The 138184-nt window shown below is 53.2% G+C and overlaps 6 protein-coding genes and 1 pseudogene across 8 annotated transcripts in view; 6 read left to right on the top strand and 1 right to left on the bottom strand.

Moving 5' to 3' along the window:
* The window catches only part of LOC129062694 (proteoglycan 3-like), a 4859-nt gene extending 4179 nt beyond the window's left edge, over positions 1–680 (top strand). The window contains exon 5 of the mRNA XM_054563714.1: positions 622–680. Within this exon, the coding sequence (XP_054419689.1) occupies positions 622–680 (59 nt within the window). The remainder of the gene's footprint in view (positions 1–621) is intronic.
* A 15913-nt stretch (positions 681–16593) lies between these two features.
* LOC129062713 (glyceraldehyde-3-phosphate dehydrogenase-like) lies at positions 16594–17502 on the top strand (annotated as a pseudogene).
* Positions 17503–18930: 1428 nt separating this feature from the next.
* Positions 18931–23788, top strand: LOC129062695 (proteoglycan 3-like). Its single transcript, XM_054563715.1, has 5 exons — positions 18931–18991; positions 19435–19748; positions 21948–22079; positions 22892–23003; positions 23730–23788. The coding sequence occupies exons 1-5, from the start codon at positions 18931–18933 to the stop codon at positions 23786–23788; spliced, it is 678 nt and encodes a 225-aa protein (XP_054419690.1).
* Positions 23789–29838: 6050 nt separating this feature from the next.
* Positions 29839–54032, bottom strand: P2RX3 (purinergic receptor P2X 3). The gene is made up of 12 exons (XM_054563605.1): positions 53914–54032; positions 46942–47077; positions 46461–46532; positions 46159–46222; positions 45486–45579; positions 45085–45162; positions 44440–44581; positions 43738–43874; positions 31392–31485; positions 31043–31108; positions 30367–30444; positions 29839–29952 (listed from the first exon to the last, which is right to left on the bottom strand). Exons 1-12 carry the CDS (start codon positions 54030–54032, stop codon positions 29839–29841), a joined length of 1194 nt encoding a protein of 397 aa, XP_054419580.1.
* A 1965-nt stretch (positions 54033–55997) lies between these two features.
* On the top strand, positions 55998–65067 carry SSRP1 (structure specific recognition protein 1). Of its 2 annotated transcripts, none has more exons than XM_054563632.1 (17): positions 55998–56133; positions 56617–56756; positions 57210–57395; positions 58027–58132; positions 58417–58607; positions 58713–58943; positions 59083–59186; positions 59286–59414; positions 59645–59866; positions 60595–60667; positions 61087–61225; positions 61353–61398; positions 62661–62790; positions 63192–63362; positions 63548–63636; positions 64150–64336; positions 64583–65067. In XM_054563632.1, exons 2-17 carry the CDS (start codon positions 56703–56705, stop codon positions 64652–64654), a joined length of 2130 nt encoding a protein of 709 aa, XP_054419607.1. In that variant the 5' UTR covers positions 55998–56133; positions 56617–56702; the 3' UTR covers positions 64655–65067. The 2 variants fall into 2 exon arrangements, with proteins under 2 accessions (XP_054419607.1, XP_054419608.1); XM_054563633.1 differs by lacking the exon at positions 55998–56133 and adding an exon at positions 56322–56339.
* Positions 65068–66125: 1058 nt separating this feature from the next.
* On the top strand, positions 66126–87981 carry TNKS1BP1 (tankyrase 1 binding protein 1). 2 transcript variants are annotated; one of them, XM_054563778.1, is made up of 12 exons: positions 66126–66223; positions 69223–69331; positions 70404–71037; positions 72757–72826; positions 76660–78009; positions 79944–82084; positions 84879–85245; positions 85519–85669; positions 85774–85910; positions 86584–86741; positions 87023–87095; positions 87541–87981. In XM_054563778.1, exons 2-11 carry the CDS (start codon positions 69238–69240, stop codon positions 87081–87083), a joined length of 5163 nt encoding a protein of 1720 aa, XP_054419753.1. In that variant the 5' UTR covers positions 66126–66223; positions 69223–69237; the 3' UTR covers positions 87084–87095; positions 87541–87981. The 2 variants fall into 2 exon arrangements, with proteins under 2 accessions (XP_054419753.1, XP_054419754.1); XM_054563779.1 differs by lacking the exon at positions 66126–66223 and adding an exon at positions 67451–67551.
* Positions 87982–128754: 40773 nt separating this feature from the next.
* On the top strand, positions 128755–129909 carry APLNR (apelin receptor). The gene has a single exon (XM_054563661.1). The coding sequence runs from the start codon at positions 128755–128757 to the stop codon at positions 129907–129909; it is 1155 nt and encodes a 384-aa protein (XP_054419636.1).
* The last annotated feature ends 8275 nt before the right edge of the window (positions 129910–138184 follow it).

Genomic DNA, 138184 nt, shown 5'->3' on the forward strand with positions numbered 1-138184 from the left:
CCCCAACTGGACAGCCAATGTCGTGTGTGTGAGGGGGGCTGAGACGTAGGGTGGGGGGTGCCCGGTGTGGGGGCTGGGTGGGGCTCTCCGTGCTCACAGACAGAGCTCTGCTCAGAGCCTGGGGTCCTTTCCGTTTTCTGCTATGAGGGAGCCACCGATGTGGCAGATGAGAGTAACAGGTGCGAACGAAAGGTGTGGATGAGGGACCAAGGAGAGATGTGGGAACCGGGAATGGCGGACGGTCAAAGCGCCGGCATGGACTGCGGGGATGCGGGACGAGGGGGAGCCGAGTGTAGTGCTCAGGCCCCACTTGGGGGAGTGGGGCGGCCGCGATTGCTTCCCGTCCCTGCTGGGGCCCTGCGCTGAGCCTCAGGCCCCTCCTCTGGGAAAGGGGATGGTGACAGCCCCTCCGTCTTGGAGTCCTTGTGAGGATTCACCAGGGGTCCATCCACGCACTTACCCACTGCCTTCTGGGCCGGAGGCCCAATGCCCGGAGCTCGTGGGGCCGTGGGGCCAACGCGTCCTGGGGGGTGATGAGATGCAGCAAGACATAGGAGGAGGGAGAAGGACAGGAGCCATGCTCTGACAGGACACTGACAGCACTGTGCTCTGTACCGCCAGGGGGTAAATGGCGACTTGTGAATTGCTGGAGGCGTCTGCCCTTCATGTGCTCCTTCTAAGCCAGTGGCCTGGAGATCCTGCCTCGGAGCCTCAGGCCCGCACCCCTCCTGGCCGTCGGGACCCACCCTGGGCGCGGGATGGACCTCCAACCCCTTCAGCCCCTCCTGCTCATAAAGCCAATTTTCCACTGCACTTCCTGACTGTTGTGTCTTCATTGCTCGTCTGGAGGGCTCCTCGGGCTTGGAAAAGACTGGAAGCCCTGGCTCCTGCAGGGTGGGGGTTTGCGGAAGGAAAAGACGGCAGAGTGCCCCGCGGGGGTGAGTGTCTGGGTGGGTGCAGGGGTTGCGGTGCCAAGGTTTCCGCTGCAGCGCCACCTGGGGGCGGAGCCCGGACTAGGTGGCCCTGCCAGGACCCCTCTGAGCCTGGCCCTGGGGCTTCCACCCAGCGCCCTCCTCACGCCAGGGGCGGCGGGGGCCGGGTTGGGGGGTGCGGGGGTGGCGGGGGGAGTTCTCGCAGGGTGGGAGGTGGGAATCTTGCCTTCCTGTTTGGTTTGCTTCCCTATGGGCCTCAGGGCGGCGTGGGTTGGGGCAGCTTTCCAAAATGAGTGTCATGTCACTGACTGGAGAATCGGAGGACTGCGGAAAAAACAAAATTCAGTTGAGTTTGTTTTGGGATGAAGCTGGCGTCATTCAACAATTCATGAGTCATGTAGCGTCCCATCCAGCACATAGAAAGGAGCTCGGACAGCTGTGCTACATGGAAGGCTTTTATAGGCCAAAGGGAGCAGATGGAAGGTTCTAGCAAAGGCTGGATTGCTCAGGTGAGGTCACCTTCCTTTGGAAGGGATCCCTCAAGAGGATTATCTCACTAGTTCTGACCAGGTAACTGCAGATTGGCTGGTTAAAGGTAACATTGCTGGGAAAGAATGAGACTGCAGTTAGGTTAGGCCACAAGTCTTGCTTTGGATGGGCTCAGTACAGGTGACTCTGTTTGGGAAATGTGATTTTCCTTCTTTCCTTCCTTCCCTTCTTATCCTCAACCAAGTACATGTTTATTGATTATAAAGAAGGGAAAGGAGGGAGAGAGAGAGAAGCATCAGAGAGAGAGAGAGAGAGAGAGCGCGCGCGCACGCAGAGCGAGATTCATGATGTGATTGCCACTCAGAAGCGCTCAGGTGGGGGGACCAGACCTATAGCATGTGCACTGATGAGAAATCGAACCGACCACCTCTTGGTCTATGAGACAACATGCCAACCAATAGAGCCACACTTCAGGGCCTGTCATTATTTTTTCCTTTCTTTCTTTCTTTCTTTCTTTCTTTCTTTCTTTCTTTCTTTCTTTCTTTCTTTCTTTCTTTCTTTCTTTCTTTCACTTTCTCTTTCTCTTTTTTTCCTTCCTTCCTTCCTTCCTTCTTTCTTTCTTTCTTTCTTTTTCTTTCTCTCTTTCTTTCTTTCTCTTTCTTTCCTTCTTTCTTTCTTTCTTTCTTTTTCTTTCTTTCTTTCTTTCCTTCCTTCCTTTTTTCTTTCTTTCTTTCCTTCCTTCCTTCCTCCTTTCTTTCTTTCTTTCTTTCTTTCTTTCTTTCCTTCTTTCTTTCTTTCTTTCTTTCTTTCTTCTTCTTTCTTTTCTTTCTCTCTCTCTTTCTCTCTTTCTTTCTTTCTTTCTTTCTTTTCTTTCTTTCTTTCTTTCTTTCTTTCTTTCTTTCTTTCTTTCTTTCTTTCTTTCTTTCTTTCTTTCTTTCTTTCTTTCGTCTTTCTCTCTCTCTCTCTTCCTTTCCCTTCCTTCCTTCCTTCCTCCCTTCCATTCTTCCAACAGTAGTGAGATCCCACCTGTGTTAGGCCACACGGGAGGGAGAAGAGGAAAGCCTTGTGTAGCCTTATGTCTTTCTGGCCTGATACAGGCCCTTATTTCCCATCTGTCAGCCACTGCGGGTGAGTTCAATGGCTCCATCTTCTTCCCTTATATGTTCCCAATTCCCAGGAGAGTGGCTCCGCTCCCCCCCAATACTCTCCCCTCTCCCTAATCCCAAGTCTACCTCCCTGGAAGGACCATTTTCTCAGAAAGTAGTCACCTCCCACCAGGAGGACCTTGGGGCCAAGGTGAGGGCATCTGGTAGCAGTGTGGGCCCCACTCCAGTTCTATAGCCCCACACATGTGCTTCTGTGCCCCCTCCCCTGTTCTCAGACCCTGGGGACATTCAATGAGAAGACTATTGCTGTTCTTTGTTCTAGGTGGGGCGCTGGGGTCCAGGAAGTACCTGGAATTGGTGAAGCAGGAAGCCAGACCTGGCACTGGGTTTTCAGAGGGCAGACAGCCCTGGGTTATAGTTCTACATGGGGATCAGGGAAAATGTACAAGTGTTTCTGTGGGTGTGCATGTGCATGTGCATGTGCGTGTATATGCATCCTGGCGTGTACACACATCATCTTTGTATACCTGTGCATATCTGTGTATATGGGAATTTATTTGTAAATGTGCGCAATCTGTGTGTGGGTGGGTATTTGTGTGTTGTTTTATACACCGCTGGTTATCTATGGATAGGCCTGTGTGTCTCTTTACCTTTACAAGTGTGTATGTCTGGGCATCTTTGCACCCTTACACACCTGAATCTCTGTGTTCTGCATCTGTGTGTACCTGTGTGCCTATGGCCAGTATATTTGGGAGTGTGTGTATATGCCGGTGTGTGCCTCAGCACACCGGCATACACACATGTGTTTGTGTGTACACGTGTGTGTATCCATATGGGCATCCGATAGGATGTGGAGTTTCAGGAATAAAGGGAACAGAAATGAAGAAAAGATTGACGTGGTTTGTTGCTAAAGATGCAGGAGTTGATGGAAGAGGGCAAGGTTGGAACAGGTCTGGGAAGAGGGCGGTGAGGGAGCAGCAGGGACGAGTCCCTTGAACGTGAGCAGGCCTCTGGCACCAGGGTAAAGGGCCTGGCATTGCCCTGAGCCTCAGCAATGCTGGGCCCGGGGGCCGCCTCTGGGTGGACACCTGTCCTTTGTAGAGGGGTCCGTGCATGTGCCTTGGATGGAGACTGGGTCAGGAAGCTCCTAATCACGGCATGTCAGCCTCCCCAGTGGCAGGGAAGGGGAGCTGCCTGAGGGGGCGGGTCAGCCGCCACCACCCTCAGGGCCCTGCATTGTGTAACGTCACAACGAATTCTGCACGCACGCTGTCTTCTAAGGGAGCAGCAGAACCTGCTCGTGGGGATGGGAAGGACACGCTGTAAGGGAAGACCTGCATAGGTAGCTCTGGCGCAGGTAATTCACCTGGACAGTAAGCCCCCTTTTATCAGCCTCGACTTCCCTCCCTGACGGCAAATGGGCTCCAGCCAATCCCAGCAATCCGGCATCCTGCCAGCCACGAGCAGAGGGAGGGGAGGGAGGGGAATGCAGGGAGTGGCTCGGACCCCTTCAGTCCGAAGCCCGTTTGAGGGAAGCCAGGGTGCATAGGGTGCCTCTCTAATATCTAACACTGTCGTTGTTGGGCCTCAGCTTCAACCATTATGTATTCCTTCCTTTGGATATTTAAGTCCTGTCAGTGTTGAATAGCCCTTGAAGAAAAAGCAAATATTCTTAGGAGAAGAAAGTCTTGAGGGTGTTGTTTACTAATCCCCGTGGGAGGTGGATCGGTAATTTGCCGAGAACAAGGCTTGGTGGGAAGGAGCACAGAAGGGAGGGGTCTGCGGGACTGTCAGTGGGCGAGGGGGGGTGTTTGTGGAGTGAGAGGCCATGGAGAAGGAGGCAATGAGGCAGGGAGTGCTCTGCGCAGCACTCTCTGTGCGCGGGGACCCAGGCAGACTCCACTCCCCGGCATTGCTTGTCGCCAAGTGGGGCTGTGCCCCACGCTGCCGAGTCTGGCCAGGGATGTTTGGTTGGGAGTGATGCCAGCCCCTCCCGGCCTGGCCGTCCAGCGCCCCTGTGTGGTCCAGCCATCTCACTCTCCTCGCCACAGTGATCGTGGAGGCCACGTGGCTTCGTGGCGCAGCTACCAGATTGGGGAGGGGGCTGCCTGACTGACTGGGTCACATTGAACCTTGAGATTTTCCAGTTTGCTTGTCACTGTGGCAAAACCTGGGTTAGCCTAACTTAGGGAAGAGAAGGTACCCACACATTTCCTACTTTCTCCCAGGCCGATGGAGGACAGAGGTCACGATCCCAGACTCTGGAGTCATAAAGCCCTGGGTCCGAGTCCCACTTCCACCATTTCCGTTTCTTGACTTCACTGAGTTTCTTCTTCTGTAACACGAGGGTTGGATGAGAGAAACTCTGTAACACCCCTGTGCCTGCATCCTCTGCCCAGCCTCCTGAGAGTGGGTGCAGAGGTCATGCCTGTGGGTCTCCGGGATGCGAACATGGTGCCACCTTTGCTACTGTCTCTGCCGGTGCATCTCCAGACACCACCAGACGCCCAAGGCTGCCCCTGGGGAGCTGTTATCCCACCGTCCTGAGGATGGTGCTGGGTTTGGGACAGAGTTGGGGAAGGGGTAAAGGGACCTTGAGTGGGGAATCTGACCCGTCATACCCCAAGGTGGGTGGGTCCCTGGGGTGGGGACTTTGCAAGTGCCCACAGCCTTTGGGGTTCTATGAGGCTTCCTCACAAAGGCATGATCAGTTATGTACTCCATTTCTACCCCACCCCCACTAGAGAGAAATGGGGGAGGAGGGGCAGGGATTTAAAACTCCAAGTTTCTAATCACCACTTGGCCTTTCCGGGGACCAGCCCCCACCCAGGAGCACACCCAGAGTCCCTCATCAGGACAAAAGATGCTCCCAGTGCTCTTACCTCTTCGGACTCACCAGGGTGTTAGACCCCCTGTGTCAGCGGCTGGCGAGCAAGGACCAAACACGAGTATATTACGTATTTCCTACTATAAATCAGAATATCACACTGAGGCACTGCTTTAATACCCCATGCCTTCAAGATCTAAACTGCTAAGAGATCCTCATAAACTTAGGATAGTAGGCCTGATATTATATCTGTGGGCCAGAGCCCGTCAGGTGGCCTGATGTAGGAAGCAGGGGCAGGGCAGACAAGGTGATAATTGGGCAGAGGAAAAATGTGACAAAAGAGAAGTTCTGCAACAAGGGTGTATCGATTAGCTATTGCTGCGTAACAAACAGCCCCCAAACTCACAGGTCCAAAACATTATGCACCTACTATTTTTCCCAAACTGAAAAAGTCAAGTGATCGGGACTGACTTGGTTGACCTTGACAGAGCTTACTCGTATGCCTGTTTATCTCTCTGGTGGTCTAGCTGGGGGCTAGCTGGTCTAGGAGGGTGGGCATTTGAGGTGACAGGGATGCCAGGGTCACCTGTCTCTCATCGCCCAGCAGGCTAGCTTGGTGGAATTACATGGTGGCTTTGGGGTCTGAGAGAGTGGAGAAGTTAAGTGCCCAAGGTTCTCAAAGTTGCAGGTTGGAATTGGTTCATCCCATGTCTGCTGCATTTTCTTTGCTGAAAGAAAAAAGGGCAAGGGCAGCCCAGATCTGAGGGGTGGAGAATAGTTGCAGCTGCAGTCCCATTGCAGCAGGTGGGGACCAGGGGAGCTGAAGACACGTGACCACTCTTAGTCCATCGGCACAACTAGCCGACCGAGGGCACGCATCGGCTGTCCACTTACTATTTGCAGACCCACGGGCTGTCTGGTTTCACCTCACCATCATCCTCTGAGTTAGATGTCCTTATCTCCATTTTCGAGTGGGAGATTGGAGGCTCAGAAGGGTTCAGTCTGTGCCGTGTTGCCAGCCAGGAGAGGGCAGAGCTGGGAGTTGCACCGAGGCCTGGCCTGCTCTTCCCACACTTCCCAAATGTTGCTGCCTATTAGAAGCAGTAGGATTACCTGGATATCTTTGAAACACTGACAAGGCCTGGCTCCCTTGCTCAGGCTTTCTGACCTCAGCAGTGTGTGCCGTGAGCTGGGCGTCGGGGTTGGTAAAGGTGCTTGCAATGCGCCGTGACATTGGAGATCCACTCCACTGCGCCCCCCGGTCTGAACCTCAGGCTCAGCTCACAGTCCTTGGGCTGGGCTGGCGGGGCTCCTGTTTCCACAGGCTGTGCTCTAGGGATGGCCCTGGAGAGAAGAAGGAGGAAAGAGCTGAGTCCAGAAAGCTTGACCTCCAGCCCCAGGAGCTCCTGTCGCCGAAGGAAGGTGAGCCCTGCTGGGGACGGCATGTCCCCTTCAGAGCCTGGCCTTTCCTCGGGGCCGACCTGGCTCCTCACCTGCAGACCTCAGCCAGGACTCAGACTCAGGAAAGGTCAGGTGGGGAAAGGACCTGGAGCATCTTCCAGCCCCTCATTTCACAGAGTCCAGACAGGGGCAAGACTTTGGTCTCTTCTCTGTCTTCTGTCCCTCTTTTCTCTCTTTCTCATGGGATCACCTTCCTTGTCCTCTGAAGTGAGCCTTCCATCATTGGATTCCTTTCCCCCGCTGCTCAGTCGCAAGTCTGACTTATTTGTTCCCATTTCTGCACGTCCCCTGTGCCTGCCCTCTCTTGCCGTCCCATCTCCATGGTCTCCACCTTTCCCTCCTTTTTCTGCGTTGGGTCTTTGGTACAAACATCACCAAACACTCCTGGCTAAGATGAAAACAAGAACAGGATTCTGGGAAGTTCACTAAATCAAAGGAAAATGAACTTGCCAGGCTCCAGAAGGAGTAGAACCAGGGACCCCAGTCCAAGATCAAGCCAGTCTGCCTGTCCAGAAGTTAAAGTAATTGCTACTGCGTGGCAGGAAGCAGGAGGACATGAGTGTCCTGTTATTTACGCATGGCCAGAGATGCGAGGGTAGAAGAGTGGGAGAAACCAAGAGGCCAGGAAGGGGAGAGATGGTAGCTGGGCAGGGTGGGAGAACCTGGAACACGTTAGGTGCTACATTCCACTTAGGCAGGGAAGGGACTGGAAGAAGACAGGGAAAGGGAGGGGCAGTCATTCATTCTGCGAACGTTTACTGAGACCGTACAGTGGGTCAGGTGTGCTCCTAGTGCTGGGAATATGAGATGCACAGGGTCTGCGGGGGCGGGGGGGTGGGGCTCTTTCCTGAACGGCTAAACGGCGATTTCCAGGCTCATAGGATTCTGAGTCTGAAGACAGTTATGAGAATGCTATTGCATATCTTTCACCTAATCTTGCTCAAAAACGTTCCTGTTTTTGTCTTCAAGAAGGCTTCCCACTGCCCACACCAATGTCCAGATACCTGCCGGGCACTCAGGGCTCCGAGCAACGTGAGGCCACCTCCTCGCCTCCTCTCCCCGGCCCTGTTCACCTCCCACCCCAGGGGGCCAGAATCCATCCCCAAGGGCCCGGGTCCCAGGCTCTGGGTCTGTGAACAGACCAGCTGCGCGGCACTGGGGGCTCGCCCCACCTCTGCCGGGGGAAGCTGCCTGTCCCCAGGGCTCCTGTCAAAATGTCAGCTCCTCTTCAGGAGCCTGTCCTTGGGCTCTCCGGCAGCTCTGAGTTCCTGGCACTTGTTCACAGCCTTCTGGTGACAGGCATCTGCCTGCTCGAATGGCAACGTCTCCTCACCTGGACAGCCAGGTCCAGGAGGCGGCATCGGGTCTGATCAGCGACGAATGCGTGCTGGCCCCCGGCATGGTGCCGCTGAGGCTTGTTCGGGGACAATCGCTGGGCGACTGGGCTCTTCCTCGTCCTGGCCTCAGAGCCGCCTGGGAGGAGGGAGCAGAGCACTCGGGGCGGCGAGGTGGCGAGGGGCGGCGGGGCGGCATGGGCGAGACCGGCCCACGGTGTCTCCAGCCAACCCCGCCACTAGAGTGACCTCGCGTGGGCTCCTTCACCTCTACATCAGTTTCCTGGTCAGGACTGGCGTAAGAATTAGAGATTAGGTCAGGTACCTACACATGGGAGGCACGCGGCAGCTCACGGCTGTCATTACAGTTAGTATAAGAAATTCCAAAAGGATGCAGAACGTCCACCCAGTGGTGACCGGAGAAATAAAATGCGGCAGGTGCATGCAGTGGAGCAGGACTCGTCAATGCAAAGGTAGTGGCGTCCTGACACAAGCTATGGCATGGATCAGCCGCGAAGACTTTAGGGTGAATGATGGAAGCCATCCCAGGAGACCACACATAGAGTGGTCGCCCTTGGCTGTGATATGTCCAGAATGGGCACCTCTCCAGAGGCGGAGAGTAGATCAGGGCCAGCCTGGGGCGGAGGGGAGCAGGAATGGCCGATAATGGGGGGGGCCTCATTTGGGGTGCTGAAAATTTTCTAAATTGGATAGTGGCCATGCAATTGTGAAATATACTAAAAACTATTGAGTTAAACACCTTAAATGGCTGAATTGTGTTGTATGAGCATTATATCTCAATAGAGATGTTATTTTTTTAAAAAATGCCTGGATTCCTCAGGAAAGACAGAGAACACATGTCCATAGGCAGAGATGATGTGTGTGCAAGACGCGCAAGCGAAGGAGGCAGCCCACGGGCACAGCCTCCCATTTCTGTCTGCAGAGCCGGCCTCCTGAAACCACTTTCACAGATGGGACCACCGCTCTGTCAAGGGAGGAGGGAAGCGACCGAGGAGTTTCACAGGTGTTGACTTCACTCTGCAACAGGCTCCCCGCGCAACCCTCCTGTCCCCTACCAGCCTCGGGAGAGAGACACTGGAGCACAGCTGTCCCCTCTGCAGTACCTGCCTTTCATACGGGGCTCTCCCCAGGGGACATATGCATTTCAGGAACTGGTGGGCACCTGCCACTTCAAGGACAGCTGACAGCATGAGTTAGGGGCGTTGTGGGGCCTCCTCTGTCCTCTGCCGCCATTAAGCCGAGGGATGTCAGACTCTGAATGGCACCTTGTGTCCCAGGTCATCCGACTAGCACGTCGTGCGGCTGGTAGTCAAACTCAGATTTGTCTGATTCCTGAAGTCAGGTTCATCTTAGTTGTTCCCGTTCCTCCACGTTCATTCCTACATTTAAAACGCATGGTGGCCGTAAAACAGATCAGAAAATGAAGAACTACATGAAAAAGGGTCCCATTAACATTTGTGTTGGGAAGCTGTGCCCCCGCTCTTCTGCTGACCCTCTGCTGCCTCACAGGGGTCCCAGATGACAGGGAGCCCTGAGAGCCTCTGAGGTCAGAAGGTGGGAGAATATACGAGTTGATAGAGTCCGGGGGACCAGCTGTGGCCAAGAGCCACTTGGCAAGTTTCTAGGGAATGGCAATGCACCCATTACTCATTGTTGTTTAACCTACACTTTAGTGTCTGGCTGCTGCCTTCCCGGGGTCCCCGGGCCCTGGCGCCCAAATCAGAGCTTTGGGCGAGGACCCCACGGTTCTCCCGGCGCCCCGTCTCCTGCCAGCCGCCCGGGGCCCAGAGGACTCTCAGGGCGTTGGGACGGCCTGGGCACAGCAGGGTCATGTGCTCCGATGTTCTTTGGGAGGGAAACCTCCATCCAGCTTGAAAGCACAGGCTCTGGCCCTTTGTTCGGCCGTGGGGAGTCCCCAGGTGGGACACGTCTGGCTGCTTCAGGGCACCCGGCAGGTCACGGCCCACACTGGAGCCTCTCACCAGCGGGCAGGGTGATGAACCGCAGGTTTCAGGGTCACACTATCCCGTGGCCAGGTTGTTGGACTGTGCATTTTCTAACTACAAACATATTCTCCTTGGCCCCCCCCCCCCGTAGCCCCTCCCAGGCCTGGACGTGGACTCCCGTGGTAGGTGCTGCGAAAGGCTCTGGGCTTGGCGGGCGCTGACCTGCTCCGTGCCCTTGAAGAAACCCTCAGTGCTGAGCAGCCTCAGCTTCCTCACCTCTATCGCAGATAATAAGTACCCGGTGGTGTGTGGGGAGGACCAGGGAGGAGCTTTGGGAGCGAAAGGTAGAGGCAGCTTGGGCTCTGAAGTTGGACTGTCTGAGACCAGCTCCCAGGTCTCCCCCATGCCGGCTGTGGGACCTACGCGCCTCAGTTTCTTCATCTGCCAAACGGGAAAAAGAACAGGGATACACCATGGAGCCGTGAGGACTGGGTGAGTGAATGAAGCTGAGGCGCTACACACCTGACACGCAGTCCACCGGGCCGGCGGCAGGAGTGTGGGTGGGTGGGTGTGGCCTCAGACGTGGTGAGGCGCAGCTGCGAGGGCCCGGGAGGAGGGCAGAGCGAGGGGTGCCCGCGTGTCCCTCCGGGTGCAACGCCGTGGCCTTGGTGCAGGACCGAAGCCGCCCTGCACGCGTGTGCCCCAGCTGGCTGCTGCTCGATAAGGTGACACAGGTGGCCTTGTGCTGTTTAGAATGGGAAACCTGCAAGGGCAAAGCCACCCGGTCGGAAGCTGAGGCAACGAGAGAAGGAAATCTCCCGGTTCAGTGTCTGGGCCGCTCTTGCTTTCCCCAGCAGTCCCTGCAGACAGTGCATGCGCGCAGACACGGCAGTCACCGCGGCCAGGGCTGTGTGTTCCTAGCGGAGCCAGGGGCGCGGGCGCAGAGAGGGCGGCGGCTCCTCCGTTCTCACCTGCTGGGGCCGCGGGCCCTGGAGCGAGTCTAGCCTCTCAGCGCCACGTTCCGCCGAGTGGGGTGAGGAGAAAGGTGTCTCCACATGAAAAGTGCTTGTTGCTGGCACACAGTAGGTCCTTCATTAAGCGCAACTCTTAGTATTTGTTATAAACACAAAATCACTTTGACGGTCACTGTGTGACTGAAAAGTGAACCGCGTTTCTTTCCCTTGTCTGGAATGTTTCCTTCCCAACGCCTGGGTAACATTTATTCCTTCCCAACTCCCACAGTTCCTCCTGCTCCCAGGTCAGATCTCCCTTCCTTCCTTTCTGGCCTGTTAGGCTGGTAACAGTTTTTCAAAGCACCAGTTCCTTCTCCCCAATGGGGCTTGTCACAGTGGCAGTTTACATATGACGCTGAAACATTAATGTCTCCATTGGTCAGGGGACACCATGTGGGCAGTAACTGTATCTTCTATTACCCACTGTATCCCCGGGGCTTTTCGCGCCACCTGGCACCGAATTCGGGGTATATTCTGGCTCAAGAAGTACTGAGTGTATAAGTGGGGGAGGTTAGAGAGACAGGTGGAAATACAGAGAGTGACAACATGGAGAAAGGAAAGAGGGAAGGAAAGAAGGGGGAAAGGAGGGAGGGAAGGAGGGAAGGAAGGAAGGAAGGAAGGAAGGAAGGAAGGAAGGAAGGAAGGAAGGAAAGAAGGAAAGGAGGGAGAGGGAGGGAGGGAGGGAGGGAGGGAGGGAGAGAGGGGACTCTGTATCCTGCCACCACCCTGAGATTTCCGGTCCCCCACTCCCAGGGACTTGCTTGCAGAAAGTGCAGGCTGCCTTGAGCCAGGAGGCCTTGCAGAAGGTTGGGTGTTTGTGGGGTGTCATGCTGGGGCAGAGGAGGACAGATGGACAGTGTGAGTCAGAATGCTGTCCCCTCACCCCTGGCCTAGAGAGGGGGTCCTGTGGAGGAGGAAGGCCCGGAGCTCCCCGGCGCCCGCCCCCGGGCGCCCTCAGTCGGCTCCCGGAGTCTCCCCGTGGTCTGGCAGACGCCGCCTCAGGGGTGCTGTGCGTGGCCAGCCTGGTGCCGAGACCAGCAAGCGGGAAAACCCATCCACCACTCCCCAGGGCCAGCCCGCCTTTCCCATTCATTCCACCAGCCTCTGCCAGCGGGGAGAGTCAGCGGAAGTCCAGGCACACAAACCCCCCTGCCCTGTGTGTGTGCGCCCCAGGCCAGCGCCCTGCCACTGATGGAGCCTCCGATCTCGTCTCCGAGCATCCAGCTGCGGGGAGCAGGGTTACCACTGCAGGGGCTCACGACGTGGCTCCTGTTGGTGAGGGCTGAGACTGTCCCACGCAGTGATGGGTGTGTGGAACACGCTCAGAAAATCTCTCCTTGTGGGCGACAGGTGAGTTTTCAAGCGCCACCACTTGGCAGGATGTGAAATTTGGAGCATCGCCCAACCGCTCGGAGCCTTGCTCTTTCCGTTCCTAGAATGAGGATACTGTTCCGGAGCGTGTGTTTATCGAGGACCTACCACATGTCAGGCGCTCGGGAGACTGTTGCACAAGCAGCTTCTCAGTGCACCCAGGCCCAGCCCTGGGAGGCGCCTCCGCAACCTGACTCGCAGGCGGGCCCTGGCGCCTGGGAGAGGAGGGGCCTGCCTAGCGGCCAGCTCGTGAGGACAGAGCCAGGAGTGGAGCCAGGTCCCTTTTCATCTCGAGAAGCACATCTTCGTGCCGGCCGTGTCGTCGCCCGCCCCCCCTCACTTCTAGGGTCCCCGTGAGTGCCCTGTGCCATTCACGCCCCGCATGGCCAGTGAGGTGTGGAGGGTAGGGACGCAGGCTCTCCCCTCAAACCCAGGCTTTGACGCTTACCTGGCAGACACAGAACCAGTCTGCGCCTCAGTCTTTTTGTTTGTCTTTTACGGATGGTGGTGGTACTTGCCTCCTTCAATGGCTGAGAAGATGAAATGACTCGTAGCACCAAACAAACTGAGCACAGGGACAGTGCTCCCTGAGTATTAGCTGCTGGTGCTATTGTTTGGACAATTCCTCCTCAGATCTCCTGTCAGGGGCCATGTGGCCAACTCGATCTGTGGCAGTTTACAGGAGGATCGCTTTCTCCCACCATTCAGTCATCTACGGGACTCCCGAGCACGTTCTTTCCCCATGAGGATCTGCAGTGGGAACGCTGGCTGCCTGGGACGTGGTCCTGTTGGGGACGAGCGGAGTGGGGAGGCGGCCACACCCCCTTGCCCTTGGGTGCATCTGGGGGCGTAAGACTGCAACCCAGTTGGAGAGGACGGATTCCCAGTCACAGGGGAGGACGGGAGGCATCTGGGCCCTCGCCCCTCCAGGGACGTGAGCCGGGAGCCAGGGGCCCGTGGCCGAAGCTCTTTTCACCTAGGACTCTGCAAAGGCTGAGAACTAAAGGTGGGACCAGGGTCTTAGAGGGAGGCATGAAGAATTTTAACTGTCTGAGCGTGGCCCAGCTCAGAGAAGCTGCTTGCTCAAGGCTGCACGTTAAGTTGAGAAAGAGATAGAAATCACACGGAGGCCGATGGTGGCTGTGCCAATGCGGCCTGTTGGGCTCAGAGACGGTGGGGTTCCGGAACGCTGTGCTGGGTGCGGCCCCGCGCCGGGTGCTGTGCGCGGGCGGCAGCAGTAGACGTGTCCCCCCGCAGCCTCGCGTCTTCACGTCCTGCTGAGGGAAGACGTTGCTTCCCTCATGTGGTTTCATAATAATGAGCAAGAAAAAGTCCCGTTTACTTAGCTGAGCATGTGTCAGGTGCCAGGCTCTCGGCTGAGTGGTGGGAGGACGTAGCCTTGTCCCGCGTACATCTTCTCTGGGGATGTGTGTGTGACAGAAGTGTGACTTCCAATCCAGAAGAAGCCCCTCTGGGGCATCGACGACAAGGAAGGGGACGTGAGGGGGGAGTCAGCAGGTAATATCTTATCCTCATCCGGGCACGGTCACGTGGGCGCGTTCATTCTGTCAAATTCCCTGAGCGGCCCATCAGCCATACCACATGCGTGTTACACGTCCACAGGAACTGTGTTTAAAATGTAAAAGTAATGAAATAAGGGGACTGGCCTTACATCCCAAAATACAGGCTTTCCCCCTCTCCATCAACACGGTAAATAAGCTTTGTGAAACTGAGCTCCATTCTCACAGCGGAATCCCTGGGGCTCTGCAGGCTGTGTGAGCACAGAGCAGGAGTGGCCGCCACCCCCAGTGCCCGTTTGTGGAGAAGGGTCACAGCTCCAGTCCTGGTTTCCTGGCAAGGCCACCCCCAGCCTGTGTGCCAGGCACTGTCCTGAGAACCTCCCTGGAGCCGATCTCCTTAGAGGTAGGTTCTGTCCTTAGCCTCAGTTCATAGGTAAGCTTGCTGTGACGTGGAGGGGTGGGCCCTGGGACCGGGCATTCATTTGTATCACACCGTGCTGCCTCCGAAGACAGTGAGTGAGACCCACTCTCTGCAGAATGGGGGACTGGGCTGAACCTTGAGGCAAGAGGCAGAGTTTGAAACCAGTATGAACAAAGTGCAAAAAATAAGCCAAACAGAAATTCCAGGATGCTGAAAACATCGACATCCTTGGATAGGCTGCCTGGGGTAGTGGAGGGTGTTTGGACAAATCAAAGAAGGAAGTCAGAGGAGTCAGACTAGGGTCAGACAGGCCACTCCTTCCTAATTGTATGAACTTGGGCAAGTTTTAACCTCTCTGGTCCTCTGTAGTAGGTACATAGTCTGGAGATGGCAGAAGCCAGTTCCAATATGATTATAAAGATTAAGAAGGTTCATGGATGTCAAAGCCTTAATGGAACATAGTGTTTGTTCTGTAGTAGAATCTCAAAAATATTACTTCCAGTTTTGACTCAGGTGTCAGTGTGGATTGAAATATCTTTGCCTGTGGTTTGAGTGCAAAGAGGACGGGGGAGGGGGTAGGTTGTAGAGAAGGGAGAGGTGAGTGAGAGGAGGCAGAGGAAAGGCAGCCGTGTGAGTGGGGATGAGGAGCTGGAGGACCTGCATTTCGGCCTGTCTCTCGCTTGCTGTGTGATCTGGGCAACTTGGTGATGCTCTCTGAGATGCCCATTTTCTCACCCTTAACACAGGGCTGTCCAAATGAAACAGTGCATGTCAACCTTATCATGGGGCTTGCTGTTGGGAGAAGCTGACCCTGTTGCTCATCGCAGCCATGAGTAATGGGTGCCCCTGGTCTGGGCCCCAGGAAGGAGGCAAATGATGGGGAGGACACCGAGCCTTTCCTCTCTCACCCGGTAGCGTGGTCTCAGGCTTTAAACCTGTGACTAATTTTGGGCCCCGGAATTGGTCAATCACCCACCCTCCTACCACCCCATGTCAGGTTGATAAGCTGAGGGTCTGGTCCGTTGGGCCAGAGAGATAACAGCCAGGACCGTTAGTTGCTCTGCAATGAGGCCCCACAGTGGCCCCTCCGATACTTCTCTGTTTGTGGGAGCCCTCGGGGAGCAGAGGGAAGGAAGGAGTCCAAGCCTTTTCTTCCTCTCGGCTACCTGTCCCTCCTGCCCTGAGCCCTGGGAAGCTGGGCTGGGGTCTGAGGTAGACATATGCTCTGCCCAGTGAGAATGTCACAGAGTCGTGTCACCCACCCTGACAAGGCCACGAGCTCCTGCAAGCCAATGATGTCCAGAAAAGTCAGGACTCTCCAGTTGCAAGCGTCGCTCTGGAACACAGTCACCTTGGCTGGAGTCTGGTTGATTGAAGTTTTATAATGTTCATCACAGGTTTCTTGCACTTATTTTGATTTTTAAGAAAGATTGAAGTATTTACTTACCTTGACTACTGAATTTTGTCGTGCCCCCGTGAAGTTTGCACCTGAGACGAGTGCCTCACTCTCCCCCTCAGTCCTGCCCTGGTGGGGACAGAGGGCTGGTGGGAGACGGGCAGTGGGCATGAGGGGTGCAAGGGGCCCGCGGGGTGTCTGATCGATTCTGCTCACAGCTTTCCAGTCCAACTGTCGCCTCTTGGCCCAGAGGTTTGCCTTGATATTGAACAAAAAGGCACATTCTAGATCAGTGGTCCATAACTGGGGTGACTCTGCTCTAAACGGGCCTGTGGAAACATGTGGAGCTGCTGTTGATTGTCTTTGGGGAACAATAGGATTGACTGAGTAGAGATGCTTCTGACATGTATTGCATAAAGACCGTGTTGCTGCCAAACTCTCTACAGTGCTCAGGACAGCCCTCTACACCAAAGTCTTATTGGCTCCAAATATTCACAGTGCAAAAGCCAGGAACCTTGATCTAGAACCACGGCCTGGAAGACAGAGCATAAGTTTTCACACATTATAGATGAAAAAAGAGGGAGGCTCTCTGCTCCTCCAGTTCGACAGGCAGCCGTGTCTTCCTGAGCGGGGACAGCCGCCACCCTGAGACACGGTGAAGGTCGGAGTGAACGGGTTTGGTGTATTGGGCACCTGGTTGCCAGGGCTGCTTTTTACTCTGGCAAAGTGGACCTTGTCGCCATCAATGATCCCTTCATTGACCTCAACCGCATGGTCTACATGTTCCAGTGTGATTCTACCCACAGCAAGTTCAAAGTCACAGTCAAGGCCGAGAATGGGAAGCTTGTCATCGGTGGGAAGTCCACGTCCATATTCCAGGAGCGAGATCCCGCCAACATCAAATGGCTGATGCTGGTGCTGAGTGTGTTGTGGAGCTCATGGTGTCTTCACTACCGTGGAGAAGGCTGGGGCTCCCCTGAACGGTGGAGCCAAGAGGGTCATCATCTCTGCCCCTTCTGCCAATGCCCGCTTGTGATTGGTGTGAAGGTTTGTGATTGGTGTGAACCATGACAAGTATGACGACTCCACGAAGATTGTCAGCAATGCCTCCTGCACCACCAACTGCTTGGCTTCCCTGGCCAAGGTCATCCATGACAACTTTGGCGTGGTGGAGGGACCATGACCACAGTCCTTGCCATCACTGCCACCCAGAAGACCGTGGATGGCCCCTCTAGGAGGCTGTGGCATGACGGCCAAAGGGCCATCCAGGACACCATCCCTGCTTCTACTGGTGCTGCCAAGGTTGTGGGCAAGGTCATCCCTGAGCTGAATGGGAAGCTCACTGGCATGGCCTTTTGTGTCCCCACCCCCAATGTGTCAGTTGTGGATCTGACCCGCCACCTAGAGAAAGCTGCCTAATACGATGACATCGAGAAGGTAGTGAAGCAGGCATCAGAGGGCCTCCTCAAGGGCATCCTGAGCTACACTGAGGACCAGGTTGTCTCTTGTGACTTTAACAGTGACACCCACTCCTCCACCTTCGATGCCGGGGCTGGCATTGCCCTCAATGATCACTTTGTCAAGCTCATTTCCTGGTATGACAATGAATTTGGTTACAGCAACAGGGTGGTGGACCTTATGGTCCACATGGCCTCCAAGGAGTAAGAGCCCCCTGGACCACCAACCCCAGCTACAGGAAGAGAGACTCTCAGCTGCTGGGAAGTCCTTGCCCCAAATCGATCCCCCAACACACCGAGAATCTCCTGACCTCCAGTTTCCATCCTGGACCCTCTTGAAGAGGGGAGGGGCTCAGGGAACCCTGCCTTGTCTTGTACCATCAATAAAGTTCAGTGTACCGAACTGGGAAAAAAGGAAGAAAAAAGAGGGAGAAGAGTGAGAAAGAGAAAGAAAGGTAAGAAGGAAAGGAAAGTGTAGGGTGAAAGGGTGAAAGGTGGTTGGGAGAAGAGACAGGGAGAGAGAGAGAGACAGACAGACAGACAGACAGAAAGGTTTTGAGCCAAAAAAGACTTAGATATCCCAGGTCCTCCACTTCCTGTGCAACCTTGGCACATGGCTTTCTCTCTCGGAATCTCATTTTTCACAGCTCTGAGGTGAGGGTCTCATGCATTCTCAGGAGAAGGAGGTAATGTAGGATTCTGGGATGCGATGCATATAAAATCCCTGGTGTACACAGGCACTCAGCGGTGTGAGCTCCCTTCATCCACTGTCTCCCTCCCTCCCTCCCTCCCTCCATCCCTCCCTCCCTCCCTCAGGGCCCTCCAGCATCTTGCTTTCCTCCCCTTTTTGGCTGGATATTGACCAGAGGCAGGCTGTTCCCGGGGTTAGGGCTGGGGCACATTCAGGGTGCCAGTAGTAAGTATGTCTGGGCAGCAGGTATCTGGGGTCTTCTCCAGCACACCTGGGTGTTTGGACACCCGTAAGGGTCAGTAGGCCCTGGGAGGCAGGTCCCGCAGTCTCAGCAGAGAGCACGTGAGAGAATTGAGCAAAGGTCTTGTAATCAGCCCTACTGCCTTGCATTCCAGCCTGGGGCAATCGCTCTGGCGGTTTTCCCACTTCCCCCAAAGCCCAGTATAAGGGCTGCCTTGGGTGCCCTGCAGCCAGAGGCACCGAGAGTGGAGGCTCAGACTTTTCTGGCAACGTGAGTGGCCCCTGGTCTTCCAGGGAGGGAGGGGGTCCACAGCTTTGGAGAAAGCAGAAGCCAGTATGGCCTGTCCTTAGGACCGAGATGGCCACTGTCCTTCCCCTCCTTCCCCAGTGTGAGGGAAGGCGGCTCTGACCCAGAGCAGACCTGCTCCTGCAGCGACAAGGGTCTGGGCTAGGTGCTGTCGCAGCACACTGATGGAGCTCTCAGGAAAAGGGACACTTGTACTTGAGTGACACCCTCACATCCTCTTCCTGAACCTCCAGGGTAGGGCCTGTTTGTTGCGGGAGAGGGAAGCTCGCTAGTCTGTCCTGAATCCACTGATAAACAAACAAGTGCATCTCTGTCAAGTGGCAGGGGCTGTGCAGACTCACAGGACATCCCTGAGGAGGGAAAGCGGTACTGTGTCCCTGTCACAAGACGCAGTGGATATGAAGCGCCCCCTGCTCCTGCTCCTTCTCCTGCTGGGGGCCGTTGCTCCATTCCACCTGGGTAAGCGCTCCCCTTCCCTCTCACCCACAGCCATCCTCTCCCCTCCTTCCCGCACCTTGGCGGCTCTCTCGGGGCCAGGCCACAGCTTTCCTTCTCCAGCTGACCCAGCTCTTCTCCGCGAAGGTTTCTCCTGGACTCAGAGCTGGGACCCTAACATTTGGCCTGGCTCCTTCACAGAGTAAAAACCACTCACCTGTGACGATGAAGGGCTTCTCAGAGGTGCTTCTTCCCCAGCCCCCAACCCAAAAATCACACACTGTGTCCGTCAGCGTCAGGCTCTCCTCCGCTGGTGCGAGTTCTCACCTCCCCCAGCACCAAGGAGCCCCTCCAGTGTGGGCTCCAGACAGCAGCACTAGGAAGGCCCAGGAGGGGCGGTGCAGAGCTGTCCAGGGTGCTGGCAGCAGGGAGAACCCCGCTGACGGCAGGTTCCCTCTTCTTCCCAGAGAATCAAGCTCCCCGCCTGGAGAGCCAAGAAGCACAGGCAGACCTGAGCCAGGACCTGGAAGGTTCAGGGGATCAGGAGGGAGCGTTGGCCCTGCCTGAGGAGGAGATTCGGCCGGAAGGAGAGCAGGAGGAGCCTTCCAGCGATGAAGATGACTTTGAGGACAAGGAGGACACGGAGCTGGACCCAAGTGACCTAGACGACAACTTTCAGTGCCCCCAGAAGGAGGACACAGTTGAAATAACGGGCAGTCCTGGGTGCAAGACCTGCCGCTACATCTTGGTGCGGAGTCCCCAGGCATTTAGAAGTGCTCGGGTAAGTGGCAGAGAGGCTCCTGTGGAAGGAGGACCAGGGGGCAGAGAGGAGAGTGGATCCTCCCGTCTGTTCTCTGTTCATTCCAACTAGTGGTTCTCAAGCCTAAGTGCATCAGGCTTTCCTAGAGATTGCATTAATAACAACGTCCCAGGTGTTGATGGTGTTTTGGTCTGGAGAGAGCACTTGGATAATCACTGATTTGGACATAAGCCTTCGGTATTAGGTATATCTGTGTTAAACCTTGGCTCTGTCTGTCATTGGCTGTGTTACCTCGGTATGTTACTTCACCTCTCAGAGCTTCAGTATTTTCCTTTTAAAAAATTATATTTCATTGATCATGCTATGACAGTTGTCCTGATTTTTTCCCCCTTTTCCCCACTCTACCCAGAACCTGCTACTCCCCCAGGCAATCCCCACACCATTGTTCATGTCCATGGGTCATGCATGTAACTTCTTGGCTACTCCATTTCCTATACTGCACTTTACATGGCTATTCTCTAACTACCTCTTTGCAACTCTTAATCTGTTCACCTCTTCACCCATCCCCAACACCCCCTCCCAGCTGGGACAATCCAAATGTTCACCATATCCATGTTTCTGTGTCTGTTCTTGTTTGTTTAGCTTGCTTTTTAGATTCAATTGTTGATACATATTTCTTGCTTTTTATTGTTCGTAGCTTTGATCTTTTTTTTCTTTTTCTAAAAAAGTTCCTTTAACAATTCATATAATAATGGCTAGATGATGATGAACTCCTTTAGTTTTTTCTTTTCTGGGAAGCCCTTTCTCTGCCCTTTGATTCTAAATGATAGCTGTGCTGGGTAAGCAATGTTGGCTCTAGGTCCTTGCTTTTCATGACTTGGAGTATTTCTAACCAAGCCCTTCTATCCTGCAAAGTTTCTTTGGAGATTTCACTGACGGTTTTATGGGGCTTCCTCTTAGGTAACTAACTTCTTTTCTCCTGCTGCTTTTAAGATCCTCTCATTATCTTTAAACTTTGGCATTTTAATTATGATATGTCTCAAAGTGAGCCTCTTGGTATCCATCTCATTAACTCTCTTTGTTTCCTGGATTTGCATGTCTATTTACTTCAACAAATTAAGGAAGTTTTCTTTATTTTTTTTCACGTAGATTTCCAATTTCTTGCTCTTTCTCTTCTCTATTTGGCAACCCTATGATGCAAATGTTGAACCTCTTGAAGTTGTCCCAGAAGCTGCTTATACTAGTCTCATATTTTGGATTCTTTTTTCTTGTGTTGTTCTGATTGGTTGTTTTTTGCTTCTTTATGTTCCAAATCATTGAATAGATTCTTGGCTTCAGCCTCTCTACTGTAATTTCCCTGTAAACTGTACTTTACTTCAATGAACATATCCTTCATTTCTGCCTGGATCTTTCCACTGTTAGGTTCTCACTTAAGTTCCTTGAGCATCTTTATAATCAGTGTTTTGAGCTCTGCATGTGATAGATTACTTATCTCCATTTTGTTTAGTTCTTTTTCTGGAGTTCTGATGTGTTCTTTCATTTCGGCCATGTTTCTTTGTCTCCTTGTTTTGACAATCTCCCCACATTTGTGTCTATGTGTTAGGTAGGGCTGCTTGGAGTCCATATGTTGGTAGAGTGGCCTAATGCAGTAGGCATCCCTTAGGGTTCAGGGCACAGTCCCCCTTTTCATCCAAGCTGGGCACTTGAGGTGCACCATTTGTGCGGGCTGAGTACACCCTCCTCTTGTAGTTGAGGACTGAGTGCTGGTGGCAGGTCAATGGGAGGGATTTACTGAGGCCAGTCAGCTACAAGGCCTGTCTGTGACCGCTGACCATCAAATATGGCCCTTCATGGAGGATCAGCTGTGCGGGGGCAGGGTGGTGGTGCTGAGAGCTACAGTATTTTGACTTCACGTGTACAATGGAGATGTACAGCACCAACCTCTGAGAGAAGTGGTGAGGAGTGAATCAGATAATACATGGAAAGCCTTCAAATAGTCCCCAGGTCATTGTACAGTGTCCGTAAAGGGGAGCTACGATTATTCTATTACTATTTCCTCCAAGAAGATACTGAACACAGACAAAGGAGCAAAAGATGGAATTGGGGAGCTAGTAGATCCTTGATTTCTGGCTGGAGAAGGGATGCAGAGCTCTCTCCTGTAGACCGGGGGACTTGAGGAAAAAAACTGAATCCTCTACCCTACTCCTTCTTCTTCTGAAGAGAACATGCAGGAGGTGCTACAGAGGTGATCTCGCCTCCATCCACAGCTATAGCGTCAATAATCATCTGAAGTGCATGACCAGGGGACTCAACCAAGGCCAAGTCTGGATTGGAGGCTATATATGGGGATGGGTAAGTGAGGAGCCCACTACCCAGGTGCAGGAAGTTCTCTCTGATTCCCTCAAGGGAGCACCTGCCTGGCACCAGGCCTCATTCCTGCAGCTGAGGTGACCTTGGTGTGGGCGTTAGCTCCTGCTGGCTCTGGAGAACCAGTGGCTGTAGGCCTCTCTTCTCAACTCCACGTTCAGTGACTTCATGCTTGTAGTATGAAATCTGCCACAGTGGGTGTATTCACACCAAGGAAACGGGCAATTGTTACAAATCAGCATTCCTCCCACTCTCTGCCTTCTCACTTTCCCCCAGAGCCGATTGTGAGACACTTGCCAGCGCACCGCTGGAGTCAGGAAAGAGGTTCCTGCCCAGACTGGTCACTTTCAGGCCTATGGCTTCCTTGGGTCTCTAATGGGGGTCCTCCTTCTCTCCAAACGGCTCTGGGAGAGTGGGTAAAGAAGTGCCATTCTATTGGCTCTTCAAGTATGGTCCAGGGACCAAGTGGTATTAGCATGTCCTGGTAGCCCGTTAGAAATGCACCATCCTGGGTCCCAGGTGAGACTCTGGAATCAGAATGTGCCTGTGAAAAAGACCCACGGGAGATTCCTGTTCACAGAAAAGCCCGAGAAGCCAGCCCCGTGTGATGGCTGGGAGGGAGGCTGCTCTTCTGTGGTCACTGCCTGCTCTCCCGCAGGGGCGGGTCTCCAGGGCATCGGGCTCCTAGCTGGGTGAGCGGAGTCCAGAAAGGGATGCTCAGAGGGCACTTTTTGGGACCTCTGTGTCTGTCTGTCTGCCTGGAGCTCTGCCCCTGACCCAGCATATCTCTTCTCTAGTGGTGGTTCCGGAGGTTTTGCTGGACTGATTGGAGTCGCTGGAATTTTTCAAACTGGGCAGCAGGGCAGCCTAAACATGGGGCTGGCCGCTGTGTAGCTCTATGCACCAGAGGTGAGGGGGCCTGGGCACCAGGGCATCGGGCAGGGATGGCAAGTGGGCCCTTACATAGTGTCCCTGTGAGCTGCCCGCAACAGCTTCCCAAACCCACCGCCTGCCCCCAACTGGACAGCCAATGTCGTGTGTGTGAGGGGGGCTGAGACGTAGGGTGGGAGGGTGCCCGGTGTGGGGGCTGGGTGGGGCTCTCCCTGCTCACAGACAGAGCTCTGCTCAGAGCCTGGGGTCCGTTCCGTTTTCTGCTATGAGGGAGCCACCGATGTGGCAGATGAGAGTAACAGGTGCGAACGAAAGGTGTGGATGAGGGACCAAGGAGAGATGTGGGAACCGGGAATGGCGGAGGGTCAAAGCGCCGGCGTGGACTGCGGGGATGCGGGACGAGGGGGAGCCGAGTGTAGTGCTCAGGCCACACTTGGGGGAGTGGGGCGGCCCCGATTGCTTCCCGTCCCTGCTGGGGCCCTGCGCTGAGCCTCAGGCCCCTCCTCTGGGAAAGGGGTTGGTGACAGCCCCTCCGTCTTGGAGTCCTTGTGAGGATTCACCAGGGGTCCATCCACGCACTTACCCACTGCCTTCTGGGCCGGAGGCCCAATGCCCGGGCTCGTGGGGCCGTGGGGCCAACGCGTCCTGGGGGGTGATGAGATGCAGGGAAGACATAGGAGGAGGGACAAGGACAGGAGCCATGCTCTGACAGGACACTGACAGCACTGTGCTCTGTACCGCCAGGGGGTAAATGGCGACGTGTGAATTGCTGGAGGCGTCTGCCCTTCATGTGCTCCTTCTAAGCCAGTGGCCTGGAGATCCTGCCTCGGAGCCTCAGGCCCGCACCCTCCAGGCCGTCGGGACCCACCCTGGGCCCGGGATGGACCTCCAACCCCTTCAGCCCCTCCTGCTCATAAAGCCAATTTTCCACGGCACTTCCTGACTCTGGTGTCTTCATTGCTCGTCTGGAGGGCTCCTCGGGCTTGGAAAAGACTGGAAGCCCTGGCTCCTGCAGGGTGGGGGTTTGCGGAAGGAAAAGACGGCAGAGTGCCCCGCGGGGGTGAGTGTCTGGGTGGGTGCAGGGGTTGCGGTGCCAAGGTTTCCGCTGCAGCGCCACCTGGGGGCGGAGCCCGGACTAGGTGGCCCTGCCAGGACCCCTCTGAGCCTGGCCCTGGGGCTTCCACCCAGCGTCCTCCTCACGCCAGGGGCGGCGGGGGCCGGGTTGGGCGGGTGTGGGGGTGGCGCGGGGAGTTCTCGTAGGGTGGGAGGTGGGAATCTTGCCTTCCTGTTTGGTTTGCTTCCCTATGGGCTTCAGGGCGGCGTGGGTTGGGGCAGCTTTCCAAAATGAGTGTCATGTCACTGACTGGAGAATCGGAGGACTGCGGAAAAAACAAAATTCAGTTGAGTTTGTTTTGGGATGAAGCTGGCGTCATTCAACAATTCATGAGTCATGTAGCGTCCCATCCAGCACATAGAAAGGAGCTCGGACAGCTGTGCTACATGGAAGGCTTTTATAGGCCAAAGGGAGCAGATGGAAGGTTCTAGCAAAGGCTGGATTGCTCAGGTGAGGTCACCTTCCTTTGGAAGGGATCCCTCAAGAGGATTATCTCACTAGTTCTGACCAGGTAACTGCAGATTGGCTGGTTAAAGGTAACATTGCTGGGAAAGAATGAGACTGCAGTTAGGTTAGGCCACAAGTCTTGCTTTGGATGGGCTCAGTACAGGTGACTCTGTTTGGGAAATGTGATTTTCCTTCTTTCCTTCCTTCCCTTCTTATCCTCAACCAAGACCATGTTTATTGTTATAAAGAAGGGAAAGGAGGGAGAGAGAGAGAAGCATCAGAGAGAGAGAGAGAGAGAGAGAGAGAGCGCGCGCGCAGAGAGAGATTCATGATGTGATTGCCACTCATAAGCGCTCCGGTGGGGGGACCAGACCTATAGCATGTGCACTGATGAGAAATCGAACCGACCACCTTTTGTCTATGAGACAACATGCCAACCAATAGAGCCACACTTCAGGGCCTGTCATTTCTTTCTTTCTTTCTTTCTTTCTTTCTTTCTTTCTTTCTTTCTTTCTTTCTTTCTTTCTTTCTTTCTTTCTTTCTTTCTTTCTTTCTCTCTCTCTCTCTTCCTTTCCCTTCCTTCCTTCCTTCCTCCCTTCCTTTCTTCCAACAGTAGTGAGATCCCACCTGTGTTATGCCACACGGGAGGGAGAAGAGGAAAGCCTTGTGTAGCCTTGTGTCTTTCTGGCCTGATACAGGCCCTTATTTCCCATCTGTCAGCCACTGCGGGTGAGTTCAATGGCTCCATCTTCTTCCCTTATATGTTCCCAATTCCCAGGAGAGTGGCTCCGCTCCCCCCAATACTCTCCCCTCTCCCTAATCCCAAGTCTACCTCCCTGGAAGGACCATTTTCTCAGAAAGTAGTCACCTCCCACCAGGAGGACCTTGGGGCCAAGGTGAGGGCATCTGGTAGCAGTGTGGGCCCCACTCCAGTTCTATAGCCCCACACATGTGCTTCTGTGCCCCCTCCCCTGTTCTCAGACCCTGGGGACATTCAATGAGAAGACTATTGCTGTTCTTTGTTCTAGGTGGGGTGCTGGGGTCCAGGAAGTACCTGGAATTGGTGAAGCAGGAAGCCAGACCTGGCACTGGGTTTTCAGAGGACAGACAGCCCTGGGTTATATTTCTACATGGGGATCAGGGAAAATGTACAAGTGTTTCTGTGGGTGTGCATGTGCATGTGCATGTGCGTGTATATGCATCCTGGCGTGTACACACATCATCTTTGTATACCTGTGCATATCTGTGTATATGGGAATTTATTTGTAAATGTGCGCAATCTGTGTGTGGGTGGGTATTTGTGTGTTGTTTTATACACCGCTGGTTATCTATGGATAGGCCTGTGTGTCTCTTTACCTTTACAAGTGTGTATGTCTGGGCATCTTTGCACCCTTACACACCTGAATCTCTGTGTTCTGCATCTGTGTGTACCTGTGTGCCTATGGCCAGTATATCTGGGAGTGTGTGTATATGCCGGTGTGTGCCTCAGCACACCTGCATACACACATGTGTTTGTGTGTACACGTGTGTGTATCCATATGGGCATCCGATAGGATGTGGAGTTTCAGGAATAAAGGGAACAGAAATGAAGAAAAGATTGACGTGGTTTGTTTCTAAAGATGCAGGAGTTGATGGAAGAGGGCAAGGTTGGAACAGGTCTGGGAAGAGGGCGGTGAGGGAGCAGCAGGGACGAGTCCCTTGAACGTGAGCAGGCCTCTGGCACCAGGGTAAAGGGCCTGGCATTGCCCTGAGCCTCAGCAATGCTGGGCCCGGGGGCCGCCTCTGGGTGGACACCTGTCCTTTGTAGAGGGGTCCGTGCATGTGCCTTGGATGGAGACTGGGTCAGGAAGCTCCTAATCACGGCATGTCAGCCTCCCCAGTGGCAGGGAAGGGGAGCTGCCTGAGGGGGCGGGTCAGCCGCCACCACCCTCAGGGCCCTGCATTGTGTAACGTCACAACGAATTCTGCACGCACGCACGCTGTCTTCTAAGGGAGCAGCAGAACCTGCTCGTGGGGATGGGAAGGACACGCTGTAAGGGAAGACCTGCATAGGTAGCTCTGGCGCAGGTAATTCACCTGGACAGTAAGCCCCCTTTTATCAGCCTCGACTTCCCTCCCTGACGGCAAATGGGCTCCAGCCAATCCCAGCAATCCGGCATCCTGCCAGCCAGGAGCAGAGGGAGGGGAGGGAGGGGAATGCAGGGAGTGGCTCGGACCCCTTCAGTCCGAAGCCCGTTTGAGGGAAGCCAGGGTGCATAGGGTGCCTCTCTAATATCTAACACTGTCGTTGTTGGGCCTCAGCTTCAACCATTATGTATTCCTTCCTTTGGATATTTAAGTCCTGTCAGTGTTGAATAGCCCTTGAAGAAAAAGCAAATATTCTTAGGAGAAGAAAGTCTTGAGGGTGTTGTTTATTAATCCCCGTGGGAGGTGGATCGGTAATTTGCCGAGAACAAGGCTTGGTGGGAAGGAGCACAGAAGGGAGGGGTCTGCGGGACTGTCAGTGGGCGAGGGGGGTGTTTGTGGAGTGAGAGGCCATGGAGAAGGAGGCAATGAGGCAGGGAGTGCTCTGCGCAGCACTCTCTGTGCGCGGGGACCCAGGCAGACTCCACTCCCCGGCATTGCTTGTCGCCAAGTGGGGCTGTGCCCCACGCTGCCGAGTCTGGCCAGGGATGTTTGGTTGGGAGTGATGCCAGCCCCTCCCGGCCTGGCCGTCCAGCGCCCCTGTGTGGTCCAGCCATCTCACTCTGCTCGCCACAGTGATCGTGGAGGCCACGTGGCTTCGTGGCGCAGCTACCAGATTGGGGAGGGGGCTGCCTGACGGACTGGGTCACATTGAACCTTGAGATTTTCCAGTTTGCTTGTCACTGTGGCAAAACCTGGGTTAGCCTAACTTAGGGAAGAGAAGGTACCCACACATTTCCTACTTTCTCCCAGGCCGATGGAGGACAGAGGTCACGATCCCAGACTCTGGAGTCATAAAGCCCTGGGTCCGAGTCCCACTTCCACCATTTCCGTGTCTTGACTTCACTGAGTTTTTTCTTCTGTAACACGAGGGTTGGATGAGAGAAACTCCCTAACATCTCTAGCCCATGGCTTGGCCAATGCAGAGTCTCACTCAATGTTCTGCTCTTATGCTGGGTAATGAAAGAAGCAACCCAGTGTTAGGCATGAGCCTGGGGTCCGTGTGTTTTAAGGTTCTCTTTGCACTAAACAGCATTAGTAACAGACCAAGGCAGCTTCAGCAGGTTTGGCGTGTGAGCGTGTGGGTGATTGTGCTGCGGATAACAAGAGGCAGCAGAGACGACTGAGCCATCAAGTCCAAGCCGAGCACACAGTGACAATGACTTGGCTCAGCTGTGGGGAGGACAGTGTCAGGCTCATGCTCAAGGACTCACACACCTGCTGGCAGCCCAGGAGCCGCTGATGTGCCCGCAGGCCGACCAGGCCAGCCTGGAGGAGGGGGAGGGGCTCGGGGAGAGGGTGTCTCCGCAACACAGCTGCCTGGCCCTCCTCCCCAGAGAACACCCCTGTGCCCGCAGCCTCCGCCCAGCCTCCTGAGAGTGGGCACACAGGGCACGCCTTGGGTGTCCGGGGTGGAAACACAGTGCCGCTTTCATGATGACTCTGCTGGCACCTCCAGATGCTCCTGGATGCCCAAGGCTGCCCCTGGGGAGGTGTTACCCCACCGTCCTGAGGATGGGGCTGGGATTGAGGCAGTGTAGGGGAGGGGTGAAATGGGCCTTGCGTGGGGAATTAACCCCGTCTTCCCCAGAGGTGGGTGGGTCACTGGGGTGGGGCCTTTGCAAGTGCCCACAGCTTGATCCTCCAGAACCATTTCCAAAGCTCCCCCCCAGCCTTTTCCCTGCACCTTGTGAGCGGGGGCCCGCCCCCGCACTGCTCAGCTTATTTCTGCTAAGACTTCATGGTCAGGCCCACCCTCTAGTCTTTCCAGAGGCAGAGTCTCCAGGAAGCTAGTGGAACATACTTCCGGGCTACTCACTTGCACAAGCCCCTTCTAACACCTAACTTTGTATTAAAAGGCGCCCCGAGCTTTCTGTGCTTCAGGCTTCAGGGAGCCTAGCTCTGCCCTGGGGAAGGGGGACATGGAGGCAGGGGAGGATCTGCTGTCCACCCCCCCCACACAGCCCTTCCAGCATCTGGTCCTGTCCCCTCCCCAGAGCACCAGGACACTAAGCATGAGACAGTCATTGTCCCTCTTTGGCCTCAGTTCACTCATCTGTAAACAGGACAGTCAGACAAGATGGTTTCTAATACTCTTTAGTTTCTAACATTAGAAGACTGACCACCTTAATGGGACCCTCTGGGGACAGCCTGGCTGGCCGGCTGCTCACGGGCACTGGGGCTCACTGGGGCCTTTTCACCAGTATTATAAGGAAGACAGGTGGCCTCCAAGAACAGGGCCTCAGGCCTGGGGATCACTTCCCACCCTGGATGGCCAAATCCGGGTCCTGCGGTGACGGGAGCCAGGCGTGTGCGGGTGTGTGTGGGGTTCCACAGAGAGGGCAAGGAAGCCCTGTCCTGGTTGGGGGATACTGCCGTGGGGCGAGGTTAGGGACATCCACTGACAGTCACGCCTCCTGCTTCCTTCTGATGTGGGGACCCACCCGAGTTGGAGAAAGAGACCCCGCACTACTGTCTCACTCGTCTCCCCTCAAGTGGGGCCTGAGCCGCTGGGGCCCGCGTGGGGCTCGCTCTTTATTAAGTTGAACCTAATCGTGGTCAGGGTGGAGGAGGCTGCAGCAGCAGGGGCAGGCCCCTGGGAGTTCACCGTTCTCTTGTGGGATATGAGCAATGGAGTTAGTCAGACCTGTGTTCAAATCCCAGCTCTCTCGCTGCCTGGCGGTGTGGTTGGGGCAAATGACTCAGTCTCTCTGAGTTTCAGTCTATGTTCAAAACAGGGAACCTAACGTCTACCTCATAGGAGTATTCTAAGGATTAAATGAGATAATGCGTGTGAAGTGCCTGGCATTTGGTAGGCCCTCGTGGCCCCTCATTATTACTATTATTATGTCTACTCTTTAGAAGGGCTAAGACTCAGGGGCTGCTGCCCAGGGGGATCCTGGGAAGCAGAGAGGGGCGGGGCAAGCGGCAAACGGGAGAGTGAAGTCTCAGCCCGGGGCACTGGGAGACTCAGACACCGTCTGGGATGTGGCCTCCTGCGGTGAGCTGCAGAAATGAGAGCCCCCCTCTCCCATCCCCCCTTGCCTGGGGGTTTCCTGTTGGGGGCCCTGGAGCCCAGTGGTGAGTGTGGGGCCTGGGGCTGAGGCCCTAGTGGCCGATGGAGTAGGCCCCCGAGTCTGTGGACTGCTTCTCCTCCGGCGTCTGGTCACTGGGGTACACTGGGTTGGCCGAGGCAGTGACCTTCAGCGTCGTCCCGGTCACCTGCAGGAGGAAGGCTGGCACGGTTCTGCTCCGACCGCGGGCAGGGCCCCACTGGACAGGCTCAGCAGTGGGCTCACAGCTTTGGGGCCTTTGGGTCTTTGGGGAGCTACCCAAGTCTGTGTGACCCCAGACTCCACCCCTGCTCCTCAAGGGCAGACAGAAACCAGAGCCACCCGAGGGCAGGATTTGTCCTGGCCAGGTATGGAGAGGGGATGAGCAGTGGATGGGGACGGTGGCAGCGGCGACCCACAGAGCCCCCGTGATCCTCACAGAGCCCACTCTTGACCAAACTCCCTCTTGTCTGGACCCCCCCTGTGCACTGAGACCCAATGAGCTTCCCTTCAGAAGCCGCCGGAAGGGGAGCCGCTGCCAGTCCCTGCCTTGTCCCTCTGCCTCTCGTGCGCCCCCACTCACCTCCTCAAACTTCTTGGCTTTGTACTGGTCGGCCCCCTTGAGGAAGTTGAGCAGGATGATGTCACAGAGGACAGTCCCCTGGAGGCGGAGGAGAGGGAGGGCAGGCCCTGAGCTGCCCCAACAGCGGGCAGGGCCCGCCCGAGGCACACAGCAGGGCAGGGGTGGCCACCGTCCTCCAGGGACACCTGCCTGAGGTTTCCTCTCAGGAAAATGTCCAGGGCTTTGTGGAGTGTCTTCGCAACCCGCCCCCTCAGTGCCTGGGGTGACCCCAGAACAAAATGCAGGGAGAGGACTTGGTGGAAGGAGCAGAGGGACCGAGGGGCTGGAAGTCCCTGGGAGCAGGACTGGTCCTTGTCAAGGCTCTTCGTGTCTCCTCCCCCTCCTTCCTGGCGAGGGTCAGGAAGCTTGTGCCCGCCCGCCCTCCTGCAGAGGGGTGGGCTGCTGCAGAGGCCCCGAGCTCTCCCTGGCTGCAGGCGTTCCCACCAGGGCCGACCGGCAGCGGGCTGGCGGAGGAGACTGAAGCACCTGGCGAGAGGCTCGGCTTTTCCTTCTCGGCTGCAGCGGGGCTTGCCTGAGTCACCACCTGGGCTTACCTGGGCCGTTCCCCGCCCACCCCTGCCAGCCGGGGCCGCACCCTGACTGGCTGCCTGGCAGAACCTGGAGGGGCTGAACTCACCACTCCCACGGAGGTGAAGGCTGCCACGGAGCTGATGATGGTGGGGATGATGTTGAACTTGCCGGCCTGTACGTGCAAAGACCAAGGAGAGTGGGCAGAGAGTCCAGCAGCAGGGCAGGGGTGAGGCCAGAGGTTGAACCTGGACCCCCAGGCAGAGAGAACGCGGAGCAGCAGGCAGCAGGCCCCACCGCATCCATGGTGCAAGTGTGGCGACTGGCGGTGAGACCAGCGGATGGTCTCAGAGCTGGCGGGCGGCTGGCCCCTGCCCCCCGCCCCAGGAACCTCCTGTGGGCCCAAAGCTGGTCTGCGTGTCCTCCTGCCCACCCACCTGACCAGCTCAAGGACTCACATTCCCGTACACCAGCACGTCAAAGCGGATGCCGAAAGCCTTCAGGAGCGTGCGGTACTCGCTGCCGTTCTCCAGCTTATAGTACTTGGCAAACCTGCAGGTCAGAGGCAAAGCGGGGTCCCACGGTGGGCTCCTGCCTGGTCTGCGGGGTCCCCTGCAGGCTATGACCGTCGCTTCACCCACAACGCTCACGGATGGTTTGGTGGGACACCAGCTGCACCGTGTGGTTAGCCGGCCCCCTGCATAGGTATCATCTTGGGGGCTTGTTAAAAGGCAGATTCCCGGGTTCCGCCCTGGCCCCATGGAAGAGCATCCCTGTGAGTGGGGCCTAGGTCTCTGCCTTTTTTATAATTTCCTTCAATAACTCCTATGTGTGTGGAAGTTGGAGTCAGTCTGGACTCCACAGTTCTCCAGTCTTCTTTGTTTGAGCATCCCAAGGCCCGGCTCACTGCGGGTGCCCCGCTCCCCCTGGGCTTCTCAGCCTGCTTGGGTTCAAAGCCCAGCTCTGCCGCTCACCAACTACCTAATCCTAAGAAGCAAAGCCTTGGAGGACAGGGCCTAAATGCTACCCTCATGAACCCTGGCTGGTGTGGCTCAGTGGATTGAGCACCGGCCTGCGAACTGAAGGGCGCCCCGTTTGACTCCCATTCCCAGGCAGGGCACAGGCCTGGGTTGTGGGCCAGGTCCCCAGTTGAGGGCATGCGCGAGGCAAACACACATTGATGTTTCTCTCTCTCTTTTTCCCTCCCCTCTCTAAACATAAATAAATAAATAAAATCTTAAAAAAAAAAACTCCCATCTTCATGGCTATGGTCCGTTCCGGCCTGGGGCGTGGCAGCAGCGAGCGTCACAGGCCAAGGCCAAATGGCCTAAATTCAAGGTGCACCAGCAGGAGAGAAGGTTGGACCCCAGAAACAAAGGCATTTCTAGAAAGATAAGAAGGTCCAAGAACATGATTCTCCGAGGAGATTTTAAAGGAATTTGCAAAAGCAGCATCTGAAACAGGCGGAAGCCTCCAGGAAGCCCTCGCCCGGCTTCCAGGTTGGCCTGAGGCTGCGTGTGGGGGCACCCGCGTTTCCCCACCACCCTGCACAGAGCACCAGGAATGGGCAAATCTCTGCGGGAGCGCGTCTCGGCGGCGCAGGGAGTGTCAGGGAGAAGACACCGGTGACCCACCTGACAGGTCAGGAGACAGATGGGGAGTAACTGGTCCGAGCTGGGGTTCCGAGCCACACTGGTGGCACCAAAGTCCTTGCTCCTAACCCTGCACCGTCCTGTCCCTGAGTGCGTGGGGCAGCCACGAAGGAAGCGGGGAGCCTGGTGCCAGACCTCAAGGCCCTGCTGCTTTCTGGGCTCGGCCTCCCACCCTGGAGAATTCAGGCCTGGAGGGGTGAGTCTCCCTCCGTGGAGTCGGGGCAGCGGCTGCCCGTGGGCATTGGGCTGCGGCGGGCGGGTGAGTCGCAGGCCAGAGGCCGGACCGCTTCCCTGAAGCCTGCGTTCCTGGCCAGAGGTGGCAGCCCTGATAAATGCTCCGACATTGACCAGGAGAACAAGAAGTTGGCATCCGGGGCGGGTGCTGCCTTGCAAAGCGAAGGCTGGCTAAATTTATCTTCCGAAGGAATGTGAAGGGAACAGGGAAAAAAAGCCAAAGCGACTTGGTGCTTCTCCAGAACCTGCCTTCCAAGAGGCAATAAGCATGATAAGATCATTATCTCACCCACCACCCACCCTCAAGGGAGGCTTGGCAGGGCTTGGTTCTCTGTTGGATGGGAGGGAGAAGGAGCCTTGAGCGGTGGGAAAGGGAGGGGACAGGCTGCAGACAAAAGGACCTAGAAGTCCTGACTTGTGCACTCTAGGGCGGTCCAAGGGGCCCACCCCCATGGCGGAGACAGGCTTGGTGGCCCGGTCTCCCTTCTTGGCATGCAGCTGGGCCAAGTTTCCCAGACCCCCTTGCACCCAGCAGGGGCCCCATGACTAGTTCTTGCCCGTGGATTGTGAAGGGATGTGTGGTCTGTGACCCCTGGGCTGAGGGATGTCAGAGCAGTGACCCTTCTCTGCCCTCCCTTTCCTCAGGGCCAGTTGCTCCAGAGCCAGGGAAGAGCTCAGGGCCGTAAGTGCGGCCAAGCCAACAGGTGGCAGGAGTCCAGATCCCTGACGGCTGCGTGGAGCACCCCAACCCCGCGGACCCACAGTGCACTGTGCCAGGAACAAGAAGCAAATCTGTGTGTTAGCCACTGCGATGGGGGTTGTTTATTACAGCAGTTAGCACTATTTACCCTGTTACAAACTCCTGTAATTTTATAGCCAGGAAGCCTGAGTTAAAAAGTGAATTAAATCTGGAGAGTCATTCAAGATGAAAGAGGGAGAGAGAGGGAGAATTTCAATGATGCTACACTCCTAGGAATAAACCCTCTGAGGAAGTTCTAGAAGATCTGACTGTGGTCCTACCGCTGTCTTAACTGGCTTTTGACCCCATGCCAGTCGCTCAACCTCTCTGAGCTTTTTATCTCAACCGAGAGGCGAGAGTAAGAAGGACCAGATAAGCGAGTGTCCAGACAGAGCAATTAAAGCAAGACATAGTAAGCATTTAAAGCATGTCTGTTCTTTCTTGTCATAAGATCAAGATAAAGTGAGCTAACAATATCTACATTTTCCTTAACCATCACACCTCCTGCCTCCTACAGGTAAGAGCATTAACAATAATAGCAGACAACTTATACCGAGTGCTTACTGCGCACCTGGCATTGTGCTAAGTGCTTTACACGTCGTAACTCATTGAATACAGCACCTCAAGGAGCTCAGAGTTCCCATTCGACAGAGGAGCCAACAGGACCAGAAAGGCAACCCATCTAAGGTCACGAAACCTACAGTCAAGCAAGCGGAGCTGGGATTCAGCCTCAGGCAGTCCAGTTCCATAGCCCAGACCCTAAGCCAGCGTTTCAGATGGGTCTTTTTGCTGCCTGATTTCTGTGAGGTCATGGCTGCCTTCTCTTGGTTCTATAGCATTTGCAGGGTGGGTCTACCACTGCAGACACTGGCCGGGAGCAGGACAGGAGAGATAGGAGAGCCATGAAGTGTGAGGAGAAGGACCTCCAGCATCCTCATCTGAAAAGGGGAAAGGCTGAGCTCCACCTGCCTGGCCCCGATTTCTCCCACACACTCCGATTCCCACCTTTCCAGCCTTGGTTTTCTCAGGTGGCAAACAAGGTGGATGACAATGACACGGCCACGCCACACCTTGCCTTGCACCACGAGGCCCCTCCCAAGCCGGTCCAGCCCTCCTTCCGTTTGCAGAACGCCCTCGCTGCCATGCCCCTCCCGTGCCAGCCAAGCGGGGTGGGGGAGGGGTGGGGGAGGGGGGGCTCCCTGTACCTGCACACACCTCCCCGACACAGTCTCTGGGCGGCCTTTGCCTGTGCTGTTCCCCTCCCCAGCTCTTCTACTTGCAAACTCCTATTGACTCGTCTGGGCCCTGCTCAGGGACTTCTCATTCTTTCAAGATTTAACAAATATTTAGAGCACAGCTACTGTCTGCCAGACACTGGGCCAGGCGCTGCCGCTACCCCAGCAAGCTCTGCTCTCATGAGAGGGAGAGAAATATTAATCGCACCATCCCGTAAGTAGCTACCATTGGACTTCAGGGCTGGGAAGGAGAGGCGCGCCATTCTGAGGGCACAGTCAAGGAAGACATGTGACCTAGGCTGCCAGGCCACCGAGGCCTTGCTGTGATGTGACACTGAAGCCAAGGCTTGGGGGTTGGGGAATTCCAGGGCAGGAAGCCAGAGGTGGGGACAGCTTTCCTGGCTGAGGGAGCAGCAGGCCCTCTCAGGGGAAGTGCAGGCGTTTCTGAGGAAGCGGACAGTGTCCTGGGAGGACCGAGACCCATGGAAGCGGCAGTGTCTGGCCAGCCCCACCTCGGCGGGCAGAGCCCACCTGTGTGTGTCTCTCCCCGATTCCACGGGCACTGGTTTCACACTTGCAGCTTGAAACTGTCCACGGTCGAGTAGTTACACCACAGAAATGGGCAAACACCACAAACCCGGATTTTGTTTTCTTTTTCTCCAGAGGGCCCGTTTCCCAGCGCTGAGGCTGGGAGATCCCTCTTGGCTACCTTTTCTGTCTCTGCTGGGTCCGAGTCCTCCCCACACCAGACTTCGGTTGGTAATCTGGACTTTTGACTGCCAGCCAGCTCCCGCTGCCTCTCTTTGCCAGGGGCCCGGTGCAGTGCGTGCTTGCCGGAGGGGTGACTGAGTTTTCAGAGATTCCTGGCATCTCCCAGACTGAGTTTAGCAATGTTGTCCTCCTGGTTTCCTCCCTCCTGACTCTGGCTTCTCCAAATTCGCTCCGTTCTTCAGATGGAGCTAGTCTACAGTGGTAACAACAGCTGTTTCTCTCCCAAACAGAAAACATCTGGATCTGGCAGCTGGCTGCATGGGAAAGTAGGTGTTATTGGTTCCCACCGTGGGAGCCCAGCCTCGGGGAGGGGAAGTGGGGAAGAAGCAGGGACATTTGTACGTGGAACCCTTACTCCTGCTAAGCGCTATGCTAGAGGCGTCCACAGCCATTGTTTCATTTGGGCCCCCAACAACTCTCTGGGGGAGCCGGTGGCTTAGGAGTTTGAAATCAGCCCGTTCTGGGCTTGAATCCTGGTTGTGCCACTTGAATTCCTTTACATAACCCAGAGCAAATTACTTTACCTCCCTGCATCTCAGTTTCCCCACATATGAAGTGGGGGTGACGGCACTCGCTGTCGAGGGGGCTCGGTGTGCGGCCAGATGAGAAGGCTGAGCGAGGTGCCCACACAGAGCTTTGAGCGTATTATCCGGGGAAGGTCAGGCACCCCGGTCAGGCTTGATAGGCGGGAGGAGGCACAGCTGGGATCTGGACTGGTCTCCCGGATCCAAGCCTCTGCCCACCCGCTGCGGCTTCTCTGCAGAGGGTTAGGGGAGGGAGCTTCTGAAGCAGGAGCTTGTGGAAACACCTGAGCAGGTGTGACTGCGATCCTGCCCGAACCACCAGAAGGGAGGGTGGAGCCCGGCACCTGCAGGCCCTGAGCGTAGAAGGTGGGGGTGGGAGCCTGGGGGAGGTGGGGCTGCCAGGGTTGGGAGGGCCATCTGGGCCCAGACATTTGAAGAAAGGGGTGATTTCGGTGTGCTGGCTACTTTCCACTGTGCGGCAGGCCGACGCCTCTGGTTTCCGCGGGGGAGGGGGGGGGTTGGTCCACAGGATGGGGACCAGAGCAGCAAAGGAGTGGTGGGGCATTTATTGCGGCCCCTGCTCGCTGCCTCCCCGTGCTAGTGCCTGCAGCTGTGTCCCTCCGTGGCTGCTTCTCCTGTTAGGGACTCAGCTCTCAGCCAGGCTCCCGTTCCTTCCGCTGGCTAGGGGGCCAGAGGTGGTAAGGGCGCCCCCTTGCGTAGGCCCCGGTGACTCAGCCCCACGGTGTGCGCCTGTCTTCACTATGCGCAGCTGGGAGTGCTTCCCACGAGGCCCCTCCCTGGGACACCTGAGCTGTGACCAGAGAGGACACCCCTAACACGGGACTGAACTGAACTATTCTCAGGCCTGACGGTGCCAAGACACTCTCGAGTATGGGAGAAAGGTTGTGTGTGGGGTGCATGTGTGCTGCCAGAGCAGCAGTAGATAAAGCACGAGTAAGTACAAACGTCAATTAGCATAATAAATCGCTCGTCAGAGGTGCCTCCGCAGGGCAGCGCTGAGGCTCCCTGCAGTGCGCTGGTCTAGTCTATAAATAACAGCCCCTGCCTCAGCAGCCTGCCTTTCAAAAGCCCTTGCCATGGACTCAGACTTTTAGAGCCTGAAGGGGTCTTGGAGATTATCACCCTTAGTCAGGCAATTTTACGGAGGAGGAAACTGAGGCCTGTGGAAGGGATGAGACTTGCTCAAAATCATACTGAGCACTTGTGTCAAGGCCTGAACCACAGCCCACAGGTCCCCAGACTCACAGCCTGGGCGTTCCCTGCTTTATGTTGGCTTCATCTGAATTATTCTTGGTTTCCCCCGGCATAATTTTTTTTTCATATAAACATTTGTTATTCAGGTTCAGGTTTATCATTTGCCCTAGGTTAAAACTTCCTCGGTCATAGTGACTGGTCTCGTTCACGTCTGCATTGGGAGAGAAACTCACAGTCCTCCTCACATTAGCCACAAGAGGTTTCCTGCCACTGCCTGATTACCTCCAGTGATGGGGAACTCACTACCTGTAGGAGCAGCCCAATTTCAGGGTTGGGTAGCTCCCACTGCTAGAAACGCATCTCCCCGCTGAGCTGACATTTGCAGCAGGTGGCAGCCTTAAACGTTTGCTGAATGGAGAAGGGTTTTTATCACGATGCACAAATCCCTTGGAAGCTCTCAGACATCTGTTTAGAAACGATCCCATAGAGTGGTGGAAATTCCCTCCTAAAGCAGGGACACATAACTGTTACAGCAGCAGGGAAAACAGCAACACTCTTGAGGGATTTGGGTTGGACCTGCAAGGGAAAACTTGGGCCTGGAATTTGAGTTTCCAAGTGAAGGAGGTGGTGTTCTCAGCAAAGCTTTCTGCCTGGTGGGAAATGATTCTGCTAGCCGAAATATACTTTTACAGTTGATTTTATACTGATAGGAAAATATCGTCTGGCAGACGCTGGCATGGGGGCTGGGCAGCTTCCCTGAGCAAGCCGGGAGTCGCTGGTTAGAGAAGGGCCCCGAGCCGTATTTATTTACTTGCATTCTAGGAGTCTAGTCAGCCTCAGAGACAGACATTTCAAAAGTGGTTTGTTCTTGATCGTTTTTTAAAAAACATATTACTACTAATTTATCTTTAAGGAAGCAGGGAAAGATAGGTGGAAGCAGAGCTAGCAGCTGTACCTGACAGCCAGGTTACAGGCTGTCTGCTCCAGGGGGTACACTTTTGGGCCTCAGTTTCCTCATCTGTACAGCAGCGAGGACCCACACTGGTCCTGCCAGGATGCTGTGGTTGTAAGCATAGGCTCTGGAGCAGACGGCCAGGGTGCGGTTTCAGCTCTAGCAGCGTTTGCTCTGTGGCCTTGGGCACAGACAGGAAGCCTCTGAGCTTTCACCTTCGGCTATAAAATTCTCCCTTCACTTGATGAGAAAGAGAACCCACAAAGAGCATTTGCTAAGTCCCTGGCTCGCTGGCAAGTGCTCAGTGAGTGTTAGTCGATATTTCCTACCAGGGCTGTTGGTTGTTGCAAGGATTCAGTAGCCATAAAAATGATAAGGGGCTGTATAAATTCAGAATCGCTCTCAGCGCCTCTCACCATGCAGAATTCAAGCAAACAGGCCCCGTGAAAGAGGGCCTTCGAGTGCTTCTGGGGTGAGGATGGAGACGCCTGCTTTTAACACATACCCCATGGCTCTTGGGTGGGGAAAAACCCAGATTGCGGAAGGGATGATTAAAGCCAAGGGCGCACTTCGATTCCGTCTCTGTCAATTGGCCTCAGATCTCGCTGATCTGCACATTTCCGCATGGAAGCAGCTCAGCTGCCAAATCTCAGAGCCTTGCGAAAGCGGCTGTGGGTACATTTCCAACGCGCAGCGCTCACCACCAACACCTACAGCACGAGGAACATTTAGCAGCTGAACAGCGTTTTCTGTCCCAGGCACTGAGGGAGGAAATCCAAAACCACGTTGCCTTTTAGGAGCAAAGCTGTCTTAAGAGCGCTCAGGAGTAACAAGAATCAGACATTGCTCAGGGCACCATTTTGCTTCTCTCTCGCTGTCATCCCAGTGGTTGTTACGGGGTTCATCTCCTGGAGCTTCCTTTATATGTATACATTTCTTTTCTTATTTTGCAACTTATGTGATGGTGGGAGGTTTGCTAGAAGCAATCGCTATAGATCAGGTCCCTGGGTCTGAGTCCTGATGTTCCTCTTAATTAGGCTGTGCAATCGCGGGCAAGTCTCAAAGTCTTTCTCAGCCTACTGCGGGCTGGGGATGGGGTCAGCTGTGAGCTGTCAATCCTGTCAAAGTAGGTGTGAAAGGGCTCTAGCGGCTCTTAATCAGAGATCCAGGGATAGGCTTTCAAAGGTCTTCAAAGTCTTGAAAGTTTTTTTGCCACATAAATATAAATGCAGAGAAGGAAACTGACTACAAGGCCTGGGATACTAATTGGATACTAATTTCCTGCAAAGGAGCAGACAGAAGCCAAGGGAGTTTCCATGTCGTTACTCTGTATCTGTCTGTTTTTCTTGGAGTTGCTACTCTGAGGAGGTATTTATATCTTGTTTGTAGAAATAAAGCATCCTTTAAAAAAAGAAATTGCGGGCAACATAGCTCCTGGCGATGAATGGGCGCTTTTTTCTTGGGCAATCAATGGTGCACGCTTTTGTGGGGGGTGGGTGGGAGGGAGTGGGTAGCAGAGTTAGAGACCTCCAGAAGTGAATGCGAGCCTGTGATTTCAGGAATGAAAGTTGTCGGGGCTGGTACTGGACACCAACGCCCGCCACTTCCTTCCTCGCCCTGCCCTGGATGGTCTCAGCAGGAGCCTGGCTTCTGGCTGCTGATGGGACTGACCTGTCCTATCTCTGTCTCTGGGTTCCAGGAACTGCCTCCTGCCCTTGCCCCTTCAGACCCGGCAGCCACCAGCATCCAGTTATTGGCCTGCATGATCCTTCCTGGTATCCCTGCACCCTGCCCACACTTCAGAAGCAGTCCCTTTATTAAACTCTCCTCAAATTACCCAGTTTGCATGTGCCATCTGTTTCCTGCTGGGACCCTGACTGGTACAGTATTTTTAATTTGTCTTTGTACCCTTTCTGCCGATACGCTCACACACGCCACATCAATTCCCTGACACTCTCACGCACACGCACGTGCTGGCTCCCACAGCGGACATGCACAGTCACGCAGAGACTCATACCCCCGCTTCCACCCTCACCCACACACACTCACACTCACCCACAGACACACGCCCTCACTCATACACTCACCCTCAGTACTCACCACAGAGACTGTTCCCAGCTCTGGGGAAAGTCGTGCTCTGGTTAAAACCCTGCTCTGGTGAACCGAGGGTCCACCTGCAACGCAGGAACCCTGCCACCAGGCTGCCTGCACCCTCGCACCATTGACCTGGGACGCTCGCCAGCTCTTGTTTTTAGGGATGCTGCACTTTGTCCATTACTGATCCAGACAAACGCGCCAACTGCACACTCTCAAGGTACTTGGAAAGAGACTTTATAAAAATGCCACGTTTGAAGAAAACAAAAAAAGGTAAAGTGTCCCCTAGAGTCTTTAGCCATGCAGAACAGACTTAGAAGTAAAATAAAATCTTTCCGCCAGGTTTTAGGTAGGTAGGGACAGACAGAAACCTTCAGATCACGCAGACAAAGACTAGTTTAGAGGGACAGCACCAGGTGCTTTGGGTGGGGGTTGAAGGGAGACACGTTTTGGCTCAATACAAGGTCACCTTTACAATAATCACAGCCCGTCCAATGACAAACAGGCCACCTTGTGAAGTAGCCCCTTGTCTAGGGCTGCGTTGCAGAGAGATGGATGCAGGAGTTGGGAGCAAATGACCTCTAAGGCTACTCTAGGACAGACGTCAACCCCGCTTTGAAGTTTCTACTTCCTCATCTGTAGAATGACCGCTTTCCTCTAGGTGTCTCCAAGGGATCCTCCACAACGATAGATTCGCTAAATCTCTGATTCTGCAGGCAAAGCCTGGAAATCAGAGCCTGGAAAAATGGTGGTGGGGCGGGGGAGGTTGGAAAGGGGCTGCAGAAGTCATTAGCGATGGAAATGCAAATCTCTAGCCGCCTCTGGATGTCTGAGTTTGCATATTAAAACGCGGCTGAATCTGGGCGGAATGATTCCACTCCCTCCAGAGCAAAGGGTGGGGAACCGCAGGACGCTGAAAATCCTGGCCTCTGCCAAGGGTGAATGGATTTCTTTGGGGGGCCAAGGCTCAGCCTAGGCACAGGGCACTGAAGGGCTGCTAGCTGGTTAGCCTCCCTGGTCGTCAGCTTCTTCGTTGGGGACCAAAGTCTCAAGCACAGAGGCAGGTTTATCTGAGGATTAACAAGTGCCAGTGTCCCCACCCTTCCTGGCTGGGGTAGAGACTGTCCCAGAAAACACACCTGCATCCAGGCTCCCGTGCTTGCTGGCTCCGTGACCTTGGAAAACTCGTTAAAGTCTGCAAGCCTCGGTTTTCTCCCTTGTGAAGCGGGGGCGGGGCGGGGGGGGGTGGTAGCACCTGCCTTGCAGGGTGGGAGTGGGGGCTGCGGGTAAAGAACAGGGAACCAAAGCACTCAAGGCACTTTGCACACGGGGCGCCCAGGATCGCGCCTGCCGACAGGGAGCCTGTGGGGCGCTCAGGAGCAGCATACATTGTGCCCATCACCGGCTCCGCCCTCGCTGACCCGGGCTGAGGCCCCTTTTCTCTCATCCCAGAATTCGGAAAGGCGGCTCCTGCGGGCTCTTAGCTGAGCCTTGGGCGTCTGTGCGGTGTCAGGAGCTGGAAGGCGGCATGCAGGTGGGTGGCTGGGCATCCAGGGAGGGAGTTTAGGGAGCTGGGGCAGAGCCCTCTGCTTGCCAAGACCCCTGGATACTCCCCTACACAGTGCCATTCCTCTGGGAAGTCTCTGAAACCACAAGGATGAAACTGGGCGGCCTTGCCCCCTCATATTCTGGCCTGGAGATCTTTGGTGAGGGGGTCAGTTAGGTGGGGCCCACACCTCTCAGGTCATTTCCTTAGGCCCAGGGGGAAGTATGCTCACAGGAGCCCCTCTGAACTGGCTCCCCAAAGACAAGCCAACGTACTTAGGACCAGGCCCGCTGCACGGGCAGCGGTGCCGAGGCAAGGCGTGCATGCGTGTGCCACAGCACCCTAAATTGGAGATAGAGAGCTCCCATCCAGTTCTTTGTTAAATGAAAGGCATCGTTCTAAAACCGTGTGACACCGCTAGTCGAGGTCTTCCTAATAGTTATATTTTCATAAGCTTTCCTGCCAAGTAAGTGATTTGGAGGATTGAAGAATTCCCCATGGCCGGAGGGAAGTTATGAAGATGAAAACTTGCATTTTAGATCATGAGAATTTTATTAATATGTTCCTATTTTAAGCTACCATACAAAATCCTTTGTATTGATTTCAGTATGATGTACCCGACTGAATAAATATACCAATTTCTGCCAGGGAGCCAAACAGTATTTTTAAACTACTTTAAAATATGTGTTGTTTCCTATGATTTTTTAAAGTTTGGAGTTGATTATGAAAGCACTTTCAATTTTTTAAAAACTTCTTTTTTCCAGAGATTATACATGCATATTTTAAACTATTAAACATAAAGCTCAATGGGGTGGATAGTTATTTTTGAATCTACAAAGGAAGGTTAAAAAAAAGGTGAAATAATTTTTTTTTTTGCTTGTGTATGTCATTATATTGACAAATACCACTACAACAATGAAAACCTGACTAGCAATTCTTTAAACATATAACTGAAATATATTGTTATACAGGTCTTTTTCTGATTGCTGTTTATTTAGCCAATTAGCCTGTTCAGTACATAACACTGTGTCCTTAGGGTTCTGCCAGAAACGTCAGGATCTTCAAAAACTAAGGGCAAAACAGAACAGAGAGCTAATGCTTTTCAGAGATTGGCTGATAGGATCCTCAAGATAATAATGACACTCCGGCCCTTTCTTGGATGGGGAAATTAGGAGGGGACAAGGTCAAGGGCTTGCTTGAGGGCTTCCAGCTGGTTCCAAATAGCTCAAGCTGGCTCCTTTCCTTTTCTTCACAGTGGAAGGGGGAGTGAGGGGCTCCCTTGTGTCCCAAGGCCATTGGGAATATCAATTAGATGCTATTAAAGACTGGTTTGAGCTCTAAGATAGTTTGGAAAGGCACTGAGGAACTAATGATCATTGTAACTGTTGTTTGTGACTCCAGTGAAATTTCCTGGTTCTGGACAGAAATACAAAATTTCCATCTTGCAAGATGATACCAGCTATTGCCCCTGCTTTTTGGCACGAGAGCCCATAGGAACCGCAGGCACAGAAGAAGGAACAGGGCTGTCCCGGAGCGACTTAGGCACGTCACAGCTGTAGAGCCGGAGCGAAAAGCGGGCCCAGAACCCCAGAGCCCAGCATTTCAGGAGGGCGTGGCCGTCCGGAGCACGACCCTCGGCACGGCCCCTCCCTGCGGCGGGAGCCGTCACCTCCCAGGAAGGCCGGTCCCTCTCTCAGAGGCTATGGTTGGAAAGCCCTTCCTAATTTTGAGCAGAAACGCGCCGGGGGGAACGTGGGACCTTTTCTCCCTAATACGCATTGTTGCTTCAAGCGTCGTCCTTTAGGACAGCCCTTGCCTCCTTCCCCTGCGTCCCGGGATTACCTGAAGTTGTAGCCTGGGGAGACGCTGCTCTTCTCAGAAACACTGTCCAGCCGCGTGAAGGAGTACTTGGGGATGCACTGGTCCCAGGCCTTGTCCAAGTCGCACACCCAGCCGATCTTAATGCCCAGAACTCCGCCCTGGAGAAAGGGGCCCGGTTGGAGCGCTTCCCCGCCGCAGCACCCCCGCCTCCGCCCCCGCCCTCCAAATCCCCGTCCTCGTCTGTGGGCAGGGTGGAGGGTGTGACAAAAGGACGCCTGATTTCTTTGCATTTTCTTGGTGGGGGATGCATGGCGGGAGAAAGAAAAGTGATTTGTCGTCACACGTTGCTTAGTACAAAAGTACTGTAGCTGAGGACGAGAGCCCTCAAGCCTCTAAGCCCTGCCTGCGGTATCGTCAGTCCCTTACCTAGCACACGGGAGAAAGTGGCTACAGAACCACTTTTCAGAGGGCCAAGGCCTCTCTATCTGCAGGTGAAGTGTGAAGATGGGAATGGGGAACGAGGCGTGGGGGGAAGGGTGAGGGAAGTGAGACCAGTCAGGACCGGTGGGTGGCTGGGTGGGAAGGGCTCAGGGGCCGAGCCACTGGCCGGCCTGGGGTGCTCCCACCAGGTGGCGCTGTCTCCCTGCCGCGCGCTCCCCCAGCAGCCCCTCTGCTCGCTGAAGGGTCCCCCCCAAGCTCCTGGAAGAGCGCCTAGGTCCTTACCGTGCTGGCCAGTTTGGCAAAATCCTGCCCCGCAAACTTGACCACATCCCCTACACGCAAGATGGGGCAGAAGGGGGCTTTGTCCGGGTGGAAGCGGCAGGTCTTCATGTCAGCAGCTGTCAAATTGGGAAGCAGGTTTCCCCTGGGGGGCCGGAGGTGGGTGGGGGGAGGAAGAGAGGAGAGAGGTGAGGCCCAGGGTGAGGGCGGAGACAGACCTGCCCAAGGTTTTCTCCAGCCTTCCGGAGCCTCAGGGCCCTTCTGCTTTGGGGGGGGTGGGGGCGGGGCGTCTGAGACCTGAGCTCTTGGACACTCCCGGTCTCCCTCACCCCTGTCCCTGCATCATTCTTGTAGCTCCTACCACCCGCTCTCCCCCCTCTGCATCACCAGTGTTCAGGTCAATTGTCCCTCAGCTCTCAGGTTGGGGCTGCTGGGTGTTGGGGAGGGGTGGACGCTGGCAGAGAAGCTGGCCTCAGTGTCCACCGAATACTCGGTGGTCGGGGCTGGCCGGGAGATCAGGACAGGAGCCCAGGGAGACGGGGAGAAGGTGGGATGAGCCGGGGTGAACAGGCATCTCCTGTCCTCTGAAAACGAGAGGGCAGCACGGGCTGGGTGCACCGCCTCTTGGCTTTCGGGAGGAGGACTCACTTCTCAAAGTCGAAGAGGGGGAACCGGATGCTGTTCTTGATGAAAATAGTGAAGTTCTCGGCTTCCATCATGACAGGCCTGTGGGTGAGCACGGAAGGAAGAGGAAGGGGAACAGGGGAGCTTTCACTCCGGGGGCCGCCCTTCCTGGTGGACGCATCCCATTGGGCATGGGGGCATGGCCTCTCTGGGTCTGGGGGTCAGAGGGACAGGACGGTGGCAGGTCAGGTGAGCTGGGGAAGATGCTATACCGAGGCCACTGCCCACCCCAGGTGGACACTGGCGAGGTGAGGGTGCCCACAAAGCCCCGGCAGCTCAGAGACACCGAGCTCCACACAGTGGAGAAAGAGAGCGGGGGGTGGGGGGTGGGCAGTGGCTTTCTTCCCGTCTGGTCAGGCCCTTACATTTCCACCGTGTCCACCTCAGCGGGGCACCAGCCCTGGATCTCACAGGTCCGGAGCACAGAACTGTAATTCACGCAGCGGCCGGTGAGGATCCCTGGGAGGGAGGGGACACGGTGCTGTGTGCTTGTCTGGCCCATTGCCGAGTCCTTCCCCCACCCCAACCCTCCTCATAAGAGATGCCCCTAAAACATACACACACATAGGGATCCTGCAAGTGGAGGGAAAGGCCAGGCCACGCAAGGGAGGTCCACTGGGGTCACATTACCCCTGCAGAGGCTTTCTCCTCCCCTCCTCCCAGCCCGGGGCCAAGCCAAAGGGAGGTGACAATCTTCCTCTTACAGGGTCCCTGTGCTCCACAGTCACCGCATGCTCTTTCTTGCCTCGGAGCCTTTGCTGACTCTGTTCCTCTTGCTTAGAACGTCCCTTTTAAAGCCTCCCTATCCTGCCAAGTTCTACCCATCTTTCAGGGCCCGTCTCAACTGTCACTGCCTCTAGGAAGCCATTTGGAACCAACCTTTCTCCCTCCTCTGCCTCCCATAGTACCTCCTTGATGTCACCTGCCACGTCATAGCACAGCTGTCTGTCACTCCCATCCTTGCACTCGGAACTCCCCTGGGGGGTCCCAATACCTCTTCGGGGGTTTTTAAGGAGGTGGGGAAGGGGCTCCACTCACCCCCACCCGGAAAGTGCTCAGGCCCGCACTGGCTGTCCGATACGCAGCGGTACTTGTCCTCGCTCTGCAGGGACACAGGGACACAGGTCCACAGGTGGGTGAAGGACACTGGGCCAGCCCTGGGTGAGCCCCTTGGCACCCACTGCCTCCCCACAGCCGGTGGACTCTGGAGCGGGGAGGTCGGTCCTGGGGCGCGGCTCCAAGGCAGGACCTTGAACCTGTGCTTACACCCACCTCCTGGCAGCCACAGCCCCTCCCACGTTTTCCTCCTGGACCTGCTTCATCCAACTCCCTCCCCTCACCTCTGGGCAGAATCCTTGCATCTGGTTTTCAGTGACAATCATCTTGGTGATGATGACAAAGACAGAGGTGCCCTTGGGAGAAGAATGGAGAGAAGGAAACATGACAGTGCCCATCTGGGAGGCGGGGACTACTTTATCCCCACTTGACACACGAGGAAGCTGAGGCTCCGGCTGAGAGATTGGGCCAAGGTCACAGGGCTAATGGAGGGCAGGCGTGGGGTCCAAACCAGGTTCTTAGAGCTACCCACCTGGCCCCTGAGGCTCCCTCTGTGTCGTCCTTGATTACGGACATGTCGTAGCAGAACAAGAGAGGATGCCTCTCGCCGCACTCCAGGAGGGCCGGCCACCCCCACCCCCGCCCCAAGCTGCTGGGGAAGGGCGACGCCACAGAATCTGGTTCGGGAATCCCATCGGCACGCACTCCTCCAACCTTCCCAGGGTTTGGGCATCTACCTAGTGACCTGGCATAGGGGGGCCATACCTGGGGTGGGGTCACATAATCAGACACATCCATGACTCTGTTGGCATAGCGTCCAAAGCCCTTCACCTTGGTTACCACGGAGGACTCGATGGCTGTGTCCCGCACCTGGTATGCCTTCTCATGTAAGAAAACCCACCTGGGCAGGGGAGCAGGGATGGAGAGCAAGAGAGAAGGGCGTGGGCCCGTGAGACAGAGGCTGGGAGGGGTCGCCTTCCTGTGGGGAGGCCCATGCTGCAGGTGTGGGAGCTCACAGTGAGCCCTGGCTTGGCTTAGACTACTGTCTCCATCTCTCCCCCCGGCCCCATTTCTTGCTTAAGGAGCATTTTTAGACTTTTTTCCCTTAATCATGCCCCCCTCATGGAATTTTAATGCAACGCACACCAGTTTATGTATTGTACATATATTTGTGCTTGACACACAAAAGAGTGAGATAGTTTTATTCTTCAGGAACCAATGTTCACCCTTTGAGGGCGCTATCACTCCCCTGAGAACGTATCTATTCCTGCTGCTGATGAGGCCGCCTCTCTGGAAGGAATCCAGGCAGAAACGGCAGGGACTCTGCATCCCAGGCCTTGCCCATAGCTGTATCCTAAGTGTCTGCACATAGTATGTGTTCAATAAACAAGTCAATGACGATGCTCAGGAACTGGGCACCTGACAGAGTCTCCACCTGTGCAAGCATTGCGTCACAAGGATGGAGGAGGAAGGGAGGGCTGCGGCTGAGCCTTTACCTGGCAGGTAGATGGAGTTGGGCTGCGAAGGAGGGCCTTAATCTTATTTCTTGGGTTGTGCTGCCACCTGGTGGACATTTACCTGTACTAGCTTCTTCCTGCGGCTCCCAGCCATTAAGGGACCCCTGGGATCAGGGAGGGACTCTTCCCTTCTCCCATCCCTATCTGTCTCCCGAGACTCTTGCAGCCTCCCACAGATGCAAGAAGGGCCTGCCGACAACTCTTCCCTCTGCATTTCTCTGAGGTGCCCGCCTTCCCAGTAGAAACACTCATCACAGCCCTCGTGGCCTCACTGTCATGCTTCCAGCAGGCAGTGCAGTCCCCTTTGTCCCCAACAGCGCACGGGAGGCAGATGCTGATACTATGCCCATTGTACAGATGAGAAAACCTCAGCAGATGTGCTTGGAAAATGCTGCAGACTCTCAGCTTTGCAGAGACACCGGCGATGTCTTGCGGAGCCCGGGAGCGTGCTTTTGGGAACGCTGGGTTGGGACCATTTTCTGCATGCTGACCAGGGTGGACCAAGGTTGCGGACCCCATCAGATGAGGATGGGTGGGAGGAACTGGAGATGGTATATGGCAAAGAAGACAAAGCTGGCAGCTGGGGGGCTTCTGAGGGCAACACGTAGGCTGGCCGAGGACTTTACAAGGAGGGGGTTTACGAGGTGGACTTTACAAGGGGGACTTCAAGCTCAGGAGCTTTCGTGGGCTGTGGGTGGCGATGAGCACCACCGGCCTGGGAGGTCTCAAGAAGAAGCCTGACGCCCACTTTCCAGGGGGAGGTTGGGTGGGATGGCCTTATGGGGTCCCCCAATGTTGGAAGCTGGGAGAGCAGCTCCTGGACTACGCTGAGGGTCAGTCATTGGTGGGATGGGCACCTGCCCACCATGTTCACTTGAATACAGGCTGACATTTCCAGTGGCTCCTTGCTCAGTCTTCAGTGAGAGGGGTCAGAGTTACCCCACACCAGGGCCTCCCTCGTGTGTGACTCCCACGCGTTCTTGTGTAGGAGAGGACGGGTGGAGCCCCAGCCAGCACTGGCAGATGGCTCCCAACCTGTCACCTGTTTTATTGTTTCAGCCTTCCAGCAGGCCACCTCCTAATTAATGCCCCATTAACAGCTATTTGCAGGCTTGTAAAATGCTCTTATGAACACGGCATCTGTGGAAGTCCAAGGAGCCATGAGCTGTACTGCCTTGGCACTTTTCTTTCCTTCTTTTGTTTCTTCTGGAAGGAAAGGGGGGCGGGGTGTTCATCAAGGTCTTTTAAGGAAGCGTGGCTCACACAGAAATCTCACCTGCTGTCTTCTGTCCCAGCAGAAGAGAAGGGAGTAGCCCTGATACAGAAAGCTACCTGAATGGGCATTCTTAGCTCATGGCCTTGGGCCCCGAGGAGCAGAGGCAGGGAGGTCTCTGGCCCCAGCTCTGCTCCCAGCTGAGAACGGTGCTGTCACTACTGTACACTCACCTGAGTGGATGTCACAGCCACAACACACCCTCCAGAACCTGTGCCTGGCCACAGGATGGAGACAGCTCCGAGCACTGACTTAATAAAATGGTGTCCTGAGCTGCCCCTCACCCCCCATCTTTAAAGTCCAGGAACATTTGCAGAGGAGAAGCAGAGCTCAGATTATTATTACCATATAATCAACTCTGCACTCCAAGGGCTGTATGTGTGAAGGATTCATTGACTCTTTACCACAGCCCAGTGACACAGCTTTGTTATGATCATTGTGCCACAATAAAGAAACTGAGGCACAGAGTGGTGTGCAGACTTGCCAAGCTGGCGGGTGGGTTCCAAACTGGGCAGACTGCTCACGCTCTCCTCACTACAGGGCCTCTAGCTGTATCCCAGGTGGGGGCCCAGCCACAGCTGGCCCCCTGAACTGGGTCCTGGTCCGTGTCCCGCTGGTTCCTGCCTGTCACCAGGAAAAGCACCGCCTAGCTTCGGAGTGTCTCAGGAGGAAGGGCCATGGGCTTGGAGGAGCAATTAACCAATCTCTGTCCTCCCCCTCCTTCTTCAGGGCTCCCTCTTGTGCCTGGTGGGGAGGAGAGGCCACACCAGAATTCTCCCTCTGAGTTAAATAACAAGTGGAAGAATTTAGTAGCCCTGCGGGGCTTGAGGACGTCATCAGGGCAGCTCGACGAAAGGGGACGCTTCATTTCCAGAATGGAGAGGCTGAGTCTGTCCCCAGAGGCCAGGGCTGAGGCGATGGGGCAGGACTGAGCCTTCAGTTCTTGGCATTGCCTCTGCTGCTCTAACTTATTTTTTCTCATGTTCCTGGTTTATTATTTATAGAGCGGAAGGCGTGTGGCAGCTCCTTGGCAGGTGGGGTGTGCAGGAAGGAGTCCAGAGCAGCGTCCCAGCGCTCGCCTGTCCAGCCCCAGGGAGTCAGGGAGGAGGCCAGGGAGTGGGCGTGAGGAGGGTGTGTGGTGTGTGCTGGGAGGACGGGGTCTCTGAGGAAGGTGTGAACTGGGCAGGGGGGAAGGGGGAGGCGTGAGGGCGCATCTACGCAACAATGATAGGGACCATCTACTGCTGAGCCACCCGTCTCAGGCGAGGCAGCGACGCGTCACTCTGCCTTGCCATAACTCTGGGGAGGGGCATCCCTAAGCCCATTTTCCAGATACAGCGACTGAGACTTAGAGACGTGCAGTGACCCGTCCAGGCCCCGCTACTAGTGGGGGTTGGTGTCAGAGTGATGCTTCTAACCCAGTGCTCCCTGTCCCTTGATCTCCCGGTCACGGGGCTGCGGTGAGGGGAGAAGGGAGGCAAGAAGGAACGCCACTCCTCTCTCTAAGCCTGTAAGATGGGGTTCCAACAGTTCTTCCCACCACGTTGTCACCTCGTGTGCTGACGAGGTGCCTTGGGGTGCTACCTTGGGCTGAGGAGAGGGGATGAGGGGCTAGAAGGTCAAATTCCAGCCTTTTCTTTACACAGGAGCAGCTCCTTGTTTTCGCAGTTTTGCGTATTGTGCACACAGTGAGTGTGTGGCTTGGGCGATGCAGGGGGAGGAACAGGACAGGGAGCCCGGGGCTGCGATGGGGTCAGAGGCACCGTCTGCCACCACAGGTCCTTCCCGTGGGTAGAGCGTCAAAGGGCCAGGACTTCCCACTCGTTTGAGGAAAACATCCTAAGGCCATGCACATGCCAGTGTCCTGGGGACTCAGGGCCCAGGGATCTTCTATTTCCTCCTCAGATCCTCACAGGATCCAGAAAAGAGACTGGCTCTTAGGAAGTCCCACCCCACAGAAGAGGCTGTCTTACCACCTGGGCCCAGGAAAGACAATGGGAGAAACACCAGATGAAGTGGTGTCAACAACAGACAGGCAGATGAGGCTAGAGGCAGGGGTCTGGTGTGTTGCTCTGGGGGCACGAGAGAAATGGTTGGCCCATATTACACACATCCTAGGTAAGGTTGTGCATCTGGTCTACCCGAGAGGCATGCTATAGAAGATACTCAAGTATTAGTTAGGCATTAATATCACAGCATTAAAAGTCCTTCCAAATTCTATTGAGCACAAGACACAGTATTCTCTCTCCATAGGACTGGCCACCTGTTCACACATTTTCCTGCATGTATCCCTACCTATTCCAATCCCTTGGCATGTGAGACAAAGCAGCCTTCCCAACTCAGATCTCATCATGTCTGTCTCTCTCAATCTCTCTCTCTTTCTCTCTCTCTCCCCCCCTCTCTCTCACACACACACACACAAACACTTCAGTGCTTCCCCATCCATTCCTCTGCCGAGGGCTGGCGTCCACCTGGGATCCTGCCCCCACCTTACAACACCTTCCCCTCGCTCCCTCCACTCCAGCTGTAGGCACGTTCTTTTATTCTCACCGTGAGCCAGGCCCTTTCCCTTTGCAGAACTGGGTTTCTCTGCCTTGCACTGTCCCTTCCCTGGGCTGCTCTTATTCATCCTTCAGACCTTGGCGTAAATGCCACATCTACAGGAAACCTTCCTTAGCTCCGTGACCAGGTCAAATACTCCCATACGAGCTGCTGTCCTAGCACTGCGTGCCTCTTCTTTGAACCCTGAACCTCAGTTGAAATTTTACATTTGTTTTCAGAGATTATTTGACTAATGTCTACCCCTAGCACTGTATGCTCCATGAAGGTGAAGACCCTGTCTGCTCTTGCCCACTGTTCTACCCTTGGTGCACAATGCCTGGTATTGCAGGTGCAATCACTTCTTGCTCAATCACTTCTTGCTAAATTAATGCCAATGGATTCAGGGAGTCCTAATGGCGCATGGGCTCAGAGATGGGGCTCCGGCCGGGGGCTGGGCTGCGGAGTGCACTGATGTAAATGGAAGCAGCTGCTCCAGGGGGAGCTGTCAGGCTGGAAGATGGATGGGGTAGGATACCGAGACGCCATCTCGCGCTGGCTCCAACAGGCCAGGCTCCAGCACCAAGGGCTGGAGCATCAGACTGGATCGCGATGAGGGACAGACAAGGGCAGCGGGGCGCTGAGCAGGCTGGTCCAGGAGCCAGCTGTCTCTACCCACCCTCCATCCATCTCCTGCCTGGAGCCAACAGAGCTGGACCAGGCCGCGAATGTGCTGAGGCGGCTTTTGGCACTCATCTGGACAAACATCTGTGGCTACGTGTAAACAATCACAGCATCACACGTGCACGTGAACATGAGCCTTTAGGAACCAACTTTGAGCCAGGCTCCAGAGATGCGGACAGGAAACATTTGCAAACATCTCACAAAACCCCGAACTTGGAAGGGAACGTCAAGGCCACTCAATCCTCCCCAAAGCTTGAGTCCTTTCTCTAATGTCCCCATGAGCAGCACTGGATGGACAGCCTCGTCTACAACATCTGCACGACCAAAGATTACTGGCCCTCACCAAGTGCACAGGACCAAAATCCCTACGCCCATGACTGCCCATCTTCCCGTGCACGTCCTCAGGCACTGCTGCGACCTCCAGGCGCGGCGGCCCCCCGCGTGCTGCCCCAGGCTGCATGCACACCCGATGCCTCCTTTGAGTTGCTTGAGTTAACTCATGACAGCTGTCAGTGGCTTGCTGTCTGACACACACAGACCCATTGTCTCAAAGAACAGTGGGAACTAGAGACCTGCACACCAGGACGGAAAACCCTTGGGGTTGCAGCCTGTATTTCCTGGTGCCCACCAGTGCGTGACGGTGAGGGGGAGAGAACCTGTGTTTCTTCCCCGGTTCTCATGTGTGCTGTGGCTCTTTGTGCATGTGTGTGTCTCTGTGTGTGAATGTGCATGTCTCTGTGTGTCCATGTGTATGTGTGTGGGTGTGTCTCTCTGTGTGTGTCTGTGTGAGTATATGTCTGTGTGTGTGAATGCATATGTCTGCGTGTGTCCATGTGTCTGTGTGTATGTGTGTGTATGTGTGTGGGGGGTGCCTCAAAGAGGTGGAGGCCAAGAGGGGTGTTTGGACATCGCTGGCTGTTAAGCATCTCCCAGGATGGGCGATAAGGGTACAAAGTCAGGGAGGAGGAGGGAATTTACGCTTTCTGACAAAGGGGAGTATTTTCGACTTTGTGAGGAGAGACGCTACACCATGTTCAAAAAAGCCCCTTTTCTCCTCAACAACCCTTCCTTTGAGCGTTGTTGGCACCTGTTTCTCTCTTCCTCCCAAGGAGAAGATCTCCCTCTTCTGTCGACCCTCCAAGAGCAAGGGCTTCCCGGCTTTCCCCCTTCTCTCCCACCCCCGTGCCAGGAGGGGATGCCTCATTCTAAAGCTGGTCCAGTTCTCCCCTCCCTCCCCTGGCTGCTCTTCTTCCCACCCTGCAATCAACCTGTCGCCATCTCCCTTGTCTCAGTGCCTTCTGTCCCCTTCTGTCCTCCTTGTCTTTTTGAGACCCTCAAGAGTTGACTGAGGTGAATGGAAAGATGTGGGTTTGGGAGCCGGTCTGTTCTCTGGTTGGGGTGGCAATGAGAGAAGGGAGAAGGGAGATGGTCTCCTGGGACCTGTCCCCGTGGGGAGCAGTGCCGGGGCAAGGACTGCCCTTGGGGTATGTGCCTAGGGACCACTCTCCAACTACGGGGGGGATTTCCTGGGCAAAAGAACTCCTCTAGGGACCAGATCGTTGATGGGAGCGGCGGAGGCCAGTCCTTGGGACACGATTCCACCAAAAAGACTGTTTCCTCAAGAGAGGAGAAGCTTAGGAAGCTGGCCAGCAATACGGAGGGGAGGAGGGAGTCAGGATGCCGGAGAGCCCTCCCCTCCCGGGACCTGAAGGACCACAGACTCACCCCACAAAGTAGGAGATGATCAGAAGCTGAACTGCCCGGTTGATGATCCCAATGGTCCAGCTCTTCACAACCACAGATTTGGTGGTCTCATAGGTGAAGAAATCCGATATGCAGTTCATACTGAAAGAGTGCTCAGGGGCTGCTCAGAGGGACCCACGGGTGGCCTCAGGAGGGAGAGGCCTTCAGGGAGGGAGACAGGGATCAAGGAGTCCTGGAGGGGCAGCTTAGAAGGGCTTGTGGAATGGGAAGCCTCTTCCTTTTAGTCAGGCAACCCTAGCCCAGTGCTTGGGCTCTCTCTGCTCTTGACACTCTAGGCTGCCAAGAGTCCAAGGCCAGGGCGGGGGACCCCTTTTTGTTCGTCTCCACCCCACTCCCCTGTGATGTCACGGCAGGGGTGGGGTCTCCAATCCCAGGCTCCTGATTGCCTGGGATCCAGCTGGTGAGGGCCCTCTGGGACTCATGTTTTATCTGCACTCTGTCTACCGTTTCTGTTCTGCTCTCTTATGCCGCATCTTCACCCAGCTCACCAGCTGCTTTATGCACTCCTAAAAGCCCCTCACAATGCCCCACCCCCAGCCACCTAATAGCCTGTCTGATCTGGGTAGCACCTTCACTCTTGTCTTTCTAAAGCCACTCAGTTCTGTGGCCATCCTCCCTTCCCAAGATGCCTCCAATAGAATGGGAGAGGGGAGGGATCTCAAATGGTCCTCTTGGTCTCTTGCAAGGGGGTGAGTAAGAAGTCACAGTTCATATTTCTAATTCAAGCTGGCAGTGGCTGAAGCTCTACCTGTAGCATAGCATTATTACGTTGTTTTTGTTTTTTTCTGAGCAGGGGGTTGTGTTTTTGTTTTACTGTCAGTTTACTTATTTGAATCATTTGTTAGCTTGTATGCTTCCGAAAGGCTGGTGCTATTTCCATCTTGTTCACTAGTTTCCTCAAATTCCAGAACTCTGTTGGAGCTCAATGTGTATTTATTGAATCCGGTTGAGCAGATCTTGCTAGTGCTGCAAAGGCCATCTCAAGATTAAAGCCAGGAGCTCAGGGGGGCAACAGTGCACGCCTGCCATCTCTCATCCCACGATTGAGTCAGCAAGCTGGTGTAACTTTAAGTCAGATTGTCAGAGAAATTTTGAGTTTAAATATTCTGTCCCCATGTCTTCATACAGACACATTTTCAATCATTCTGAGTGTAGAGTCGCTGTGCTTAAGACAAAACAGAACAGGACTTGTGTAGGGAAGTTTGGGTTCTGGTCTCTGGCTTTACTGCCTACTCATTGAGCCCCTGGGCAACTCCTTGGGGTCTCCGTTTTCCCACTTGCAAAAGGAGGTTGGAGTAGACAAACTCAAACATGCCTTCCAGGTCTGACCTCCTCAGATTTTGCATGATGCCTCCTAGGACTCTGGGGGGGTGGGGTGCGGGGGAGGCATGGGCTTGGCAATCCCAGGCTGACTGTGGTTTCAAATCCGTTCTGGCTCCAAAGTGAATCTGACACCAGCACTTGAACCGGTCACGGCCGTTCGCCAGCCTCTCCCAGGCGATCCATACATTGTGGTTAGAGATGCGATGTTTTTGGGTGCAGACAGTGAATTCACTTTCGAAAGGATCCAAGCCCATGTGGCAGGGGAGAGCAGGGCAGTCACGACGACACCAACACCCGCATTTCTTTTCGTAGCCAGAGGGAGGGGTCATTTCTCTTCACAGCTCTTTAAGTATTTTTCTTCTTGCCCCACAGCGTCCTTTCAACTCCACGGACACCACTGTTGTTGCAGAAGAGAGGGACCCACATCAATCCAACACACGTACACATGCGTCGGTGGAAAGTCTGCTATTAGAAAACTATACAGTTTCTCTTCAGAACCTAGCCCTCCACTGATGAAGTGTCTGGACTTTTTTTTTTAAAGAGCCCTACGCGTTCCCATTTTCTAGTCTGACGCCACCCGGGTGGTACTTCCTCGCCGCCGGCTGCCCTCAGGTCCTCCAGAGCCGCTGACGCTCTATCTGTGACCGCCTAGTAGGCGGGCCGAGCTCGCGCCTCTCTAGCCAGCTCGTCCGCTCTATGATTCAGGTGCAGCTTCCGGTGGCGGGACGCTGGGCCGCGCACGCGGGAAAAGCTTCCCCAGTGTCCCCCCCATCCCCTGTGTCCCCGCCCCCCTCCCCCGCGTCCCTCAGCGCGCCCACCGCCCGCACCCGGGCCGTCGCGAGGCTGCTGCTTAAGGAGGTGGGTGGTCGTCGTCCCCGTGCCCCAGCGGGGTGCGAGTCCCGCTCCCCCGCGGGGCGCGCGAGATGGACTGTTCCGTGTTCGAATCGCGGGCAGCGGGCGAGTCCATTTTAGGGGGTGGGGGGAACCCAGGTCTGGGGCCTCAATGCGGTGGGAGCGCTGGGAGGGAGACCCCGCACTCTGAGCTGGGTTGGCGCGCGGGCGAGGTGCGCACTCCGACAGGCCCTAGGGTACCGCTGCTCGTTGCCATGGCGCCCGGCGGAGCGCCCAGAGCTTCCATCTGGTTGGGGTGTGAGCGCTACTCCAGGCCCCGTTCTCTAGCCGGGGCCTGGCCCCTCGAGTCCTGCGGAGCCTGCCTGTAGGCTCCCAGACAGAGAAGATCCTGAGACCTCCCAGGCACAGCCACGGGTTGTCGCCTGGTCCCTTCCGTGGGCAGAGTGAGGTGTTGTCTTTCATGCTCACGTGTCTCACTTTTGAATTCAGATTCCCAACCTGCTGAGTACCTGTCTGCACACCCAACCAGGAGTTGGGGCCCAGCTCCCAGTTGAGGCCAAAAGGGGCAGGTCATCATGGCAGAAACACTGGAGTTCAACGACATCTATCAGGAGGTGAAAGGCTCCATGGTAAGAAGGGCTCGGGCTTTTGGTAGAGGTGGAGAGCTGGGAGGGGAGTAGACTTTTAGTCCATTAGCAAAAGCTTGCATCGATGATGTTGCTACTTTGGAAAATGAGTCAGAGTATCATATGTATCTGGTGTTTCCCCAATAAAAGGCAACTGTCACAGCTTACCGAAGTTATTCAGAGTTTGTTACTCAGGGCCTCAGAGGTTAAAGGGACCATCCCCACTGCTCAGTCTGGAATCCCGAAAACTGAGGACCTTCCAGGGTTCTGGATGCCAGAGCCCAGGTTAGACTGCGGACCTCCTGGCTACTTGTCCCTTTTTACTGGCCCCACCACTTCAGCTGTTGCTTCTGGATTGATATCTGGCCAGCCGAGAATGGATGGGTATTGGTTGGGACTGCGCCGCTTAGGCAGTGGGTACCGTCCCCTGTGCATTTGGGTCTGTTGTTCCCACAGAATGATGGTCGGCTGAGGTTGAGCCGCCAGGGCATCATCTTCAAGAACAGTAAGACAGGCAAAGTAGACAACATCCAGGCCGGGGAGTTGACGGAAGGCATCTGGCGCCGTGTGGCTCTGGGCCATGGACTTAAACTACTCACGAAGAATGGCCACGTCTACAAGTACGACGGCTTCCGAGAATCGGTGAGGTGTCTTGTTGCCATAAACCCTCTTTTATGGTGCCACCTTTTTAATTTTAATCATCTGGAGGGAGTTGGGGCTCTTTCCTCTGGTAACTGTGCAGCTGCTAGTTTGGTCTCCGCAGAACTGGGCCATCAAGGCCATTAAGCAGTTGGTGTTCAGCTTTGGGTGTCAGAATCTCGGGAGTGTCTTTGTGCCTTGACTCCAGAAGATTTCCTGCCATTGTGATTCTTTTGGTGGTTTCTGCTTGTTGTCTTTATCCAGGTTCAGAGTCTTAGCTTGATGCTTTAGTTTGGGTTTGGCTTTTCCATTTTGAATTGCTTGAGTTAACTATTTCATTTTAATGTCCACTTTCATTAACGCAATACCTACACATAGATAGCAATGAAAGGGCCATAACCACGAGTTGTCAGTTTTTTATTCTACTCTTCCCCTCCCAGAGATCCAGTCCCCAGAAACAACCTCTTTCAACATCCTTTTAAACAGTTTTATAGCTGAGATTCTTAAGTCAGCATGGATTTCTGATAAAAGGTATATTGGGGCAATTCCTCAGAAGTAGATAATCCCAGAGTATTCAAGTTTGCTTTAAAACCACTAGGGTTTACTGGGATTGCTCTCTCCTCTCCACCTGCAGGAGTTTGAGAAACTCTCTGATTTCTTCAAAACTCACTATCGCCTTGAGCTAATGGAGAAGGACCTGTGTGTGAAGGGCTGGAACTGGGGAACAGTGAAGTTTGGTGGTGAGTCCTGGGCCAGCTTGAGGTCTGGGGAGAAGGTAGGATGAAGGTGGTCAGCCTTTAACTTGTGTTGGTCTCTTTCTGTTACTGTCCCTGGTTTCCTCAGTTTGTAATCCATTGTGTGTTTATTGAGGACCAACAGTGCTTCAGGCACTGTGCTGGTCTTGGGGTGCAGTGTAGATGCGGTAGTCCCAGCGCCCTGTCCTCAGGGAACCTACATCTGGTGGGAATGTGGTTTGTGCAGACTCAAGGGGAGGAGCTATGGCTTGACAGCCCTTTCCCCACAGGGCAGCTGCTTTCCTTTGACATTGGTGACCAGCCGGTTTTTGAGATACCCCTCAGCAACGTGTCCCAGTGCACCACAGGCAAGAATGAGGTGACACTGGAGTTCCACCAGAACGATGATGCAGAGGTCTCTCTCATGGAGGTGCGCTTCTACGTGCCTCCCACCCAGGAGGATGGCGTGGACCCTGTTGAGGTGAGGCTGCCCCTAGTCACCTTGGAGGCAGATGGTGCTGAATAGGCCCTGGCTGGCCTGGGAGCAGGATCCCTGCTACTCCATTCTCAGTGTGTGCTTTTGCAGGCCTTTGCCCAGAATGTGCTGTCGAAGGCAGACGTGATCCAGGCCACTGGAGACGCCATCTGTATCTTCCGGGAGCTGCAGTGTCTGACACCCCGAGGTCGGTACGACATCCGCATCTACCCTACCTTTCTGCATCTGCACGGCAAGACGTTCGACTACAAGATCCCCTACACCACGGTGCTGCGCCTCTTTCTGCTGCCCCACAAGGACCAGCGCCAGATGTTCTTTGTGGTGAGCAAAAGCTACTGGGGTGGGTGGTCCTGCTTTCTGCTCGGGTCTTTAGCAGATGTATTTCACTGGGGTTTAGTTCATCAGCAAATTCTCGTGCGGCATTGACTGGTGCTAAGTCTTGTTGGCTCTTCCTTATCAGATCAGCCTGGATCCCCCCATCAAGCAGGGCCAGACCCGTTACCACTTCCTGATTCTCCTCTTCTCAAAGGATGAGGACATCTCCTTGACGCTTAACATGAATGAGTGAGTGCCCCTGGACCCAGGCCCTGCCACTGCCCTGCAGGAGACAAGTGTGCGTTGGAACACAGCAGTTCTCATGACTTCATCTTCCTCTGTTTGTAGGGAAGAAGTGGAGAAGCGCTTTGAGGGGCGGCTCACCAAGAACATGTCGGGATCTCTCTATGAGATGGTTAGCCGCGTCATGAAGGCGCTGGTAAACCGCAAGATCACAGTCCCGGGCAACTTCCAAGGGTGAGCGTGCAGGTCTGGGGTCCTGGGCTGCAGCAATGGGTTGTGCCGCTTCTTAGAGGCCTGGTTGGGTCGTATCTTGATGGTGTCAGTCACCTCCATCAGAGCCACTTAGTGAGGCTCATTCACTTGAGGGGCTGAGCACACATGTTGCTCTCGAGAGATGTGCCCCGTGGCCCTGTGTCACCTGCCGCTGAGGCAAGCGCTGACTGGGCTCCCCACGCCTCCACCAGGCACTCCGGGGCCCAGTGCATCACCTGCTCCTACAAGGCGAGCTCGGGACTGCTGTACCCGCTGGAGCGGGGCTTCATCTACGTCCACAAGCCACCTGTGCACATCCGCTTCGACGAGATCTCCTTCGTCAACTTTGCCCGTGGCACCACCACCACACGTTCCTTTGACTTTGAAATTGAGACCAAGCAGGGCACTCAGTATACCTTCAGTAGCATTGAGAGGTGAGAGCCTTTGCCGGTCACTTCTTGGGCTTCCTGGTCTTGACCTGGCCTTGACCAGGGGGTCTAGGGTCCCCCTCCAGGCCTGTAGCTCATCCCTGACTTCAAGCTGTGAGCAGGATTTTTCTTTTGCTTCCCTGGGTTTTGGTTCTTTTCCTTGTAGTGCCTGGCCTTTGGAAGTCTCTATTGCTTTCTTTCTGTACTTGAAAAAAATTTGCTTTCCATGTTACGAAAGCTCTGTGCTCAGCCGTAGCCCATCTCTGCTCCTCCTGTGGTGGAAATGCTATCTCTCTCTTTCCTGGAATGAGCTCAGTGCCCGACAACACGGCAGCTAATGTTTACCGAATGCTCACTGCGAGCTAAGCAAATTACAAACATTTTCGTGCTTAGTCCTGGTAACAACTGTGAAGTATGAAATACCAGTAAAAGGATGAAAACCCCCTCTCCCCGACATCCTCTCCCTGTTTGGTACATACTTGGTAACCAGGGGTAACACACCTCTCCCCACCTTTTCTTTCTCAGAACCCTGGAGAGTTGTGCAGATGCCTCTTTCAGGACCAGTCTCAGACTCTTTATTGCCATCCTCCAAGGGGCTCTGAGCTGTTGGGTTGAATAATACAGCCAAGTGATCTGGGCCCCACAGCCTGTCCCGGCCCATGGGTGTGGGAACAGTGTTGCCCTCTCCTCATTGGTCTTGCCCGTCTGGTAATTCCGTGCATCTCCCCTCACAGGGAGGAGTATGGGAAGCTGTTTGATTTTGTCAATGCAAAAAAACTCAACATCAAAAACCGAGGATTGAAAGAGGTACTGCTGTGTGTGGAAAGGACGAGCCTCTCTCGTTCCCTCTGGCGGGGAAAGGGGCAGGGATTCTTCTGGCTTCTTTTTCACTGTCTCTTCTTTTCTTACCCTTATAGAAAAAAGAGGTGCGTGTGACCCTCCCCCCCCTCCTGGTGCAGGTTTTTTCAGCATGACCTTAGCGCAGTCTCTGCAGCCCCTCAGGATCCCTCAGAGGGACTGGGAGAGGGAGGGGCTTGGACTAACCCTGTTGGCAGGAAGTCTTCAGGGCCTCAGCCCTGCACGCTGGCTGTGTGTGGACAATTCAGCCCCAGGGTGTCCTGGGGGCTGCCGCTCTGATCTTACAGGCATGGGGGAGTGCTGCTGAGTGTGCAGGGGTTCTGGCCCCAGGGGGAGTTGGCCCTTACTCCCAGCTCATCCCTGGCTAGGGCATGAACCCAAGCTACGACGACTATGCTGACTCCGATGAAGATCAGCATGATGCCTACTTGGAGCGCATGAAGGAGGAGGGCAAGATCCGGGAAGAGAATGCCAACGACAGCAGCGATGACTCAGGAGAAGAAACCGGTGGGCCAGCCTCGGCAGTGCCGGGGTGTGGGGGCGGTCAGACTTCCCAGTGGCCAGAACTGGGTGTCTGGGTAAGGGGGTGGGATTTCCATGGGACGAAGCTGATGCATCCTGTGTTCTTTTTCAGATGAGTCATTCAACCCAGGTGAAGAGGAGGAAGACGTGGCAGAAGAGTGAGTTTTGATTCCATCTCATGGGGGTGAGGTGGGAGCCTGTGAGCTTAAAGGGACCAGGGATTTCTGGACATTGATTGTGTACCCACGTAAGCTATTGACCCAGCATGGAAAATTGGCTTTCGGTGAGGTGGTAGATGGAAATGCTTTGAAAATGGCCAAGGGCTTTGTAAGTGTGAGGCACTTTGTAAAGCCAGAAAAGTGTAATGGGGAAGGACCGGAATTTTGTGAGTTTGTGTAAGTGGAGAGTCCAGGGATAAGATTGGCTTTAGGCACCTGGATGCAGGTGCTCAGAAGCTATGGGGAATCTGTTTCTGTTTGCACTGATTTCCTTATTTTTGGGTAAGTTTGCCCCATGCGGTGCCAGATGACCTTCAGAAGCTCTGGGCAGGCTTAAAGCAAATGGTTTAACACCCAGGAGCGCTTCCTTTCAGAGCAGCTGTAATCAGCGTGGTTACATGGGCCTTCCGAGTCTGCGATGCGCACGTGTGCTCAGGACGGGGCCAAGTGTCCACGCATAGTGCCTGCTGTTGGGTGAGCCGGTCCTGAATGACGGCCCAGTGGTTCCCAACAGAAAATTGGGAGTCTCTTCATCCAAAAGCATTTGGGGTGAATGGTGGGCAGAAATTAAAAAGAAAATATATAGGAGTTCCACTCTTTCTGCTTGCCACATGCTTATTCATACTGAGTCAGTGAGTAAAAGCTTATGAAATGCCTCGAAAACGATTCAGCAATATGCCGATATAGGCAGTTCTACTTTCTGTGAAATTCTGTGTTTCAGATAGGATGTTAATTACATGGGTATGTACTGGGTTAGACTGGAGGTGGTTTCCCCCACTTTTTTTTTCTTTCTTTTTAGGAACTATCTCTTTACCAGAACATCTGCAGGGTAGATTAAGATGATAACCCAAAGTGGTGAAATGGCCTTGGGGCATGTGGATGAGACAGAATTTCTGTCCTCAGGAGCTTGGGGATGCAGGGGGACCTGGGTTAGGTTGCGACCGAGGAGGGCAGCTGAAGCCCATTTGCTTTTCTCCAACTGATTTGCTCAATAGCCCGTTGCTAGGGCTGGGTCTGGAGAGGGGGCGGCAGTTGCCATCCCAGCACAGGGAGGAAGCAGAGTTGGGGATGGTGGCGGAGGCTGTGTAGTCCTCCTCCCACTCTCTTTTTTCAGATGATGCCCTTAGACTTATTTTCTTCCTGCTCTGAGGCCATGGGGTGCTGTCCCCCCTTCCTGAGTCTCAGCCCCACTCTTCTGGCAGGTTTGACAGCAACGCCTCTGCCAGCTCCTCCAGTAATGAGGGTGACAGTGACCGGGACGAGAAGAAACGGAAACAGCTTAAAAAGGCCAAGATGGCCAAGGAGCGCAAGAGCCGCAAGAAGCCTATGGAGGTGCGGCCTCTCTTGAATGGGAGGTTGCTGGGCGGCCATTGTCTACCTCCTGTCTGCCACCAGCGGGGCCTGCCAATTGGTCTTCCTGGGGCTAACTTTTGTAGCCAGTGAGTGTGGCCTCTAGAGGTATCTTCTTGGAAATATTTCTCTCTGGTCCTTGACATGATCAGCTTATGAGAGGTCTGAATCAGGAGACTAAAGAATGGGGCCCCTAATGATCTGGGCACTGGGGTACAGAGGGGAGGAAGACATGGTCCCTGCCCTTAGGGAGCTCGCAGTCTAGCTTGATGCTGTTTATTCCTTTCATTTTGTGCCCAGGTAGGTGACCCAAATAATTTTGGGGGGAGAGTGTCAGAGTCTGTGGGATATAGATGGTTGAAGGCATTTGGGTTGTTATGCAGGTGAAGAAGGGCAAAGACCCCAATGCCCCAAAGAGACCCATGTCTGCGTACATGCTGTGGCTCAACGCTAGCCGAGAGAAGATCAAATCAGACCATCCCGGCATCAGTATCACAGATCTTTCCAAGAAGGCAGGCGAGATCTGGAAGGGAATGTCCAAAGAGAAGAAGGAGGTGAGTAGCAGAAGAGATGAGGGGTGGTCAATCTTGTAATGGATGGAGGGGGCAGGGGGCTGTTGGTAGAACTTTTCTGTATGGATTTTGCCTGCATCAGGGAAGAGATTGCATTCTCTGTTCTCTGTTCTGTTCTGTTCTGTTCTGTGTGTGTGTGTGTGTGTGTGTGTGTGTGTGTGTGTCAGGAGTGGGATCGCAAGGCTGAGGATGCCCGGCGGGAATATGAAAAAGCCATGAAGGAATACGAAGGGGGCAGGGGCGAATCTTCCAAGAGGTGAGTGATGGGAACAGAATGGCCCAGTAACTGCTTTTTTGGCAGATACTTCTGCAGGTCCAAGTTGAGAATTGGGGTGTTAAAGATAATAGAGAAGCTGCCGACTGCAGTGGGGCAGTGCTTCTCCACTCAGGGCAGGCAGTGGCTTACGCGTGGGTAACATGCTAGGGAGTTCCTGCTCACTGGATAAACGTGGCCCATTTTCCTAGAGGGTCAATTTTATTTGAAGGTATGGGATAACTAAAAATATATATTACAGATCATAATTCATATAAACTTTTAAAGCAAGAGATGTCAAATAAGTTTTGCATGTGACCAGGACATGGTCCCCAAGTCTTCTGGTTATTCGCTTCCAGTGCTTTTCCTTGGGGCGCTTGGGGCTGACGTGGCCGGCTGTTGACTGTCGTCTGGTGGGCAGAGTGGCTGGGACCTTGTTAAAGCTGGGGGAGGTTTGGCCTTGACGGCAAAGGGGTAACCTGAAGGCCTAGCCCCTTTGCCTTCTTGCTAATGTAGGGACAAGTCAAAGAAGAAGAAGAAAGCAAAGGCAAAGATGGAAAAGAAGTCGACGCCCTCTCGGGGCTCGTCATCGAAGTCGTCGTCAAGGCAGCTCAGTGAGAGCTTCAAGAGCAAAGAGTTTGTGTCCAGTGATGAGAGCTCTTCAGGAGAGAACAAGAGCAAAAAGAAGAGAAGGCGGAGCGAGGTGCGGCAGGAGTTTGGGGGCTGTGGGGCATCAGAGTTGGGGGTTGGAGGGTGGCCGGTGTTTCTGTGCCGGGTACGCGGTCCATTGGAGTCATGGGATGGAGTGGGTAGGTGGAATCCTGGGGCTCTGAAAGCTAGTGCTGGAGTTTAGGGACGGGGTAGGGAACTGGGGGCCTTCACCACTGAAAAGTGGCTGGGGGGGCAACCAGGAATCTACCTTTCCCCTTATGAGACATTTGGTTTTCAGGACTCTGAAGAAGAGGAACTGGCCAGTACTCCTCCCAGCTCAGAAGACTCGGCATCAGGATCTGATGAGTAGACCGGAGGAAAATTCTCTCTCCTGGGCTTCTCCGGCCACACCCCCGGTCTCCTCCCCCCTCCATGTTTTTGTACCACTTTCTCATACGAAATGTAGCGTTTGGATTTTGTGCCATCTGAACAAGCCCTCCTGGGGGTATGCACTTCACTGGGACAGCAGGGAGGCGTCTTCCTTGGCTGCTGCTTCACAGGGATGGCTCTTTATAGTTTGGGGAGAGATGGGGTGGGAGGCAGGGCAGTGCAGGGATTCAGATCCTCGTCCTCCTTTCCCGGCCTTCGGGACATAGCTGCTTCTCGTCCTGTTCAAGTTGCTGCAGCAGGGCTCACGTGAGGTCAGGCCTGTAGCTCCTAACTGGGGCATATTTCTACTTTTATTTTGTATTTCTGGTCTGTGAAAAATCAACATTTAATAAAGGGAACTGACTTTGGAAACCATGTCCTTGTGCCTTCTCTCTATCCCTGTTGTATTGCTCTCCCTGTCGTCTGTGGTGGTTACCACACTGCTCTGACGGGGCAGGGCCCTGCTGGTCAGCCGGGAAGCGAGTCTTCAGGTACATCTTGTTCTGTTCCCGGCTGGACAAGCATTGGCTTTCACCCTTGTCTGCCGGGATGGGCCACCTGAGAGTCTAGAAATGAGAGCTGATCTGATTAGGAAGTCTCTCTCACAGTTCCACTCCATTAGCCAAGCTACAGGGAGGCAGCTACTGGCTCCATCCCTAATCACCTATGAATCAAGGGTCTTCCAAGGCTTTAGATAATGGAATCAGGATTGACTGGCCTCTCTGCAACCAGACTGGAAACCTGAGCCCCGAGTTTGGAGGTTGAGTGGGGTGGGGGTGGGGGCATAGTCTGATGGGGGTGTAGGAGAGGTGGAGTAGGGTGAGGCTTTTGTTCTTAGGAGAGGAAAGGGCCACCAAATTATGGGAAAAATTTGTATCTGGGAAGCGGACATAGCAGCAGACAGGTGAGGAGGATTAGTAAAATAGAGCTTCCAATCTTCTTGGCCGCTCTAAATCTGAATTTATACACGTGGGGTGGCCACGTTGCATAGGCTCAGGTGTTTGCCCCAGGAAGTCTTTTCAGTCGGCCAGCGGTTACCTTCTTTCTCGCCTTGACTCTATGGTGCTTCAATCAGTTCAGGCCGCTGGGCCCGAGGATTGGGCCGTCAGCCTTCAGTCTCCTCTCTAGCCGGTCGTCTCGGTGGCCATTTTGCCCGATAGCTATTAACGGCTGAATTGCGTCAGTTTCACCCGCTTCTGATCGCGGGGCGGGCCCCTCATTTGCGAGGGTCATGAATAATTGAGGACCTGGGCCGCGAGTATTTGCATATGGCCGGGCGTGTTCGGCACGGGCTTCCCGCTCCGGGTTTTCACTGACTCATGGATATTCATGAGGCGCTCTGGGGGTGTGGGCCTGGGCGGAGCCGGGGGCGGGGCCCCGCCCGGGCTCGCACGGGCTAGGTCCACGGTGACGGCGGCTGCAGCGGCGGCGGCGGCGGCGGCGGCAGCGGCGCGGCGCGGCGGAGACTGCCCGAGCCCGAGCCGAGCGGAGCCAGATCCCGGGGGAACGTGTGAGTGCGCGGGGGGCGGGGAACTGGAGGGTGAAGGAGGGGGCGGGGTCCAGCATTGGGGGCGGGGGAGACGCATGGAAGGAGTGGGCGCTTTCCAGCCAGGACCTCGGCTTGAGGAGCGGGGTGGTGACCGGGAAAGTTTGCAGGGGCCGGGGTTGCGGAGGGAGCAGGGAGCCGGCAGGGAGCGGGGGGCACGCGGGAGCTGGCGCGTGTGCGCGGGGGCGGAGGGTGCACGGCCTGGAGCTCGTGCTGGCGGAGCCAGAAGAAAGGGGGGAAGGGGCGCGGACTTGAGGCGGGGCCGGGGGCGGGCGGAGCTGCTGGAGGGACCCCTGCCTCCCCCTTCCCCCGGAGCCGTGCTAGCCCCCTCCCCCGGATCGCTCGGCACGCCCCCAGCCTCCTCAGTCCACCTCCACCCGGTCTGCGTCCCCAGTCCCTCGTCTTTTCGCCGGCTGCTTCACATCCCGGGCACCGGTCTTGCGTTTCTGCTGCCCCCTCTTCCTCCTCCTCCTCTTCCTCCTCCTCCTCTACTCCCACCCCCCCCCCCCCCCCCCACCTCCACCCTTTTCTCCTCCTCCTTCTCTTCTGGCTGTCCCTTCTGTGTCCAGAGCTTCCCACTGGGCCCCTCCAGACGGGCCCCTCGCCCCAGGCTGTTCCGTTCTCCCGTTGGCCCTCCCTCCTCCAGCAGTTTCTGAGCTGTCCCTACCGACCTCTCGGGATCTGGATCCGGCCGGAGATCCTAAGGTCCATAAGGGCGACCCCTCCTGCCCCGACGTCGCTCTCTAGGCCCCTTACCCCGGGCTGGAGCTGCCCACCTCTCCCCAGTCCTTGTGAAGCCTTTGCTCCCGGGGCTCAGCTAGTCTCCCCCTGACTCCTGGGGTGGGGAGTGCTCAGGGCCGCTGTGATTCTGCAGCTTTTGGCTACGGACTTGGGCACCTGGGTTTCCTGGCAGTGGCCTTTGCGCCTCTGTGGCACCGCTTCATTGGAGGAAACCGAGCCCCCACTTCATGGCTTAGCCCCCTCATACAGCAGAGGTGACCATCAGGCCCCCAGGTAAAAGTGTTTAGGTTCTGGGCCAGTTCATCCCCATTTCTAACCACCCACACCATGTTCCTTGCAATAATGTTCAAGGACGAGGAAACGATCCTGTGTTTGAATTTTATATTTTCTATCATGTACCCCCCCCCACACACTTGGACTGGCTCTGCACAATTATTCACCCACCCACAGTGAGCCGTGCTCCATGGAAGTTGGCTGACCAAGGGGACTGATGGTGCTGGGTTTCTCTCCACTCTCTTCCATCTTTGGAACAAGCTGGGGCAGGGTCAAAGGTGAGGGGTAGGTGGGCTTTGTAAAGGTTAGGCATCAGGGGGCCCTTTTTGGATTTGGTGCTGCCTCCCCAGACCAGCAGGAGTGGGTGACTCTGAGGAATGCAGCACCCATTGCAGTTTGGAGGGGGTTAGATTGTCCTCAGGGACTCTGCATACCAGGTGTTAGGAAACATCCCCCTTCCTCTGGAACAACAGGGACCAGGACTCTCTCCCCTGGTCTGGAGAGCCCGGGGGAGGGGCGCTGTGGGTGGGATGGTGCCTGAGGAGCTGGGATGAGAACCGAGGAGGTGGTGGAGTGTCTGAGGAACAGGTGACAGGACCGGGCCCTGTGGCAGTGAGGGAGTGGTCTGGGGAGAGGAGGAGGTGGTTACCGAGGATATTTGCTCATTGGTGCCACTGAATGGAATTGGACTAATAATGGCTAACATTTATTGGGCACTTCTGCGGGAGGCATCTGCTGAGCGGTTTGCTTGCACCTTCTCCCATAAGCCTCCCAACAGCCTTGGTAACTCCATTTTTCAGGTAGGGAAGCTGAAGCTTAGAGAAGTAAGCACTGTGTCTGAGGGCACACAGCACAAGGTTGTGGATCAGACCCCAAGCCCACGCTGGGTACAGGCTTAGAGCACGGACACCCACTGGCTTCTGCCCTAGGGCTCTGACACTTGGTTTAAAATGTCTTCTGCCTCCCAAAACCCCCGAGGCCAACCCCAGGCTGGTGAGGGCTGCCCACAGACCCTCAGTTCAGAGGCTGAGGCCATCCTACCCTGACTGTCCTAGAAGAGGGAACCCAGGGAGTTTTTCCCCCAGGCCACCCCAGCCCCCGGATGTTCTCAAGCCCTGTCCCATTCTCCCAGCCCAGGCCCAGGCCCCGGCCGACTCCTCCTTCCTCTTGGCGCGGCTCTGGAAATCCAGTGGGAGGCCATTGCTATGGCAACAGGACTAGGCCCTGGCTTTACCTCATCAAATTCCGAGCTGAAGCCAAAGCAATTGAGAAATTAAAGAAAAAAATGTATTCCAGATGTTTACTTCTTATTCCTTATTTTTCCGTGTTTGGATGAGACAGCTCTGAGGGAGGTGGGAGAGGGGCAGGGATGTGGAAGGAGGAGGGGGAAAGGGGGGAGAGGGAACCACTCCCAGCTGCGGGAGGGAGGGAGGGAGGGAGGGAGGGAAGGAGGGTGAGCAGGAAAGGGGAGGCAGGCAGTGAGTGAGGCGGAGCCCCAGGTTGGGGAGGAGCGGGTTTTTCCCGTCTCCCTTGGGTGATTCACGAAGAAGCAAGACTTTGGGGCCCTCTTGCCCTGCCCCTGAGTAGATACCTCTAGCGGGGCTGCTGTACCCAGAGGGTGCCCTGGGAACGGTAAGTGGGGTGTCTTGGAGAGCTCGCCAGGGGAGGGAGGAGTGGCCAGCTCCCTGCGGCTCCAGGACTTTAGGGTTAGGAGACTAGAGTTGGAGAGTGGTCTGGGAAGAGTTGAGGATAGGCTGTTAGGGACCTCCCATGACCTCCCCGCCCCCTCTGAAGTTCCCTCTTCCTGTCCCACACTCTGCCTGTGCTAGAAGTAGCAGACTTCCCCTGGCTAAGCCACTGCCAACGCCCAGCCCTCTTGCCTTCTCTCTCTTTTCCTGGGTCTTCAGCCACCCCAGCTCACACCCCTCTGCTTCCCAATTCTCATGCAGGTCCTGCCGCATGTGATGAAAGTGTCTGCTCTCAGGGAAGGCACAGCCATGGCTTCCCCGCCACCCCGGGAGATGGAGGAGGAGCTGGCATCTGCTGGCTCTGAGCCAGGTAGGTGCCTGTGGGTGCAGGGTGGAGTGGGGTGGCTGAGAGGACGGTGCAAGGGACAGAGGCTGAACCCCATTCTCTCCTGGAGAGGGGTGGCGAATGCTGATTCTGTTGAGGTGGGAGTGAGGGAGGAGTGTTAAGGACATGCCGGGTGAATGTGAAAGTTTGAAAGGTTCTCAGTTCCTGGTGAGACGCTTCAGAACTGTTCGAGGGCACAGATCTCCCGCAGATAAGAACAGGCTAACCTTCAAAATCATGTGGGTAAAGCTGAGTGTTTTAAGAGGAGGAGAGTGGGGCCTGCCTGAGAAATGATGTGCACCTATGGGGCTTGAATCCAGGCCTCCTGGCTGCTGTCTAGACTCCTTGCTTAGGCTGAGCCGAATGAGTGGGTGATAGAGGTTTCTATTAGAAGGGCTGTGTCCATGAGTAATTCCAAGGTCTTTTATTTGGCTTTGGAATGCCTTATACAGAAGGCAGGCTCCTGGTCCTGTTTGTTTCCCTGTAGCAGATTTATATACTTTTGTGTGGGATAGGTCAATAGTAGGTTTGCATTCCTCCTCACAGGCCGGATGGCAGTGGGCAGGTGGCCCCAGGTGTGTGGCTGAGGGTGGGGCAGGCAGAGCGGGGAGGACCAGCTGGGATAAAAGGTTCACTGTAGGTGGCGGGATGGAAGAGTGTCCTGTAAGAGGACAGGACCGGATTGGGGAAGTGTTGGCCCCTCTGCTTGATACGGGTAGGTAGGCATTTATTTACTGGTTCATTTGCTCATTCATTCGTTTGTTTGACAGGAATGTGTGTTAGATGCAAAGTAGGGTGCAAGGAGAAATAAGGTGCCAGCTGGGCCCTTAAGTAGCTTTAGCTTATAGGGGGAATTGACTAAATATTTTGGGAATTTGGAGACACCAGAAGATGCTTCTGGGATGTGTATGGAAAATTAAGGAAGGCTTCATGGAAGAGGTGACGTGTGGCCTGTGCCTAGAAGGTCGTCAATGTTTTGGGTTAAGAGGGTGGGAAATAAAGTTCTGCTTCCTGGTTCTTCTGACAACCTCCCCAACCAACCCTTTCCTTTTGGTAGGTGACCCTCGGGCCAAACCCCCCGTCAAGCCCAAACCTCGGGCCCTGCCTGCCAAGCCAGCCCTGCCTGCCAAGCCTGGCCTGCTGGTGTCTGTCGGGCCTCGGCCCCCCCGGGGTCCTCTGGCCGAGCTACCTTCTGCCCGGAAGATGAACATGCTGGCAGGACCCCAGCCCTATGGTGGCAGCAAGCGTCCTCTTCCCTTTGCTCCAAGACCAACGGCCGAGACCTCTACAGGAGGAGAGCCCACCCGGGAGCCTGGGAAAGAGGACTCTGGGAAAGAAGAGATGCCAATCTTGACGCCTCCGGCTCGCTGTGCTGCCCCGGGGGGCGTGCGGAAGGCCCCTGCCCCCTTCCGTCCCTCCTCAGAGCGCTTTGCAGCCACCACAGTGGAAGAGATCCTTGCCAAGATGGAGCAGCCCCGGAAGGAGGTCCCCGCCAGCCCTGACCGCCTCTGGGGCTCCCGCCTCACCTTTAACCACGATGGGAGCTCAAGATACGGTCCCAGGACCTATGGCGTCGCTGCTGCTCCCATGGATGAGGATGGTGGGACCTTCTCCAGGGGATGGTCCCAGGAGGGGGCTTCAAAATCTCCCACGGAGTGCCCAGAAGAGCACAGCCAGACCCCCAAGGAGAGGTGAGGGGCGGGAGGCTGTCTGTTTTGTTGCAGCATGGAGGACCAAGGGGGTGGCCCCATCTGGGACTGTGACTTTAACTTTTAGGTTAGTCGTGTGCTGCGAGTGTGGGCAGACCTTGGTCTAAAGTACAGCGCTTTCTGCCAGCAGACAGTGTTATGACTCTATTCTCTTTAGGATTACAATTTTCTTTACAGAGTTGATGTGTGTTTATGGCGGAGTTCAAATGCACAGTATGGAAGTTTATTTTTTTTCATACCAAGACCTGAATTTTGCCTCTTTCAATCCACAGCCATTCTGTTCAGTGAACAGACTAGTAGATCAATTTTAGAGATGAGGAAGCCCCGGCAGGTGTGGCTCAGTGGGTTGAGCATCAGCCTGCAAACTGAAAGGTCACTGGTTTGATTCCCAGTCAGGGCACATGCCTGGGTTGTGTCCCCAATTGGCGGCAACACACAAGAGTCAACTCATTGATGTTTCTCTCCCTCCCTCTTTCTCCATCCCTCCCCTCTCTCTAAAAAAATAAAATAAAACAATTAACTTTAAAAAAAGAGTGAGGAAGCAGATTCAAAAGTGACTTCCCATGGTTCCTCAGCAACAGGGACACAGGTTTGATTTCGAGTCTGTTTGATTCCAAAGCATATGCTCTTAACTGCTGGCTCCTGCTGGGCGTGGAGCGGTGTGCCAGGTGCAGGTGTGTGTGTGTGTGTGTCAGGATGAGAAGGGCACAGTCTGCCCGGTAGGAGTCTGATGGGAGAGATTAGACGTGAACACACCTTGATACCAGGCCAGCTAGTGTCACTGAACAGAGATTACGGTCAGGTTGGAGACTGTTGCATGCAAGCCCTTCTTCAGAGCTGGTGCCAGTGTGAAGGAAGGCTGGCCAGGACCTCTTGGGTGGTGGGCACAGGGCCTTGGAGGAAGAGGCTGAGGGATCTCAGGTTCCGTCTGCTGCACAGGGGCCATCCCCAGGGAAGGGAGAGCCTGCTGGAGGCCCTTTGGCCCCCTGGGCCCTTGGTGGCTGTGCTGCGCCCAGAGGCTCCCCGCCCCCTCCTGTTGCTGGGAAGGGCAGGGCTGCCACGGGTCTGAGCCCAAAGCTGAAGGCCTCTGCCCTACCCTGCCCTCCAGCCTTTTCTCACCTGAAAGTACCTGGAGGGCAGGGCTCCCAATTAACCCTTCATTGTCCCAGGGCTCCAGGCTGGGTCCACCCCTCTCCCCTTCCCTCCCTGGCTCAGAGCTGAGCGGAAGAGGAACAACTTCAACCTTGGAAAATCACTCATCCCCCTTCCCTCCCCTCTGCGATCCTTCAAGAAGTATTGGCAGGGCAGCTAGACCAGCTGTGTTCTCCTTGGCTGGAGGGGAACGTTAACCCCTAATGGGCTAGGGGAAGGAGGGGTTATCTTTTAGGGACTCCTAGAGAGGTCTGGGCTGCCAGAATGCTTGTTCTAAAGGGACCAGGGGAATTTAACCCTTGATGTGCAGTTAGGGATAGGAACTATCCCCTGGGACAGTCTCTCTGCGGAAACCGTACAGCTTCTCTCTCCCAGGGGTTCCAGGCAGGGCTAGGAGAAAATGCCTTGGTGGGGGTGGGGGTGGGGTTGTTAACTTCGGGTGCTGTTAAGTCACTTAGGCAGACTCTTATCAGACAGCTCTGTCCCCTTATTCATCTACAACTGGCTTCTTAGTCCTGTGCCTTCATTTCCTGTCTTTCTCTCTTCCAGGAGCCCCCCTTTGGAGCGGACCTTCAACGGGGACCTGGCTCAGCCTGCCAGCTCTGAGGTACCTACTGATGTGAGTTATCCTCCTGTTATGAATTGGAATCATAGTATTTTAGAGGTGGAAGGGTTATCTGAGATCATCTGTTCTATCTCTTTGTAGTTAAGATGGGGGGCACAGAGGGTCGAGGAGGATGTGACTTGCCCAAGGGCTGGCCCTGGGACTCAGATTTCTCAACTCTCAGTCCAGGGCTCTTGATCAAGTGCGGTTCAGGCCATGAGGCTGCTGGTTACCTAGAGTAATTATCCATTACAACTGCCATCGATCCAGTACCTACTGTGTGCTGGGCCTGTTTCTGGAATGCTGACTAGCTTAATCCTTGAGATCACTCAGGCTAGTAGGCCCTGTTGGTTCCACGTGAGAGATAAAGATGCCAAAGCTCACGGAGATTAAGTAACTTAGCCAGGGGCTGAGGCAAGATCTGAATTGTCTGACTCCAGTGCTCTCCTGCCCAGGCTGCCTTCTCCGGGCGCCAAGGAATAGTCCCTCCTTGGGGGTTTCCTGTTACATCCTCACTTCTCCCCACCGTAGGGTGCTGGGAGGATAGTCGGCCCGCTTTCCTGAGTCATTGAGCCCTTATTGCTCTCAGAGGCTGCCCATCTGCCCAGCGGTGGAGGCCTGACTCTGCTCGTCCACCTAAGACATGTTTACTGAGCACCCACTCTGAGCTGGGTGCTGGGGGAACAGCAGACAGCAGAGCATGCGCCATCCCTGTTTTCCGGGGGCTCATCTTCCAGTGCGGGAGGCCAGCATGGACCCGGCATCCCTGTAAACCAGCAGACGTATAGTCAGCCAAGTGCTGGGGAGACCCCAGAAAGGAGAGAGAGCTGGGGTGAGGGTCTTTGGAGAAGGCCTTTCTGCGAACAAGGTGAGGGAGGGAGCTGTGAGGATATTTGGAGAGGAGCATTCTTGGCAGAGGCAGCTGCAAGGACAAAGGACTTCGTGCCTCCCTGGCAAGGAAGCCAGGCTGTCTGCGTCGAGGCGACAAGGGAGGAGCTGGGTGGTAGCGAGTATTGAGAGGCGATGACTGAGGCGTGGAGCCTTGCAGGCCAGTGGGAGGATGTTGGCTTGAAAGAGGGACCGGAGCCGTTGAGTGGTTTGGGGGAGAGTTGTAAAGAGGCACCTGGCCCTTTGGGTTGCAGGGAGCTAAGAGCAGCAGCAGAGGCCAGCCGGGGAGGCTGTTGGAATAATTCAGGGGCGAGGCGATGGGCCCTGGATATACCCTGTGCCGAGATGCCGAGATGCCGAGATGCCGAGATGCCGAGATGCCGAGAAGTGGTCGTTCTGGGTAGAAGTTGAAGGTGAAGTTGAGGACAGGATTTGCAGATAGATTGCGAGCAGAGAGAGCGCTAGTGTGCATGCAAGATAAAGGATGATGCCAGGGTTTTTGGCCTGAGCGATCGGAAGGATGAGGTTGCCATTTAGTGACGTGGGGACTTCTAAGGGTAAAGCAGGATGGGAGGAGATGGGAGATCACTTCGGGATTTGTTGAGTTTGAGGTGTCTTTTCGACAGCCACATAGAAATGTTGAGTGGGCAGTTGACTATTTGAGTCTGGAGTTCCAGGGTCTCATCAGCATACAGATGGTAGTTAAGGCTGGCTGAGATCACGAGGGGGGTGAGTAGGTGGGGCACTGGAGGAAAGAGGACCCAGGCACAGCCCAGGAGACAGGACAGAACAGCAGACAGGTAGGAGGGAAGCTGGCGAGGGTGGAGTCCTGGAGGCCAGAAGGAGCCACCTTCCAGGACTGGAGGAGGGCAGATGAGCTGTCACTCGCTGCTCACAGGTCAAGGAAGGTAAGCACTGAGAAACTGACAGGGGAACATAGTGACCCTGACAAGAGCACTTAGGTGGCGTGGTAAAGAAGGAAGTTGTGTGGGGTGTGTTCAAGAGAGAATGGGACAAAGTATGGGGACAGAGACTGAATGTAGACAGCCTCTGAATGTAGACAGCATGTCCAAGAAAATGAGGGGTAGTTAGAGAGAGAGGTGAGGGCAAGAGTGTTTTTCTTTTCTTTAAGGAGGAAGAAATGAAAGCGGTTTGTGTGCTGATGGCAATGATCCAGGAGAGGAGGAAAAATCAGTGATGCAGGAGAGGAGGGAGGGGTTGGCCTTAGCCCCGAGCAAGGACACTCCACGATCTGGGCTCACCTCAGGTGGCAGACTGGGGCTGTTCCCTGCCCTGGCCTCTGTGTTCCCAGGGAAGCGAGGTCCTCAGCTGAGAGCGGGCGGGAGGAGGTGTCTGAGGTTTGAGGAGGCAAGATGAGAGAGCGTTGCCTGGGAGCATTTGGGAGCAGTATGTCAACAGGCTAAACAGTCGGGTGCAGGAGGGAGTTGAGGGCTGTGTAAAAAAAAAGTGACTTTAAGGGTGGTAAGGAGAGATGTAAGGGCAGCAGGGGATTGGGAGATGGTGAGAAGGAGGAAGGGTTAGTGGCTATGCTTCCCAGAGGGGTCGAAGGATGGAGGGAGGCAGGGGAATGGAAAGAGGGACCTGGACAGACAGGAGGTGGGAGTGGGTGAGGGGAGACTTGAAGTTGAGGTCGTGGAGGGCTGCGCTTGTGGGTAAGGACAAAGTCACAGAGAGGCAGGTCACAAAGTCACCAGAGAAGGAGAGGTTGAGGAATTGAGCCAGGGTGCTGGAAGGGTTGACCGAAGTCACTGCAGATTGTGCCAGGGGTAGTACTGGGGGGATGCAGTGATCCACGGCCTGCACTTTTCAGGGCATGGGGGGGTCTGTAGGGGCTCTAATAGGAGGGTGTGAGCTTTAAAGCTAGAGCTTTGTAGAGAAGAGGGAACTGGGAACACAGAGAGAATGGAAGGGGCGTGAGAAGCAAGTAGGACACACCTTCCTCCGTCCAGGCCCACAGCCCCATAGAGGACAGCAAGGAAAGCGTGACCTCTGGGGAGGGCAAAGGTCAGACAGAAGAAGACTCACTTCTCGTCTGGGGCCAGGCTGAGTGGAGCAGTGAAGCAGTGCCAGGTGCCTGGTGCCCCTCTACTCCCCTCCTTTCCCATATCCCCCTGTGCCCCACCCCCTGGTCATTTCCCTGCACCCTAGTCCTCCTCCCCTGCATTGTCCCAGAGTATCCATTCTTTATAAGTCCTGTCCCGAGAGGCCACGTACACAAGTCTTACTTCCTCCTCCCCTAACTCTGTGAGAGGGACATTGTTGCCACCTGCCCCAGTAGACAGAAGGGGAGGGAGGCTGAGGCTCAGAGAAGCCAAGTGACCGCCGTCCGGGAGGGCTTACAGCTCACGAGAGGCAGTGTCAGGCGACTCCGTGCCATGAACTTTCACGTCCCCCAGGGCCTTTGCTGAAGCCCAAGGCCTGCCTGCTTGCTAGGGCCACACTGGACCGGTGGTGGGTGCACAGAGCAGGGTGGGCAGATCCCCCCGCCCACCCCTACCCCTACCCCCAGCGTGCTGGGCTTGGGGTCCTGCTCTGAGGCAGAACCCCCACATGCCTAGATGGTCAGATTCCTGAATATCCTTTCGTCTTTATAAAGCTGGTGCTCTTGACCATGAGCCGTGGACTTAGGAGATCCTTCGATGAGCTTTGGGGTGGGTAGGTGGGTGGGTTTGAATCATGAGAAGTGGTGTGGGTCATAGGTGAATTGGACTGTGTTTTTTTTTTCTGGGGGGAGGGCCTAAAGGAGGGGTCTGAGAACTCTGAGACACTGAAGAAGCCCTAACTAATCTTTCCTGGCTGTCCTGAGAGACACCCTGGTTTTCTCCTGCCTGTGGAGAGAGAGTGTGAAGAAGCAGCTGACCTGTGGTCTGTGTCAGGTTGGCAGGGGCCTCCCCCGCCCACCTGAAGGTGAGCGATGGCTCTCGACCTTTCTCTTGCAGGTTTCCAAGCCCTGGGTCCCCTCCAGTCCAGGCCCCGCCTCAGAGAATGGAGGGTCCACCAGCCCAGGCCTTCCTGCCGAAGCCTCAGGCCCAGCCCCCGGCTCTCCCAGGCTTCACTCACCCGACGAGAGCTCTCCCCCCTGCTCTCATCTTCCAGAAGTCCAGAGTCCTTCAGCTTCCGGGCCTTCTCCCTGCCTCCCTGTGGCTCCATCATCCCCAACTGTGGCCCTGCCCGACGAAGGCTCCTGCCGTGCCCCTAGCCCAGAGCTCCCTGCTAGGGGAGCTCCAGAGACCCCCAGACCCGGCAGCCCCCCTGTGGAGAAGTTCTCGGGGCGCCACAGCCCAGAGCAGCCTCTAGTCACCTTGTCTGGGCCCCTGATGGAGAGGGGTGAGTTGCTTGATCCCGATCGGACGTTTCCATCCAGCGAGGAGGTGGCCAGGGGCAATGCAGACCTCCGCCCCACCAGCCTGGCTCAGCGCCGATTTTCTGAAGGGGTGCTCCAGCCGCCTGGCCAAGACCAGGAGAAGCTGGGGGGCTCACTGGCCCACCTGCCACAGACCCAGGGGAGCCAGTCAGCCCTGGATCATCCCTTTGAGAGTGGATCAGGGTCCAACTGGAGCTTGTCACAGTCCTTTGAATGGACCTTCCCCACTCGGCCAGGGGTATGGCGGCTGGACTCCCCGCCCCCCTCCCCCATCACTGAAGCCACTGAGGCTGCTGAAGCCGAGGCTGCTGGAGCCGGGGCCACCGAGGCTCCTGACTGGGCTGCATCCAGCAGAGAGGGAGTGTCCCAGCAGAGGCAAGGGGCCTGGTCAGCCCCAGAGGGACCAGGAAGACCTGGTTCCGGGGTGCAGACAGATGATTCGGACATCTTCCTAAGCCAAAAAGGTGATGGGGAGAGTCAGCCTCCATTTTCAGCTGTTCCCCTCGAGCCTCTGCCAACAACAGGGGGCCCACCTGAACCGGCCTTGCTACAGGCAGAGGAGAGAGACGAGGAGCAGGAGCCCCTGGCCGGACAGGAGTCCCTGCTCCCTCCGGCCACCAGGGAGGCCGCCCTACCCGTCCTGGAGCCAGTCCTGGGGCAGCAGCAGCCAGCACCCCCTGATCAGCCCTGTGTCCTCTTTGCTGATACCCCTGACCCTGGGCAGGCACTGCCTGCTGAGGAGGGGGCTTTGACCCTGGCCCGGGCGGAGACTACGCAACCCAGGACAGAGGCTCAAGTTGACCCCTGCAGCAGCTCCCGCTGGCTCGATGACCTCCTGGCTTCACCACCACCTAATGCCGGCAGCGCACGGCGGGGAGCTGGATCTGAGCTGAAGGACACACAGACCCCAAGTGCCTGCTCTGAGGTGAGGACAGGGGCACGGAGGGTGGGGGCCTCAGGGGATGGAAGCCAGGGCTTCAGTGGGTTTCATTCTTTCAGTGTGGACTACGTGGATTTTGTGTGTCAAGAGCTTGGGGTATTAACGGAGAGCAGGGCACCTGTGGACGTGCTCCTCACAGCTGCTCAGCCTCGCAAAGCTGTTTGCAGGGGCTGTGGGACGGTGCTTCGGATTTAGCCAGAGCTTGTACCTGATTCCAGCATCTACTAGCTGAGTGGTTTTGGGAATGTGCCCTAACCTCTAAGCTTCAGAGTCCTTTCATAATAACATTTACCTCTTAGGGTTGTAGTGCAGGTAAAGTGAGATGTGGAATGTGCTCAGTGCTTGGCATCCGCTGAGTGTTCAGGCTGTAATTAGGATGAGTATTGTGAAAGGCAATGGAGCGCAGCCACTTAGAGGGGGTGGTGGAAGCACATGGCCTGGGTTCATCTTGGCTCTGCTGTTTGGCCAGGTGTGACTTTGAGCAAGTTGCTTTTCTGCCTGTGCCTCCGTTTCTGCATCTGTAGAATGGGGATAACTCTACCTCACAGGGTGATTGGGAAGCCTAAATGAACTATGGTACTTGTAAAGTAGTGACAATAGCGCCTGGCTCATTGTGAGTGCTTGGTAAGTGTTGGCTTTTATGAGGGTTATTGCCATGGAGCTCAAGACCTGCCTTGTACACAGGCAGCCAGAGCTGGCAGAGCCTGTGCAAGGTTATCCAGCAAGTTGGCGGCTGGGCTTGGGCCCAGTGCCCTTTCTCCTACCAGGATGCCTCTGATTTTAAGGGCTGGGGTCCAGGTGGCTTTTGAACTGTATTTTCGAGCCGAGCCTGGGCTGGTAGGGGCGGGGCTGGGAGGAAGGAGGAGCCAGGGGCCTGGGGGTGGGGAGGGAGTGGAAGAGGAGGAGCAGGAAGGAGTTAAGAACTGGCTGGCTCCTGCAGTAGGTGTGTCTGTCCCGGGATGTGGGTGACTCAACTGGCTTCTGGGCGGGGCCACCAGAGCTGCAGCTGCTCTAGAGGGAGCGGGGCCAGGGTGAGCCCGGAGCTAGAGCCGTCGGACAGGTCCCGGCGCGGGAGTGGCCCAGCCCTGTTGGGGTGCCTGCCTTACCCAGCCTCCCTGGGGCGGGTGTGGGGGGCAGGGACGATGGCCGGGCTTGGGGACGGGGAGCACAGCATGTCTATTTTGAAGAGGCTGCTGGCCAATGCAGCGCTTCGGGATGAGGCTGGCCGGCTGCGCAGCCCTGAGGCCAGGGCTTGCCCGCCCTCAGGAGTGAGTCAGGGAGTGTGGGGTGTGGGTTGCAGGGAGCCCTGGCTGGGTCTTTCTCCTGTGTCAAAGGCTGTCTGACCTGTCTCCCCCTCTCCTGCCCAGCCCTTCTCCCCCAGGGACCCAGGGATGGCTGAGGGGTCTTCCTGGGGAGGGCTGGGTGGAGGGTGCTTTTCTTAGGGAGGGAGGGGCTGGGAACTCCTGGGGACTAGACTGGCTGAGGTGGTGGTGGAATCTCGCAGTGGAAAGGAGGTGGTGGATGGGCTTTGAGTCTTGTCCTCTCCTAAGAAAAGTGTGAAGACCACTCTGCCGGGGCAGGTAGCCAAGTGTTGCCCAAGGGCTGTAAACATGACCTTAGGGTCAGTGATTGAGTATGGCTTGCGTTGCTGAGTGCTCCTTCTGTGCCTGGCTCTATGCTGAGAACTTGGGTTCAGTGATCTTGTTGAATCCTCCCTGACCGCCCGTGCAGTAGGCATTACCCTGTTTAAGGATGAGGACCCTTCAGCCAGGTTAAGTGACTGGCTGAAGGTCACGCAGCTGGGACACAAACCCAGGCTTTCTGTTGCCAAAGGGTGGCCCTTGGGCACCAGACAGCACTGACTCTCATTCTAGATTGACTTTAAGCATTGTTTCTTTGTCTCTCTCTCTGTTTCTCAGGGACTTCTTGGCTGGGCCCAGAAAGATCTGCAGAGTGAATTTGGGATTGCAGCAGACCCACAGCCCAGCAACTTTAGCCCTTCCAGCTGGTGCCAAGACACTTCTCAGGATTATGGCCTTGGGGGTGCGAGCCCTAGAGGGGACCCGGGCCTTGGAGAGAGGGACTGGTCCAGCCAGTGTGGGCAAGGAGTGGGAGAAGGGAGCACTGGGGAGTGGGCCAGCAGGCGAGGCATCGGCCGGGAGGACGTGGAGGCCGGCAGCCCGGATGGGAGCGTGGTGTCCACCCCAGGGGGCCTTGCAGCCCAGGACCGGGTGATTGGAAAGCCAGCCCTGCTGGGCACTCAGCAGAGCCAGGAGGCAGGTGCTCAGGACTGGGAGTGCAGAAAGAGGGATTCCCAGGCCGCTTTCTCCAGCCGCGACGCGGAACTCCAGGACCAGGAATTTGGGAAGAGAGATTCGCTGGGTTCTTACAGCAGTCGGGATGCGAGCCTTCAGGACTGGGAGTTTGAGAAGAGAGATTCTTTGGGGACTTACGCCAGACCGGAGGCCGATAAGCAGAGCCAGGAAGTGGGGAAGGACCATCTTGGCAGGTACAGCAGCCAGGATGCCGATGAGCAGGACCAGGAGTTTGGGAAGAGGGATTCGTCGCTCGGCACCTATGGCAGCCGGGGTCCTGAGCAGCTGGACCAGGATTTCGGGAAGAGTGCCTGGATGAGGGACTACAGCAGTCGTGGCAGCTCCGTGGCTCTGGGCCCCCAGGACAGAGGCTTCGGGACAGGAGCCCTGAGCGCCAGGTTCAGCCCTGAGGAAGCCCAACAGCAGGATGAGGAGTTTGGGAAGATGATTCCGAGTGCAGGAGACAGCCTGGGTGAAGCCAGCAGGGATGCAGGCCGGCCAGAGGAGATAGCATCGGGGGGCCTGTTCAGCCCCAGCAGCCCCCAGGTGCAGGATGGGGCGCTGGGACAGAGGGACCAGGGCAGCTGGCAGGACAGCGGTGCCAGCCAGGAGGTGGGAGGGCTGCAGGAGAGTCGCCAGGCAGGGGGCCAGAGCCCGGGCGAAGCTGACCTGGAAGAACGGGAAGTAGGGCAGCGAGGCTGGCCTGGCGACTTCAGCCTCAGTGTTGTGCCCCAGCCAGAGGCGGCCTTCAGCCCAGGGCAGCGAGACTGGAGTGGAGACTTCTGCGTGGAGGCTACCGAGAGGAGCTATCAGTTTGGCATTATTGGCAATGACCGAGTGAGCGGTGCTGGCCTGAGCCCTTCCGGCAAGATGGGAGGTGGCCACTTTCCGTCTCCCGAACAGACCTCAGCTGGGCCCTTGGACTGGGCTGACCAGCTAGGCCTCAGGAACTTGGAAGTGTCCAGTTGCGTGGGTTCCGGGGGTCCAAGTGAGGCGAGGGAGGATGCCGTGGGACAGATGGGCTGGTCCGACAACCTGGGCCTGAGAGACATGGACCTGACCAGCCATTTGGAGACTGAGGGGTCTGAGGAGCCGAGGGTGATAGGAGTTGGGGAGAAAGACTGGACTTCTGATGTTGGGGTGAGGGGCAGAGATTTGGCTGGGGTGGGGGAGGTAGAAGGCCACAGCCAGGCCAGGGAGAGTGGCGTGGGGCAGACCGACTGGTCAGGTGTGGAGGCTGGAGAGTTCCTTAAATCAAGGGAGCGTGGGGTGGGCCAGGCAGACTGGACGCCAGACCTCGGTCTGAGGAACATGGCTGTGGGGGCAGGTAGCAGCTCCAGAGAGCTGGGGGTGGGCCAGGTAGACTGGGGCAACGACCTGGGCCTGAGGAATTTGGAGGTGCCATGTGACTCAGAGACTGGAGCTTCTCGGGAGCCGCGGGGTTGTGGAGTGGGGCAGATGGACTGGGCCCAGGACCCGGGGCCCCGGAGTATGGAGCCCTCCGGGGCCCCAAGCGGAGCCAGGGAGCACGGGGTGGGAGAAGTCAGCCAGTGCCCAGAGCTAGGCCTCAGGGACACTGGCCTGTTGTGCCCTGGCCTGGAGACCGGAGACCCCATGGAGGCCAGGGAGCTGGGGGTTGGCGAGACAAGTGGGCCAGAGATCCAAGGTGAAGATGACACCTCACCTTCCTTGGAGTCCTGCCCCGAAGACCCCAGAATGGAGACAGGAGAAGCCCCCGGAGCCAGGTAAGGGGAACACCATCCCCACGCGGGAGGGAAGGTGGTGCCAGCTGTCCGAAAATTTGCAACCTTTCTGGGGAGGGAAGAGCCAGCTTCCCCCAAGGATTTTCACTCTTTGGGAAATTGTGGCAGTTTGGATTGTGAATTTTTATTTTGACTTTGACTTTTTAAAAACTTGAACTATGACGTGCATCCAGGTTGAGTTCCTCTGAATGAATGTGATGTTTGGGGTGTGACTCCCTGCAGCCTGTGCTGTCGGCTTCCCTGGCGAGGTGGTGCTGTGACTGTGCTGGACAAAACGGAATGGCACACGTCACACCTTTGGGTGGTTTCCGGTGGGTTCCGCTTGAGCCCAATGGCTGTGCCACAGGCCTCTCAACTCCGAAGCCACAGGTGCTCCTGGGCCAGGGACCACGGATGCTTTCCTGAGCGTGGGAAGGAGCACTCTGTCTTGGCCTTGGCCACTCCAGGTCCGGAGTGGAGTGCACAGTGGCTCGCACTCACTGTCTCAGGAGGTTTGCAACGCGGTGCTTCTTGCCTGCCCCGCCTTAAGGCCTAGAAGAAGCAACAGTTTAGGAACCTGAAGGACATTGGACCTGGCCCCATGACCATGGTCTCTACCCACACAGCTGCTGAAAAGGAACTTTCCGAAGGAACACACTGGTAGTTTTATGAGCCAACCACAGTCTGTCTCAGGGACTTTAATGTTCTAAAACCAGCTGAGGTTGTTTTACACCTGGAAAAGGTGCAGAAAGGCGTTGTATGTCTTCCGTTAACATTTCCATCCACTGAAATTTGGATTCATTGTCTTGCTTGACTGAGGAGATGGTGTGACCTTTCCCAACCTTGGACTCCAAAGGAGGAAGGGAAGAGGAGGGAGATGTGGGGCGGGGCTGCTTTATAAGTGGAGGGGCTGATAGTAGTAGGAGGGGCAGGAGGGACAAGGAAGGGTCTAGAGCAGGGGGTGGTCCAGCCTTTTGGCATCCCTGGGCCACGCATTAAATACATTGAGACATGTAATCACAGAAAAATCTCATAATGTTTTAACTTATGATTTTGTGTTGGTCTGCATTCACAGCCATTCTGGGCTGCGGGCTGGACACCCCTGGTCTAGAGCGAGTTGGGGTGGTGGTGGAGGGGTCGGGAAGGCATTTGGGGTTGAGGCAGGGGAGGGGGACAAGAAAGGATGATGGGGCCCTGACATTGCCCGGGAGAGCTGAGGAGCACTCTGGCTTTGTCCAGCCCAGTTAGCCTGAATTCAATTCAGCAGTATCTCTTTGAGGGGCTACCGTGTGCAAGGCAGCGCTCAGCTCTCGGGGACGTTTGTTGTTAAATGCCTTCCCGTTCATCTGGGTGAAAGGACTGCAGAGGTGCTTGAGCCTTGAGCATTCTGGGCACCCAGGCTGTGGAGGGGGCGATGGACGAGCCTGGGGAGGAGGCAGTGAAGACGGCAGGGGCCGCGGTGAGTGCACAGGACTAGGAGTCCAGAGGCTCCTGGGTTCCTAGGCGTCTCTGAGCCTCACACTGTAAAGTTAGCCTCAGAAAGCTTTAGCATTCTTGGTGGCAGAAGGTAGGTGGCCAGTGGTTGCCCTGATTTCCCTTCCCAGGCCACAGAGAACTCTGCAGTGTGCAGTGCTTGGCCGCACAGGTGACCTCATTGATCTTTACAGCTGCAGGTTAACAGGGAGGGATGATTATCATCTCTGGTTTGCAGGAGAGAAGGGTGTGACCTGCCTGAGGTCACAGAGTCAGTAGTGTATCTTCCCTACTTTATCTTAAATGTTGTCAGGTGTGGCCACTGCTTTCAGGACTCAGAGGTGTGAGTGAGTGAGTGTGTGCGCGCACCATGCATGTGTGTGTGTGTGTTGTTTTGAGGGAGCAGCAGGCAGAAGATGCCTAAGTTGTGCTGAGATGTAAGGTGACCCAGCTACTCATTCACTGGCAAACATTTGCTTAGCCCTGCCCTTGGCCAGGCCCTGGGCCAGCTAGCTGGGGGCACAAAGGCAAAAGTGGCCATTTCTTTGCCCTTGAGTTGCTCACAGACTGGCTGGGAGAACTTCAGCCTCGGGGTGGAATGGGGCAGGGGCAGGGGTGGAATGGGGCAGGGGCAGGGGTGGAATGGGGCAGGGGCAGGGGCGGGGTGGGGGAGGTGCTGGCACACCGGTGGAGCCCTGGGCTTGTAGGGCAGAGGAGGGGTGGCGGCTGGGGGAGGGGAGCAGGCCGGCTCCAGCAGAGTGAGAGTGAGTGGAGGGGCACCGTGAGGGAACAGCGTATCCCCACCGACAGCCGTCTGCAGGGCCTGGCCTGTTCTGTGAGGCTGGGGCATGTGGAAGGACGCTACATGCCGCCGGGCCAGCGCCTGGCTCATCCCAGTGCGAGTGTGCACCCTGGCCCGTGCCCCTGGGAGGGACACATGGATAGCATCAACAACGTCGACCGCAGTAGTAACAATAGCTGTCATTTGCAGGGCACACACTGAATGCCAGGCACTGTGACTCGAGCTTTACATTCTCATTTCATACCGCCAACAGAACTATAAAGTTAGGAGCTTTTGTAGGTGAAGGGACCCACCCAAAGCCTCAGTACGTGGAGGACGGAGGATTTGAACCTGCCAGGCTGGCCCAGCTCCTCCCCTCTGTGCTGTGTTGTGTGAGGCCTTGACCATGTCCTTCCCGAAGGAGTCTGGGAAAAGCATGGAAAGGAGGGAGGGGTGGCGGGGGGCAGATCTTGTGAAAGGGGCTTCGGGAGAGGGAGATGAGACCCCACAGTGACCTTGTCCTCTGGTCTGTCTCCTTTGCAGCCCTGGTGGATGCCAGGCCCGCTCGCCCCCCTCTGGCTCCCAGGGCCTGCTGGAGGAGATGCTGGCTGTCAGCAGCTCCAAGGCAGCGGCCCGGAGGGAGTCGGCAGCTTCAGGCCTGAGGAGTCTGTCGGAAGAGGAAGGAACCCTGGCAGCGGATGACCAAGGGGAGCCCCTGGAGCCCGCCAGGGGCCGTCTGCCCTCCTGGAGGCCCCAGCCTGATGGTGAAGCCAGCCGGACAGAAGAGGTGGACGGCACCTGGGGCCCTGCAGGGGCCGGGCGGGGCGACCAGGGCCCCGTGCGCCCTCCTCGGCGGCCCCCCCAAGGCCCTCCCCCCAGCTCCCCGAGTCAAGACTTCTCCTTCATCGAGGTCAGTGGAGGGTGAGCCAGGGCAGCAAATGGACTATAGTGGAGGGGTGAGAGTGGTGGAGTCAGAGCCGGGTGCCTGGGGCCCCCCAGCTGCTCAGAACTCTGAGGGGTCTCAATCCAGGAGGCAGAAAAGGGGTGGGGGGCGAGTCGCATGAACAGGGGCCCCTGGCTGCAGGAGGGATTGCTCACAGCCAGCTGCTTTTGAGAGGCTCCTGTGGGGTGGGGCAGGGCCACGGGGCAGCGATGGCAGTGGTGTTGCTGTTGTCTCAAGCAGGACACTGAGGTCCTCGACAGTGCCATGTATCGGAGCCGTGCCAACCTGGGGCGCAAGCGTGGGCACCGGGCCCCGGCGATCCGGCCCGGCGGTACCCTGGGCCTGTCGGAGGTGGCAGACTCGGACGCACGCCTGTTCCAGGACTCCACCGGTAGGGCCGGCGTGTGTTTGATGTCTGTGTTGGTGTCTGGGGGCGTGCCCGGTGGTGGGGGCGTGGGGTTGCCAACTGTGCTGAGCCCTCTCTGGGTCTTGCAGAGCCACGAGCTTCTCGGGTGCCATCTTCAGACGAGGAGGTGGTGGAGGAGCCTCAGAACCGCCGGACCCGGATGTCCTTGGGCACCAAGGGGCTGAAAGTCAACCTCTTCCCTGGCCTGAGCCCATCAGCCCTGAAGGTACCGATCTGATTAGTTAGCAAACACATCTGGCCACCTGGCCAGCTGGGCGCCTTGCCTCCAGCCGCCTTCTCTCCATCATCTGTTCATTCCCCCACCTCCTTCGTCCCATCTCTCCTCTCATTGTGCTCTCTGGGGAGGACCCTGATGGACCCCATGCTGTGTGCTAATGTGATGGAAGGAGGAACGAGGCTGTGGCATGTCCCAGAACCTCATGCAATGGTGGGGGACAAAGCCATGCCCGTAGTTAGATGTGGTGAATGGAGAAGGGGTCATGGGAGGGGCCGGGCCTGTTTGGAGAGAGAGAAGTTGCTCTACAGCAGCAGGAAGGCCTCGTGCAGCACTTGTCCACCTTTGAGGCGTGCACAGGAGTTGGTGGTGGGAGGCCTTCCAGGCAGAGGAAGCAGAATGAGCCAAGGCAGAGGGCTGGAAGTCACCTCTGGCTTTGTCCAGCCCAGTTAGCCTGAATTCAATTCAACAGTATCTCTTTGAGGGGCTACCGTGTGCAAGGCAGCGCTCAGCTCTCGGGGACGTTTGTCATTAAGTGCCTTCCCGTCCACCTGAGTGAGAGGACTGCAGAGGTGCTTGAGCCTGACTGGGGACTGCATGCACTTCCTGTGAGTCCTTGAGCCTGTCCCTCTGACATCTGTTTGCCCCTGGACTTGTCTGTCAGGCCAAGCTGCGCCCCCGGAACCGCTCAGCTGAGGAGGGGGAGCCGGTGGACAGCAAGACAAGCCAGAAGGAGTCCTTGGTCCAGCGCTCCAAGTCCTGCAAGGTCCCGGGGCTGGGGAAGCCCCTTGTGTTACCTCCCAAGCCAGAAAAATCCTCAGGGTGGGTGACCTGAACTAGGGGCATTGACTGACCCTACTGTCTTGGCCTAAAAAGGGAAACCTCACTTTATGTAGATGAAAACTGAAGTTTGGGGAGAAGGTTGACATGTCCCAAAGTAAATGTGCTAAGTTGGTGGCAGGGTTTCTGTCTCTGCCGCCAGGCTCTGGGCTGCATCTTCTGGGTGGAGCCAGGGGTGGGGGTGGGGGCTCTATTCCTACCACACCTCATTTTGTTCAGCCTCCCTTAGTTTTGCTTTGTGACCTTTGCCGTCTGCCTTCTAGGTCAGAAGGATCGTCGCCCAACTGGCTACAAGCCCTGAAGCTGAAGAAGAAGAAGGTCTAAGAAGTCACTGACGTGAGGGCAGGTCCCTGGGCTTGGGGAGTGGGGTTCAGGGATGAGCAAGGCATGCCCTGGAGGACACAGCGGGCCCCTCCTTCCCCTCTCCATCCCCTTTCCCTGCCGGGCTGGAAGCAGGCAGATGGAGCTAAGCTCTAGAGACTCGGTGGTTCCCTCAACTTTCCTTCAGTTCTGTCCACGGAACAGGGTGGTGTCTCGCCGTGGATGGGCAAGGAGCGGGGCTTCTATCCCTGGGTTCCAGGATGGTCGCTGGGCCCTAAGGCTCTCCTGAGTGTGCTCCACCAGCCCTCCTGGGCTGGCACCCCTGGGGGCACCCACCAGGAACCGTCCTTATGCCTGGGCTTAGTTTGGGGATCCAGGATAGGCACAGGGGAAGGGAGCTGAAGCATCTCCTCCGCCCCTGTGGTTGGCGCCTGAGCTCTTCTCTCCCCACCCAGCACAGGTCCTTCCCATCTGGCGGTCTCAGGCAGTGCCTGTTCCTGTGGGGTCCCCGGCGAGGAGGTGGCTGGAGTTCCCCATGTCCCAGGCTGCAGCCTCTGTTCCCCTCCATCTCTGAGGAGCATCTGGGGAGGCACATTTATGCACTTTGTATCACCTGCCCAACTTTCCCCCACACCTTTCCTTCTGGCCTGGATTCCGGCCTGGATTCTGTTGATAGTGGTCCAAGGTTCTGGTCCTCCTTCTCTGCGCTGTTTACCCACCTCCCTCCTGCTTCCTTCTCCAGCCTCCTGTGGGTTTTCTTTTGATACCAATTTATAGCATTTTTTATAAAAGCCTTTGATTTTTGTAATGGGTGGAGCCCAGCCCCACCCCAGGTCTCCTTCCGCCCTGCCAGGTGCCCCACAGAGACCAATAACATTTTGCCACTTGAAACAATAAAGTTTTTTGGGAATTGGTGTTGCCCAGTTGTGGTGTGCGGTCATCGCGTCCTGTCCCCCTGACCAAGGCCATGGCTGGGAGACGCTGGTTCTAGCCCTGATGCACCAGGAACTAACTGCTATTGAACATGTCATTACCCTTGCACTCTTGGGCTCGGGGTCCCTGAGGAGGGTGTATTGGTTCTAAAAGGCTGATTGCTGATTTAAACAACCCCCAAGTTTCAGTACCTTCACACAAAGGTTTATTTTCCGTAAATAAATCGCTCAGTCCAGGTGGGTTGGTGGTTGGGACACTCTGCGCCTCAAAGTAATTTGGGGCCCAGGTTCCTTCCGTGTTGTGGCTCGGTCACCTGCAGATGCCTTTGAGCCCTCCACAGCGTCCAAGGGGGAGAGGGGAGCATGATGTGGGAATCCCACATTCCACCGGCCAGAGTTTAGTTGATGGCACCTTCTCACTGCCAGGGAGTCTAGAAAAATGTAGTTGAGTTGTGTGGCCACAGAGAGAGAGAGAGAGAGAGAGAGAGAGAGAGAGAGAGAGAAAGCTGGATATGGGTGAAGATTCACCTTTCTCACCCACAGGTTGGTTTCTGAAAAGGGTCCTTTTGGCCTTTCAGTCCATGCATTCTGAGATGTCCCCTGGGTTCTGGCCTTCCCCAACCAAGCCCGTGTCCCTAAGCCTAGCTCTGTGTCATCGGAGCTCCCAGACTTGCTCAGAAGTTTGGTAAAAGGAGAGGCTCCTGTGGACTCACCCTGATGGACCTTAACAGAGTCACTGAATTCAGACTAGAGCTGCATTTAGAAATCATCTCATTGACCAGAACTTCTTGGCCTCTTGGGGTATGAGAGCTATCGACTTAATCTGAGAATTTCACCAAAGCTGTGGACTTGCTAGAAAAACGCATGTGTACAGAATTTCACAAACCAGCCCTGAATTCCCATCTTTTCCTAGACCAGTGGTTCTTCACCTTCCCTGGGCCTCACAGTCTCCTGGGATTTCAATGCAGTAGGTGGTGCCAAGAATCTGCATTTTGGGAATGCCCTGGAATGGCGGCAAGGGGTGGGGGGAGAAAGGCAGGGGGACCCAAATGGGTGCCTGGCTGTGCCCCTGGGTGGGTCTGTGCCACGCAGCCCCGGTGCCAGCCCTCCCACGGCCTAGAAGGGCTCAGCTGGTATGAGCTTTGTTCATGCGCTCCCCTCCCCCTCCCCCGTAGTGGTAGGACTGGCGGGAACCCAAGGCAAACACTTAAGGCTCATTAGTGGGGCAAATGGAGCCTGGGCTGGTCCCAGTGCCTGGGCTCTTCTGGGAGGAAGAAGGGACAGGGGCCCACTTCCAGGGAAGGCAGAGCCAGATCTGGTGAGTGGGTGGGGGTGATCCATGCCCCCTCTCTCTGAGGAATGGTGCAGGGCCTTTGAAGAGAGGCAGAGAGAGAGGAGAGCAACACACAGGAACTTTGGCCATGAAGGCAGGTGTCTGAGAACAAACAATTGGGAAAGTGATGTGATTCTTACTGTGCAACCATTTCTCAGAGTGCCTGGGGTTCTTGGGCGTGACCTCAGAGGGGCAGGTTTTAGTCTTTTGAAACCGGATTTGGCTTTTGGATTTTGGAAACAGTGGGAAGTCCCTGGGATGTCTGTGCTGGGGATACTTGGGGCACTCAGGCAGGCTGATCAATTCCGGTCAAAGGTGGCTCTGAGAGCCATTTCTGAACAGTTGGATGAGCTCAGGAAGAATGATTAGAATAAGTGCACAGACCACTTGGAAGGCAACAACTCAATGCCTCAATAAAGGAACCAGACCCTTTCTGTACGTGTTAGAAAGCTGAGCTGTCCCTTCCCATGGTTTTTGTTGATAACTGAGGGAATCTAGTCCCAATCCCATGCAGTTAGAAATGACTCAGCACAGCCTCTACCCTGTTCCTTGCTTCTGATGCCCTCACCAGGAGCTCGTTCGTGTACAAATTGAGTACCAGACAGGGGAGGAAGCCTTGGAAACCGAACAGGAGGAGAGCCCGGAGAGCAGGCCCACAGCTGCTGTGATCCCAAGCTGGAATTTGTGCTCAGGATGGGTTGAGGCTGACAAGCTGGCCCTGGCCCCTGGCCCTCGGGATTTGGGAGGCAGTGGCGCGGTATTGTGGGAAGTCTGACGGTTTGCTGCCCGCCATTAGCGCTTTCTTCCTCCAGCTTCCTGTCCCCCAAAGGTGGTCCCGCCATCTGCCAAGGGTGCAGCCCATCCCTGAAGAGATTAGAGACAAGTAGTTCTGGTGTAGGAGTGAGCAGGTCAGGTTATATTCTGCTTCTGACCCTCAGGGACCCTCTCTGAGCCTCAGCTTTAAAAGAGTTACAGTAAGAGAGCACAGAAGTCTCCACTTATCCACAGGGGATACTGTTGCTCCAAGACCCCCAGTGAATGCCCAAAACCACAGATAGTACTCAACTGCGTGTATGTATGTACATAGATAATGTATATGTGCTGCTATACACACACACTTTTTTTCCTATATATACATACCTGTGAAAAAGTTTAATGTATAAATTAGGCACAGTAAGATTAATAACAATAACAACAAAATCAAAATTATAATAATAGACTGTTATATAAGTTGCATGCAGGTGGTTGGTCTCAAAGAATCTTACTGTACTATACTCCCTTTTTCACTAAAAATAAGCACTTCATGGCTTCTCTCTGGCAAATCCAAATTGCCAGCATCACTGGTCTTGCACTTTGAGGCCATTGTTAAGTACAATAAGGGCTCCTTGAACACCAGCACTGCGATGCTGGGACAGTCCATGTGACAAATGTGACAACCGAGATGGTGGCTGAGTGACTGCCGTGCCGGCAGCGTCTGCACCATGGAGACACTGGACCAGGTGATGAGTCACGTTTCAAGTGGGACGAAGCAAGATGGTGCGAGATTTCATCACACTACTCAGAACAGCCTGCTATTTAAAGCTTATACATTGTTTATTTTTGGAATTTTCCATGTATTATGTTCAGACTGTGGTTGACCATGGGTATCTGAAACCGTGGACAGCGGAACTGGGGGTAGGGGGTGGGGGGCTACTGTAGCTGCTGCACAGAACTGTTTGAGGCCTAAATGGTGATGACCTTACCTGGGGCCAAGCAAGCAAGTGGTCCTGGCTGGCCCAGTCCTGTCTATCTTTGTATGGTGGGCACGGGGGACCGGAGGACCGTATTTGGTTTTCTTGACTCCTGGAGCAGGCTGACAATGGCCTGGAAGCTGTTGAACAGGATTTTCTAGGGGCGGCTTTGCCTGAGGGTGTCTCTGAGTCAGCAGTGTCTCCTCACCTGGGACAAGCCCTCTGGTCCTGCAGCCACTGCCCTGGCTCTGCCTGTGCCCTGCCAGCAAGAGCCCAGCACAGCCGGGAAAAGTGCTGGCAGGTGGCGAAGGCTCACCGCCCACCCCTGGCCGAGTGCCAGGCCCTGGTGGCGAGAGCCTCCTGGGAGCAGAATGATAAAGTGGGTTTTAATCGCTGCCCAAGGAACGACTCTAATTATACTTTTATTTATATAGCACTCTGTCTCCAAAGGGCCAGACACCCATTCATTCATTTATTTTTTTTTAAAACAAAGTTTGTTGAATTTTTTTCTGATAACAAAAGCAGAGCATATTCATCGTCGACCACTTAGAAAGCACAGAGAAGTAAAATTAAGACAAGAAATTGCCTGTAACATCACCATTCAGATATACTGTAACCTTTTTTTTTTAAAGAATATCTTTTATTTTAGAAGAGATTCAGATTTACTAAAAAGTTGCAAAAATAGTATGACAGTTCCCCGTAGCCCACATCCAGGAATGTGACTATGATACGTTAGTGTGGTACATTGTCACTACTCATAATACTGATACGTTAATGGTAATTACAGTCCATTCTTTAGTCACATTCCTTACCCCCCCCCCCCTTTTACCTAACATTCCTTTTCTCTTCTAGGACCCCCTCCAGGATCTCACATTACCTGTAGTCTCTTTTGGCTCCTCCAGATAGTGACCGTGTCTCTGGCCTTCCTTGTTTCTGGTGGCTTTGACAGTTTTGAGGAGTACTAAGCTGGTGTTTTGTAGAATGCCCTTCCGTTTGAGTTTGATATTTTCCTTGCGATTAGGCAGGGGTTCTAGGTTTTCAGGAGGTAGAAGTATAGCACCATTCTTTTATCAAAGGTACATGCTATCAGTATGACTTCTCACCATGAGCTTTACCCGTGGCCAGAGGAGTGTGTGTCATGTTCCCCCTCTGCCGAGTTGCTCTCGCCCCTTTCCCTACAGGACTCTTAGGAAGGAAGTTACTAACATGGGCATTTTCATAAATTGGCTTCCAGTGTCAGCCTTCCCCCTTTTCCCTTAAAACAAAAGCAAAATTCCATGGGTATTTGTTAATTCTTGGCACCTATTGACCTTGCCAGGAACCGGGATCTGGGTTTTAGCTTTGACACTTTCTAGCTTCTTCATTTCTAAAGACGTCAGCACATAGGCACACAGTACCATGTTAACTGAGTCTGTGCCTTGGTTTCATCATTCAGAACAGGATTATCGAGCAGTTACTCCACGCCAGCACTGTGCTAAGTGCTTCCCACGCTTTACTAATCCACAGACGACCAAGGATGGAGATACCGCTGCTCTCCTCATGACATGGGCGAGAAAACGGTGATTTGGGCAAGTGGAGAGCGTTGCCCAGAGTCACGGCTTGCGAGTGGCAGAGCTGGACCCCCAGAGCTTGCCACTAAATTGTGCTTGACTGGCCAAGGGTGGTCATAGAGGAGGGAGGTTCAGCATGCAGGCTCAGAGGTTTGAATCAGCTCGCCCGTTTTATGAGCTGTGTGGCCTTGGGAAGTCACAGCTGTGTGCCTCAGTTTTCTTACCTGTTTAATGGGGACAGGAACATTATCTATCTTCCTCATAGCGCTGTTGTGAAGATTAAATTACTTAAAACAAGGCTTGGCTCCAGGTAGGCCGTCAATGAGGGTTATTATCTTATTGTTATGACTATGCTATTTTTCACTTTCCCATCCACCTACCCATCCAGGAACAGTATTGCCTGTTCTGGGCCTCAGTTTCCCCATCTATGGTGGGCATTGAACCAGAATAGGAATTTATCACCTTTTTTGTGTCGTGGACCTTTTGGGCAGGCTGGCAAAATAAAATGCATAGGATAACAAAGGAAACTATACTGAAATACAGTTATCAAAATATTTTAAAAAAACCCCAAATCTGTGACACAGTAATACATGTGTTTATTAATGCATTAAACAAGGAGTGGTAGGTCCAACCACCCCCAGTTTTGGGGTAGGCAATCCCGGCTATTATTCTTAGTGGCAAAGTCTTAGGTATTTTTCATTCTACTCTGGTTTGATGCTTGTGTTCATAATAGAAATGCTAAATTCCTGTTATAGATTAGTGAACTATTTTTTTCGCCCCCTCAAAGTTCACAAATGGCTGAATTCTTAACATGGACCCCAGATTAAGAACTGAGTTGGAGGAAGCCCGGGTCCTCTCCAGCTCTCACACCTGTGATTGGCGTCGGGTCCCGCGGGCCCTGGGGTGGCGAGAGGAGGCCCTGTGCTCTGAGGATGATGGTCCCAGGACACGCAGACCACAGGGCCTTTCCAGCCCCAGCCTGGCTTTCCCGGATTGCTCTGGTCTAGATGTTTCAGAGAAACCGGCTGGCAGCTCCCCACAGAGCCTTTGCCCTGGCTGATCAATGGCTGCCTCTGTAGATCTATTGATCCAGCCTTTTGTTTTCCAGAAACAAGCAGGCTTTCTTTGGTTAACCCCTGCCAGCCTGGCATCCAAAGAGGATGCCTTCAGTTCTCCAGGCTCAGCGCTGGGCCAAGACAGACATCAGGAGAAGGATGGCACCTGTGGACGAAGGGCACCCACCAAAGGCCAGGAGATGTGCGGGGCTCTTTCGCCTAAATGTTCAGCTCATTGAATGGGCTGGCAGCAAAGGAGCTGGACTTCAAACCCCAGGTCTCTCTGACCTTTGAATGCTGTGTTATCTTGAGGGCACCAGCAGTCTCTATGCCTGCTTCCCCATGCAAGTGAGTATGGGGTCTTTTCCATCCTTGGATGCACACATATACCGCCTGTCCCAACACACACACACACACACACACACACACACACACACACACACCCTTCAGATTCACAGGCAGGTCAGGGCTGGTTTCATCAACCTCAGAAGGAGCCATTTCAGCCCCTGGTAACCTCATTGTCATCACTGATCACCCCTCTCGGATAGCTTGTGGTTTTTCATTTTAGAACACACAGTCTCTTAGGCAGTGCTAATTCTGACCCTAAGGCCTCTCTTACATTGTTTGGCGTGAGTAGGGCAGAAATACCAAAAAAGAAGCCGAGGGTCAGACAGCCAGGGACCCTGACAGGACCAAGCTGAGGCACTCAGCCCATGCCTCGATTCAGGTCAGCCAACAGACATTTTATCCAGCCATCTGCTATTCACGCTGGGGGTGTGGAGATGAGTCAGGTACAGCCTCTGGGTCGAAGCCTGGCGTGGGAGGCAGCGGCAGGACATACACCAAACTGCGGTGTCACAGAGACGAGAGTGCCGGCACAGGTATAGAGCAAGACTGTTAGAGTGAGTTTGCTGACTCAGGGGAGTTTGAAGGGAAATGCCCCTGCCAGTGTGCAAGGCCCGGAAGGTGGAGCTTGTCAAAAGGTAGGAGGAAGGGGCAAGGGATGACCCCCGAGATGTGGTGAGGGGTCAGCTTGGGCAAGGCCCGGCGGGGAAATGTGTGGCATTCTGATGATGGGAGTTGTCTAGTCTGCTCCAGCTGCTACAACACATACCATTGGCTGGGGCCTTAAACAACATATTTTATTTCCTCATCATTGTGGAAGCTGGAAGTCCAAGATCAATGTGTCAGCAGGTGGGTTTCCTCTGAGGCCTCTGTCCTTGGCTTGTCCTTGGCCATCTCTCCCTGTGTTTTCACATGGCCCTTCCTCCACTCAAGTCCGTGCCTAATCTCTAACCTCCTCTTTTTTAAATAAAGACACTGGTCATATTGGATGACAGCCCACCCATGTGACCTCATTTTAATGTAATTACCTCTTCGAAGACTCCATCTCCAAATACAATCACAATCAGTTGTATTAGGATTAGGACTTCAATGTATGAATGGGAGGAGGGCGACAATTCATCCGTAACAGGGGTTGACTGTGGAAAAGGAAAGAAATGCCTGAGTGGGACCCTGGGGTGGGAGGGACAAATCAAGAGAGGCCTTGACTATTAGGGCTGAGCTTCACATAGCAGGACTTCCAGACACCTGCTCCAGCCTCAGGAGGCCAGGTGGAAAGCGAAAGCATTCCCCGCCCCCCCCACCCCCGTGCTCTGGAACTTAAGGGAGTGGTGTGATTGCCCAGGCCTGCAGTCCTCATTGCTGCCTGTGGGGCGAGCCCCAGGGAGGGGCCAGCAGTGGACTTCCGCCTTGGCTCCACGGGAACCCCGCCCAGCTGGGTGGGTCCCAGACACTTATCGAGTAGGAAACCTTCCTGCTTTCCAGAAACTCCCATCCGGATGGGCCTGGTTGTACAAAGACCTCACCAAGCTGAGCCTGGTGGGCCATGGACCTCTCAGCCACCCAGAGAGGAAAAGGAGCATCCTGCCTTTGAGGTTTTTCCCTACCCTGGGTGACAGAGGAACCCGGTGTCCACAAGTGGTGCCGATGTCCTGTGTTGGGAGTCAGGAGGTCTCCCCACCTCTCTGCTTCCTGATTTCCTCTTCCATAAAGCGAGGGGTCAGAATAAAATCTCTCAGGGCCTGGCTCCTGGCACTGATGTTAGGATCCTGAAACTGGGAAGGAAGTGGGGGCGGAAGGGCCAGAGGAAGGGGTGGAACCATGCCCTCACTTCCACTCACCAGCCAGGATGGGGAGGCCTGGTAATTTGCTTTTCCAGGGCATGGAAAGCTGGCTGGGGCAAGGATGGGGGTGGGAGGTTCGGTTGAATAATTCCTTTAAAATTTTTTTATTGACCTAGTGTGTTTAGTGTGTGAGATTTTAGTGTAGAGCTTGATGAACTTCTAACTACAAATACACTTGTGTATCTAACACTGCAACCCAGATATAGAACATAGCATATAGCTCAGGAAAATCCCCCCTTCCTATGCCTTTGCACCCCACCCGCAGGTAGCTGCTGTTCTGCCCATTGATTAGTTTTGACTATCCTTGACTTTCATATATATGGAACCACACAAAAGCACTCCTTTGTGTCTGGCTTCTTTCATCGGTTGTTATGCCTGAGAGATCCTCCCACTGGATTATGCAGGAAACAGGGAAGTTCCTCCCCAGACAGTCCCTTACACATGTGCCCCTGAGTTTGCCTCCCTCTTGTAACATTCCTTGACATTCCTCCCATCAAGATGTCCCTGTCCCTGCATCTGGGTGGGCTTGTGACTGTTTTGCCCAATAGAGTAGCTGAGGAATGACGCTGAAGGACTTCCTAGGCTGAGGCATAAAAGGTGATGCAGCTTCTGACTTACTTGCTGGAACACTTGTGCTTGGAGCACTGAGCACCAGTTAAGAAGTCCCAACACCCCGAGGCAGCCATGTTGTGAGGAAGCCACGCTGCATGGGGAGGCCACATGAAGAGCTCTGTCCTTAGTCTGACTTTGCGTCTAGCAACTCAGACACCCAACATGGGAGTGAGTGGGCCCCAGAAGATTCCAGCTCCTGGCTGTCAAGTTGTTCCCTGCCTTTGAGTTTTTCTAGTTGAGGCCCCACATATCATGGAAAAGAGACAAGTCACCCCCCTCCCCCCCAGTCACCCCACTTACCAAACAGCCTGGCCCATGGAATACAGGCACATAATCAAATGGCTGTTTTAGGCTGCTAAGTTTGGGGGGATAATTTGTTATCCCAGTAATAACTGGGACACAGGGTGAAAAGTGGCTGAACTCAGAAAGGTCAAGTTTAACCTTCTCACTGGGTGAGAGCTGGCCAGAAAATCTGCTTTTTTTGAGCCCACCGGCTGCTTCACAGCCCTGCCTCTACCTCTGCTTTTTCCTTCCGACGTATTCTTTTTGGTTTTAGGCCAGTTGTTAATTAATTCTCTGCCTCTACCCCCTGCCCCCTGCCCAAATCCAGTAAGGGTGTGAGTCCTTTCCCACATCTTTGCTTCCCTATGGGAGACCCCAGAAGAGGGGCCATGTAGAATATTAGGGGAGTACAGGCAGCCTCTAGCACAGGCAAGGAGACCGCATAGCATGGCCCCAGGCACTCAGTGCTCAAGGAATGTGTGTATCCAAAGCATCGTCATTCCTTTGTCACTGCAGGTGTCTTCTCTGTGATCCCTGGATGGGGAAACCACGCAGGAAGCAGGACTTTGGCACCTGGGCTCTTAGAACTCTTTTTTGGGGACCCAGATCCTGGCTCAGCTTTTTATCTACATCATAAAATGTCACCCTTGCTATATGGATGGAGTCTAGTACAGCACCTACAATGGTAGAACCGGCTTAGTGACTCTGTCACTCACCAGCCATGTGACAACGGAGAAATTGCCTGACCTTTCTGAGGCTCAGTGCCCAATTTTGCAAAAAGGGCATAATAATAAATAGTCTTGGCTTTGTCCAGGGCTGCAGTGAAAACTAAAAAACATTATAATACTACATAGACAGCATTTGCTTAGTACATAGTAAGCCTTCAAGATATGTTAGTCAAACAAAACAAAACAAACTGGGAGTTTATATGAGAGGCATTATTATTGAATTTTTTTACAGATGAAGGAAAGAGTGAGGTCATGGAGCTAACAGGCGGAAAAGATATGGTGCCAGTTTGGGTCTGTCTGTTGCCAAAGCTCATGCTCCTTCCGCTCTGTCTGTTTGTTTTTAGGGCATGTGCCTGTGGGTCTGGAGCCTATGATGACCTTGCAGAGCTCCACGCCCTGTTCAGGCTCACAGCCATGTCCAAGGCTAGTAGAGTCACCTCAGTTTCCTTGGGGCCTGGTGGCAGCCCTCTGTAGAGTGTCCTCTGGCCTCAGCAACCCCGGCTGTTCTGGCCACCGCCAGTGAGCTGAGATAGCCACTGCAGGACCCTGTGGGTCTGGGATTGCAATACAACTGCTCCACCTTCCAGAAGGCCGGCCCTTCCTTCCTTCCTTCCTTCCTTCCTTCCTTCCTTCCTTCCTTCCTTCCTTCCTTCCTTCCTTCCTTCCTCTCTCTTTCCTCTCTCCATCCCTCCCTCTTTATTTCTTTCTCTCTTCCTCCCTCCCTCCCTCCCTTCATTCCTTCCTCCCTCCCTCCCTCCCTCCTTCCCTCCCTCTCTCCCTCCTTCCCTCCCTCCCTCCCTCCCTCCCTCCCTCCCTCCCTTCCTTCCTTCCTTCCTTCCTTCCTTCCTTCCTTCCTTCCTTCCTTCCTTCCTTCCTCAACTGCCCTTGTCTCAAACAGGTGTCCAAGGAAGAATCTGATTCATTTGATCATTTTAACAGCTTTACTGAGATACGATTCACATACCCTATAAACCACCTGTTAAAAGTGTGCAATTCAATGGCATTTAGTGATAGTCACCGAGTTGTACAACTATCACCACAATCAATTTTTGAACGTTTTCATCACCCTCTAGACATCTTGTACCCCTTGACCATGATCTTCCACCCTCCCTCCACTCTCAGCACCAGGCAACCCCTGCTCTCCTTTTTGTCTCAATAGCGTTGCCTATTCTAGACATTTCATATGAATGGAATCATATGATAAGTGGTCCCTGTGTCTGGCTTCTTTCACTTAACATGTTTTCAACATTCATCTATGTTGTAGTGGGTATTTTTATTGCTAAATACTATTCCTTCTATGACTATACTACATTGTATTTGATAGGCATTGGGATTGTTTTCCCCTTTTGATTGTTACGAATACTATTTTGAACATTTGGGTACATGCTTTTGTGTGGACATAAGTTTCCATTTCTGTTGGGTATATAATGAGGAGTGGCTTGCAGGGTCATAGGTTAACTTTATGTTTAACCCTTTGAGAAACGGCCAGGCTGTTTTCCAAGCAATGACACCATTTTCCATTGCCACCAGCGGTGGGTGAGGGTCCTGCTCTCTCCACAGCCTCGCCGCACCTCCGAGCCATCCTGACGGGTGTCACGTGGCGAGCCTCCCATGCTGCTTTGTATTCCCCTGATGGCACATGATGCCAGTCCTCCTTTCATGTGTGTGTTGGTCTTTGTGTATCTTCCTTCTTTGGAGAAATGCTTATTCTCACCCTTTTCTGGTTTGTCTTTGTAATATTGAGTTGTAAGAGGTCTTTATGCGTTCTTGATACAGTCCCTTATACTGGTTTATTTTTAAGAATCTTTAGGAAAGGCTGTTTCATAACTTCTCTGTTCCTGTGTTTACTGGCTGGAGAATTGCATCACACACTAAACTTTGGCTCCTCCGAGGGGCAGAACTGACCTCCGCTCCCCCCCGGCCCCCGCCCCCCCCCCCCCCCGGCACCCCTCTGCCCAGAAGCAACAGCTCAGGGGCATTCCTGGTGCTGGCGAAAATGGACAGGATCCTCCTGCTTCCCTGTTCCCCTCACTTTCCTTTTCTTGAGCTTTGTCCAATCACTGGGCCTCAAGTGGCGTAGTGGGGAATCACATATCAGAGTCCGCTGTGGAACTCTCGCAGCCCTCCCAGCCTTATCTACCCCAAGAGTGGCTGTGCTTTCGCCTTCCCTCTTCATTTTGAGAACCACTGTCGTCAAAGGGACACTCCAAGACTAACCCTGGCATGACGCACAACAGCCCCCCGAGGGCAGCAAAACTGAGGCGAAGGCCCAGGGACTGGTGGCAGTGGCCATTTCCCCCAGAAAACGAAAATTAAAAACATAAAATTAGAACTAGGCTATGGGTCCAGCAACCCCACTTCTGGGCCTATAGCTAAAGGAATTGGGATCAGGATCCTGAAGAGCTATCTGCACTCCCGTGTTCATTGCAGCCTTATTCAAACATGGCCAAGACGGAAGCAACTTAAATGTCTTTTGATGTTTGACTGGGTAAAGAATATGTGGTTATACATCCAATGGAATATTATTCAGCCCTAAAAAAGGAGGACATTCTCCTGTGTGCAACAGAATGGGTGAACTTGGAGGACATTATGCCAAGTGAAATAAGCCAGACACTGAAGGACAATTAATGATGGTCTTACTTATATGTAGCATTTAAATAGTCAACCACACAGGTTCGGAGAGGAGAATGGTGATTCCCAGGGGCTGGAGGGAGGGGGAAACAGAGAGGTATCCATCAAGGGGCATAGAGTTAGGTTATATGACATTAATAAGTACTGGAATTCTACTGCATGGCATAGTGCCTATAGTTAACAACACTGCATTTCGTACTTCAAAACTTGCTAAGAGGGTAGAACTTGTGTTGTGTTCTTATCACACACACAAAAATAAGGAGGGCATAGAATACTGTGATGGTCTCTCATGGACATACACTTATCTTCAAACTCATCAAGTTGTAGACATTAAATATGTACAGCATTTTAAACACCTTAATAAAGAAGTTTTTAAAGAGAAAGAAAAAAAGAACGTTCCCTTCTTGCAGGCAGTTGTGTGTGAAGCTGGGTTAGGGGGTCAGATTGTTCTCTGGTGGAAGCCAAGAGTGTCATGTAGTGCCACACGATCATGCCCTGGGGAGGAAGGCGGGGGCAGTGGCATCGTTTTGTCTCCAAGAAAGATCTCGGCAGCAACATTGAATGTTTATTAAGGGCTAATGTTGAGCCAAGCACTGTGCTAAGCATTTTATATCCCTTATCTCATTAAATCCTCACCATAACCTGATGGGTTAGACACACTTCATCCTCGTGTTACAAAGGAGGAAAGTGAGCCCAGATAGATTAACTTGCCAACTATCGCCCAGCTAGCAGGTGGCAGAGCTGGGATCCAAACCCAGGCTGTCTGCCTTCAGCACCTGCACTTTTAAATCCCTCCTTCTCAATGCCCAGGGCACAGAGCCCTTGAATCCAAATCGGGTTGATGTTCATTTTCATATCATCAGTTTCCATAGAAATTTGCATGGGAGGCAGCTGAGCCGTGGAAGCAAGAGCTCTGAGCAGGGATTCAGAAAACTGGCACTGAGAAGTACTCTAGCACGCACAGGTTTTGTGTGACTTCGGTCCATTACATCATCTTTCTCTAAATTTCCTTATCATACAAGGGAGATAAAATACCTACGTCACAGGGTTATTGTGAGGGTCACATGAGATTATGGCAGTGGAACGATTTGTAAACTCTAAAGTTTGAAAAGTCAGGACTGTTATTCTTATTACATTGTTCTCTTAATTCAGGTCAAATCCTGTAATTAGCTGTCCCCAACTTAGATAACCAGAGTTCTGAGTCTTCGCCAAGAAGTTCAGGGTTGGCTCACTTCTTCTGAGCAATACATAAGACAATAGAAACGGGGCACTGCTTCCAGTGCTGGAGTTTGGGGTTTCTGGTACTTGGCTAATTACAGAATCCTAGCCATCCCTCCCCACTTCCCAACCACCAGCCTGAATCTTGGTCCCTTTGTCTTCATCCCTCATCCCCCCTCCCTCCTGCACTGGCTGGCTGAGCTCGCTGTGTATAGGCCTGTTGCTACCTCCTTCACAGTTGTGTGGTCCCTTGTGGCAGAGACAGAAGATATTCGCCAAATGTCCACACATTCATTGAAATGTAAGCAGCAATGACCTGTGTTTCTTCTAGGCTGAGGCAGGTAAAGGGCCAACTTTCTGCACTGCACCTCTTCTTTCCCCTGTAGGAGGCCACCTGCAGGATGGAGAAAGGCCACTTGATCCAGTTTGTGTGTGACATGAGCAAGAAATAAGTCTTTGTTGTGGATAAGCCACTGAGATTTGGGAGTTCATTTGCTGAGCGATGTAGCTTAGCATTGCCCAGACAAATACATTCCCTGCTCTCAGTCTACATGGAGGGGAAGGAGGAAGACCCACTTCTAGACAGAGCAGTGTGATCAAAGAAAGGGAAAATGAGAAAATTGGTGTAGATGGATCTGAGGATCTTTGCTCACAGGGCCCTTGAACATAGCGGTGAAGGTCATGGACTTTGAGTTTTGGCTCCGCCGTTGGCTGTGTGCCTTGTACAAATTACTTTCTCTCAGCCTTGGTTTCCTTAACTATAAATTGCAGACAACAACAGCGCCCAGACCTTGGAGTGGTTGTGAGGACTGAATAAGGGCTTAGCTCAGTGCCTAAAAGCAAGGTAAGTGCAAGATAAAAGTTAGCCATGCTAAATATCAGTCATTGTTATCATAAGGGAGGACTGGGGACCTAATTTCTGGAAAAGAAAAGTGCTTTCTATGCTTACAGTAAATCTGGAACCTAAGATGATAAATAGGAGAAGACAGGGAGATGGGTTTTTCTGAGGGAACCTGGAACTAACTCATCCACTCTGCACTGTATCCATCCATCCACCCATCCATCCATCCATCCAAAAGACTAACACATTTTTAAAAATAAATATTCTCTAAAGCTGCGAGGGAGTCTCTAACCAATAGAGAGATAGAGCCTGAAACACTGAGATTATTGGAGATGCCCTTTTATGGTCCTGTAGCCTCCTTAAATAGGAGCTAGAAAAAATAGAACAGTCCGGAAAGGAGTCAAGGCCAATGACGTCTTGATAGGAAAGCCAGCGACAGGAAACCAGCATCCAAGTTAAGTGCCTCTCCTTGGGGCTGATCCTGCTGTGTGAGGAGCTTGCTGGGAGGGGCAGGAAGACCTCCATCCCAGAGCACCGTGGTCCAGTGCTCTGTGGCTTGCAGTCCACGTGCAGCCCGCTAGGTCTAGGCTGAAGCAGATGGTGGAAAGTCAGGCTCTGCATCCTTGAAGTTAAAGCTCTGTGATTGGTTTAAGAGTGGGGGTGTGATTAAATTGTTCCAGTGCGATTTGATTTGTTAACTTTTGTTTGAACTATCGGGGAACAGAATTTCTCTTTTCATTGGCTCCTGGGTTAGAAAAATGAGTAGGACTTGGGCCTTATTTTCAGAGTCAAGGTCTAGAAAAGGTGAAAAACATAAGTAGAACAGCTCAGTGTAAGATGTACAGAGATACAATAAAAGCTGTCATGGGAGCTAGTTGGAGAAAGGAAGCCAGGATCTCAGAGCGAGAAGAGTGTTAAGTAAGGCTGCTGAGAGGAGGAAAGATTCATTCAAGTAGGATTTATTGAGCATCTACTGTGTGCCACATACTGTGCTAGGCACTGGGGCGGTAGTGGTGCCTACAGACATGATGCCTGATCTCAAGCAGCTGATAGTCTAGTGGGAGTGGGAACACCGAATTTCTTAGAATAACGTGTGGAGGCAGGACAGGACCATGCTGCTATGACAACAAATAACCAAGGAACTAGTCTTGGCTTTAGGGTCTGGGGGAGGCTTCTCCAGAGATGAAGTGCTTGAGCTGACAGTTGAAGGCAGAGCAGGAATTTACTGGGACACATGGAGTGTGGAGATGGGGAAGCACCCTTGGCAGAAGGGAACAGCATCTGCGAAGGCTCTGTGCTGGGAAGGAGCAAGGCAACCAAACAAAGAGAATGAACTATTTGGCTATTTAACTGTGAAGTTAGGACCCACGATCCTCGACTCCATGGCTTCCCCACCCCAGGAGGTTTTGAAATCAACCCAAGTATCATTTTTCTTACTTATATAATGGGATAACAGCGCCCACTTTGCAGGCTTGTTGAGGAAGTTAAATGAGATAATGTGTCAAGGGGCTTGGTAGAGAGAAAAGATAGTCAATAGCAAAAATTAACAACATTTTCCTCTGCCTCGGGTCTGATCCCAATTGTCCCTCATGGAGAGTGACTTAGGCTGTCATTTGGTTCCCAGAGTTTTTATTTTTTTTCCATGAACTCCCCTCCCCATATGCCATCTCCCCAAAGCCCTGCCCCTTCCCCCTAGAAATCTGTTCCCATTGGCTCCTCCAGGTGGCCAAGAAGTAGGTCAGGCTGGAAGGAGAGAGGCAGGGCATGTCATGGGCTGAATGGTGTCCCTTCACTGACAAATTCACATGTTAGAGTCCTAACATGTGGCCTTTGGAGATAGGTTCTCTAAAGAGGTAACGAATTTAAATGAGGTTATTAGGGTGAGTTTTAATCCATATGACCAGTATCCTAATAATAAAAGGAAATTTGGATATAGATATTGCAGAAGGAAGACCGTGTGATAATGCAGGGAGAAGGCAGCCATCGGCAAGCCAAGGAGAGAGGCTTCCAAAGGAACCAGCCCTGCTGACACCTTGATCTTGGACTTCTAGCCTCCAGAACTGTGAGAAAATAAATTTCTGTTGTTTGAGTCCTCCAGTTTGTGGCATTTGTTATGGCAGCGCCAGCAAAATAACACAGGGTGAAAGAAAAACAGAAAGGCTCCTGGATGCGTCACCCCCCACCTCGCTCCTGCAGACCACTGAGGCTGGGAGAGGAGCCTTTGCTCTTCTCTCCTTGGACACAGGTGATGGAGGGAGAGAAGGACAGAGGCCTTGCGAGCAAAGGGGCCCTGTCTTCCTCTTGCTTCCTTCACTTGTACTGGGATGTGGGTGAGTGAAGTGTGAGATCTCTCAAACGAGGTTGGAGTCAGACATCCCGGGTTCTCATGTCCTGACTTCACCTCTTCCTGTGTGACTTTGGGAAAGTTACTTACCCTCTCTGTGCTTCACCTCCTTTATCACTAAAATGGAAATCATAAATGTACCCACTCCACTGGGTTGTGGAGATCAAGTGAGTGTTTAGAACAGTGCCTGGCACAGGGTATAAATGCTGTGTAAGTGCTAGCAAACGTTAGGATTATGTTCCCCATAGACCTCACTCTTAACATGGGAAGAAGGTTCTCAGCCTCCTGAGGTTAGGCTAAGGCTGACGTAGGACATTTCACGACGTTTCAAGACATTGGACACATAAGAATCAAGAAATGTTAGTTGAATTATTTACTTAGTTCAAACCCTAGTTCTGTCACGCCTTTGAGAAATCACGTGACCTCTGGGTCTCGGCTGGTCTTTCTGTGAAATGGCTCAGCGGACCCTTCGGCCACTGCCTGCTTCATGGAGTCATCGCGAAAGCGATAGCGACTGTGAGGTGCCTGTGAAACATGCAAGTACTGTGTGGTTGTGAATATAGCCCCACAGATGAAATCTGAGCCGACGTTTGAGTGCTTACCACTCTTTGGTGTTCTTCTACGTGTCTTACACATATTTCTCATTCAGTCTCTATAACAGCTGTATGAGCTGGGCCCTATAATTCCCCGTTTTATAGATGAGAGAACTGAGGACCAGGGGATTAAGTAACTCGGCCGAGTTCACCAGTAAACTGTGCGGCTGGGGATTGCGTCTGTGAGTGGGTGGAGGGTGCTCCTACCCTCAGTCACAGGGCAGTGCTGTTCCGTGGAATGTTCCGTGAAGCGGGTAGTGTTCTAGAGCTGCCCTGCCCAATGGTGGAGCCCTCGAAATGTGGCTACTGTGAGAGAGGCACTGAATTTTTAATCTATTTTAATTTTAATTAATTAAAACTTGAATGTAAACGGCTACGTGTGGCTCATGGCTACTGTATTCGATGGCCCAGCATGAGGCTCTACTGCCTCCTGAGTGACAGGCTGACGCTGCCCTTCAGACAGCCCAGGTGAGAGAACGAGCGTTCGGGACTCTCACAGCCACTCACCTGCCAGGTAGCCAGGACTCCAGCTCACTGCTCCTGGCTTTCACCCCAGGCTTCAAGCCAGCCCTGACTCTATCCTGCTGGCCCTATGCAGGAAGGCTGTCTATTCCTGAGAGGTGACCAAGGTCAGGGATTTTCCCACGGAAGGGACCAGCTCCCCCACTTCCCCGCGGGAGGGGGCTGTGGCAGTCGAGCCCTCTCCACCCCGCCATCCGCAGTCTTTACAAGCTGCCAGCTCTGAGCTCCGTTTCCCGCGCCCCGCGCCCCGCGCAAGACGAAGCTCCTGCATTCCCTCTCTGAGCTGGAAGCCGAGCTGGCCAGCGCTCAAGGCTTAATTAGCTGAAATAACTGTGAATACTAATCTTTAAAATGATAGTGGTTAAAGCGCAGGCCGCGCCGTTTCTGATTATGCAGTCGGCTGGCACGAACATCCCCTCGCCAGCTCAGCCACGCCGGCCAGCCCGCGCGGGGGCGGGCGGACGACTCGAGTGTGCCCCCTGGAAGCCCTCGCGGCCGCTCTCCTTCTCCGGCGACGGGAGGGGCGGGGCTCAGGGTCTTCGTGGCCCTGCTTTGCATCAGCGTGACGGTGTCCAGATCCATTGATCCCAGTGGTTCTGAGGAGCCAGCCCAGAGGCTTTGCCAACCATCACATGCTCTCTGAAACACTACGGCCAGATGGGCTGCATGGCTGTCACGAACTAGGGGACACTGGCAATGGCTGCTGCGCGATCTTGAGCGTGAAACTTTATGTGTCTGATCCTGTTTCCTCCTCTGGAAAGGAGAGAGCGCTCACCTTTGAAGGTTGTCGGGGAGAATGAAACGAGCCCCGTGGGCGGCCCCTCTTGGCCCCAGAACAGCTCGTGGTGGATGCTCAGCAAACATTACTTCCCCCCTTTTGGCTTTCTTTGGTTTTCCTGCTGGATCTCTGAAAACGTTCCCAGGGAAGCATGAGAGGGATGGATTGGTCAGGGGGTTGGAAGGAGCTAATGTCCCAGAAACACTTTTCTGCCTTCATACCTACCAAGCCTTTCTCTGAGGGACGTGGAACGCAGGGCCATGGGACTTCTGAGGTTTCGGATGACAGCAAGCAAAGCAGCGAGCGGGGCCCTTGCAAGGACAGGTCTTTTGCGTTCTCCCCTAAAATCCCAAGCAAGGGACAGGTCTCCAAAGCCAAGAGGTCACTTTTCATAGTTGAACCATAGGAAATTGCCATTTTTTAAAAAAGTCAAAAGTTGATTGAATGTGCACAGGCCTTATAAGGTAGAAAAGGCCATTCCACTTGACTTGAATTAATTAGTTAAGTCTGAGGTAAGCTACGGGCTGCTTCTATGCATCTCTTTAGGGACACGAGAATAAAAGGTATAAATGTTTTAATAATGAGATGTAAATAGCCCTTCAACACACAATAGGAGACAGGTTGTCAGGCAGGTTATAACTAATTGCCAAGTAATTTGTAAGAAAATGATCGGTGTAGGTGCCGGAAGGAAGGGAGCAGATGTTCCAGAGAACGTGGGGTGCAGGGCAGGTTAGCAGAGGGAGGTGGGTTAAGTAATGTTTGGAACGATGGTCAGCTTGTGTATTTTGCCATGTATAATGTGCCTTTTTTGTGCAAATTTTTGAAGGAAAAATAAGGATGCGCATTATACATGGGTATAATGATTACACACCATGGGTATAATAATGGGTGTAATAATCCTTTGTATAATGCACACAAAAACATGGGTGCGCATTGTACAGGGGAAAAATATGGCAACGAGGCAGGGAGGGGTCACAGTGATGCTCTTGGTAGAGAGAAGGGGCATGATCAAGGCCTGGGGACTCCGAGGGTCACCAGGGCAGGGAGACCATGCCTGGGAAACATTTCTGCAGCTCACACAATCTGCATAACAGAAGAGGCACCAGTACATATTGGATAAAAGAATGAATGAGTGAATGAATGAATGAATAAACTCACACGTGTGAACACCCGTTATTTGGGCGGTAGTGGGAGGTGAAGCTGTAACAACGGGCTGTGGAGAGTTCTGAGTACAGGTGAAGGAGTCTGGATGCTACTCAGAGGGAAGGGAAGCTCCCCATGATGAACTCAACAAATACATGAGTCTATTCTATGTTGAGCCAGGCTCTAGAGGTTAGAGAAAAGCCTCTAGATCTCATAATTTGCTGATTTTAAGCTGATGTGGTCCTAGAAAACTAAGGCCATTCTGTGTTAGTCAGGATAAAGTTAGATTATGTTGCAATCACAAAACCCCCTAGAATTCCAGTGGCTTCCAGCAACAAAGAGTTCTCTCTTGCGGACGCCACTGCTGCGCCACCTAGGTCAGTGGTAGCATTTACTGCACAGTTCTTCCCTCCAGATCAGCTGATGGAGCAGCCCATATCTGGGATGTTTCTGCGCCTATAACAGGTAAAGCTAAACATGGTCCACATTGTGCTGGGCCTTATAGCTTGTGCTTAGAAAGGATCCATTTCCCTGGTTAAAGCAAATCATGTAGCCAAGGCAGAGGTCAGCGGGGTGAGGAAGCATGTCCCCCCAGCCCCCTCCCCAGGGGAAATAAATATTCTTGAACAACAAAACTATCACAGCCCCTCAGGGCGATTTTCTGTAAAGGAAGAGTAGGTAGGCTAGGGAAACAGACAGACAGTAGGGGAGAGGTGATCTGCGGATCCATTTTTCGGTCAATCTGAAACGGATTTTAGGGGTACTTTTCCTCCAGCTGTATAAAAGCCATTTCTGCTTGAGTAGTCATTCTCAGCCATGTTCTGGACAGGGGGTGCTCTTTACAGGATGGGACAGGTTACATAATTTGTGGGTCCAGTGCCAAATGAAAACGGGAGCCCCTTGTTCAAGAAATTCAAGAAATACTTAGTAAAGAATTTCAAGACAGTGACAGCAAAGCGTTAAACCAAGCATGGGGTCCTTTAAAGCGTGGGGCGTTGTGCGAGAGTACGGGTTGCAGGTACACGAAGCTGGCGGGCCTCTGGCTCCTGGAGTCCAGCCTGGGGAGAGCTTCCCTTTCCGCCGTCCTTTTCCTCTGACTTCCTCTGTGTCTTCCGCTTTCCTTCTCCCTCATTCGCCCTTCGCGAATGGCGTGGACCGGAGGGAGGGCAGGAAACAGGAGCGCCGGAGGGCACGCGGAGGCGCCCCAGGGGCAGCAGCGTTCTTGCCGGTCAGGCCTCAGCTCGCCCCCTACACCTGCCACTGTGCTCTGCATTCTCTTCAGACCTCGGGTGGCGACCCTGTCTGCCTGCTCCTCCCGCAGATGTGAGCGGCCATTTTCTCCAGCCCAAATCTTTGGATCCCCTACCCTTTGCACTCGTCCCCACCCTCTGGGGACACAGTTTTTGTCCATCTGCCCAAGGTGGCTCCTCCCACCCCTGCTTTGGATCCCTCCCTTGCTGAGATGATCAGTTATCCCCCCGCTTTTATGCCTTACCTATTTTACTCTGTCTTTCAACAGGATCCTTTCTGTTGACTTTTATTTTTAAAATAACAACTTTATTAAGATATAATGCATGTACTACATAATTTACCTATTAAAGTGTATAATTTAACTGTTCTTAGTACCAGGGGGGCCTAAAAACCCCCAGAATTATCTTTTGGAGGGTGGGCCCCTTGTAGTACAGGCTTTCCCACTTGGTGAGTGTTCTAGGAACCCATGTGTATCAGTGTGCCAGCTGGTGTTGTTGTGAGAGGCTGCGTTCTGCTTCAGTGAAATTTTTTTTGAAGACTCTTTTAATGAGCTTGCCTATTTCATGATGGGTGACTTATGAGCACCCCTTCCCACTCTGTGCTGAGTGTTCAGCAGTTTTTGACCAGAAAAGGCGTGATCTCCGTGCCCCACCTTCTTTATTTACCTGATCTTGTCTCCAGCGACTTTTCTTTGTTTCTGCAGATGAAAAAAGTTCTCAAAGAGAAACGTTTTGCCGAGGTGGAAGAGGAGAACAGCAGAAACACTAAAAGGCATCAAAAACTGTTCTAAGCAGTGGAAAAGATGTCTCAATAGGTATATTGTGTCAAATGGAGAGCACTTTGAATGTGACTGAAGTTTAAGCATGTAAGAATAAATACACAATTTTTTAAATAAATAAATTGTTTTTTGGGTCCCCTTTGTATATTCAGAGTTATGCAATCATCCCTACAATCAAATTTAGGACATTTCCATCACTCTGAAAACACCCCATACTGATTAGCAGTTATTCCCCTCCCCCTGGCCCTAGGCAATCACTAATATCCTTTCTGTCTATAGACCTGCCTTTATGGACATTTAAAATAAATGGAATCATACACTGTGTGATTCTTTGTTAACAAATTGCTTCACTTACCATAATGTTTTCAAGAATCATCTATGTTGTACTATGTATGAGTATTTCATTCTTTTTTAGTGCCAAATAATATTCCATTGCATAGATATACCACATTTTACCTGATGGACATTTGGGTCGTTTACACTGTATGGCTATTGTGAATAATGCTTATATAAACATTTATGCACATGTTTTTTGTGTGGACATGTACTTTCCTTTCTGTTGGGTATATACCTAGGAGTGGAATTGCTGGGCCATGTGGCAACTCTGTTTTACCTTTTGAGAAATTGCCAGATTGTTTTCCAAACTGGCTGCACTATTTTCTATCCCTGCCAGTGGTGTATGAGGGTTCCATTTTCTCCACATTCTTGCCAACACTTGTTTTGTCTGTCTTTTTGATCATAGCCATCTCCGAGTGGGAAGTGGTATCTCATTGTGGTTTTGCTTGGCATTTCCTTGATGACTAATGGATGATGTTGATCATCTTTTCATATGTTTCTTGGCCATTTGTATATCTTTGGGAAAATGTCCACCAAGATCCTTTGCCAGTTGGTAATTGGGTTGCTTATCATTTTATTGTTGGGTTGTAATAGTCCTGTACATATTCTAGATACAAGTCCCTTATCAGATATATAATTGCAAACATTTTCTCTTGTTCTGTGGGTTCTCTTGATGGTGTTCTCTGCAGCACAGAAGGATTTACCTTTGGGGAAGTCCAGTGTATCCAGTTTTGCTGCTGAGGCTGCTTGAAGTTTTGGTGTCATGTCAAGAAACTGTTAGTGAATCCAAGGCCATGAAGATTTATGCCTATGTTTTCTTTAAAAAGTGCTACTGTTTTAGTTTTTACATTAGGGTTTTGGTCCATTGAATGTTAATTTTTTAATATGGCATGAGCTAAGGGTTCGACATTTAAAAAAAAAAATGTGGATATCCAATTGTCCTAACACAATTTAGCAAAAAGATTTTTCTTTCCCCATTGAATTGTCTTGGTACTCCTGCCGAAAATCAATGATACATGTGAGGGTTTGCTTTTGGAGTCTCTCTTCCAGTCCATTGATGTGCATGTCAGCCCTGTCTCTCTTTCTGGAGCCCCCTATTCTTACTTACTGACTATCCTCCTGGGCATAATCTCTCCAGAGCTGGGGGTGGGGACAGTGGCCCACTTCTCTCAGAGCGACACCCCTGATTTGTGAGCAGGCCACTGAGTGAAGATGTTAGCCTCTAGTCTTCTCAGCTCGCCTCTCCTTGCATGGAACCTTCACCCTTCAAGCCTAGCCCATGCATTCTTGGCTGCGGTGCCTTGGGATGCCTGGGGAGCTGGCACGGGGCTGCCTGGGTCAGCGCAGCCGGTGTCCCTGGGCCCAGGGAAGGGCCACCCCTCCCTGGGAGAGACTGGCAGGCCGCAGCGCAGGTGGGACTCCGCCCAGGTGAGCCTGTGACCTATGAGCGAGGGCGACGTGGGGGAAGTGAGCCCCTGGTATTCTGGCCACTTTTGCCAGGAGTCTAGCGTCTGCAACTTGAAGTTTGGGGAAAGGAGAAATGCTAGAGATCTGCCGTTGCCAGTGAAACACTCTCTCCCTTGACTGGGAAGTTAGGGGAGAGGGAAGCCCATTTTCCTAGCCACGCTTGCTTGGACTGGAGCTCTCGCTGTCTTGGTGAGATGCGGAGGGCGGGAGGGAACGCGTCGCGGCTCACGTTTCCCCCGTGCTTGATATTCTTGCTGAGATTTAGCTCTCGAACAAACGTTTCTCCATTTCCTCCCCTCCTTTAGGACAATTTCCAAAGACTTTAAATGGTGGGTTTAACACTTTTCAGCAGCTACGGTGGTTTCTTGCGGCACAGGTCTGCGGACTATAAAATCTATCGTGCTTCATTTACGCTCTCTATTTCCTTTTGCTTTCACTGTCCAAGTTCTAGTAAAAGTTCTACGTCTCCAGGATTCTCCTCAATCACTCAGAACAGGTTTTCTGGGTCCCTCAGCTCTGAAACAGCAGCTCGTGCCCTCAGCTCACCAGTGACTGCCACATCTCCAAGTCCATGGAGTATTTTTCCCTGGTTGTGCTGGACCTGTCAACAGCGTCCCGGTCTTGATGACTCTCCTTATTGCATTGTCTTCTTCTCCCAGATTCTGTGACCTGGCGCCCACTGGATTCCCTCCTGTCCCTATGGCTGCTTGTCCTTTGCTTCCTTTTCAGGCTTGGTCTCAGCCAGCTATTGAAGGGGAGGGACCCTTAAGGCTCAGGCCTGGGCTGTGTCTTACTTATGGATTGTTGGCAAACAAATTACCTCCAAACTCTGCAGCTTAGAAAAACAAGCATTTATTGTCCTAGTTTGTCTGGGTCAGGAACCTGTCTCTGGATTAGTGTGTCTGTCATAGGCTGCAGTTTAGATACTGGCTGGGGCCGAGTAGTCATCTGAAAACTCGACCAGGACCATAGAGTGTGCTTTCAGTTGCCCTCATGTGGTTATCGGTGGGACTGATTTCTTCACAGGGTGTTGGAGGAAGGGCCTCAGCCTCTCACTGACTATTGGCCAGATGTCTTCAGTTCTTTGCCACCATAGGGCAGCTTAAACCCTGGCAGTTGACTTCCCTGAGAGCAAGCAGGTGAGAAAGGGCAGCCAAGGTGGAAGCTGGTCTTTTTGCAACCTAACCTTGGAAGTGACATTGTTATTGCTTTACCATAATCTATTTTTTAGTTAAAGATTTATTTATTTATTTCCTTTCCGAGAGAGGGGAAGGGAGGGAGAAAGAGAGGGAGAGAAACATCAATGTGCAAGAGAAATATCAATTGGCTGCCTCCTGCACACACCTAGCTGGGGACCTGGCCCCGTAACCCAGGCATGTGCTCCAACTGGGGATTGAACCAGTGACCACTCTGTTTTCAGGATGATGTGCAACCTACTGAGCCATGCCAATCAGAGCACCATAGTCTATTTTTTAGAAAAGAGTCACTAGATTCAACCCGCATTCAAGGGGAGTTGTACCAGGACATAAATACAGGAGGTGGGGAATCGCTGGACCATCTTAGAAGCTGCCAACCACAGGATCCCTCTCCTCTCGCTATTTAGCCTCTTCCTGCACCACTGCAGACACCTTTAGACTTGAATTACCAGCCACACCCGAGAGGGAGGTGATTCACAAACTTACGTTTCAGTCCAGAGCTCCCCTCTTATGTGTGGGCTCACACCCAACTAACCAAGGGCCATTTCACTTGGATTTCCCAAAGGGTGCTCAAATAGAAAATGTCTACAACAGGACTCCTGGGTTTTCCCCAACCCTGGTTTTGTTCCACTGTTCCTGGCGTGTTCGTTGTGGCACTGGCCATGAGGAGGGACAGAGGGGTGGCCCAGCTCTCCTTCAGAGGTTGTCTTTGGCTGCATGGCCAATGCCAGCCCTGTGGTCATGTTCCAGCCCAAAGGGAGGGAGAAAGAAGGAAAGTAAAGAGTAGGCTACTTCCTTTCTAAGGGGTGTGACCTAGAAAAAGCACATATCACTTCCACTCATATCCTGGGGACTGGTCACAAGGCCACAGTGAGGGACAAAGCTGTGGCGAGGACACCCCAACCTCTTGTCATGTATCCCTGTCCCCAGTTAAAACGTGGGGGGTTATGGTCCTGATGGACTGGCTGCCTCTTCAAGAAAAATCTGATTTTATTAGGGAATAAAACCCCCAGGAACAGGGGTAACTAACAAGAGGAGCAACGCGGGGAGGAGGGGAGGGAGATAACCAAAGATGCATCCTGTGAATTGCCCAACCTGCAGAATGCCGACTTCAAATTGTGTGCACGTCCTGTGTGGACCAGCCCTTTGGGAGAGAATGCTGGAAGAATTTCTCCCCTGACTTTGGTCTCTCCTTGGTCAAAAGTTTGTCCTCTGGGGTGCTAACTCTTTCGATTTTCCTGCCTTTTCTTGCAAGGACAAGGGCACCAGATGACACCAACAGGAAGCCCAGAGAGGGAGGCGAGGAGGCACGGCCCGGACCTGCCTGCACAGGTCCGCCAGAGAGCCCTTGCAGGGCGGGCACGAAAGGCAGGCGAGCCTGCGAGGATCTCAAGTGGCCCCTGAGAGGGCTCCGATGCAATCGTTGCAGGGAGGAGGAGAAAAGAGACACTGGAGTTCGCTTAGCACTTCCTGCCACTCCCTGTTCCCATGAATGCCACCCCTATTCACTCAGCTCCAGCCAGCGAGAACCTAAGAGACACCCTGCCATCTCCTTTTTCCTGGCACCTTTGCCCAACCTAAGATACCTCTGAAATCGATTCACTTTTCTCTGTTTTGACCACTGCACTCTCAATCCAAGCTCCTATCATTTCTCATGGGGACTAATGTCACCTAATTGAACCCTTGTCCTCCTTCATATCCGTTCTCCACCCACAGCTGGCCAGTGTGGCTTTTCTGTAACACCAACTGGATCTTGTCACCAGGCCCTGTTAATTAAAACTCTTGGACAGCTTTCCATTGTTTGGAGGATAAAGGCAAAACTCCTCAAGGTGGCCCACAGAGCACCGCGGGGCCTGGCCCCCTGTCTTCACTCCGAACACAGTTCCCATTGTCCTCTGTCCCAGCCTTACTTGCCTCCTTGTGGCCTTGGCTTTCCCAGACCCCATGCTGCCCCAGGATCTTTGCACGTGCTCTGCCCAGCGCTCCCTTTACTTGGTGGTCATCCTTTTCCCTCAACCCACCTATAGAGCAGTGACCGTTTCCTCAGGAAAGCCTTTCTTGATTTTCCTGATGATGTGAAACCCTTATCACATAAGTATCTGGAGCTGGATTCAACAATAGGCGGCCTAAGTGTGTATTTTGTATGTCAAGCATTATTCAAACAGAGTCACTCCTAATTTTTCATGATATGTTATTTGAATTTTTTGTTTTTGTTTTTTTAGTAGAAAATAGTCTCAAAGAAGTCATGCTGAGAAAGAGAATACTTTTTGGGAAATTTATTACTTACTTTTAAAAAATTCTGTTTGGTTTTGTTTTAAATGGATTATGGAGGGGATCATAATCTTTTCAGGACTTCAAGTCCCTAAAAGCCAGACTCTAAAACTCTGGCTGTGGCTCTAACTCTCTTTGTGGTACTTTCCATAGCTGCAGCTTCACTTTTGATGTCACTAGGTATAGTGCATGTTGTTTTCACATCATTAGTAGTGGCTCCACAAGGCTCGAAGTCTTTCAAAGGCAGAGGCCTAGGTAGTGTTTTGATTCACCATTGAACTTGGGTCTCCCACAGAGGGAGAAATGCAATAAACAGTCATTAAGTGAGTGAGTAGCAGGACCCTGGACCTCAGGCCCTGGCTGGGTCGCTTATTAGCTTTGTTCCCCGTCCCCTAGCCCTTTGGGCTGAAGTTTACCTGTCTAATCAGAGTATCTGGTGCCTGAGAAATAGAAAGATGTATTGCCAGAGAGAGAAGGAGGACAAGAGAAAAAAGCATGCACGTCTTTAGGATCCCAAGGCTAAGATTGGAATAGTTTGGAGGGCTTATGATTGAAGAATATTTCTATACTCACATTTCTTGCTTGGGCTCATTCAACTGTGTGCCAACCTTTTCTTTTTCATCCTACAATGAATGGGTGTAGTGGGAGAGATTTCAATACAAAGTTCATTGAGTTAAAAGGTTCTATAAATTCTCAAGGAGTCTTAGGTGAAAGTGTGCCGAGTGGAGGCTGAGGTTGCTGTTATGAGAGCAACCACAAGGTGGCGCTGGGTGCTCAGCAGTGAGATTCTTGCCTCCAGGGACTTGACTGTCAACTTTTCTCCTTTCAATTTTCAGTTCATTTAAAAAAGATTCCTTAGTCTCTTTCTAGTCCATAATTTCTTTACTAAGCAGAGCTCCATTTTCATCTTTTATGTGTGTCTTTACAGAGTGACATGCTTGAGGAAGAGTTGTGAATAATATTGAGGATGATTCAATGTCTCTTGGTTTTTCTCCTGCATCACCCAGAGAAAATGACAGGAAGTGATATTTCCTGTATCAGTGTCATAATACGACACTGGATAATTGCAGTGCAGTGTAACCATGTCTCAGGAGAGAAGACACAGCTCAGAACACTGAGCTGGGTGCAGGGGCCTGGTGCTGGACTGCCTAGGAGACTGGGGACCCTGATTTTCCTGATGATGTGAAACCCTTATCACATAAGTATCTGGAGCTGGATTCAACAATAGGCCTCCCACCCGCAGCCACCAACGGATGGGGCTGTGGGTGAGCTCCCTTTGCTAAGGATTCTTAGCACAGCAATTCCAGATGTCATGGGAGCCTAGAGGATGGAGACGCCTGGCTTCCCTGACCCCCTTGGAGACTCAGCCTGTGGGGTGTCAGTCGCCAAGGCAAAGCCCGGGGAGGCCAGCCGGGGGAATTGGGCTCTGGAAGGTCAAGGCTGAGTACCAGTTTGTGTCCACCAGAGGTCAGCATCGCCCAGTGGTCAGGAGCATAGCCGATGCCTGTGGGGTCCCAGGAGGCAGCTCTGGGCTCCTGTCCGGCAGGGATGTGGGTGTCCAGGGCTTATTTTCATCTCCCCAGCCACCCCTGGGCCCGGAGCAGTCACAGCAGTCACCTGCCTTGTGTTTCCTTCGGAGGCAGGTGCCTCTGTGCTCACACCCAGGTGCTGACTAACCCGGGGCTGCTATCAAAGCCTCAGGCAGGTAGAGCAGGCCCTGTTCCTCCCTCAGGAAACTAAGACAAAACGTGTTATTAAAAAACAGAACAAACAAACAAACAAAAATATGGCTTCACAGATTGTTCAGGATCATAGACTCCTTGGGATAAGACTGCAGACCCTGGAACTAGCCAGCCTAGGTGTGAGCCCCACTTCTAATGCTTAGAAAACAAGGGACTTAGACAAATTTCTCTGTATCTTTGTGCCTCAGTTTCTGCATCTGAAAACTGGGAATGTTATCATTCCTACATATCATACTTGACGTCCCCTCTCCCCTGACGCCATAGAGTCATTGTGAGGACTAAATGAGATAGCGTCACAGGCAGTGTTTTCTGAGCGATCACTCTGTGCCAGGCACAGACCTGTCTTTCTGTCTAGTGCCTCATAATTCTGACAACTGCTGCTTGCTATTGCCCCCACTTCCTAGTTTGTGAACCGAGGCTTGGGGAGGCACAGTAGCATAACTAGGGTTTGGAACCAGACGTTTTGTCTTCAGAGGCGACTTTTTTATTTATTGCAAAGCATGTTGGTCTTGCAAATGATCCGTGAGCTATTGCAGCCCTGTGATTCCTGTGACACCCGGAGGACAGCCCTTGGTGAGCTTGTCCTTCATTCAAGCTCCTGGTGCAGGCAGGCCCTTGGCAGCTGGGCTGTTGCTATTGCGCAGGAGATAGCAGGCTCCATGCGGGAGATCCCTCTGACTCCTCCTTCTGTAAAGTGCGAGCAGGTCCTGTTTGGCTGCAGGAGCAAGGGCCAGAGAGAGTATATCCTGCCTCTCAGGCTTCTACAAATCCAAGTCAAGGGTTCAAATCCTCTCTCTGTTACTTGGAAGTCACATGCACTGGAGCCAGTGATGGAACTATCTAAACCTCAGTTTATTAATCTGTGTCATGGGAATTATCTGATGAAATTTTTATGAGACCACCTTGGGGAAAAGCACTTAAGTGTGCTTACGCAGGGCCTGGTAAATTTTACCTAGGGGGAGGATCAGGATGTGATTAAGCGTAACCGATTACTAGTAGTTGTGTTTGCACGGTGGTCTAGCTGAGGGAGATGAGAAATCACAATCCTCCCGGATTCTACCTTGTGACATAAAAACCTGAGTGTCCCCCTTCACCCAGTTCCAGACCATGGCGTCTGTTTCCTACTGAGCCTCGCCTTCCAGCCCCCACTCAAAGATGCGTCCAGGATGAACTTCTTAGCACTTAGATCGGATCCTTCAGCTCAGCGCTGCCCCATAGGAATATAATGGGAACTACATATGTACTTTTTCCAGTAACCACCCTAAAAAAGCAAAGGAAACAGGCAAAATTCATTTTAATAATATATTTTATTTACCCCATATATTCAAATTATATTTTGACAAGTAATCCCTAAAAACATAATAAATCCAAATGAATAAATATAAATATAATCAATATATCCAAAATATATTTTCACAAGGAATCAGTACACAAAGTTGTTTTCCATTCTCTTCCTCACACTCAGGCTCTGAAACCCAGGGTGTGTCGCACGCGCAGCTCACTGCCTCGCCCTGGCCACATTTCTGGTGCTTGACAGCTACTGGAAGGAGGGGTGACACACGAGACAAGGCAGGTCAGCTCTCCATTTAAAAAACTGAATTCAATTTTACTAAGCCTGTCGGTGTGGTTTACTTATTATGTGAAATTTTGTTACGGGTTTTAAGGTTCTGAGTAAAGTCTTCCCCGCATATTCATTTTATTAAATTTTATTGAGTACGCTATTGCAGTTGTCCTGATTTTCCCCCATTGCCCCGCTCCGCCCAGCACCCCCACGCCCTCAGGCAATGCCCCCACCACTGTTCATGTCCTTGGGTCATGCGTATAAGTTCTTTGGCTGCTCCATTTCCTATACTGTACGTTACCTCCCCGTGGCTGTTCTGTGGATGCCTATTTGTACTTCTTAATCCCCTCGCCTCCTCACCCATCCCCCACAGCCCCCTCCCATCAGGCCACCATAAAAATGCTCTCTGTTTCCATGATTCTGTCTCTGTCATTCTTCTTTGCTTAGTTTGTTTTTTAGATTCAATTGTTGATAGGCATGTATTTTTTGCCATTTTATCGTTTATACTTTTGCTCTTCTTTTTCTTAAATAAGTCCCTTTAATATTTCATATAATAATGGTTTGGAGATGATGAACTTTTTAAGTTTTTTCTTGTCTGGGAAACTCTTTATCTGCCCTTTGATTCTAAATGATAGCTTTGCTGGGTAAAGCAATCTTTGATGTAGGTCCTTGCTTTTCATAATTTTGAATGTTTCTTGCCAATCCCATCTAGCTTTCAAGGTTTCCTTTGAGAAATCAGATGACAGAGGAGTTCTTATGAGAACTCCTTTGTAGGTAACTTTCCACTTTTCTCTTGCTGCTTTTAAGATTCTCTCTTTATCTTTAACCTTTGGCATTTTAATTATGATGTGTCTTGGAGTGGGCCTCTTTGCATCCATCTTGTTTGGGACTCTCTGTGCTTCCTGGACTTGCATGTCTATTTCCTTTGCTAAATTTGAGACATTTTCTTTCATTATTTTTTCAAATAAATTTCCAATTTCTTGCTCTTTCTCTCCTCCTTCTGGCACTGCTATGATGGGAATGTTGGTCCTTGAAGTTGTCCAACAATTTATACTATCCTCATTTTTATTTTCTTCTTGTTGTTATGATGGGTTGTTTTTTTTGTTTCCTTATGTTCCAAATCATTGATTTGATTCTTGGGTTCATTCACTCTACTGTTGTTTCCCTGTGAATTGTTCTTTATTTCCATTAGTGTACCCTTTGTTTCTGACTGAATCTTTTTATTCTGCTGAGGTCCTCACTAAGTTTTTTGAGCACCCTTCTAACCAGTGTTTTGAACTCTGTGTCTGATAGAATGCTTATCTCCGTTTTGGTTAGTTCTTTTTCTGGAGTTTTGTTCTGTTCTTTCCTTGGGCCATGTTTCTTTGTATCCTCATTTTGGCAGCTTCCCTGTGTTTGTTTCTATGTATTAGGTAGAGCTTCTATGGCTCCCTGTCTTGGTAGTGTGGCCTACTGTAGTAGGTGTCCTATATGGTCCAGTGGCACATCCTTCTCTATCACCCAAGCTGGGTACTCGAGGTGTGCCCTTCTTGTGGGCTGAGTACACCCTCCCTTGTAGTTGAGCCTTGGTTGCTGTTGGAAAGTCAATGGGAGGGATTTACCCACACCATTCAGCTGCAAAGTTTGGCTGTGACCACTGACCACCAACCTCTGCCCTTTGTGGAGAATCGACTATGCAGGGGCAAGGTGGTGGTACTCCAAAGTGGTCTGTAGCTGTCCACTGGGTGTGCTGGCCCTGGGGTGTCCTGGGGGTACAGGCCAAGGTCAGCCCCCACCTGTGTTTTGCCTGGGGCCACCCTGCCTGGGCTATAAAGCAATGTGAGGTAGCTGGTACTTGTGCCGGGCTTAGAGATTCCCAGGTGAAGCCAAGCTGTGAATCTAGGCTGGCTGCTGCTAGTACTGTGCCTGGGGCCACTTAGCAAGAGGTGGTGTTGGGGTTCTGAGGGCTCACTGAGTCAAGCTGTTCTTTGTTTGAAAGGATTTAGGAAGTTGTGAAGCTTGAGCTAAGACCAGCCATTCATACAGAAAAGCTACTGTTAACAGCTGTAAGTTGGGTGGAATGGAGCGTCAGGGGACCTCCAGGGCAGGGCAAATAGTGCTACCCAGGTTGATGGAGTCTCAGAAATGGCACCTTCCTGCCAGCTCTGTGGCTCTGCCTGTCTTTCTGTCTGGGAGAAGGCTGTCCCCCAGCTCTCGCCTTGATGTCAGCCACTGCTGCTACTCCCTGTTTGCCACTGGTACCTTTCAAGTTGTACCCAGGTGTTAGAGCTCAGAGGGAGTGAGTCTGAGTGGGTTCTTTAGGAGGAACTGCTTGGGTCTCCAGAAGTTTCTTTCACTGACTCAATCCCCACTGGTTTCTGCAGCCAGAAGTTATGGGGACTTACCTTCCTGGCACTGATACCCTGGGATGGGGGACCTCGTGTGGGGTTGGGACTCCTTGCTCCCAAGATATCCCTCCCAAATTTTTATCCACCTCATGTATGTGGGACCCACCTGTTCCATGTCCCCGCCCCTCTTACCAGTCTGATGGATGTGGTTTCTTTAATTTTGCAGTTATCAGACCTCCATTCAACTTGATTTCTGGTTTTGAGTGATGGTTGTTCTATAAGTTAGTTGCAATTTTGATGTGGCTGTGCGAGGAGGCGAGCCGTGTCTTCCTATACTGCCATTTGACGCGATGTCTCCCCTCAACATTTGTCACATTGATAGTAGTTGTCTCCTCTGCATGTCTGTAACTTACAGCTTTAACATCCTTATTATCTCATCGGTTCTATAGGATTTCTATTCTGTGTAGATTCTTCTCAAGGTTAGCTTTTCTTTTCTACCTTATACCTATATCACACTCATTAATAGCAATTTTCTCTTGAGCAGATTCTCTGATGAAATGGTAATGGGAAAAAATACAACAAAATATAAATAAATAAAATGTATTTATTTGTTTTGTTACACTTATTGGGGTGACATTGGTTAATAAGGTATATAGGTTTTAAATGTACAATACTATGATACATCATCTGTATCTTGCATTATGTACCCACCACCAAAGTCAAACCTGCTTCCATTACCAAATATTTGACTCCCTTTACCGTTTACTATCCCCCCATCCTCTTTCCCTCTGGTAACCACCATACTGTTGTCTATGAGGTTTTGTTTGTCTTTTTGTTCATTTATTGCTTTTGGTTTTATAGCCCACATATGAGTGAAATCATATGGTTCTTGACTTAGTTCACTCAGCACAACATTCTCAAGATCCGTCCATGTTGTTGCAAATGGCAGTGTTTCATCTTTTCTTATGACTGAGTCCAGGGTCATTTTAATGGCAACAAAGTGGTGGTTGGCTTTTCCCGCCTGATCCATGGTTAGCCCTCAGATGTTTAAAGCTCTTTCTCGTGCATCTCTGCACCTTTGTCCCTGTCTTTCTGCCTGTGTGACATCCCTTCCATGTTGGGAGCTTCACCTCTACTCTCTTGTTGAATCCTCCTACCAACCCCATAAGGCAGGTACTCTAATAACTCCCATTTTACAGATGAGAAAACAGAGGCTTGAAGTGATCGGGCTCCTTGCCATGGTAGCATGACTTGGGAGTGGCAGCTGTGTGCTCTGAGCCACCTTGCTCTATTGAAGGTCACACTGCTGAATGAGCAGTGATGCTCCCAGTTGGAATGGGAATGGGCTGCCAGGCTCAGAAGTGAGTGTCTGGTCCACAGAAGTATTCAAGAGACCCCTGGGTGCCCCTCAGACTGGAGGACAATAGAGATTTCCATGCTGGGTTGAGGTGGGGAGGCAGGCTGGTGATGCTCTTTGTAGTTGTGAGGGTCTAGAATTTGTTTCCATTCCAGGAGAGGGTGTGCTCCGGACAGCCTGGACTGGGCGGTGTGTCTCCACTGCCTGCCCGGGCCCCAGGTGAGGGGCGTGGCTTCCTTCCTCAGTGGTGCGCGGCTGGCCTTCCCTGAGCTCCTGCGGCCCTGGCGCGGCCTCAGGGCCGATTGCGTTGGTCTTCTCCCCTGGAGGGCCCGGCCCCACATCCTTCCATTGTCAGCGCTGATAGAGTACCTCATTAATTTAGACTCACTGTAAAGACTCACTGTAAATATTTTTGGAAACACCGTGTTGCTCTCTTGAAGGCTGGCAGGGCTGGGTGTGAGCACGGCCAGGGTCCCTTCCGCTGCTTCCCGACCTCCTTCCGGCCTCTGCGGGCTTCCTGTGCTGGCTGTCTGCTGCCCAGGCCACTGCTCCTGCCCTGACAGAGGCCAGGGAGCCCCCAGGAGAAAGGCATCTTCTAGACTGGTCTCTAGTGATTGGACAGGAAGACAGAATGGTGCAGGGGGCAAGGTGCTTGGCCAGATGGGGTCACCTGAATGAATTCCCTTTCCCTTCTTGGGCCTCACTTTCCAGTAAAGTCAAGTTTATAGAATAAACTTGTGTGTTTTCCTGTCCTCCCTCACCAACGAGTTGTCACTTTTCAAGGACTCTCTTTTTCTAGCCCACTCCCTTTATTAAATAATAATGAACTCATCTCAGTTTTGATTTATCAAAGGTGTCCTGAGCAGCAGCATGGAGCCACCAACCAGTCACCACATCCAGTTGTGAAAATCCAAGCTTGAAGATCAAGCTGGAAATCCAGGCGAGCACTTGACATTTAGAGAGCGTGAGCTTGTTAAAGGGCAAGGGGAGTGTGCCTTTTCTGGAAGGTTTTAGGAAATGTGGATGCTGGCCCATGCTACCTCCTGTCCCCTCTTAATATCTGACCTCAGCTTGGGAGTCAATGGCCTCAATGAATTTTGGGAATCTTTCCTATTCTAAGTCATAGGAAACCAACCCCCATCCAGGAGCTTCTAAAGAAAGCTCTGACTGCTTCCGAGGCTTCAGAAATGCTGGTCCTGCTGCCTGAAGCCAGATGGTCCCCACGTTTTTATTAAAGATCTGTTATGCATAAAATGCTGTGCTAAGTAAAGGGGGGGGGGGTGGATGAAGTATGGTGGGTACGGGGGTGAGAGGGGCAGGTTCCGGACCCCTGTTGTTCACAGCCTAACAAACAGCCTGTTAGGTGGGGCTTGGTGCCGGGCAGGGAGAATTGGACCTAACCCCATCCCACCCACCACTGACCTGCTCCCCTGAGAGAGTGAGTGTGCCTCCCTCTTTGGACCTTTTTAGTAAGAAACCACTTTTCCAAATCCTTCTGGGAGCCACTGCCATGATTCCCCTGATCGCATAAAGCTAGCCTCGCTGCCAAGGTCCTCCGACAGACAGGGAAACGGAGGCTCAGAGACGGACCTGTCTAGGGTGATACAGCAAACCTAGAATGCCAGCGACTCATTCTCTCTGCAGGCGCCCCCTCTGCATCGATTGTCTGCGTCACTATCCAGTTTAACTTCCCATCACCGAGTTTGCTGCCTTTCCCCTTTTGTCTCTTCCCCGCTCTAGAACATACATGGGGATCAGGGACATGGTCTAAATTTTTACTCAGTTAATTCCACGTGTGCCCAGTGCCTCCAATAGGGTCTGCTTCATAGTAGCTGCTGAATAAACATTTACTCAGTGAATGAATTAGTAGCCACGATGGAACTGGAACGTGTATATTTCCTGATTCCCAGGCCAGAGGGTTTTCCTGCATTTGTGGTCTCCAGAGCCAGGGGAAGTCTAAGCAGTGGGGAGGATGGCCGGGAGTTTGGAGTAGCACCAAATGGCCTGGAGAAGTTGGCGGGGGGGTGCTGCTTTAATTGCCATTAAGCAACTGGCCATTTGTTTTCGGTCAGATAAGCTGCAAAAGCAGGACTCGGGAGTGTGTGAGCATGTGAGTCTGGGACGGGGTGGGTCAGGCTGGAGGGAGGGGAGCAGAGTCCCATAGTGGGCCGGGCAGCCGCCTGTTCCCCCTGTTCCTGGGCCCTCCCCTCCCCTTTCCCTGTGATAACACCGCCAGCTGTTCAGGGCACAGCTGCTGCTGCCTCTTGGGGAGGGAGGAAAGGGCTCCGCTGCCCTGGGTGGGTTCCGAAGCTGTGGAGTTCAAAGCAGACCTGTGAAGTGAGGGGGCAGGAGCGGGGAGCTGGGAGGGAGGAGGTGAGAAGCCAGCAAGGGGCAGAGAAAGGCAGCGTCCACTTTGATGTCCTCCACCCAGAGTGAGCAGCAAGGCCTGGCGAGGCTCCTGCCTTTCCCCCACATCCCGAGCCCTTGGAGATCCAATTAACCGAGCTTTCCTGTCTTCCCAGGGGGATGTTTACTCAGCTCCCTGACCCCACCACTGGCTTGCTGCTCGGTAAATACTGCACCCAGAGCCCCACGCACACGCATGTCCTGTGTGCTCGCAGGTGACCCCACGCACACACCAGCCCTGCACACACATGCAGAGCCACACAGCCACTGGCACAGGGCCAGGCTAGTTTCTGCTGTCTGAGCCAGGAACCAGCCTGGGGCTGGAGTAGCGAGGGCCATTGACTCAGGGACTCCAGAGGTCCCCCTGCAGGCTGGGCTCTCCTGAAAGGGGCTGGTCTGAGGCCCGTCCCCCAGGAGCTGCTTGTCTCAGGCTCATTGCAATACCCTAAGAAGTCACCCAGGAGAGACAGAAGTCCCCCAGGAAAACCGCTCGGCCTCCCCAGGGCAGGCCAGCCCGGGGACACCGGCCAACAGTCCTGCCTTAGCTGCTGGTTTGCCAGATGGCTCAGGTTAGATTATTCTGGATCAATTTAGCAAAAAGATGCCCTTGTTCATGAAGGAGAGCAGCCCTGAGGTGCAGACCAGCCTTTTCTATCCTTTTCCTGGTAGTGTTTTTATGGCCATAATTTACCAGGCACCAAATGGGGGTGGGACAGAAATGAGAAGCAGGTCCTGCCCAGGTACTCTGTCTGGTGAGGGCCACCTTCTGAGCCTTGGGAGCAGGGACAGTCTGCCTCCACCTACTGGTCTTTAGACCTTCACCTCCTGTACTGGGTGTCAAGCTGGGTGAGCTGTGAGGTAGGTTGATTCTGATCATTTTTGCCGCCACTGGTGGCACTTGGCCCATCTGGTTCCAGCTGGCTCTTGGCTGGAGGTCAGGCCTTATCAGCACTGCACCCCCTCTGGCCCCAGCCAGTGGCATCCTCCCGGCCTTGGCCCCCATTTCAACCAGTCGGATTCCTCTGGTGAGATTAACTGCTTCTGACCCCCGTGAGGCAGAAAGCTGGCAGCCAGAGGATTAAAGTGATGGATGCATTTCTTCTCCCACGGGATCTCTATCTGCCTCAGGCTCCACCTGGGAACAGCTAGGGAGAGGGACCTGATTTCTAGGCACTCCGAGCTCACTTGTACCCCCCACCCTCCTCGTGTCCCCAACTGCACAGGACAGGGGTATCTTTCTGCATCTTTCTGGGAGAAGCACAGAAGTTTGGATTTACCGGAGGTCTTGAACTTGGCCTTTATTCTGGAATATCCCGAGCAGTCATTTTTATTTATCACAGGAACATCATCTGTGAGCTGACTTGAGCCAAACACATTCCTGCACAACGCTAATGTCCCTTTTGATAGGTCACATTTGAAGAAGTCTGTCATGGTTGAAGGTTAATCATTGCCACCCAGGTTTGCTGTTACATTAAGACTGTCAATCACTCTGCCATCCACACAGGCTTCTATTAGACAGACATGAAGGAGCAATCAGGTCCCAGGCAGTTTGGACCCGGGGAACTGTGAGAGCAGGAAGCCCCAGTTTGGGTCCTATTGGGTGTCCCAAACCTCATTTTTCAGACTGCCAACGTTCTAGAGGCTGGGTCCTGTTAACTGCCAAGCTGGGAGCAGGCAACCAGGAATCCTCTTGGGGAATGGCTGGGCACAGGGCTGTTTCTGGATCAAGCTATGTTGCTTACCCTGAGGGTTTAGTGCAGACTGTTCCCTGGCAGGGCACTTATACCCTGTTTAGTCAAGAGTGGGGAGTCTCAGCCTTGGCTGGTGTGGCTCAGTAGACTGAACACTGGCCTGCAAACCAAAGGGTTCCTGGTTCGATTCCCAGTCAGGGCACATTCCTGTGTTGTAGGTCAGGTCACCAGTAGGGGGTGTGCGAGAGGCAACCACACACTGATGTTTCTCTTTCTCCCACCCTTTCTCTAAAAATAAAAAAATAAAATCTTTAAAGAAAAGAGTGGGGAGTCTCTCTAAAATATTTCAGTCAATCTATTTTTAATTTTCCCAAAGAGCTTATTTCAAAGTAAATTCCATGTATCCTAGCACCGTCGTACATTTCTATAATGCTCAACAGATGACAAATGCCTCAATTTAAAAAGGATTGGAGTTTTTCCTTTGGGAACATAGTGGTTTAGTTCGTGGACTAAAGACAGCCTTGGTTCAAATTCTGATTCTGGCAGTTACTAGCTGGGTGACCTTGACCAAGTTATTCTTCCTTCCCCTGCCTGAGTTTCCTCATTTGGAAAACGAGAGCACCTACATCCTAAAGTTCTCTTGCCAATTAAAGGGGATAAATATGTACAAAATAGAAAATGTTTAGAAGAATGCCTAGCATGCAGTAGGGGCTCACTATGTAACCCTCAGGACAAACATCAAGGTGTTCTCTTCCGCACATTGCCTTTAGGGAAATGACATCCAAGACCCTCAGCATCTTTCTTATCTCTCTCTCCAGCCTCTTCCTGCATCTCCCACTGCACCCGGAGGCTTTGGCCATGTTTATTTTCATTTTACTGTCTTTGCATTTTATGTTTCTTCCTCCTGGTCTCTGCTCCCTGTTTTTCTCCCACCTTCTATTCTTGGCAAGCTCCTGTACAAACAGCACCAACTGGGGACCCGAGGACATGTTTCCCTTGTCCTGCCCTATCTGTTTTTAAAAAGAAATTTAATTTCTTAAATTCGTAAATCAGGAAATCTCTCATAAAATCCAGAATTTGCAGTTATGTTGAAAAACCAGAAGGCATGACAATGCCGGCAATAAGGGACGGAGCTGAGGAGGCCTCCTTTTGGGTGGAGTGTGCTTGCTCTGGTTTGCTGCAGGCTCCACCCCTCCCTATAGTCTCAAACTAGCCATTTTACCTGTATACATTCTTAGCCTCATCCTTGAGTGTATTTAGGTTCGGGGGTCTCTGCTTTGAGACATCTGCAGGAGATTTTCTGACCTAACCTCCCTTGCGGCAATAGATTCTAGTTTTCTAAGACCTTTGCTTTGGTTGTGGGCAAGAATTAGTTCCTGATTTTGTGTCATCTCACCTCTGCCCAACTTTAGATGGTCTCCTCCACGTTTGGGGTGGGTATTTTTTACCTTATCTTTTGCATCCTTCCCTCCTGCCCTCCCAGAGGTCCCGGAGAAGTAGGCAGACAGGGTAAAATGAGTTTCTATAGGGCTGTGCCCATGGCGTCTACTCAGCAGCTCCCGTTTCTCTGCCTCCTTCTCTAGCTGTGACTGTCTGTCCCCACATGGCCTTACAGAAACCTCCTGGTCCATGCAGGGCTTATAAGCCTGAGGCTGAAATGCACCTCTCTTCTCCTTGCATAGTACTTCCTACACTCATGCCTTTTTTCATTCTCTCCCTAATTCATCCATCCACTTATTCACTCAGCAACCACTTAGTGATCACCAACTACATGTTGGGCACTTAGAAAAGAAGGAAAGCAAACAACACCACCAGAACACAATTCATCCTGGGACCTTGGGCAAGACATTTACTTTGTTAGGTCTCAGTTTCCCCACAGATTTAATGACTTGATGAGAGATTCTTTTGTCTGGGTTTTTTTTTTCATCCCGTGATTCCGTCCCGACTCTCTGCAACTTCCTATGCCATATGCAAATTGCTATCTGTCATCAACTTATAAAGTCCAGAGAAATCCCCCTGTCACTGTCTGTAAAATATAAAAGTTCTCAGAAAGAAGGTCAGAGCTGAAGGGTAAAGGAGAGTGAAGTCTGGTCTGGGTGAGGGCTGGAAGGACAGGAGTGGAGGGAGGGTGGGACAGGCCAAAAGGGCAAGACCGCCTGCCAGGAAGGCTTGCCAGACACTCAGACCGTCCTTGGAAATCTCACCCTCCTTGTCCCCAACCCGCCCTGGCTCCAGCTGAGGCTTAATTGCAATCTGCATAATTTGCCCCATTTTGAGAAGATGGGAGGGGGTGAGAACAGGACAGTGGTGAAGACAGAGAAGGGGCCTTTCCAAGGGCCAGAGGAAACCAGAGGGATAGAGGCGGGACCAGGAGGAGAGCTGGCTGCAAGCCACAGATAACATTCTGCCCAGCACTGCAGGGGTCAATTTGGTCCACTTGCCCAGTGACAAGAAGGAAAAAAAAAAGTGGGCTGTAACTTAAAGATCTTAGGACTCACAAGTGAGGGGTTGGTTTGGAGGTGGGAGGAGGGAGTGACGAGCCAAGGAGGAGACAGAAACTCAGGAGGGCGCAGGAAGTGTCTCAGCTGAGGGTGGAGGAAAGTCTGCAGGAGCAGCATCCTCCAGGGTCCCAAGAATCAGCAGGCAGCTCCTCCCGCTGCTGGGAAGGGCTCTGGACACCTTCAGCTCTTCTGCCTGCTCTCCAAGGCTCAATCAAGCCAGAAGCTCTGGGCACTTGCTTGCTGAGTTTGTGACACAGCCGCGGAGTTGGTTGCCTCAGGGACCCCCTGCCTGTCTTCTCTTTGCCCTGCAGCATGGAGGAAGGTGGTGAATTTGATGACTATGGGGCAGAAAACCAGTCTGAGTGTGAGTACACGGACTGGAAGTCCTCGGGGGCCCTCATCCCTGCCATCTACATGCTGGTCTTTCTCCTGGGCACCACGGGCAATGGCCTGGTGCTCTGGACCGTATTTCGAAGCAGCCGGGAGAAGAGGCGCTCTGCTGACATCTTCATCTCCAGCTTGGCTGTGGCTGATCTGACTTTCGTGGTGACCCTGCCTCTGTGGGCCACCTACACGTACCGGGACTACGACTGGCCCTTTGGTACCTTCGCCTGTAAGCTCAGCAGCTATCTCATCTTCGTCAACATGTATGCCAGCGTCTTCTGCCTCACTGGCCTCAGCTTCGACCGCTACCTGGCCATTGTGAGGCCAGTGGCCAATGCTCGCCTGAGGCTGCGGGTCAGTGGGGCTGTGGCTACGGCGGTCCTGTGGGTGCTGGCTGCCCTGCTGGCCATGCCGGTCATGGTGTTCCGTGCCACGGCCCCCACGGTGCTTCCTAACCTGGACAACATCACCAAGATGCAGTGCTACATGGACTACTCCATGGTGGCCACCTCCAGCTTGGAGTGGGCCTGGGAGGTGGGCCTGGGGGTCTCGTCCACGGCCCTGGGCTTTGTGGTGCCCTTCACCATCATGCTGACCTGCTACTTCTTCATCGCGCAAACCATCGCGGGCCACTTCCGCAAGGAGCGCATCGAGGGCCTGCGGAAACGACGCCGGCTGCTCAGCATCATCGTGGTGCTGGTGGTGACCTTTGCCTTGTGCTGGATGCCCTACCACCTGGTGAAGACGCTCTATATGCTGGGCAGCCTCCTGCACTGGCCTTGCGGCTTCGACCTCTTCCTCATGAATGTCTTTCCCTACTGCACCTGCATCAGCTACATCAACAGCTGCCTCAACCCCTTCCTCTACGCCTTCTTTGATCCCCGCTTCCGCCAGGCCTGCACCTCCATGCTCTGCTGGGGCCACAGCAGGTGTGGGGGCGCCTCTCACAGCAGCAGCGGGGAGAAGTCGGCCAGCTACTCCTCGGGGCACAGCCAGGGGCCGGGCTCCAACACCGGGAAGGGCGGAGAGCAGGCGCAGGAGAAATCCATCCCCTACAGCCAAGAGACCCTCGTGGTTGACTAGGGCTGGGATCCCAGAGAAGCCTGGTGCCATCTGTCCCACCCCAGCCCTTACCCTTGCTCTCTGAAAGTCAGGTAGTATGAGGGCACCTTCTCTCTTGCACTTGACTCCTTTCCCGGCTCTCTGCCTCCCGCCTCCCTCCTGCTCTCCTTTTTCCTTCAGTTTTGGTCAGAGGATTGTTGGGTGGTGGAAGGAGACAGAGCCCTGCAGACCTGTGCTCAGCCACTCAGCATCTGTGAGACTGACTTGGCACAAGTCTCTCAACTTCTCTGAGCTTCACTTTCTCCATTTGTGTAAACTGGGGGAAGTCATATGGGCAGTAAAATGACACGTGCGTCTGGCTCAATAAAAGTTGGTTTCCCGGCTTCCTTTCTTCTTTCTTGGCTCTCCAGCTCTTTTTTCTCCCCTCTTTCCGTTGCGTTTTCTCTCCCCTTATCCTTCCTCTGTTTTCCGCTCTATCTCTGCATTTTTTTCCCTCTGATTTCTTACCTCTGGCTCCTGCCCCCCTCTCCCATTGCTCAGCCCCACCGCCCCACCCCCAATCCCTTCTTCTTCCACTTTTTACTTCCTTGTTGTGAGGGGCTCCTAAGGGTTAAGAATCCTGAAACTTGTAAATACTGCCTCTGTTCAATCTCTTTATCGTGTTTTCTGAGAAAGCCTAGGAAACGGGGTGGGGTGGGGGTGGGCTGGGCTGGGTGTCAGAGTTAGTACTCCAGTCTGCAGGCGGGAGCTCCAGAACTTTTCCCCAAATCGGATCAGAGTGCTGTGATTTCAGGCACCTGGGGCGGGGGTGGGGGTGGGGTGGGGGGTGGGGAGCTCCTTTCCTGCAGCCCACCCATGGTGCCAACTAGATATGTTTTCTCTAGTTTTCCTGGGACCCTGTTGTCCACCCCCTTTCTCTGCAGGAACGGGAAGGCGCTGGGGTTGACAAGTAACGGGCTCCTTGGATCCCTCCTGTGAATGGGGGGTTGGGAAGGGAAAGTGGAGGAAAGGGGGAGTCAGCATTTGGTCTATGTGCTGCTTGGCTTCTCTCCCCAGATCCCGCCCCTTCCAACCCCCTCCAGAGCTGAGCTTACCCTGCCCCACCCGTTGCCCCTAGGATGTTTCTCTGGGGCACTGGTGCTACTCAGTGACAAGAGTCACTTTGGCTGCGGTGGAGACTCTTGTCTTGTGTGTGTATATGTATAAATATGTAACCCTGGATGAGCATAGCATGACAGCAGTGTACCTGTGTGCTGGTCACTTGGATGACCCATCCCCCCCGCCCCCTGCAACACACACATCTCCATTTTTCTTTGAGGGAAGAAGGGACACATGGAGGCGATATTGAATAAAAATTAGCCTACCCCCACTGGATTTGGGGGCTGTGACGGCTGGTCCGTGCTCAAGAGAGAAGTCTGCGTTTGTGTTTGCTCCTGGCTCCCTGTAGGGGCGTCTCTCCGCAAAGCACCTGGTGCCTGAGGCTTGGGCGTAAGCTGCGGTCTTCTGGGCTGGGTCCTCAGTCTTTCCCTAGTTGCATGAGGGAAACCGGAGGCTGAAGAAGAGCAGCGCTGGGCCCCTTTCCCACGCCTTCTCAACTTGCTTTGAGTTCATGATTTCCTTCAGCACTCTCTCTGTTTCCAGGGTCTGTGACCTCTTCCTAAGAGGGGTACCAGCTTCCCATGGGATGAAGAGCCCTGTGGGTTTTTTCTTACCTCACCTTGACGATGGGACCCCTTGGCTTCTCCTGCTCTGCTGGGGGGCTGGGGACAGTGACTAGAACAGCCATGCAGGGCTGACAGCAGACATCAACACACCCAGAGAGACCTCGAGGGTGAAATTAATGGCAGGGCTTTTGTGAGCTGGGGGCAGGGTGTATATGTTCCGGGTTTTGTTTCTGGAGGATTTTGGATGTGGAGGACAAAAACCACAGAGGCAGGAAAAGCCCAACTTGGTGTAAATGGACGTCTCAGCCATTGTTGGGATGGAGCCAGCTCTGGGAGAAGAGGAAGGACAATGCAGAGAATGGAGAGACTCAACTTAGTAGTCTCCCCATCACAAGACAGAATCTTCCACAGACTCACTCTCTCAGCCCAGGGCTGTCCTCAACTCATCCAGTCAAGTGTGAAAGAAGCTTCTAGAAGGGAAGGGGGTGCCCCTCCGAGACCCTCCCGGGGACCTGCAGCAACCTCCTGCCTAGAACTCAGCAGCAGTCCTGGACGGAGTGGGGAGGAGTCTGCCGGCCACGCCCCTCCCTTAGTCCCACCCTGCCCCTTCTTCGGAAAGCCTGTGCTATTTTCTGACCCCGCTGGTCGCTGCGGTTCATCCAATAAATCTGTTTTGTGTAACTGTTGTGTTCAAAGACTCTTCTCACACAAGTGCCTTGGGACGCTGAAAGGATCCTCGATTTACAAATATTGTAGTGGGAGGTGGACTGAGCCTGGCTGGGAGGGAATAAGGGAGGAAGTGGAAGCTCAAAGGACTAAAGTGGGAAACTGGAAAGGACGTGGGGAGGCAGTGAGAAGATGGGGAAAATAGACCCCAGGGAAGCAAAGGATGTGGAGTGAGATCAGGGAGAAGACACAGGAAATAGAGGGATGGAGAGTAGCTATGCTACGTTTTTGTGCTCAGAAGAGCCTAGGGCAAATGGGCACACACTTTGGAGCCTGAAGCACAGGCCTAGGGGACAGTGTTAACATTTCTTCCCATGGAGGCAGACCTATTATTTACTCATTCATCCCTTTATTCATTTATCATCCCCATTGACTCATTCCTTCATGCCTTCATTCAGTATCATGTGAGCATCCATTCAGTTTAGACCAGAAGTTCCAATGCTTGTTCTCCAATCAGAGTCACTCTGGGTGGTTTGAAAATACTCATCCTCAGCGTCACCCAGACCAATGAATCTGAGTTTCATGGACTCACCCCAGATGTTTATAATTAGTAAAACCTGCTCAGATGACTTCGTGGGGAGGCTGGGTTTGGGAGTGTCTCCATCTGCAAAGATTCTGCCTAAATTTACGTAGGTACAAAAGACTAGAGGCAGAGGGAGCGGGGCCCTGGGTGGTCAGGGATCTGGGGCAGGGCAGGGCTAGGATGGTCCTCCGGGGAAATGCTCAGTTGAGAGGTGTTTACCATCTTCCCCAAGGACCTCTGGTACTAACAATGTCTGCAGAGGACAGAGCCCCTATTGTAAAGCAGACGGGGATGCGAGAGTTCACATTTACTGCGTTTTACCACGATGCAAGCATTTTCCACACATTACCTCGTTTCATCCTTGCAACCCTCTGAGAAGGGCATGTTCACCTCATTTTCCTGAAAAGGACATTGGAGTTCGGAGAGCTTCCTTAGGTCCCTCAACCAAGGTTACGCAGCCGGTTCATGGAAGAGCCAGGCTTGGAACCAACCAGCCACGTCTAACTCCAGGGCCCACGCGCTTGACTACTGTTCCTCCCAAAGAACAAAGGATGCTGTTCCAGGTGGTGGAAAGGCAGGCGAGGTGTCATCTGTAAGGCACCTGCCACACATGGGCCACACGTGGAGAGTGATCCATGAACAGGCAGGGATGGGACAGAAACGGGACCAGAGAGGGGTAGTGGACAAGGTCTGAGCGGGAGGGAGAAAGAGAGAGGAGACGGAGAGACAGGTGGGGTGGGGGAAGGAAAGGGAAGAGGAACAGACAGAGACACAAAAAAAGAAAGGCAAAGGCAGAGAAGAGAAATAGAGACAGAGAGTGAGGAGGCAGGTGGGGGGCAGAAGCTGGGAGGCGGGGAGGAGCAGGCGGACAGGGTGGCTGTCAGTGTTTGTTTCCAGTCTTCTGAAACACAGCAGGGGAAACCCCGCGGGAACTCACAACTGTACCAACAAACTATTCGTGCTGTGTTTTTTTACAGATGCTGAAAAAAACCTTACCAACTCTCTAGGGAAATTTGAGGTAAGTTACACTCCCACCCCCCTCCAAACTGTAAGACTATAGAGCACTTAATAATTCATGTGTTTACACATTTCTTCATTGTATTCACTTATTCACTCATTCACTTGTTTATTCAGCAAGCCCTTCTTTATTACCGACGTGCCAAGCAGTGTGCTGGGCACAGGATCAAACGGTGAACAGAAGCCAGGGGCTGCCAGTCCGTGGTGGAAATGGGCAAGTGAATAAGTGATTATGATTGAGTTTGGCTTGAAGGCAGGGAATGTAGAAAGTGTTTGGAGTATCTGATCTAGACAATGGAATGAACCAGTCTGGGCGGGTGTCAGGGGAGAATTGGGACACACGGTGGAAGCCAGGAGGCCGGAGGCTAAGGGTGAAGGTGAGTGGTCAGTGGAGAAACTGCTCTGTGCAGAGGAAATGCCCATGGATAAGAGAATGTGCGGCCCCTCTGAGGAACTGGAAAGAGAGCTCGCCTTGTTTTCACCCCAAACCCACCCCCAGCTTTGGGAGATGAACTAGGCAGAGGCCTAGCGGGGGAAAAATTTGCCCAGGTCTCAGGGTGTAGATGATGAGCAGATTGGGGGCTGGGCTAAAATCTCGTCTCTGGACCCCTTGGGGGAGCTAGGGATTTTTTTTTTTTGTGACTTCTAGTTTCTTTTCTCCCTGGGCTTGAGCTGTCTTCCTGTAAGATATCTGCCAGGGTCTTTCAGATGGCCTGGGAGCTCTTTTGGAGAAAGATGTTAAAGAGGGGCAGGTGGGTCTCTTGGGAAGACCCTCATCTGAAACTAGAATGACACCCAGCATAACAGGATCTACATATGATGGTCCCACCATCTTGGCAGGTAGAACTCTCTCTGAACTCCAACAGGTTTGCAGCTTGCATGCCCTGATTCACTGTGTACAGCTCTTCTCAGTTATTGCCCCAAATATTTATAAAGTCTCTGTGAGTGATGTTAGAGTCACAAAGACGTGACACAGGGAGCTTAAAATTAACTCTACAAGAAAGGGGGTTTGGAGATGTTGGGCTGATTCTAGAAGTTTCAATTTGTAGTTTGAGTGTTAGAGTATCAAGCAATGTTCATTGATTTGTTCACACAACAAACTTGATTTTGTATTTTATTTAATTATTAAAAATTTTTTAATGCTCATCTGAGGATATTTTTTCATTGTTTAGAGAGAGAGAGAGAGAGAGAGAGAGAGAGAAGCATAGATGTTAAAAAGAAACATTGATTGGTTGCCTTCTCGTATTCACCCCGGCCAGAGATCAAATCCACAACCTGGGTATGTGTTCTGACTGGGAATTGAACCCTCAGCCTTTCAGTTGACAGGACAATGCTCCAACCAACTGAGCCATACTGTCAGGGCCACAAACTTTTATTCAGTACCTACAATGTGCCTGAGAATCTTAGAGGCTGTGGATATAGGGATGGACCAGACATGATGTGTATCTTCTAGGCTTACCTTCCCACTGAATAGGTTGGATAAATTAAGGCCTACAAAGGGGGAGCCATTTATACAAGATCTCATGGTGGAAAGAGGGCAGAGGTGGGACTAGAATTCAGATTTCTCACTGCCAAGCAAGAATGTGTTCTATAGCTCCAGGCTTAGAAAAGAGAGAAGGTCTTTTATTGGACTACAAAGAACAAGTGGAGTGGGTCACAGCAATGGTGGATCACTAACTGGAAGGGGGAGGGAACAAAGGTGTTTGAAGATGTCTAGCCATAGTTTTGTTAATATGTCTTTTATTTTAGAAGAGTTTTTTTTAAAAAAATTATACTTTATTAATTATGCTATTACAGTTGTCCTGATTTTTCTCCCTTTGTCCCCCCTTCACCCAGCAACCCCCACTCCCTGAGGCAATCCTCTTGCCATTGTTCATGCCTATGGGTCATGCATGTTAGTTCTTTGGCTACTCCATTTCCTATACTGTACCTTATATTCCCATGGCTAGTCTGTAGATACCTATTTGTACTTCTTAATCCCCTCACCTCTTCAGCCATTCTCCCACACCCCCCTCCCATCTGGCAACCATCAAAACACTCTCCAGATCCATGTTCTGTCTCTGTTCTTCTTGTTTGCTTAGCTTGTTTTTTAGATTTAATTTTTGGTAAGTATGTACTTTTGCCATTTTATTGTTCATACTTTTGCTCTTCTTTTTCTTAAATAAGTCCCTGTAACATTTCATGTAATAATGGTTTAGTGTTGATGAACTCCTTATTTTTTTCTTGTCTGGGAAGCTCTTTATCTGCCCTTTGATTATAAGTGAAATCTTGGCTGTAGGTCCTTGCTTTTCATGACTTTGAATGTTTCTTTCTAGTCCCTTTGAGTCTGCAAAGTTTCTTTTGAGAAATCAGATGACTGTCTTATGAGAACTCCCCTGTAGGAAACTAACTTGTTTTCTCTTTGTGCTTTTAAGAGTCTCATTTTATCTTTAACCTTTGGCATTTTAATTATGATGTGTCTTGGAATGGGCTTCTTTTCATCCATCTTGTTTGGGACTCTCTGTGCTTCCTGGACTTGCATGTCTATTTCCTTCATCAACTTAGGGAATTTTTCTTTCATTATTTTTTCAAATAAATTTCCAGTTTCTTGCTCTTTTCCTTCTTCTTCTGGCACCCCTGTGATGTGAATGTTGAATCTCTTGAAGTTGTCCCAGAGGCTGCTTATACTATCCTCATTTTTTTAAAATTCTTTTTTCTTCTTGTTATAATGGGTTGTTTTTTGCTTCCTTAAGTTCCAAATCATTGATTTGATTCTCGGGTTCATTCACTCTACTGTTGTTTCCCTGTGAATTATTCTTTATTTCCATTAGTGTATCCTTTGTTTTGACTGAATCTTTTTATGCTGCTGAGGTCCTCACTAAGTTTTTTGAGCATTCTTCTAACCAGTGTTTTGAACTCTGTGTCTGATAGAATGATTATCTCAATTTTGGTTAGTTTTTTTTTGGAGTTTTGTTCTGCTCTTTCATTTGGGCCATGTTTCTTTGTCTCCTCATTTTGGCAACCTCCCTGTGTTTGTTTCTATGTATTAGGTAGAGCTGCTATAAACTCCTTGTCTTGATAGTGTGGCCTACTGTAGTAGGTGTCCTATATGGTCCAGTGGCACATCCTTCTCTATCACCCAAGCTGGGTACTCGAGGTGCACCCTTCCTGTGGGCTGAGTACACCCTCCCTTGTAGTTGAGCCTTGGTTGCTGTTGGCAGGTCAATGGGAAGGATTTACCCAGGCCAGTCAGCTGTAAGGATAGGCTGTGACCACAGACTACAAACCTCTGCCCTCTGTGGAGGATCAGCTATGCAGGAGCAGAGTGGTGGTGCTCTGATGTGGTCTGTAGCTGTCCACTGGGTGTGCTGGCCCTGGGGTTTCCTGGGTGATGCAGGGCAAGGTCAGCCCCAATGTGTGTTTTGCCCGGGGCACCCTATTTGAGCTATAAAGTAATGTGAGGTAGCTGGTACTTGTGCTGGGCTTGGAAATTCCCCTGTGAACCCAAGCTATGAATCTAGGCTGGCTTCTCGACGTGCCAGGCCTGGGGCCAGCTGTTGCTTGTGTGATAAGATTTAGGAAGTTATGAAGCATGAGCCAAGACCAGCCATTCATATGGAAAAGTAGCTTGGGTCAGCCTGTAAATTGGGTGGGGCGAAGTCTCTGAGAATCTGCAAGATGGATCAAACAGTGTTAACCAGGTTGATGGAGTCTCAGATATGGCACCAGCTTGTTAGCTCTCTGGGGGGAGTGTTTAGAAAAGGGACAGTGACTTTCTCTTGCCTTGATGCCAGACACTTCAGTTTCTTCCTGTATACCACTGGTGCCTTTCAAGTTGGTACGGGGGTGCTTGAGCTCAGAGGGAGTGAGTCTGAGTAGATGAGTCTATGTGTGGATTCTTTAAGAAAAACTGCTTGGGACTCCAGAAGTTTCCTCCACTGACTCAATCCACACTGGTTTTTACAGCAAGAAGTTGCGGGGACTTATTTTCCTGGCACTGGAACCCTGGGCTGGGGGTCTGGGCGTGGGGCTGAGGCTTTTTGCTCCCGAGATATCCCTCCCAAATTTTTATCCACCACATGTGGGTGGGGACCAGCCCATTCTGCATCTGCACCCCTTCTACCAGCCTGGATGGATGTGGTTTCTTTAATTCCGTAGTTGTCAGACTTCCATTCAACTTGATTTCTGATGGTTCTGAGTGATGGTTGTCCTACATTTTAGATGTAATTTTGATGTGGTTGTGCGAAGAGCCAAGCTATGTCAGCCTATGCTGCCATCTTGACCAGAAGTCCTAGAAGAGTTTTAGATTTAAGAAGCATTGCTGATCTAGTATAGAGAGTTCCATATATTCCACATCCAGTTTCTTTTATTAACACAATGTTAGTAT

Source organism: Pteronotus mesoamericanus, unplaced genomic scaffold, assembly GCF_021234165.1.
Source record: "Pteronotus mesoamericanus isolate MK-2021 breed Mesoamerican mustached bat unplaced genomic scaffold, CSHL_Meso_final scaffold_83, whole genome shotgun sequence".
Lineage (NCBI taxonomy): Eukaryota > Metazoa > Chordata > Mammalia > Chiroptera > Mormoopidae > Pteronotus > Pteronotus mesoamericanus.

Bases quoted from the DNA above. Each gene is read 5' to 3' on its own strand.
- P2RX3 (XM_054563605.1), bottom strand. From the start codon at position 54,032: ATGAACTGCATATCGGATTTCTTCACCTATGAGACCACCAAATCTGTG. The intron at 45,580-46,158 runs GTGAGTGGAGCC...CCTCCCTCCCAG, and splicing joins TGAGCACTTTCCGGGTGGGG to GGATCCTCACCGGCCGCTGC. The intron at 29,953-30,366 runs GTGAGTGGGGGC...TTCCTCCTGCAG, and splicing joins AAGCCAAGAAGTTTGAGGAG to GTGACCGGGACGACGCTGAA.
- SSRP1 (XM_054563632.1), top strand. From the start codon at position 56,703: ATGGCAGAAACACTGGAGTTCAACGACATCTATCAGGAGGTGAAAGGC. The intron at 56,757-57,209 runs GTAAGAAGGGCT...TTGTTCCCACAG, and splicing joins AGGAGGTGAAAGGCTCCATG to AATGATGGTCGGCTGAGGTT. The intron at 58,944-59,082 runs GTGAGCAAAAGC...CTTCCTTATCAG, and splicing joins AGCGCCAGATGTTCTTTGTG to ATCAGCCTGGATCCCCCCAT.
- TNKS1BP1 (XM_054563778.1), top strand. From the start codon at position 69,238: ATGAAAGTGTCTGCTCTCAGGGAAGGCACAGCCATGGCTTCCCCGCCA. The intron at 78,010-79,943 runs GTGAGGACAGGG...TCTGTTTCTCAG, and splicing joins CCCCAAGTGCCTGCTCTGAG to GGACTTCTTGGCTGGGCCCA. The intron at 85,670-85,773 runs GTAGGGCCGGCG...TGGGTCTTGCAG, and splicing joins CCTGTTCCAGGACTCCACCG to AGCCACGAGCTTCTCGGGTG.
- APLNR (XM_054563661.1), top strand. From the start codon at position 128,755: ATGGAGGAAGGTGGTGAATTTGATGACTATGGGGCAGAAAACCAGTCT.
- LOC129062695 (XM_054563715.1), top strand. From the start codon at position 18,931: ATGAAGCGCCCCCTGCTCCTGCTCCTTCTCCTGCTGGGGGCCGTTGCT. The intron at 18,992-19,434 runs GTAAGCGCTCCC...TCTTCTTCCCAG, and splicing joins CGTTGCTCCATTCCACCTGG to AGAATCAAGCTCCCCGCCTG. The intron at 22,080-22,891 runs GTAAGTGAGGAG...TCTCTTCTCTAG, and splicing joins GAGGCTATATATGGGGATGG to TGGTGGTTCCGGAGGTTTTG.